Source organism: Dermacentor silvarum, chromosome 3, assembly GCF_013339745.2.
Source record: "Dermacentor silvarum isolate Dsil-2018 chromosome 3, BIME_Dsil_1.4, whole genome shotgun sequence".
Classification (NCBI taxonomy): domain Eukaryota; kingdom Metazoa; phylum Arthropoda; class Arachnida; order Ixodida; family Ixodidae; genus Dermacentor; species Dermacentor silvarum.
Window position 1 is genome coordinate 212996927 of NC_051156.1, and position 144179 is coordinate 213141105.

The 144179-nt window shown below is 45.6% G+C and overlaps 1 protein-coding gene across 2 annotated transcripts; it reads right to left on the reverse strand.

Annotated features, from left to right (window-relative positions):
- Positions 1-3135: 3135 nt before the first annotated feature.
- On the reverse strand, positions 3136-113976 carry LOC119446629 (urease subunit alpha-like). 2 transcript variants are annotated; one of them, XM_037711113.2, is made up of 23 exons: positions 113854-113962; positions 79148-79334; positions 68560-68626; positions 67553-67635; positions 64437-64541; positions 58478-58660; positions 57817-57894; positions 57178-57257; positions 53969-54074; positions 53594-53674; positions 53359-53445; positions 49917-50042; positions 48117-48388; positions 41584-41633; positions 39433-39505; positions 38365-38446; positions 33337-33581; positions 26917-27031; positions 25776-25964; positions 23369-23468; positions 21055-21161; positions 17559-17682; positions 3136-3700 (listed from the first exon to the last, which is right to left on the reverse strand). In XM_037711113.2, the coding sequence occupies exons 2-23, from the start codon at positions 79271-79273 to the stop codon at positions 3579-3581; spliced, it is 2601 nt and encodes an 866-aa protein (XP_037567041.1). In that variant the 5' UTR covers positions 79274-79334; positions 113854-113962; the 3' UTR covers positions 3136-3578. The 2 variants fall into 2 exon arrangements, with proteins under 2 accessions (XP_037567041.1, XP_049520224.1); XM_049664267.1 differs by lacking the exon at positions 79148-79334 and having other exon boundaries at positions 113854-113976.
- Positions 113977-144179: the final 30203 nt, after the last annotated feature.

Sequence of the window (144179 nt, forward strand, 5' to 3'; positions counted from 1 at the left end):
TTATTTCAAGAGTTTGAAATGGTTTCGAATGGGTATTGAAAAAAAAAATCAACCGGGAGTACTAAAACCTACCGCGCGCTCTGACGTATCCTCCGTGCTCTGACGTTTTCATCACGTGTTGGGCCATCACAGGTGGCGACAATCGCGTTTCGGTATGCTCCCTCCTATTGACCCTTTTCGCGGTGATCCCCAACGTTTATAGAACTTGGTGATCCCGTGGGCGCTGCCATGTTTGATCACGTGGTGACGCGTCCATTGCTTGCCTCAACTGCCTCCGTTGCCTCCTTGTTTGCAATGGAAGTGTATGACGCCGGCGCGGCTTAGAAAATCTCTGTTTTTGGAGATATCGTAGACGGTGACTAGGTGGACGACACGAAGCTTTGATCACAGCTTCAGAGAACATGCAAAAACGCTTTCGGAGCTGATTAATCTATATCCAAACGGTGCAAGCTGCGTATATGGTGCTTGATCTAAAAGCGGGGCTAAATATGTATTCCAAGCTATCCAAACATTACGCTTATGAATTTAGTCAGGATTAGTGTGTTTTGCTCTTTGTTCGGCAAATATTTTGAAGCAGTGGCTTGTCAGTTTCTGACTCAGTGAAGTTCCTCGGTGTGGCCGCTATCTGATTATTTTCTGCCTAATCGCTCGCGGGTGTGCTCAGTTCCGATAGATTTGTTCTTGCTGCGCACAAGGCTTGAAACGTAGCTGTTTTGTACACGGTAATACCTTGAAGCAAATATATATTACAGCTAGTAACTCGCTTACTCTTGTGGACCGTCACGAAACATTCAGCTTCGACCATTCGTGCGCCATCGGTGTAGTCCGTCATTTATTGTGCGTATATAGTGCGCATATATTCAAGTGTGCAATCATTCACTTATTCTTAACACGTTGGTGAAAGAGTGGGCGTAAGTTTCCGTGCCAGTTGGGGTAGATGAGTGCAGAAACTGTGCGCGAAACCTACTATGTCAGGAAGCGGCGCTACTCCCTTCGTCATTGTTTAACGAGCGGTACTCACTGTTGCCGACGTTCCTGGGATGAAGCCCTTTCTTTGAAGGTTATCGATACAAGGCTGGCGGATGAGCAAATTTCTGTATCCTCGAGGAAAGCCGTACATCACGAAGTGCCGGTAACACGTTCGGACAGTTGCATCAGCGGTCCGCGAACTTCGCCACACAGATTCATTCTATCCTCTGTGCTCTGACGTTTTCATCACGTGTTGGGCCACCACAGGCGGCGACAATTGCGTTTCGGTATGCTCCCTCCTATATTTTCCTTCCTCTATGCGTGAAAAGGCAACGAGCTTCGCTTATATATATATACCGCCGCCACAATGGGAAAGCGAGCGACACGGCGGGCATCTAGCAAAGGAGGCATTGACTAGGCACACCTTTATACAACCAGAACCGTGGAGCCGCCGTGACGTCGGGGAAGCGCGTACTCGTCTCGCTACCTGGACCCTGGAGGCCCGGACTGGATTCCCACCCAGACCGAAATTTACCTATTTTTCTTTTTAAAGCCATTAATTTACTTTGTTTACAGGAACCTCCCTGAGAAATTAGACATCAATCCAAGCATTTTTTGACGTGTTTTTACCCTTTGCGCCGTCGGCCATCTTCGGTACCATAATTTTGGTCACGCCATCGACTACAACGGATTTTCGCGTAATAGGCACATCATGCTTTCACATTAAAATTGAATTCTGAGGTTTTACGTGTCAAAACAACAATCTGATTATGAGGCACGCAGTAGTGGGATAATCCGGACTAAGACCACCAAGGATTCTTTAATGCTCACCCAAGCCCGGTACACGAGTGTTTTTGCATTCTGCCCCCATCAGAATGTGGCTACAGCAGCCGGAATCTAACCCGCGACCTCGTGCTCAGCAGTGCAACGCCACAGTAACAACTTGATGAGGGCTAGTTGGTTCATAGTTGAGTAAAGGTATGAAGTATGTAACAGCGTGTAATGATCAACAAAGACGAGAAAGGAACGAAGACCACAGGACAAGCGCTCACTACCATTTCATTCATAGGCACTTGCACTAGCGCTTGTCCTGTGGTCTTCGTTCCTTTCTCGTCTTTGTTCATTACGCGCTGTTGCTTCATACCTTTGCTCAACGCCACAGCTACTGAGCTGCTGCGGCGGGGTCATTGGCCCCAAGGCGAAGCTTCCTCTCAAGTGTTTTTTTCTTTCTTTCTTTCTTTTTTTTTCAGCAGGAATGCCCTGTGTGACCTTTTCCTGCAGGTTGACCAAACTGCTTTTCAACTGTTCGTCATCTCTCCATGCAATATTGGGCTGCATTCGTACTGGTAATAATTGTGTAGTCTTTTTTTTTTTTTTTTTTTTACAGCAAAGCTGTTAGCTTCTAGTTAGTTTGAATTTTTCGTGGTGTGCTCACCCAAAAAATGGCAGCTGGAAAAGGGGTTTGTGTGTGAGTTACCGCATCACAGAATTATGTTTTCTTGTAATTCGAAGTACAATTTGGTGTAAGTCGTACTTTATGAATTTTCTAACGCATATTACTTGGAGAAATTCAATTACTTCAATAATGCACTTGCGCTAGCCAGAGGTCCTATAAGATTGAGGATGTATGCTGTGCTAACGGTACCGCCATCTAGCGGCCACGGTCACTCAGACAGACTTCAAGCGGCAGCTGGAAAATGGCTTTGTCTTTCCGTTTCTGCGTAACAGATTTGTTTTCTCATATATTCAAATAACAATCCAGAGCTATCATGTCTGCAGCTTGCGTGTTAATCGTACTTTATGTTTCTCTGATGCAATTTACTTTGAAAATTTGAATTAGTTCAATAAAGCACTTGTGCTTGGTGGAGGGGCTAGAGGAATTAGCGTCAATGCTGCACTTCCGCACACGTGCCTGCGTGCGTGACGTACGTCGCTTGTGGTGGGGGCGCTTGTGTAACGTCATCTAAGATACAAAAATCTGAGAGGTGGGAACCGCGCTGCGATAACAAAAACACCGTTCACGAGCTTGTCAGTAAAATGTGAAATTATGAAGGCGTTGCATAAGACAAGCATGTAACCGTACGATAACCACTGTAAGCTATGTAACTGTCACTCACTACCATTTCAACCAAGGACTAGGAAGTGAGTCAAGAGAGGCACCACGTCTGTAAGCGTGGTAGACATGCTTTATTGAATATATTACAGGTCAGTCGACACAGTTGAAATATTTCATTCAAACCAGCATTTATGCAGTCCGAAGCATAGGCTCTGATTTCAAGATGTGTTTGAAAATTTGGCATGTTTTTCATGACACTTTGAGAACAGACTTGACACAAATTCCCTGCTCTGCTTGTGTAGGTGACATGGTGATGTATATGCAGCAATGACATGCAATGTACAAATTAAATATGAATGCAGTTAGAGATTTTCTTTTGCACAGGCTTTCTCTTCATCTGTTATTGTTATCACAGCTCTGATTGCATCACTTAATTTAAATGGTAGATTTAGACATGAGCACAATGTGAAAGTGTCATGCCTCACAGCTTAAGTGAAAGATGAAGCGGAGATGGCAATGTATCTACATATGTACACACATCAGAGCCGTTCAATCAAAATAGGAAGTACTTCTGAGCGAGAGCAATGTGGTCAGATGCTGGCACAGTAAGGTGTTCCCTTACTTCTTCTCCATTTTCACATTTTATCCACTCGACATCGTACGTCTCTGGGTTCACTGTAAAAGGATTAAAACAAAGGTTAGTGAAGTGGCCTCCTCACCACATACAGAATCAATTTCCTTTGCGTAAAACTGATATCCATTTAGCCATTGCTAGTGAAAATGCCAGAAAGTTAACAATTCATATGCAAGAGGCAGATTCTAATAAACATTCTTGCATACCCAAAATCATATTTTTGTTCTTTTTTCTTAGGAGCACTCCTGAACGCTCAAACCCATTGACAGTTACAAGACGCAGTAGTAGTGTTTTGTCATTTGCCTACCCTTAAACGCTCAAATTCCTTTCTGGAAAAGTGCATGGATTTCTGCAAATTTTTTTACATAACCCATTGTTTGCACTTAATGTTTTAATTGAAAAATTTTGCATTGTTTATTCCTTGCATTTAATAGAAACATCGAGCAAGACGGAAGGAAGTTTTTCTGAAAGTGCGTAAAAGACTGCAGTAATATTCTTTACTCTCATGACAGCAAAAAAAATGTCAACAAGAAAATTTTATGTGTGAGTGCCTTTATTGGCCTAAATTTCAAAGCAGTCTATACTTTTTTCTAAATGCAGAAGGCAAGAAGACTCTCATAACATGCATAATCGCTACTAATTGCACCGGTTCTGCCTGTCGAGGTGGCCAAATCAAAACGTGCCAAGCGTCACAATGCGTCTCAATGCTTGCCCACTAGAAATTCTTAAGGGTGTTCTATGCCACTTGTCGACGCATACGTTTGTGGTGCGATGGTGTCAATGCTTCTGCAATAGGGTCCTCTGTTCGAATCCTGCCATCAGACAATTGTTTATTTAATTACTTATAACGCACAGTACTTCGTTGAAAATGATCAGTTTGGAAAGTCACAGAGCCGTTTAAAGCCAGAAGGGCGAAGTTTAAGCGAATCCACGTACTAACCATCATTCCAATGTTGGTGGAAACGCTCTGCTTGCAGCCCCCGTAAACACTAGTGCCAGAGCTTCCTCTAGTAATTGTTGTATAAAAATCGATGAAGCATGCTACACGAGCATTCTTGCATCACGCTCTCATCGGCATGTGGCCGTCGAGGCCGGGACACGAATCTGTGTCCTCGTGCCCAGAAGCGCAATGCCATAGCCACTGAGCCAGCACGACGGGTCACATGCGGTGTTGCTCTACCCCCAGAGCATAGTTGTGTTTCTTTCCTTTCCATTTCTTTTTCTTTATTAATAATATGAAGTTTATGATAAGTGTATCCCATTCAATATTAATTATAAAGTTCAATCAAAAAAGAAGTGCTAATCTCCCATGTGCTTTCCTCAGCTTCATTTTCTGTCGGTTCCATATGGTTGTTGCCAGGCAAACTAAAGAACCCACAAGCAGAATAACTACAGTTCAACTTCCTAATCCCTGTCCTGTTGTTGGTCAAGAAAACGAATGTACAAATCGATCTGTAGAGCCCGGTCACCCCGGGAAGCTTCAAATTTGCGCTACTTATGCGGTGCGCACATTGCGTATCTGAGTGCGCATGCTCTTGTGCACCCTGTGAGCGCTGCGTTCACAATGAAAACAGATATACTAACAATACTATATGAACTACATCAAGTAGGATGTTCGGAGTGGGCTAGACCGATGTATCATACACTGCTCTGAAATACAACACTAAGTTGTCAGTAACACCTTTTCAGAAGTTGTATACAGAAATTAACGATTTCACATAAGCTGTAAACTAGCATTTTGTAAGTTTGCCTGCTCTAGACAGCATGACGGATACAGCTTACGGAATTGTGATGCCTGCTTTTAGTGCACAGTTCCAAAGTTGTAGACTATGATGCTTGGAATTTTTTTATTTACGAATTTCTGAAAATCTTCATAAATATATGAGGCCTGAAATCATATTCTGCTTTTAATAGTCAGTAGAATTTTGCTTTCTTTCTTCAAAGCCACAAAATTTCTTGAAATCGGTTCAGTGGTTCCCTACAAAAGGATTTTTGTGTTTCACATGTATACGAATGGAAAACTCGCAGCAGGAATCCTCCTAAAGCATCCTCCAAACATTGTTTCAGGCACCATTCACTTTTCGTGTTTATTACATGCTTCTGGCACCTTGCCAGTGGCACACAAACATTCATACGTTAGAGCCAGTTCATTCATACATAAAAGCCATACAGCACAGCCAGCCCCGGCCACAGACAACAAATATAGTCATCCACGACGCATGCAGACAATCCCAACACCGAGATTTGAGGCTTAGTAACATGACTGCTTGGAGTGCTGGGCCTGGCAGTGGTCTAGCCCTGCCTCTGTGAATATAGTTGTTAGTCGAGGACAAGATGCCTAGTCATCGATTTTTTTTGCTTCCACACATTCTTTACCAGCATTGCGACTTTGTTTCACTAGCAGTGTCTCTCATGCCTGCCACATGGGCAGTGATGCTCAAAGTGGTGCAGTGAATACAGGCATTCTGCGACTTTCACCATGCTGCCTGGGTGTTCTCTCTGCACAAGTGAACTGCCACAAACTGTTTTGGCATACCCAAACATTTTTTTTTTTTTTCTTCATGCGAACATAACTGTTGCGGGCTGTTCCTGTCATAAAGATCCACAGCACAAGTGCAGAGGCTGATGTGCTCTCGATTGACTCTTCTGGAGTAAACTGGTTTCTTAATCATATTTTGCTGTGTTCTGCTTAACTCACGAACCCGCCGAAATAGGAGGCACGGCCTTCAAGTTGAAGAAATGTGCTCAAAGAATGTGTAATCCTCATGAGTACGTATTATGAAATTAAAGATATAGCAAGTCAGTCCTAGCAGTTGCCTCTGCTTAACGCACGTGGTGCAGTGGTCAACACACAAGAAAATGAATGCACGTAAGTTATGCAATCACAGGTAGTGCAAGTCACATCACAGTGAAAAGAAAACGTTGCAAAAGAGGTCATATGACTAGGCAAATCGACTGGGTGCCTAACCTCTATATTAATTCAAGGCTCTCCATGCTAGACAACTTCGGAAACAGCTGCAAGCCTGTCATGTGGCGCGTGACAAAGTAATAATGATTAAATTAATGTTAGTCTGATGCTTTATATATCTTCCACAATACTCAACATCACTATCTAACAACAGGCCTTTCTTTCCCAGCCTTTGTTACAAAAGATTGGAGCAAAAGCTTGTGTTCAAATCAATCAATACAAGACAAGCAATTTATTCATATACAGTATAGACCACTTATAACGTAACCGCTTATAGTGCAGGACCGGATATAGTGCGGTCTTTTCAGACTCCCGTTAATTTTCCCATAGCAATCCATGTATACACGTATCGCTTATAGTGCAGCTGCAGGAAACGAAATACCGGTTACAGTGTGGCTGCCTGGGAGTACGGAAGTCAGCGGAGACGGCGAACGCTCCCCTCAAACGGGCGCCCCAAGGAGTGCTCGAGGAAGAAAGAGAGACGAAGTGGAGGAGAAGAGCACGTGGTGCGAACGAACAGCCAGTGAGGCTGAAACCAGAATCTTGAGTGCGAGTCGTGAAATATCACGGCGCGCATAGCGAGCGAGGGCCACGAAACTGCCAACGCCGGCTAACACTCGCTTCACGATAACGGCAGTAAACGAAACTTCAGGGAGCGGGCGGCGCCGGCACAGCACGGCAAAGGGCGCACGCGGAGACCGTGGAATGTGAGGGAGGAGGGCGGCAGGGAAGCGGATTTTGCTTCGGTAACTCCGCCGCTTCGGTGGCTCCCCTCGCCCTCCCTCGTAGCTCCCTCACTTTCGACTGTCACCGTGCGCGCGCGCCTAAAGGGGCTTTACGCGCACCACCGTGCAGGCGCCGCCACTCCAGCCGGCCCGGCGCCAGCTCCACAAAGTTTCGTTTTCTGCCGTTATCGGGAAGCGGACGGTTGCCGGTGTGGGCAGTTTCGTTGGCCGGCCTGGGACAGCGCCGCTGCTTCCCTCTGCGTGCAAGGTCAACACATGGCTAGAAAGTAGAGGAAGCATAAAGGAGAAAGAAGGGTTCACTTCCATTTTCTACGTGTTGCTACGGTAGCGCGGCTGAGACTTCGGCACATGCACGCATTTTCCGGCGCAACGCAGAATCGGCGACCTTGCCATTTGAGAGAGGGTGAAATTTCCGCCGCGTTTCTCTTTTTTCTTTTTTTTTTCTTTTTTGTTTTGTTCGCGCGCGACATTGAGGGGTCTCTCCTAAGCTTTTAACTCTATGGCGGTGCCGGAGCAATGCCGGTCGGAGGCGCCGCCGCGCGAGTTATTTCGAATTAACGAGATTCGACTGTAAATTGAACGCAAACGTTCTAGCAGCATTCCTCGACTGTCGCATACGCGTGGCGGCTCGGTGCACATGCTTTGCATATGTGCGGGCCTTGAAAATTGTTGCTTTGGTTATAGTGCGGTACCGCTTATAGTGCGGATATTCGCGACTCCGGTGACTTACGTTATAAGCGGTCTACACTGTAGTACTACAAGTGTTCTCGATTGTATTTTCACAGTTTCAATGAAGAGGTTAAAAATTCACCCAAAAATTATGATTAGCCTGAAGGCGACAACACTCATGAACTTCGCGTACTCCCTGCTGCTCTGTCATCTGCTGCAGTCATTATAAAGGAAAAAAAAATATTTAAAAAATAAATACAGGCTCAGCAGCCAGGAGTCAATGATTGCACTATGATCCACTGCAATGCACCTCATCACGTCACCAGCCTACCCAGTCATAGGACCGGACGAATGTTTATATAAGCAATGCTCAGTAGTGATCTTTACTTGAATGCTGCTGTGCACTGCTCAGTAACTGTTGTCACTTTGTGCCACTGCAAGTGGGCAAATTCAACCAAAGTGGCTATTTGAGACATCGGTAACATGTTCAAATCAGTAGTTCTATGGCCCGTCAGGTGCACAAGTCAGGAAACACTCCTCCTAAGATGTACACCTTGACAGCTGAACATACAGGTGTGATTGTGACAGCCAGGGATTTTTGTGCAGGGACTTCGGTTTGAATGGAGGCGTAGAGCATGTGCATGCTTCGGTCCATGGGAGTTTGGAGGCGAGCATCGTGGCAACCTACAGTGTTGTGTCATAAACCGTGGAAGCCATGAAATGGGCTAATAATCTTCTACACTCTCAGCTTGATAGTCATAGAGTTTCTCACTATATTCCTAGAGGGAAATCTCGCGCTGCTGCGGTATGGTATGCTTGGGAATGCTGGTATATTGCGACTTCGGATTGGCAGCGTTCTCGGAGAGCCAGAACGGCTTGAAGACGCGCCTGGCTAGCAATATTCCGTCTGTCACAATGATTCATTTCCTGCTGAAGCAGCACGTAAAAAGCTGTTTTAGCTCTATTATTCCACAAAAACATGTTTTGTTTAAATTTGAGGACTTATTATTGGATGTACAGTTATATGAAACGTAAAAAGTATCAGTTGGCCGCTAAAGTTGGAGGACAGACGACAAGATTCTCGTTCGTGTTGTCCGTTCTTGCTTTTCTTCTCTTGATTCTGCATTGTATGTGAGTAAACTTTATTGAGAGATGTAATATGGGTGAATGGAAGCCTTTTATGCAGGTTTTATTTTATGAACGCATTATTTGTGTAGCCATATCCACGTTTTAGACGAAGCCTCGTACAACACCAGCCAACACAAGCCTCACAGACACATATCCCATCATTCCCATGACGGCACAGTGCCCTTTAAGAAACTCGCATAGACGGTGTCGCCAGATTACCCTCTAGGTTTTATAGTGAGAAACTCTATGTTGATAGTGTAGCACATTTGCCCACGAGCAATTCTGAGAAGGATTCAATTTCATTCGTGGTGTGCTTTTCTTAATCTACCTCGCTGACCTGGCAGTAATGCTATTATGGGCTCGGGAGGACTGGACGGAAGAAGACGATGAGGCGCACTGTTTGTTGTTTAATCTGCCCTTGTGTACTTTTAAGATATGCCTAATGTCATATTTTTATGCTACCTTTACTTTGACCCAATACAAGCGTTTTGTAGAGTGTCACAATGTTATAAATGGATTTCTCGGCATCTACTTTTTTTTTAATTCGGCAGGAATTTATTGGCACTTATCTTTCTCAAAAAATTTGGCACTTATAGGCACCTATTTTTTTACAGCATTTCAGCATTTACAGCCCTTTAATAAACTGCTCACACATATTTATATTTGGAACGGAACAGTAAAACAAGAAAGCTTTATTGTCATAAAGGCAGTGAGCCAAATTAATTACACTAGAAACTTGTTAATATGCATGCACATGTATATGTAGATATTCTCATCACAGAGCTAGCAGCACTCCATTCTTCCATTTATCATCCTCATTTGGGAAGAGCTGCACTCCGTCTTGACAATACGGGAAAGGAAAGCAGTTAAGCGCTGCATCCAAAAGGCATGGCCATTCAGGTCAGTGCATTTTGCATAAAAAGATGGGTTTGGCTTTGTCCTGCATTCTGTAGTCGGCGAATTATTTTTTTTTTTTATAGTCTCCAGTGTCTCTTCCTCACTTGCCACCATGGAGAATGACGAGGATACGCAGAAAGAGCAGGGAGGATTGGACTCGTGTGTGCACAAGGCTCCTTCATGCAATCTGTTTTGTCATGACACTGCTGGCAAGGCCCCCACCCCAGTCTTTGGGCAAGGTTCAGGTGAAGCTAGCAGAAGGAAAACCTGCTTGTCAAGAGACCCCACTCACATTGTACAGACCCAGTATAACGTGCCACCAATATAATTTCAAAATTTGGTACTTTTCAATTCCAACCTAATTCTTAAAATTGGAATCGGCAGGTGGTTTTCAACCTAAATCGGTCAAAACCAAAAACTCCAATCCCTAGCTATAAAGAACATTCTTTTTCTTTGTGAGATGAAAAAATATGAAGTGTGTTGCTTGCTCTGACAGCCCTTGGGTACATTTAAAGGGGCAGTAAAGAAAAATATTGAGTCGAGCTAGAGTAAAAGATTAGGCTTCTGTAATAACAAATTTGCAATTAAAACAGCTTTTGTAAGCGGAAAAATGACGAAAAAGGAAAATCGGAGTGGTGACGCCTGTTGTGCTCTCGATGATGTGATGTCAGCACTGGCTGATCCACAGAGAGCAGCTGCTATGTCCCACTACTGCGAGCTGCATTGCTTTCTCTGTTTACAACCACCAAGGCACCAGCATCACCTTCACCTGCTCCATGACTCAGGTGACCATATCCGGCCTGGAAACAGCCAGCTTTAATGTATTAGCATTCTTAGGGTACTTCGTGCACTTTCCGAGGGCTATCAATCTAAGTACAGTATAGACCACTTATAACGTAACCGTTTAGAGTGCAGGACCGGATATAGTACGGTCTTTTCAGAGTCCCGTTAATTTTCCCTTAGCACTCCATGTATAAGCATACCGCTTACAGTGCAGCCGCGTGAGACGAAATAATAGTTATAATGCGGCCTCCGCGGGAAAATCTCGCCGACAAGGGCAGCAGCGAGCACGCTTCTCAACAAGGTGCGTGCTCTCGGCCGACGTGTGCATTATTCAATGCAATCAAACTCTCGTTAATTCGGACTTATTTGGCCGCACATCGGTTAATTCAGACTACTTTCGGAGCTCGAGGAGCGCCGCAAATGTGCGACGCAAAAGAGCAAGAACGGTGCTAGTGTCCAACCGAAACGAAGCGGCGGAGTCCGCATCACCACGGCCTTCAGTTGAAAATGTACGTGAATGACAGCAACGCCGGTACGCTTCGAGCCTATTTGTGTCTTTAAAGCCTGTATTCTTGCTTTTACCGCTGCACATAACACCGCGTTGGCCGCGGGCTTTCATAACTGCGTAGTCGTCATCCACGATCGCGTCCGCGGTTTTCTCCGCAGCGGTTGCGGCGAACAGTAGTTTCGTTTTCACTCGGTACACGCGTCGGCCGCGTGCCAAAAAAACTGCGTAGTCGCCATCAATGATCGCATAGATAGCGACCGCGGTTTCAACTGCAGTTGCAGCGAACGGTAGTTAATTCGTCCAGACTCGGTGCGTGCATCGGGCATGTGCCTTCAGCACAGCAAAATCACCGTTCATAATCGCGTTGATAGCGGTCACGGTTTTTTCCGCAGCAGTTGCGGCAAATAGTTGTTTCTTTTTGACTCGAGTGCAAAGCTGTCAAGCTTGAAGAGCACCGGCTACATCGCGACTATGTTTTCACCAGCTCACTGGCGAAAACGTAATGGCGATGTGCGCGAGATAGTACAAAGCGTATCTACATGCTTGGTCTACATGTTTTGCATACGTGCAGGGCTTGAAAATCGTTGTTTTGGTTATAGTGCGGTACCGCTTATAGTGCAGATATTTGCGACTCCGGCGACTTACGTTATAAGCGGTCTACACTGTATGTTTGTATCTAATCATTTTCCAGCCCACCTGGGTCAATGGGTAGTCCATGGTAGTGCATCCGGCTGCTGTGATGAAGTAACAGGGTTCGAAACCAGCCATCAGACCATCAGACACACTTGCCGCTCTTGAATGAGCCTTTTTCACGCCCACATGGGTCACTGCAGATGCGGGACTGGGTAGGTACTGCTGTTCTAAGAAACTCTTTGACGCTGACTTGGAGCACTAGATATGTGCAACTCGGTCTGTGCTGGTTTTCAATGAACCTCTTTGATGCCAAAGTCAGTCACTAGATATATGCCAGTAGGAGTGTGCCGCTCTTTAATGAACGTCTTTGACACCAACCTGGGTAACTAAGCATGTGCCAAAGGAAATGTGCCGCTCTCCAATGATTAAGAAGATCCCTAAAGTTTCTCTGATGCTGAGTGGAACTGAACCCACATCACAAGCATTCCTCAAGGACAGCAACCCGACATATTTGCAGGCTGCGCCACAAATGCACTGGGTATGTGCCACTCTACAATGAACATCTCACCTACTTGAGTCACTACGTATGTGTCACCGAGTGTGTGGCAAGCGAGGGAGCAATTCTCAGCCTTCGCAGGCACCAACACGCCACGCTTATGGTCTCGGAGGCCACGCGCAAACTTCTCGGCAGCGCTACTAGATGGCGCAGCCTGTCCAGTTGTCGCATGACACATTTCTCAGCGTTCGCACGCACCTGCACATGAGCCGTCTTCTTCTTCACAGGCTCTAGAGGCGATAGTCGCATGCTCACGTGCAGGGAGCGCGAGAAAAGGAACACGCTAGCGCTCTCGACCTGAACGGTCGCGGTCTCTCCCGCGCCCAAGATCCCGCGGCACCATGGCAGGCCTGTCTAAATAAATCATGGCCACGGCAGCTACCTCTTCGTGCAACCTCCCACAAATTGGTGACCTGGACGACCAAGCCCCAACCATGCCAACATCTACACACCGACTCTACCAAGGCAAGAGTGACGTGGCCTCATGCGGTCCGGCAATCGTCCCGTAGTGGTACGGTGTCATGGAGATCTACATCGACATGCCGGACACCTGGTTCATCCAGCTGGACAGCCACTTCCATATCTACAAGGTTCCAAGCTCCAGCTGCATTCCTGGCTCCAGCTGCCTCACCGTCCGGCCCTGACTTGTACGAGGACTTGCAGGCCACCTCGAGCTCTCAGTCACAACAGCCTCTTTTCATTTCAACCGTCGCGTCATTTCGCATTGTCATTCCTCATCGTCTGCATTCACCCGTGCCAATCGTCAGCATGCAGCGGCCTCAGTATCAAACCTCTACTCGGTCCGTGAGCCTCTTTCAAAAGCAACTGAGCGACGACTCTTTACAAGGTATTCACTGGACCAAACACGAGTACTTTCCACTGCCCTACGGCCCATCGCTTTCCTTCCTTGGAAGTTCCCGCAAGCAATCCGCTTTCCGTTCGGGGTCCTCACTCATCACTGATTCAGAGGCTCTCCTACGAGCCCTACTAGGCACAAATTTTACTCTCGCAGGCACGGTGACGCTACAAGCTCGACCTTCAAAATGCCTTCAGCGACCACCACAACCTTGATGCTATCAGCATTCGAGATTTTGCCGCAAGCAGCAGCAGGTGAGGCTTCTGATGTTCTGTGCTTGCACCTTCCGCGGATGCCTGGCCTACCGAAGTTTTGCAGGAGACGCTCTGCCGTCTGGTTTCTTCAGCTCGAAAATCACTTCTACGTCAACACTTGCTCTATCGCCACACAAGTCGCGAGCTCCAAGACGGTCTTCTTTCGGAGCTCCAACTTCTACCAGGCCCGGGCTTCTACGAGAAGCTGCAGCAAGTCATGATTTCGCACTACGGCATCACTGTGGCTGCACCTCGCTCACTATCTGCGCTGCCTGTGCTGCCTGGTACATCTCTCTCAGACTACATGAACTCGACACTAGCAACGACGACAGCACCCACTTTCTGTGGCCCCTCTGACGAAAGCCCTGCCAAAGTACACAACAAACAAGCAGCGGCCCGACTGACCACGCCATCTCGAGACCAAGGTCTTGCTGGTCGTCACAATACACTGCCCTGCACAACCATACCCGCACCTGAAATGGTGACGCAGCATGAATCGGCAAGGGCAACAAGGCACAGTGACACTCGCAGTTCTCCACCACTGCCACCGTTGCACACCATTTGACGACAGTGTTCAACGTCGTTCTCCTCAACAGCCTGAACTCACAGCACGCAGCAAGAACCGGCCAATGCGCCTCAACTCTGCTTGTCGAGATGCACCGCACTGGGTGCGCAGACGTTGACAACGCAAGAAGACGTCTTCGACGCAGAAGACAATGCGCCCTGTGTCTAGACACTCTCAGCCACAACCACCAGAGAGCATTTGTGTCCTTCACTGCATGAAGGACTTTACCTAGCCTTCTTAACGGACGCTACAAATTGCTACTGATGTATAAGAGGCTCGCAGTCTCTCTTCTTTCTATATGTGCGCTTTTTGCACATATTTTAATCGCGCTTCACACCAGAAGGGGCCCCTGGTAGCAGTGCGACTATTGCCTCCAGAGCCTGTGAAGAAGACGGCTCATGTGCAGGAAGCGTGAGAAAAGAAACACGCTAGGGCTCTCAACCTGAGCGGCCGCGGTATCTCCCACTCCCGAGATACAGCGGCACCATGGCTGGCCGGTCTATATAAACCATGGCCACGGCAGCAACCTCTTCACGCGGCCTCTCCCAAGTACAAATAATCATTTGTTCTACCATAGTTTGTGGAAAACAGCTTTTCGTTGGAAAACAGCCTTTCTCACGGATGTGCAGTATATTTCTGCAAACGATCATTGTCGAGGACAACTTTGATACTGTAAGATGGCAGCACCAAAGCACAACCTGCCAAGGTATCCCGGTGGCTGTGGCGTTGCGCTGCTGAACTCAAGGTGGCGGGTTCAATCCCAACCACGGCAGCCACATTCCAATGGGGGTGAAATGCAAAAACGCTAGTGTACTTTGCATTGGGCGCACGTTAAGGAACCCGAAGTGGTCAAAACAATCCGGAGTCCGCAACTACGACGTACCTCATAATCAAATTGTGGTTCTGGCACGTAGAACCCCTGAATTTACCTAAATTTAATTTTAGCAACTTGTACTCGTGCTCATTATATTGCTCATGTGCCAACGTGACTAAAACTGCTGTAACATGACATCTAGCTGGTATAAATCACCAGCCCTTCCCCTGTAGAGAAAATGGGGGTAAGCAAAGCTTGTCGTGTGTGTATCTGACCTTCGTGGTGATTTTCTTTCTTTATCTCTCCCTCTTTCTTCGAAGCTTGTCCTGTGTGTATCTGACGATCTTCATGGTGATTTTCTTTCTTTCTGTCTCTCTTCCTCTTTCTCTCTCTCTCTTTCTTTTTGTCCCTGGTATGTGCCATTGAGCTTGAACCCTTTCTGCACTATCACCAGGATCGGCCCACTTTTCAGCATGACACCACCACCACCACCGCCGACACTTGTGAGCCTATAAAGCTTCGCTTAAAAGAAACAAACCACTTCATTCAATAAAGCTTTTCTCTCTCTCTCTCCTCCCCCATAATCAGCACACACCAGTCATAGGTGTCTTGCTAGGGGAAACACACGGATGTCATGCAGATCTGTACAGCCTCCCGCATTTTTAGCTATATCGCGCGAGAACACTATGATATGGTCGTACGTGATCCTGAAGGGAACCTCACATTAGCCAACTCTTGCACAGGAGAGTGCTTAGTGCACTTGAGAGTACTTCTGTCGGTCTCGCTGATTATCACCGCAGGCACTAAAATGACGCGCAATGGACGCTCATGCGATATAGCTAGAAATGCGGGAGGCTGTACATGCTAGACATTGGCAAATGCATGTGCGGGTTATGGGGAAGCAAGCAAAGCTGCACGTCTACTTAAAAATGCCTCGACTCTGGCCCATGAACAAAGATGGGTTGTGCAAATTTTAGGAATCTCATTTCATCTACAGTGAATGGCTCAATGGCCTCTTTGTGCAAGCACTTTTAACTGCCCCCTACTTGGGAGGAGAAATGTCTGAGTAAATTGGGTTACAGTAGTCTCTATTGTAAATACTGTAGGTATTGAAAATAGTCCCTCTTTTCTTCTTTCCCCTGGTATTTTATATTTTCACCTGTTATGCTCCCTCTATATTGCACCCTTTTGCTGGCCGACGTTCAGGTGTCAATCAGCCGTATGCGAGCCAGTTACAATGAGACCTGCAGAATTCTCCTTTCTTCTAAAAGCAACAAATAGCTGCTTTTCGTGCAGCCAGTGAATGTAAAGTGACGTGCACGCATAGCCAGGCGCGTGTTGTGTGCCACTTTTTGCAGATGCCATTTGAGAAAACAGTCGTGGCCGATGAGAAGATTCAAGAGATCACCAACAAAATTCTCTTGTTTCATGAGAGGGCAGGAGAAAGCATTGGGACTTCCATGACGAAAGATTGATGGGGAGGCTCAGGACATTCAGACATACCCCTGGATCCACCCTTGCTATCTGGTAACCTGGACCCAAGCAGAGCATGGACAGCTGCTGCCAAGCATTAGGCTTCATCATCATCATCAGCCTATATTTATGCCCACAGCAGGATGAAGGCCTCTCCCTGTGATCTCCAATTACCCCTGTCTTGTGCTAGCTGATTCCAGCCTGCGCCTGCCAATTTCCTAACTTCATCACCCCACCTAGTTTTCTGCCGTCCTCGACTGCGCTTCCCTTCTCTTGGTATCCATTCTGTAAATCTTCTGTAGGCTTCATAAATAGAGCTAAATAAAGTTTCTGAAAGACATAAGAACGGCATAAAGGCAGGTCATGTGGAGATCGCATCAATTCGTTTGTTTTGGCACGGACTGTTCAAACTGAGAAGCAGCAACGGCACTTTCAGCGGTAATTTTCTGCGCAAGAAAGAGATACTATATTGCCACGCAGAAAACGATGATAGACTTTTAGACGAATACTCTATGGATCTATCTTGAAATAATATTTTCCTTTAGTGTCCATTGAAGGTTTCATTTTAAACATGAAAGAAGGAATTTTATGTTTTCAGATGCTATCTATAATGCGACCTGTTAAAACCATTCTGTAAACCATTCTGTAAGCCTATGGAAATGCAACTTGTTTTTTTTTTTTTTTTCACCATGAATGCAATGCAGTTGTCAAATAGTAGTATAGCAGCAGCTTCAGAGCAATGGGGTTCTTAGTTTGAACCCATGTAATGTCGTGAACTTTTTCTGACATTATTGTAATTTACGAGGCTTCGAGTGTGATGGTAAAAGGAGCTATGATGTTATAAGAGGCCATGAAGCAACAGGGATATCTCGCTACCTAGCTCATAACTGCTTAATGCAGTAATATCCTGTAAATACTATATTTTGCGCTTCTCTTTTCCTCACAACATCTTAATATTGGCCAGTTAGTGTAAAACAAGAACTTCCTAGATGCTTGTTAAGTAAGCAATGTGAGAAAGGATATGAACAGGTGCTACACAGCACACACACCTGACAATTTTGGAGTCAAGTTGTTGTGCACAAAGTCCGATTTTCTCAGCTTCCTTGACCCGGACACAGGCAAGAGCATCTTCTTAATCCCATAGTCCAGAACAATGCCCTTTTCCAGAGAGACCTAAAGGGCAGAACAAGCAGGCAACTGACATAAAGTCACTGGCTTGACTTCAGTCACTCAGAGAAACAACCAACAGACACAACATGATTCTGCAGATGACAAACACCTTATTATCTATTTCACCTTTTTCTAAGTGAACTTAAACGTTTAAAAAACAATGCTTACACAAACAGCCTAATTGTTCTATAAACTGCTATGTTTGTTTTTTACTTAAAATTCAGGTGTAGCTGAACATGACACCCGTTAAATTTCACACCATTGCGTAAAGGGACGCACTTCTGGGTAAGCCAGTGCTTCTGCAGTATCAAAACGGCCCCTCATATCATGTGAGAAGGACTGGTAAACCAGAAGATGCAAAAACAAAAGACGGGTGGCAACACTGTCTTGAACTTCCCGCACCCAGCTTGCCGTCATATCATGGAGGTTGACAGTGTTTGCTGGAGTCTAGTTATTTGTTTGTCGGAAATTAAAGACTACCTTCGTGATCCAAAGACCCAAGAACTTAACCTAGCAAGTATTGATAATTTTTTTCCGCATCAATGTGGCCCAAATACAAGAATGCATTTTGAAATCCATGACGTCACACTGACTTACCGCTACTGAGGTCTCAGCATGAAATTTCAGAAAGAAATGTTTTGCTTTCATTTTTTTTTTCAGTAATAATGTTCTCCTACCAAATGGAAGCAAATAGCATTGTAAAAAAAAATGATTCATCAACCCTTAACTAGTAAGTTAAATTATAATGGTACATTATACTTCTAGAACACGAAACAGTTCACAATTTGTAGTCAGATTAGCTATATTTATGCAAGTTCACCATCTGAGTGCACAGAAGGATGCAAGTGCTGTCTATCTCATGTTTCTCCCAGACACAAGCAGTGCCTCTACAAGTGTCTTGGTCTACCTTACAAGACAGCATTCACTTCCTACATTTTGTCGTCATTATCAAATTCCTCGACAACCTTCGATTACTGTACTTTCTTTCACATATACACACCCCTCCCAATTTCGCAGGATAGAAGAAGATGAAAGCAATTTTGTACAAAAATATTTGTGTATGGAGACCGTTGGCATTCAAGTTGATGTGAGATCGCGTTTATTAAAATTCTGGCAACATGAACAAGAATATTTATAGAACAACAAAATATAAAGAGAGTTTATTGCAAAGAACCAATAGGTGCACCAGCTACAACCCCAGCATGAAAGGTGTCACATCAAATGACTACCAAAGTAAATGCACGATCAGAGTGGTTGCAATCTAGGTTGCAGTTTATATGCAGGGGCAGATTACACACACACACACAAACCAAAAAAAATTAACAAATATGAAAGAAAGAAAAGAAAACCTCTAACTTTCAGGGTGTGTTGACCTTTATTTCTTACCAGGGAGGACTAAAGGTTAAAACTTACAAATGACTGTGGTATTAAAGCGCACTGCAAAGGCAACTGCAAAAGCACCGCAAAGGCAACTACAGCTATGGGGAGACAGGGGAGCCGTTAATACACTGTTCTGAAATATGCGGCAGCAGGGCAGTTCCATCGACTAGCTTGCCACCCATAGACCAGCAATCTATAGCCAGTGAAGGTTATGAATGCATTAGCAAGTGTCACTCAAGGGTACACCAGCGCTCAAAGGTAAAAAGAAAGAGTAAAAAAGAATATTAAGATAAGCTGACTTAGTAAACTATGGCTCTGCGATATCACAATGATGACTCAAACTATGAGTGGAAGCATGGCAAGCCAGAAATGATGCAAATGTAAAAGACTGGTTGTGACACCGCCTTGAAGTTTGCCCATGAGCTCGCCTCGATGCCATGGATTGTGAAAGTGTCTGCTCGGGTCTAGTTCCACCATAGACTAATGTGTACGATGGAACTTCCTTTTTTTTTTCTCTCTCTCTTCCTGTGTCCATGTCCAGTAGTACCTCATTTTTATATTTTGGAAAAGAAACGCGAGAGAAAATGTACTAACCAAAAAAACATCCGACCCGAAGTCACTAAAAAAATTTGGCAGGCTCAACTGTAGTTGATATCTATGGGAAGCGTTGCACGAATTGTTGCAGCAAGAGATGCCGACATGCGCCGAGCTGTTGGGGCCCAAGCGGCACGAGAAGCGTGTTGGAGTTTTTGTGGCTTCAGCACACTTCTGTTGACACTAGTCAAATTCGGCCTGCTTGGGTGGCTAGCCTGGTTCGGTGCTTCTTCGAGCGGGGCATTTTGCAGGGAAGGTTTGACGTGCCCACTCGGCGAGAATCCTTGCAGTACGAGACACCGACACACATTGTACCGACACACAGTGCTGCCGCAATACGATGCCACCAGAGCAAAACATAGATGTGAATGCGATGTGTGACGACACACAAGAAAATTTGCTGGTACCGGAAGAGGAAACTGAGTGCGTGCGGGCAGTTCACGTGACACAGGCGGCCGAGTACCACAAGGAAGCTGCTGTGGTGGCGCCTACTGCTTTTTATCTTGCGTACCTCACATGTTTTCTTGTTCACATAAGACCTAGCAGCTAGAAAACGTATCACATGATCGCAACTTGGTGATATACTGAACGTTGATGCCTAAAAGATTGTGTTTTCTGAGAGTGTATTGACTGGTAAAAAATTTGTGTAACTGTATTGGGTCATTTTTTGTGTTCTCGATAGCAAACGTTGGCCCTGGGAAATCATACAAAATGGAATCTGATCAACAACGTTCTACTGTACCCGCCTTCGCCTTGCTTATGCGCTGCAGCATCTTGAAACATATACTTGTGTGCAAAAAATTACGAAAAGAACCACACCACAACATAAAGAGATGCATACTCTGGTGTAGTTTTTTTTGTAACCTCTTGGACACAAATTTAGGTGTTTGTAACCAACTTTCTCGCTGTCACACCTACCTTAATCCTGAAACTCTACAGCCTGTTAAACGAGCTTTTTGTTCATTAAGTGTGAATGAAACATATATCTTTACGAGGAAGGGTTAACCAGGTCATTCAACCTTCTATGGTGCATATATTTAGCGACTGCTGCGAGCACATACACTGAAGTGAAGTGGGACTATTATTCTTTAGACTGAAAGCCAGGAAAATCCCTATACTAATCCATTTTTCAAACTACCCGGTTGCTCCGTGAGTTGTCTTAGTTCTCGCACCTTCTGTGTTGGTACATGTGGCGCATGACTGTGGTGTGCCGATGGTTTATTAACCACTTTTTGTGCTGGTGCAATTTGTAAGGGAACTGCTTCTACAGGCGCGGAGAGACAAAGGTCAAGAGCATTACGGTTTCTTGAGAGCAGCCTCTTCTGCATTTGTGACTTGTCACTGCCTCTAATCAGCAAAACTAAAACCAGTCATAATGCAGAATGACAACAACATGCTCACCTTGGATACAAAAACAGCCGAATTTCTTCCAACTGAGAGCCCACGGGCACCATACATGTCTCTCAGACAAATCGGTTCGCAAACTGGGATGGATCCATTTGCCAAACCTGTTAAAAAGGTCTCTGAATCAACAACAAACCATACCACAGACACACACTCTTCTAGGCTGCCACCATTGGAAGGACTCAACACACCCATTCAACTATGTTTCCAAATGTTTTTGGCATGAAATGGCACAATTCAGTAACAGAGTTTTAGTGAGCACACGAACAATCGGTCACAAGGGTTTACAGTACACAGGATTTGTGGGAAAGCCGAATTTCCACAAAGTCTGGGTACACAGTCCCAATTAAAAGTTTAATTAAAAGTTTCAATCTATAGTAGTTTTGCAACCTACACAGTGACCGACTAAATCAGACATGACATGCCTTAACAGAGTAGAAATTCACATTTGTTATAGAACCTGTCATGAAATTTGTCATGCATCCCATAAACTTTCATGGCCGACTGTGCTTACTTCAGCACCACTGTTTCTGTGGAATACAGTCTTGGTCAGAAAAGGTATATATAGAGTAAGGAAGTTTGCATTGCTAAACTTTTGCACCAGCAGCTATCAATACACAGTCGCACAATGCAATAGAAGCAAAGGTGCACGAGAAGCAACAAACATTGACAGGAGTTTAAAGGGGTGAAGGTGACGATGGCAAGAAACATCAGGCGAGACTGGAGGTTCTCTTCTGTGCATGGAGCTGTATTTTGCCTAGGTACTCGTGCCTAGAGGTGTGCACGAGCCTGGGCCGGCCCAAAGGCTCGGGCAGCTTGGCCGATTTTCAGATGGGTTAAAGCCGGGCTCAAGCTGACAGGCATATTTCATTGGGCAGACAGGACCAGCATTGGAGCCTGATTTGAGCCTTAAATCCTTGCTAGCATTCAATTTTCAGAAGAAAGTCAAACAATAGGTTACCCCCAGGCCCACATGCCTGTCTTGCACCAGCACACAGTTGAAGGCATTGCTGTGCAGTGGTAGTGAAAATGCAATGTATTGAAACTCAAGCCACATCCTTGCAGAGGCATTGATCAAGAAGCGGAATGTTCAGCTGTGAATGCTTTTTCCTGAAGAACATGAGGAGGTGTACGGACATGCAAGGCAGTTCATAGAATCATTTGAATTTGCAACACCAGGCAGCACGTCTAAAGGACGCCCTGCGATAAAGCAACACACAAAATTATTCAGTGAGTGGCGTGACAGTGGCAACAAAAAAGCACAGCAGGATGAAATCAATGAGTAAACCGCATGCTGAATAGTTAAACGTGAGCTCCAAATAAGAATTTATAGAGCTTTTGGAAGGGCACAGAAAGCAACTATTCCAAACTTGCCAAGCTTACAGCGAGTGCAACTTCACTGCAATAACAACACACTAGCGTGCAGCCAATCTATGGACAATCTTCTGTGTCTTCACAACAATTGCTGAATACCTTTGTGCTCTGGAGTTTCAGCCTTCTAAGCCAGTTATTAACAAGCAATGATAGCAGCAAAGATAGCACGTTTATCTTAATAAATAAGTTATCATTCACTGTCACTGTATACTCTACTATTGCATGTCTGAGGACAGGCATGTTGCTCCGCCGTTGACTGAGCTGGCCGAGCTGTGGTTCTGACACGTCAGGCTGGACCTAGGCAGCCCACCCTCATCTCATCGTTGGACCAGGCTGGTCAGCTTTCTACTGGCGTCAAGCCCAGGCCGGTCAAGAAATTGCAGCCCATCTCTACTCATAGCCACGTAAAGTAGAAATTGACCTAGTTTACATTTAATGTTCAAAAACAATTTCAGAGCCTGCATAAAACAAACCGTGTCTATCAAGTGCTAAATATTTTTAATGGACTATGTGATGCATGCTATGGGCCTCAAGTCCACTTTCTCATGCCATCATACATAAACTTTAATCTGCAAAATTGAACAGACGAAATTGCCGCAGCAACAGTTTCTCAGGCAATTAAACTTTTTCCAGTTATCATTGCCATGAAACCATGACTGAATGTAAAATAAATGTGTGCAGGATTGCCATGAAGCTGCACCGTGCTTCATCAGCGGGCAGCAGTGAAAGCTGTGATGGCTGAACGAGCAAAATAGGGTTGTTTCTAGGCATTTTTCCATGCCTGTTGCTTTGATAGAGGTATGAACACAGCTGTACACTGTCACATGCATTGAGTATATGCTTAGATGTTTTATCTTGTTACTTTCTTTTTCAAGTGCATATGCATGGGCAGATAATATGCGTGAAAATACAGCAATATGTTGTGAAACGTGCATACCCATCTGAGCAGATATTATCTGGCCTCCTTTCATCACAATCTCAGGCTTGGCTCCGAATAGAGATGGTTTCCACAACACTAGGTCAGCAATTTTGCCTGGCTGCATAGGAAAAGAACCATGACAATGTCGTAAAAACAACTGTGGCAAACATAAAGACCAGCTTGTCATAGTGAAAGATACGTCTCACAAGGCCAGTGACAAGCTAGGCTTCAAAGCAGGAAACATAACATGTGGCAGGCATATAACGGAAGCAGAAACAAGACAAATGGACCAAAAATAAGAAAACAAAACACACAAGGCCATTTCTTCTTTTGTTCATGTCTGCAGTGTGTTATGTTTTCTGCATTAATGGAACATCAACAAGCCCAAATAGCTACATTAGGCAAACTAAGCCCATCACTTTGCTTCAAGCTTAAGGCGAACCGCAACAAAATTTTTGGGCCACCTAAATAGTCTAGATGCAGATAGTGTTGATAGAGAACAGCCACCCATGCACAATTTTATGTTTAAAGAAATGAGTGGATTTGTTACGAAAGGCTCACAGAAAAAGAAGTTTTTGATATCGAAACTGAATATAATGCCACCATTACCGCTTGCCGGAAGTGACTCATGGCTCAGATCACACGACTCCTCAGCATGACCTCCAAGATTGAGCAAAAATCTTTAAGGTGATGTGCTGAGACTTATGTCATAGCCGCTAACCACCAGTTTCATACACTGTGTGCATAAGTGCCATTAAAAGGCTGCTGATAGGAAAATTAAGCAATTAGCGTAGACTGCTTCAGCAAGCAGTATGTACTAATCATTTATTACCAATTATGCCAAAGTGAAATTTTTGCAGCAGTTGGCCTCAAATTTCTTTACATCAGGTATCAACAACTGCTGTGTTTAGTGGGATACTGCATGTCAGCTTCCTAATGCATTTCGTTTGCGACAATATACAACAGTATGTAAAAAAAAAAAAAAAAAACCTGCCATTTACATTAGCATAACTGTTCTCATTTTTTGCAGAATGAACAGAGTTGTATGCTCATCTCCTTTCCTGGAGCACTGCGCCACTTGCACATACTGTTTTTCTAAAGTAAAGGGACACCAAACAGGGCCACAATTTTCTAGCGATGCCTTTTCCCGATGCTAATGCCTTTAGCCACTTTCCACGCTCGTGAGTGGTCAAGCGACGCTCCGCCCAGGGCAGAGTGTCGAACGTGGCGACTCACGAACGCAAAAATTGACAAAAGGCATAAGCATCAGAAAAGGCATTGCTACAATGTACCAGCCTTGAAATAGTAAGTCGAACTGTATTGTTGAATAACACTTCTGAAAAAGCGAAGTGGCCACTCTTACATTGAGAGGAGGTTTGGTAAGCCAAAAAAGACAAAAACGAAAGACGGGTGGCAACACTACCCTGAAGTTCCAGCACCAGCTCATTATGACATAATCAATTGTGACAGCATCTGCTCGAAAAAGGCTAATTACTTATCGCTAAAGAAGACTAACACTCTAAAGAAAAGAAATACTCAACCTAACAAGTTTCAAAGAACTCTTTATTGCATCAACACAGCCTGAATAGTACAACAAAACACTTTGAAATCCGTAACTTCACATTGGCGTACTGCCGTTGGAGTTTTGGCACGAAATTCAAGAAAGGTAAGTTTGGCCTTGATTTTCTGAAGTACTAATAATTTTCTTTTCTTTCATTTTTTTTTCTTACCAAATGAATAAAAATAGCCTTTTGAAGAAAGACTATCAGTCTAACATGACAGAGGGAAGGGCAAAAGTTCTAGATGAGCCCATTTACCCAAAAAGAGCACTACAAGGAATACAGCCCCTGGTAGTGCTGTGTAAAATGCCATGGGCAACTGTTAAATTATTGCAGAAACTCAGGGTCAAAAAAAATGAATGCCATTTGCCACAATGGGAATAGTGAAACACCAACATTCCACATCTATCTGGTGCTGCTATGACATTCTGTAAGCTCTCTCGTTTCCTCAGAAACAAAACAAAGCCACCTTCAACAACAAAAAGAAAGGGGTTGCATTGACACATTTTCTAATTTTGTAATAATCAATGGTGATTTATATGCCTCAAACTCACAGTAGGGTAAAAGCCCTACTGTGACATATTTCCCTGATGGTTGATAATTGCACACAAAAAATTGGCACCATCAACAGGGAAGCCTGAACGCCCCCTCTCCCTACTGCTAGCGCCTATGGCTCACCTCTATCCACACTGGCGCCAGATTCCTACCGTTAAATATCTGAGCCTACGCATGCTGTTCTTACACCCATGCAGTTCAAGTTACGGGGTGTTCAAACCCCAGAGTCCAGCCATAAGTCAGCACCTACACTGTAACCTCATCAGCACTTTCAAGGTACTTTTAATTTACCATTAAGCCAAGCAACTAACCGTGACAGATCCAACGTAGTAGTCAATTCCGTGAGCCAGAGCAGGGTTGATGGTGTACTTGGCAAGGTAGCGGAGAACCCTGAAGTTGTCATTGCTCGGTGAATCCTCTCTCAGCTTACCCCGAAAAATTTTCATTTTGTCAGCAGTCTGCCAGGCCCTGCTCACGACTTCACCAATTCTACCCATGGCCTGGAAGAAAAAGTTTACAAGCGAACGTGCTGTTGTCACCAGTAGCCATTCACTAAGCACATAAAGTAAAATCTCAATGGAACAAATTTCTCATGACCTCAAAAGGTGTTCTTATCACCTGAAACTTATCACCATAACAGGCCACAATCACAGCCCCAAAGCGAATGCATGACATTCTTGCTTATTTGTGGTGATACTTTCCATTGAAGTATTTGATGGTCTTCTTGCCTCGAGTGCCTTGGGCAGCTAGTCGCGTCGCAATTTCGCAGTGTATTCGCGGGCTTCTCTCATGCTTGGAAAAACATTTATGTAGCACGTATCGAGCAATAGAAAGCTGTATCAGGAGTTTTTCATGTTGCTCTAGAATTTTCTCATTGACACTTTTAATCTAATTATAATATTTCAGCAAGTTCATTGATTAATTAATTAAGACTACGGTAATCATATCATTAAGCAAAATGCAAAAAATAATCTGAGTATATCCATGTGACGGGAAACAACATTACCTTGGTTTTGTCCAGCTCAAGTTAGGTGGGACACCCAGGTATTGTTTACAGACAGTTCATTACATTGAGGCCTGACTGTTCCCTTATGTTCTCACCCCTGCAGCTTCACATTGCCAATATTTACAGACAGTTGGACAAAGGGCAACAAAGGCGACTGAACTATTGTAATAAAACACCAACTGAAACTTCCAACACAAGCAAGCAATGTACAAAAGACACAACTGTACAGGATATTATGCTGGAACACTCATCAGAGTAAGTTGAGGCAGCATAAAAAATCCATACCAAAATACAGGCAGAGATACATTTTTCCAAATGTGCCCTGTAAATAACTACAACAGAGGGTGAACTTCATAGACAGACACTACAGCTTTGACAAAAAGGTAGGTATTTCAAGTACCAGTGTGCAGTGACAAAATTATGTAAGAAATGAAGGAAATACTCACAAGTGCATCTGAGGTATAGATACTGATGGCACCGATATCATGTAGGACATCTTCTGCTGCAATAGTTTCAACTCTGATCCGAGACTCGGCGAAAGCCAAGTCTTCCTTGACATTTCTTGAAAAAAAAAGAGGACAAAATACGCTTAGTTGTGTGTGTGTAACACTAAAGGTCTCAAGGCCTTTACATTTGTAACACATAAGATGGTCCACAGCGGTAACAATCGAGTGGTTACCAGTTGGTGTCAGCGGAAGGGCACCGTATAAGTCTAAGCCCACAAATTCAAAGGAAGCAAATGGGCATGGAAGAGGTTGGAGCGGACCAACAGGAAGAGATGTCGAGCATTTGCGATGTTGGAATGACACACAAGAGCCAACATAACAACTAAGTGACACTGGTTAAAAGCACAGGCCAGAAACATATGCGCTCATATGTCTTGTGAAAACCTAAGTGGTCAGCAGTCGCAATGTCATGAAAGGCTTCTAAAGCTTGAACGTTGTCACGAATTTCAGCGTTCCAGAAATGGACAGAGACATGGTTCAAACATGTTAATAGAAGAACCTGCATCTAAAAAAAATTGTAATGAAAAATGAACAGCAAACTACCCTGACACACCATGAACTCTATACACACACGAGACACTCCAAAAACTAGCTATATGCATAAAAACTAACAAGCCCTCGGCTATACATTGTTCCTCTGCTCAACTAAGTCACGAGTAATCGAATGTTCTGACCGCCGCCAGTCGTGTTGGACTTCGGCCCAGCGTAGCAAAGGACGTTGGCCTGCGTGGTTCCGACATGGCGTGGGCATCGACCTCTGTTGCGAGCGATGAGGTCGTGGTCTTCTGTTGAGACTCGCGTGGCACAGGGCACAGTCTGGGCCAGTCGGGTGCTGTGCTGCTGATGTAGCCAGGCAATTGTCTCCGTGGCACGGGACAGCGGCCGGTTATGGCAGCGTGGGGCTGGACCATGGTCGCGGAGCACAACCACGGCGACCAGTGGGGGCTCAGGAACTGGAGTTGTCGCTGGCCAACTCACGAACGTCCCCTCTCTGGTCCGTCGTCCCCGAAGCTGCTGCCTCCCGTCTCCAGAGCACAACTCGAGATGCCACTGTCTTGCTTCTCGTCCACGTCAGCAATGCCAGCTCAACTCCGCCCAAGTCTCCTTTTTCTTCATTTCTTTTCTCGCGCGCTTCACGTGCTTCTAGTCTCACTTTGTCGCTTTGCCGTTCCGTCAACCGGCGTCTTCGTCTATTTCATATTATCACATGTGATTTGCCGATGACTTATGACAAAGGTGAAGTGAGCGAGGGATAACCGAGACGCATCCATTAGCAGCAGGATGGTAATTATGCTGGTTTAACGCTCCTTCTTGAAGTTTAAAGCTTGAAAGTTGTCACGATAAGCAGCTTTTGGGAGGTGATACTAGACCAGAGAGCCAATTTATAAGCATGCTGCAGTAAGGGTCTGCACTATGGAGTGAGACGAGGTCAGAAGGCAGAAGAAAATCTGCTGAGGCAACCAGCTGTGCCAGGCTATTAGGCATATGCTCTGCCGCTTGGCGAGATGGTGGCATAGATATTGAAAATGCAACATGTACATTCGACGATAGTGGGCAGGGTGACAAAGCATCGGCATCTTCGGGTGAGCACTATGTGTGCACTTCACAATAGTAACGTTGCTAGTAATACTCGCACAAGTGGTCTAATCCCAGAGCAAGATCTCAAAAGGCAATCCCGACGGTGGTGCACGCAATGATACAAGTTATGCTCACATGCTCAAGGAATCCGAATATTGCGTAATACACTGTAGACCGCTTATAACGTAAATCACCGGAGTCATGAATATCTGCACTATAAGCGGTACCACACTATAACGAAAACAACGATTTTCAAGCCCTGCAAGCATGCAAAACATGTAGACCAAGCAGCCGCGCGTATCCGAGAATTGAAGCGTGCGACTGGGAGTTTTGCATCCGTGTAAATTTACGAACGTTGAAAGGTTAATGTCCAAGTACCCACGATCTTCGCATGAAGCAGACAAAGTAATCATTAAAAAAAAATGTCGCAGTTTCGCCCGAAAGGCGAAGCATCAATTGCGATAGAAAATTAGTAGAGAGCTATAAGGAGTAGGGATAGTAGTTTTATCGGCTGTATAAACTTGACACATTGGCTACTAACTGAATTAACAATCCTGGTGTCAACGTGCACAAGCAAACATGAATAGACTCGATGAGCGCAGACAACCACTGTCAAAACACGGGCGTGGGGAAGCGCGGCCGCCGCATTGAGCGAAGGTTCGTGCGGTCTATCGCTTCAACGGAAACTGAGAGGCGTAAGCACAGCGCATACAAAGCTTAGAGCCGTGTGGAGACCACTTTCAAGATACGGTGCGCGCGACAACACCGACAGCCGGCATAGGCGCAAAGTACAAGAACGCATTTGTTGGCAGAGTAGAAGCCGCCCCCCCCCCCCCTCCCTCCCTCCCTCCCACGCTGCCTTCCCACTTTGCTCCTTTCGCACGGGAGATTGCGTCGCCAGTTACCCTTGTGCCTGGTTGCAAGATACGTATTTGGTGCCACAGTACAGGCCCCCCCCCCTCCCCCCCCTCTCCCCCCCTCCCATACCCCCACGGCCTTTCGCAGGACAAAAGTCCCGTATGCTCTCCGCTGTGCGTTCGCCCTCCGTGAAGGCGCGTGTCCCCCGCGCACTTTCACTCGCACATACGGCGCGCGGCGACGATTTTAGCGCCCTTGGACTCGTGCTCCTCCTCCGCATTGCCCTCGTTGATCTCCTCTCCCATCGGTGGGTGCACCTCGTTGAGAAGCGTTCTCGCTACCGCCCTTGTCGGCGAGGTTTTCCCGCGGAAGCCGCATTATAACCGGTATTTCGTCTCACGCGGCTGCACTGTAAGCGGTGTGCGTATACATGGAGTTCTATGGGAGGGTAAACGGGAGTTGAAAAAGGCCGCGTTGTATAGCCAGTTCTGCAATATAAACGGTTACGTTATAAGTGGTCTATACTGTAATTCCTTGGCATCATATCACCGTAAACATTCCTTACTACTTTTCTAGTGTACGATTGTCATCTAAAGCCAAAAGCATTTACAAGTAAGTGTCATACTTTATTTTTTTACTTGCGATAGTAAGTTACATTAAGTGTTTACAATGGTGAATCCTCTTGTCTGAAGCCTTTCGCATATCATGTGTTCCTCACAGATGTCGAATCACGCAAAAGTTTAGTTGCTTAAGGTGTACTTACTGTTTCCACTGGTTTATGTCATCCTGTCCGAAGCCTTTTGTGTGTCACATGCCTGACAACACAAAAGAAACAAAAAAAGAAGCTGAAAAAATTATGTGGGTACCACAAGCTGTAGAAACCGGTTTAACCGAAGCGTTCATCAGTGTTTGAGAGAAATGCTGTTCTTATTTAGCGAATTGGGCACAAGTATGAAGCACACGACCAAGTTGGACATTACCGGGAAACGCCAAAGCTCAAGATAAAATTGTGGTGCTTGAACATATGCCAATCCCATGAATGACTATGAAATAATGATGACGACGGTATGACAATGATGACGTGACGATTATATGAGGATGATGGTAAGACGATGATAGCATGAAAATGATGACACGAAGAGAATGCGATGACTTTGATGGCATGACGATGACAGAATGAAGACAAGGAGGTGACAATCACGTGACGACAGCATGTTGACAATAGCATGACAATGCTGGAATAATGAAAACTGCATGACGATGATGGTGTAACTACGGCATGACAACAATGGGATGATGACGCTAGAATGACGACTGTATGACGACGCAACGACGACTGCATTACGATGACAAAATGAAAATAACAGCATGATGATTATGGAATGACGACTCCGTGATTACAACCGCATAACAATGACAGCATGATGATGATGGAATGATGCCAACAGAATGATGACGATGGAATAACAACAGCATGAAGGCAACAGTGTCTTTGTGCTGGAGCTCGCATCTACGCTTATGCACATCACCTGCCGCCCCTGGTCATCTCCGTTTGCACAATATCCGGCGCACCACTTTTGTGCCAGCTGCAGTTAGGAGTTGCTTTCACAAACGCTTGCACTACACTAACTGGAACGACCGACAGTGCTGCGTGCGACGTCTGTGACTGCGAAGCAAACATGAAGCATTTATTGAGCCATTTTCCTCGATTTGTAACACAAAGACAACCACTCTCTGTTATATCCTCAGTTTCAGTTTCGGATTGTTTTGACAGCTAGCGCCACGCCGCGCCCGACTGGAGGCGGCCACGCTGCGCCGATTTATGGCCACCAACTACAACTCACGGAAACACTACACTCTCCAATGCATACAACGGCTGGACAATTGGCCGCTGTCCGTGCAGGCGCTACTCGAACATTGTCCCCATCACTCGTCGGCCCACAAGGCAGTGAAGGCACTCTTTTTAATGTCTTTGAGTGCATGGCCCTGTCCGTGCGTGTGCACTAATTCATGGCGTCTTCCTATTTCTCTTCTTTCTACTATTCCCCAGTTCACCTTCCCCAGCCCACCGCCCATAGGGTGGCCAAACAAACGCTTTTTCATGTGTTAGCATTCCTTGGGTAATTCACGCACTTTCCCGGGGCTATCTATCTATGTATCTAACTGTTTTCCCACCTACCTTGGTCACTGCGTAGTCAGTGGTCGAATGGATAGTGCAACAGGCTGCTGGGCTGAGGTAACAGGGTTCAAAACCAACGATCGGACAAATTTGGGTCACTGAGTATATGGCAATGTGTACATACGTGCTGCTCGTCAATGAACCTCTTTCGGGCCAACAGAAGTCACTGTAGACATAGGCCTCGCTAGGTACCACTGTTCAAAGAAACTCTTTGATGCCGACTTGGAGTACTGTCTATGTGCCACTCGGTCTGTGCTGGTCATTGCTCTCCTCTTCAATGCAACACACACTGCGCAGTGCTGTGAGGATGTCAGGAGATGTGTCAAAGCAGCAGCGGTAGGCCAATGTCCGCAACGCCCCAGCTCATGCCTCAAAGAGCAAAGTGCTGCCAATATCGTTGTCATATATCTGCTCCATCGCAATGGCCTCCTTATGCGTCCGACACATGCGTAGAGTGGATTTCTGCATCATTGCACTATTCCAGTGCAATGAAACCCATCTATTGACAAAATTTCTAAACTTGTCCAGCGTATATTTGGTGTCGCGTCATCTACAAACAGCATTTCAAACAAACTATGTACTTCCCACCCAAAGAAGAGCCGACTTTGGCAAAATAACGTCCATTCTCGAGTGCAGCGGTTTTCCGGCTTCGGCAGCCTGCTGAGATGGCCAGTGTCCTGTACACCAGCCAAACAGCTTCACCGGAGCTAACCTGCGTACTAACAAATAGGCCTCAATTCGAAGCTCTTCCTGAATTCCACCAGCTGAAGCACTGCGCTACACCTCAAACAAATAAGAGATTACACTCCAATAAGCCCCCTAGGTGATTTCTGTGATGAGAGGTTGTTTGAGACACACCACATTAAACGTGTAGCAAGCCATGTGGTCGAAAGAAAGAAAAAGACCCACCTTCACTCTTGTCCATCTGAGCAGATTCCACGAGCACATGGTTTTAAAATATATATATATATTTTTTTTTTTCAGGAATCACTGTGCAGTGTCATTCAATCAACCAATTTATTAAGTTTTTCAACATCCCAAAGCAAGGCATGGGCTTTTAGAGAAGCCCTAGCAGGAAGCTTCGGATGAATTTAGGCCACTTGTGGTTTTTTATAGCATTGCTATAAATCTAAGTAAAGAAGCATTCTTGGACTCTGCCTCCCATCAAAATGCAGCCGCAGCAAATCGGCATCAAACCCATGATCTTGTGCTCAGCAGCGGAATGCCATAGCCACTTACACATGACAGGCCGTGGTATCATTAACAAAAAATTTTGCGCAGAAACCATAGATGATGATTGTCAATATAAGCAAATAGCTGAGAGCCTAAAGAAAGCTATTCGCTTTATTAAAGGAGTGGTGTGCACTGGACGACATATATTATTCGTTGCAGCGATTTAGGCAGCATATCTGCTGTTTCATTGCCTAATTCCGTAAAATACAGAGCTGTTAACCAGTACATTTCTCGTGGTAGTACGGGTGGACAGGTGTGTCTCAAAGAGCTCACAGTTATGCGTTCAGCAACGAATGTGCCCCGCAGCATGACTACGCCACCCTTTGTGTTGGCACCTTTGTTCCAACCTCCGACAGCCGACCACCAACCACCGACCATGAAAATTGGTGAAAGAAACAAAGAAAGCTATTCAATTTAATACCATGACCAGAGCACAGCTGCCACCCACGTTCTTGTGGTGAAATGGAGTGTTGATTGGAGAAAACATTGTTTAATACAGAGATCAAACTCACCTGTCCAAGTGGTGGCAGATGATGAGCATGTCAAGCGCCTCTTCAACAGTGTTTCGTGTGTACGGTCTGGTAGGATTTGTCGATGAGGGAAGGACATTGAGCTCCCCGCAGATGCTGATGATATCCGGTGCGTGGCCGCCTCCAGCGCCCTCTGCATGGTACGCATGGATTGTTCGTCCATCAAATGCCTCTACGGTCTGCTCCAGGCAACCCGACTCGTTCAGCGTATCTGTGTGAATCATGGCCTGCCACAATGCAGGGGACAGTGAAGAATGTGTTCCATGTACACAGAGCCATGGACAGCAGAAGTTAACAAGAAAGCAGTGTCAGACAACCGCTATGGCAACATCATGTCTTGACAAAACTTAGGCAATACCAAAAAGGAGTAAGATATTGAAATGCCTTTATAATATGTTCCTCTAACAAGATTAGACAGCAAGCAGTGACCAAAACCACGTACCAACAAACTCACAGAACACAATAGAAGAGTCTAAGCACTTTGGAGTTTTCATGTTATGATTCAAACATAATATACTCAGAACTCATGGCGGCCAGTGCTTGTTGTGCCACCAGTTAGCACTAGGTGGACACTGTGGGTCAAATGCAGTCACCATGTGTCACAAATGTTCTCACCCTCATATTATAAAGCACAATGCATCAGGCCAGTTTCACTAGCACTCACTAGTGGTGCAACAAACGCCGGCAGCCATGTGCTCCGACTATCAAGTTTGAATCACTTAGCCCGGTACATTCCTGACGAAACAGATGAAGAACAAGGTAGGATAATTCACTGAACTGCATACTACTTTGAATACTGTTTGAAAGCATTTTCCGCTCACTACTGTTTCGTTTTTGCTCCAATTTAGCAACAATATTTCAATCTGCATCTACATCACTCAATGAGACATTTGGCATTTTATTGTTTGCCTGGTTTGTGTGAACACCTTTCGAATCAATCCACACCTCTGCAGGAGCTTGCTCCTCCGGTTGTGAGGTTACAACAGAGATTTCCTATTTTTTGTGTATAAACCAAACAAGCAAGAAATGCTAAAAACGTCCATGTGTGCATTATGTAGTCATCTTCAGTGGCATTGCCAGAAACTTATTTGGGGGGGGTCTCCACCGGCAATGACCACTCCTCCCCCTCCTTCACCTCTCTCTCTCAGTCTGTCTGTACGTCTCTTTCTGTCTCTCTCTCTGCGTGTGTGTGTGCGTGTGTGCCGTGTGTGTGTGTGTGTGTGCGTGTGTGCGTGCGGAGTTTGTAGACCACACAAAGACAAACTCCTAGCACTGCCCCGACAAGAATGCTGTAACGAGGATGCACGTCTTTGCATTGCAGAAACAACACTTTGCTTAACTTCTGAAAAAGGCTTTTCATTGCTAAAGCATGCAGTCATTACGCATCAAATTATGCTATCATCCTTATGCTATTCATAAAAAGTGATGATATTAAAAGAAACTAAAATTTAGTTTATGAATTGATGCATTTATATATGTATATGTTGATTACCTACAGCTGGTACATGACTTGGAAAAACGAACAGCGCTAAGAACGAGGCCAAGCAAAAACAAGACAGCACACTATCGTTTGTCTTCTTGTTTGTATTTTGCAGCCCAGACTTGTTGCAGTGCAGGTAACAGTGGTAAATCCATGGCTACGTACGGAAGAGGGCAGGCACTATATTTTGCAAGTCGCCTGTCAATTGAGCTTTTGGCGTCGTAGGCATGTTATATTATTCTAGATTTAAAAATACAGAGACGAAGCTTTACGCTTGAACTTCGATAGTGTCATATGATGCATGTTGCACTCAATTTCAAAGACCTGCTGTCCGACTTGTTTGAAGAGATGTTTGGAAGTAACTTGCAATCAAGGTATTGTCATGGTATCATGCGGCGCATATTGTTATTTTATCCCACTCGGGAATTGATGAGGCAGACAGTCGAAGCAGGGCTGCTGCCTGTTTAGAAGCCTTTGTGAAAATTACGGCATCCGTAGTTCGCAGTAAAAAAATAAGGGCCAGTAACTAAAAGAGATTTGAAAGTGTCGTGTCTCCCGACACCCAGATATTCTGAAAATTGCTGAGACGTTTAGTTAGGATGGGCGCTCTACAGCAAGCAGCACGTGTTACGACGAGGTAGATGAGCTTCAGCTAAGCGACTGGCCATGGCCATACAAGGTCTGTTAGAAAAGTATCCGACCTTAGTATTTTTCTTTTTTTTTGCGAACACCTGATGCATATGAAACAGGCGCGCTTGCATCAGCCAACCTTGAACCTTCATGCGCATGCGCAAATTTTTTCCCGCCTGCTGATAGCGTCAGTCACTGGGACGCAGAATTTGAGTGAGGTAGTGTGCAGTGCTCTCGTCGGCTTTTTTATTGCAAGGAAAATGACATAGCGACTGGAGCAGCCCTACTGCATCAAATTTTGCCAGAAACTGGGCGACAGCCAAGTGAAAACTATTCGGAAGATTCAGACGGCTTTTGGTGAGGATGCTATGAGCAGCACACAGATTAAGGAGTGGTACAACCGGTTTAAAGACGGCCGCACATCGGTGGAGAGCAAGCCACGCTCCGGTCGGCCATCAACATGCCGAAATGACCAGGTCATTGCCGAAATGAACGCTGTGGTGATGCGGGACCATCGTGTGACTCTCCGAGAAATTGCGGAAGAGGTGGGCATCAGCACTTTTTCTGAACACTTCATTATGACCGAAGATTTGGCCATGAAGAGAGTTGCGGCGAAATTCGTGCCGAAGCTGCTCACGGTGGAGCAAAAGCAACATGCTGGATTACAGGACATGGTGGATTCCACAAACAGTGACCCCGACTTCATGAACACCATAATCACTGGTGACGAGTTTTGGGTGCACGGGTAGGACCCGGAAACCAAATCCCAGTCGTCACAGTGGAAGCATTCCACGTCGCCAAGACCAAAGAAGGCCCGCCAAGTGCGCAGCAACAGCAAAGTGATGCTGACTGCTTTCTTTGACTCCCGCGATGTGGTACACCACGAGTACGCACCACAAGGTCAACAATCACCAAAGAGTACTACAGGAATGTCCTCCATCGCCTACATGATGCTATGCAGCGCAAGAGACCGAAGTTGTGGTCAATAGGAAATTGGCACATCCAACACGACAATGCTCCTACACATTCCTCAAACTTGATTCAGACTTTTTTGGCGAAAAACCAGACTCCTGTAGTTCAACAGGCTCTTTACTCTCCTGTCATGGCCCCCTGCGACTTCTGGATGTTTTCCAAAATCAAGAGGCAATTGAAAAGAGCACGATTTCAGACAAGAGAGAATATTATGGCTGCAACGATAGCTGAGATAAACTAGATTCCGAAAGAGGCCTCCACGGAATACTACTAACAATGGCAGCACCACCGGGAGAAGTGTGTGGAGTCCCAAGGAGACTACTTTGAGGGTGATTAGGTTTCTAATGCTACAGTTATGCCAGTTTTTTTTCTTCGGCCAAAGGTCGGATACTTTTCTAACAGACCTCGTATGGTGCTGAGTGATCGGGGAGTGACCAGATGCTCTCCCTATGTCCATAATTATCCACCAACTTCGTTCTTGATGCCTTTTATGCACGTCCCCCCCCCCCTCCTCGTTTCCATCAACCAACTCTTCTTAAAAATGTTTTTCCGTTAGTCACTGTCGCACTCTTTAACGTTCACCGGGTTGTTGAACGGCACTGCGGCCCCTAACATTCCTATATTTTTGTTTCTGCGTGGTCTTCGAGGCTATTCACCTACCTGCCCTCTCAGCTGCTTGTTGAGGCCATTTCTTAGCTTCCCTGGCCCAGCACCCCCGTCCTTGATATGTTTTGTCGTGTGCCAGTCAGCATTCTGTAGGTCTTTCCTTCATGTCCTGTATTTTTCATTTTTCTTGCTGTTTTCATTTTTAACAGCATGTACAAACCAGCCTAAGAGCAAGCTTTCATTTATTAACGTAAAATGAGTCAGAGACAAGGAAAAGAAAACGAAGGGGAACAAGAAGGGGGAGGGAGTGCTTATTATGCGTTTCCTAGACGAGCAAGTCGCAACATTTTCGGAATGCTTTTCTTTCACGTAGCGTGGTCGACGATTCGGTCAAGTACCAGAAATGAGAAGCTCTCCGATGACAGAAATGCCTGGTGGGGAGCAACAATGTCTCCAAGTTTTATACAAGGGCTCGTCCCATCTTTACCTGTGTGTGGAATTTTTAGCGCTGATCCCCCCTCAGCAGTTATGGTTAACATGATCCTTAACGAGATAGAGGCGCGCCATCACTGGGGCCCGCAATGTTCTGTGCATGGGAGAGAAGAACGCCCCCATGACAACCAGCCCCCCTCTCTTCGGACCCTTGCCTTTGCCTTGCCCTTGCCTTGCTTTCACACATTCAAGCTTTCCCTTTCATCCATATCACTCTTTCTGAGCCTGCTTCCTGAAACTCTGTTCCTTGGGAAAGGGGGCAGAGGGGGGGGAGTCGACTCCCCAAACCCCCCCTCTGGCTACGCCAATGGTCATCTTTCATCATGACTAGGCACTGTTTATACACTGTGTACACCAAACTAGCCAATCAGTCCATCTGATGCACTTTGGTAATGATTCTTGACAGCAGAATCCTGTCTACACTGATTACAGTATCAACAAATTTGGAAAGAGAATGCAACCAGCCACAGACCGATGTTGCTATTTGTAATCGGTGATGCATTGAACCAGAAAACACAGTGCATACTGCAAACAAGGACAAATGAAGGAGGACCTGGACAAACTTGGTATTATTTGCGAGACTGTTACCTAGCACTAAGTGCGTCCAGCTCCTTGCCGGCTTATCTTCACCCACATTGCACTAATTTTGCAGCTCAAACAGTCACACACCATACGGACAGGGTATCATTTGATCTGAATGTTACGCAAAGAGAGCACACACAGATGCTGCCATAAAATTTAGTTTCTTTTTAATCCTACTTTCACTGACAAGTGGCAATCTAAACAAAATTGGCACACATAATATGTGCTACCATATTTCGACTACATACCTGGATGTCATAATAGTCAGCAACCTGAAGGCAAGCATCAATTGCCGCAGGAGTAGCTGCCCAGTCCTCATGCAACTTAAGCCTAGAGACAAAAACAACATAGATGAGGTGATCAATGAGCATTTCAAATGTACCAGAGCTTATCAACAATGTTTTCTCTGGCAAGCTACACGAGAAGAATTAGCAGAACACTACTGTGCCCAAGTGTCCAAATGGAATTGATCTGCGAATACTGTACGATGTCTTATCTTTTGTGCACACTTAAAGTATAGTCCAAAGGAGCGAAAAAATGCAAGTGTTTCCATAGAGCACGAACATGTGTTGTGCATAGATAAATTTTGACTGATGATACGACACACTGATTTCAAGTTAAGACCATTGTCACATTGCAACACAATTTTCTTCGGTAAAATGACGTAAGCATGCACTTAGCCCTTTTTTTCCTCAAGCGCATCTAGAATGAGAGAGTGTTGCTAATTGATAGTTGTCACGAATCTTGTTCCCTTCTATGAATGGTCTCAAATCACGGATAGTTCACCACTGCGAAAAATGTGCACCATGAGAAAGTTCAGCATTTAGTATATAGCAAAACATCTATAGTTTGCAAATTACCAACTGTAAAATACACCCTACAGTGCATATACATACCTACAGTGACTATAACATGTACATAAGCATACCACTTCCCAATTAAATTCAAGATTAATTTTTGCACCCCCTTATGCCACATGCAATATGTCCATTTTGCAAAGGTGTGATGCAATCAGATGTGTGGAAAAGGGTGTTGGCCTTGATATCATAAAATCAGCTTCACTTCCTCATCAGGAATCATTGGCATAACTGCTACCAATATTTCCACAAGGATGGGCAATGAGAAGTCAAGTACTAACTTTGGTAAAATGACAGCCCCTTTTTCAGCCCTTGCACTTCGGAATTCTCTGCTACTTAACATTAAATCATCCCATGTTGCAACACTGTTTTTGTCAGATGCTAAAGCAGTTTTTACTGTCTCACATTTTTCTTTGTTCTAACTACTGGCAGCTGCCTGAACTGTTAGTATTTACTCACCCCATTGCACCAGCTTCCACTTGAGATACGAGCTCCGGTGCAAGACCTTCAGTGTACGAAGTGTTTCCTTTGCCTGAAAGGCACAAAGCAAATAATTAACTTCACTGCACAAGCACACAAGTGACTCACAAAATTCCACAAAAAACAAGTCTGGTGAACACAAGTGATCTGACACGTACAAAACCCGTATGCTTTATCTACATCCAATGCTAATCTGAAAGTATTGGGAACTGAGAAGCTCAACATTTAGTAACAACCTTATGAAACCAAAATACAATGAAGACAAGAACATAACTGATGAAATAAACTGTTCTTATTATTGACCTGCGGAAATAGCTATAAATGACAGTTAACTGTGCAATAAGCAAACTGTACAATTTCTCCGTCTCTCTATGTACATGTTTACAATTCGTTTCATGCTAATGAGGACAATACCATAGTGAAAACAGGAAACCAGAACACAGCAACGTCTTCTTTACTGCGGTTTTGTCATTAGCCTGAAACAAATGGTAAACTTTGAGCTATCACGCACACGAGTATGTATTGTTGTGTATATGTACAGTGTACACCGCTTACAACGTAAGTCGCCGGAGTCGCGAATATCTGCACTATAACCAAAACAACTATTTTATTACGATAATGGACACTCCAGACGCATTTCTGCCATCGTTGTCACCATGCTCTAGGTTCCGTATTTGCTTACTAAATAAATTAACAAGCATGGTGTCACGCGCGCACAAGCAAACATGAACACATCTTGCTCGTTGACTGCAGAAACAAAATGTCAAAACGCGCGAGTGACGAAGCGCGGCAAGCGAATACTGTCTATACTGTATTATAAATACAGTATAGACCACTTATAACATAACCGATTAGAAGTTGGCAGGACCGGATATATACGGTCTTTTCAGACTCCCGTTAATTTTCCTATAGCACTCTATGTATATGGCGTATCGCTTATAGTGGCAGTTGCGGGACACACGAAATACCAGTTACAGTGCAGCTGCCTGGAAGTTCGGCAGTCAACCTAGACGGCAAACGCTCCCCTCAAGCCACAAGTGCCGTATTTACTCAAATTTAACGCGCACTTTTTTTCCAATAAAATAGGCCCAAAAATTGCGTGCGTGTTAGAATCAAGTGCGACCCTAAATCTGCGTTACCATATAGTCGTAAGCACTTGAAAATGGCCGCCTTGCACGCGCGTCGAGCCTAGCTGCTACTCAAGCCTAGCTACTTTAGCTTCCTCCATGTGCTATACTAAGGCAATTTGTTTCGTCTCAAGTGTTTCTGACTAAGCATTTACGCTTGTGTAAGATTGCTTTGCAATATACCACGGAATGTGATAGCCGAAAATGATGGCTAAAATGGTATACGTGCTTAGGCAATAGTCTACCATCTGTCTTCAGGTTCTCTGCGTCTGCTCTATCAGCATGAAGTACCGAGTTCATCATGATACCGCATTTAAAAGGAAAGTGATCATGTGTGCGGAAACGGACGGAAATCAGGCCGCATCACAGGCGTTCGAAGAATCCGAAACTTGCGCTCGGGACTGGCGCAAACAGAACGAGAGGATTTTCGCCAGCAAAGCAATGCGGAACGGTTTCAGTGGACTGAAGCAGGACATAATCTGCGACAATCCACTTCGACAATACGATCGCCTTAGCCTTATCTTGAAAGTAATCTGCGACAGGGAAAGTCCGCCGCGTGCCGTGTTTTCGCCGCTTATAGGTCGCGTTGAAGCGAGAGGCATGATAGCACGAAGGTCTGATAGCACTTCGCATGATAGTACTCGCGATAACACACATGATAACACTATAAGCGGTTACGTTATAAGTGGTCTATACTGTATTTATAATCTAGCCTGAGGAGTGTTAGCCAGCAGCCCTCTTGGTCATGATGACCATATGTGAATGTCCATCAAATTGCAGCTTTTACATAGAAACTCTGAAGAAACAGCCACCTACTGTTTCTTAGTGATGAGAATTAACTTTATACTTTTAATCATTTAATTTATCCTTGCACATCCTTGCAAAACTTATGACGGTGTCCATAACTCATTAAGCAGACACTGTCCTAAAACCTTGTCAAATATGAGGTATGATGCCCTTGACATATTCTAAACGGTTATAAGAAATGGCAAGCAGCTCTTACCTGTGAACCCGAAATTCAGTGGCATGTTGTCTGTGCTCAGCATCATGTTTCTGTAGAAAAGGAAATGTCCAAATTAAAATAAATACTATACAGTAGAGTAGCTTGTTTTTATATCCCAACTTTAAATGATTTTTACACTTACTGCTGCTTTGCCTTCAATCGAATATATAAGCAAGATTGCTTTTCTTTTTGTCTGCATTGTTCAATGAAGCACTTGGCATTCATTGCTTGCCTGGTTTGTCCAGACTTTCTTATTTTGCCAATCAGCACATTAGACCAGTTGACGCCTCTACAACAACGCACTTCTGTGATGGTGAGGTTTGTATACTAATCGTACAGTTTGGTCCACTATTAAATTGAACACATAACCAGTAACAAAGTCAATGTAACCAACTTTCTTTCACCTTTATCGGAAATAAGTGGCTAGTATAGTCGACTAGAGGTACTGTAATGCAGTTTAATTAACAAGCCAGAACGATACACAGGCAGGTCTGTTGATCGAACATCAGGCACTGAGCGCGAAAGCTCTATCCTTGAGCGAGGCTTTGACAATGCGCCCAAGCACATGCCTGTCTTCTTCACTACAACTTCCCCCCAGAGATGAGAGCACCATGTTGGTGACTCAAGGGGATGAGAGGGCTACCAGGTCGTAGTAAGGCTTGAGTCCCTACACATGCACCATCTCACGTCCACAGCACCTTAAGTCAGCGGACGTTGACAGGGGACATCTGTTGGATGACGCGGTAGGGACTATGGTACTTGGCGAGGAATTTAGAGAAAAGACCGGGAGTGGGCGAAGGTATCCAAAGCCATACTAAAGGGTCATAAGCGTAGATGGGTTGGTCGTCATTGCAACAGAACTTTTGCTGCCATTGGTCTTCAGTCATAAAAGAGCGGGCGAGCTGGCAGCATTCCTCGGCCTATCTGGAAGCTTCAGACAGCAGTGTGCACTCGGATGGGTCAGGTCGGTAAGGGAGAATTGTGTTGAGTGTGCAGGAAGGTTCACGGCCATATACGAGGAAGAATGGGGAAAAGCCCGCCATGGCCCTGTGAGGTAGTGTTGTAGGCATAGGTCATATATAGTAATATGAGGTCCCAGTTGGTGTGGTTGGGTGCAATGTACATGGATAGCGTGTTGCCCAAAGTGCAATTGAATCGCTCAGTCATGCCGTTAGTCTGCAGGTGATAGGCAGTAATGGCGCGACTGACAGTAAGGCATGCAGTAAGGAGCGTGTTAACTACCTCAGAAAGGAAGACACATCCTCTGTCATTCAGAAGTTCCCCGGGCGCACCATGGCATAGTACGAAGTGTTGCAAGAGGAAGGATGCAATGTGGCAGGTCGTGGCGGTTGTTAGGGCAGCTGTTTCTGCATAACGCAGTCAGGTGATCCACTGGCAACAACAATCCAGCAATTCCCAGCAGATGTGCAAGGTAGAGGGCCATAGAGGTCGATGCTGACGTGGTCGAATGGTCGAGAGGAGCATGGAATTGGTGTTAAGGGAAAACAAGGACGACGAGAGGGGACTTGCGGCCTTGGCATGCCGAACATGAGCGGATGTACTCCTGGAGAAAAGTGGACATCCCACGCCAATAAAAGCACAAGCGAAGCCTGGTGTAAGTTTTAAAGAGGCCAGCATGGGCGCATTGTGGGTCTGCATGCAAAGCGGAGCATAGACCTGAACGGAGGTGGCGAGGGACAATGAACAACCACTTGTGACCGTTGGAAGCGTATTTGCAACAATAGAGCAGTCTATCCCTTACCGCAAAGTGAGAAGCTTAACAGCAGAGAGCACGGGAAGGGCGAGTCGCCAGGGAAAAAGAAAGCAGTCCAAAAGAGCTGCAATCAACGGATCTTCACGCTGCTCCACAGCCATATCGACGATCGCTGGTGACAAAAACACCGAGACGATGACGGAAAGGCAAGTCGTGTCACTTGATGTGGGTGAGTGAGAGAGAGCGCTGGTGTTGATGAGTTTACAATTTATGAATAAAAAATTTGGCAGTAGGCCTCCATGCCATATCTCAGTGATAAGCAATAGCAGAGTGCCATATAGGAGGCCGTATAGTACATTTAACTGGTTCCTGCCATGCTTTGACTCAGACTGCAACAATGCAGAGCCCACTTGAGATACAAGCCAGAGAAAGCGCGCTTGAGAAAAATTTTTACCCACTCACCAGTGCGATCTCGAAGCTGGAAGCGGAAACATGTCAGCACTGATTCTGTTGGAAACAAACTTTTCCCACTATGGCTGCTCCAAACATGGCACCAACAACAGAAGTTGAAGCAGCCACATAATCAGAACTCCGCCAGATTTTGGCTGCACTACTGTAACCCATCACACCAACTCCATACATTGCAGTTAAACCAACCAAAAAAGAGAATAAAATAAAACTCTCCTCCATTCTCTACATCTGACTGTTCGCCTCAGCAAAGCACTGACTGAATGGAAGATGCGCAGACGAATTAGAACTGCACAGTGGGTGAACCCTTCTTCTTTCTCTAGAACATGGAGCCGGCTCTTGTTATTGATTGGCTGACCTGAGCCCTGCACTTCCCCGCAGAGAGTTGGTGAGAGAGTGTAGAGAGGTGAGAGCGCCTCCAAGCTCTCTGAGCTGGAGTGAGGCACCCTGAATTAACCAGACAAATGTGTTCCAAGAGCTGAAAGCAAAATGGACTGCAAGAGATATCAAAAGTGACTAGACAAATGTACCAGAACCGCATGCAAACGACGATCCTGAGTATTTTGTTGAACAATGCTGACAAGAAATTGCAGCCCTTCTTTGAAATCTGAGCTAAATCAAAGCAGCGATGTGTCCAAGAGCTTACATTAGGTTGTTACAATTAAAATGCAGGCCTCCGCTGGTTCCAAGGCTGAAGTAGGCTTCTACTTACAGACATCAAAAACCCCATTCACAAGATCGACCCACTGTAAGTTAGCTTACACTTCGGAGCATCTTGAAAGTGCTGAAGCTTTAGCAAGAAAAACATACAAATTATATATAGGTTCTAAAACAGAACAATGGCACCCCTGTTAAAAGTGGTTGTTGTTCTCTTGCATGGATTTCAGCAGAAACGTTTGAAAAGGACTTAATAATAATGGAGATATAAAGAGTGATATGTTTACTTTCTCTATTTCACCTCAACACATTTCCTATCAGCTGGGACAGTGTCAATAGCGATGCCCTGGCTATTGCTCCTTTCTTACTTTTCTTTCTTTTCACAGTGCACTTATGGCAACCCTTCAAGGTGGACACCAGACAAAAGTACCCAAGAGTGACAAAGGAGCGGTGGCAAGACATGTGGGACACGTTAAAAACCACCACTTTGTTGTTTGCTAGAAGACTGGAAGGGTGTGCACATGTGCGCAAGCTTTCGCTTAAAGTAATTCATGGTCATGAACAACTGCCCAATGGCCAGCATCTACGGGCTATCACAAGGTTCTATACTGTACAATTTGGACATAATATAGGGGGCCTCGAAAGCTGCAGAAAAGAGTGAGCAATGTTTTCATGTGAGATAGTGGCTTCCCCGCAGCATGCAGCGAAATATTTGGCTTGCATGTTCATGGCAGCATTATAAAAAGATTGTGAACATTTTCTTACCATGTTCGAAAAGTGATACAGTGCCCCTTTAATATGGTTTGCTGTTATGACTATCTTTTTGCTATGATAACCTTTCTAGCTCAAAACTTGAGCAACTTTCGATGTCCACAATGCTTTGGTGGTTGTATTTAAATCGTTTTTCCAAACCAAGCTTGAACGATGTACGTGAATGATATAGTAGTGTGCCCTTCTCGTCGACTGTAGTACAGTTGCAATGTTCACAAGACCAACATGTAAACTCACTTCCGTTAAAATCTCTTGTAAGTCTGATTACTGTGTAGTCACCTGTTGGCATTCCTTTCAAATAATGTTCCCTATGATGATACTGCTGACATTAACAAACAAAGAACACAGCTTTGCAGTAATGATGACATTAAGCTGGAAGAAATACAAATACGCATAAATTCTTTATCACTAATGTTAGTGCTTTACAACTGTTATGAATTCAGAAAAAACATTTGTACAACCTTCACACAAATACCCAAAGCAACTACACAGGTCGCTATATTTATGACACAACCTGGATGGATGTAGGGAACATGTCAACAAATGAAAGGTCTCATAACGGCTTCTGCTGTAAAATTATGAAATACATATTCAAACAAGACAAAATAGTTTGCAGGAATTTGGGGACTTGAGTTAATCAACAGTGACCGAACAACGAAAGCCTCGGAGCCAAGTGAAGAAGGCGGAGTTGGATATACGGTATAGACCACTTATAACATAACCATTTATAGTGCAGAACTGGCTACCATGCGGCCTTTTCCGACTCCCGTTTACCCTCCCATAGAACTCCATGTATACGCATACCGCTCACAGTGCAGCCGCGCGAGACGAAATACCGGTTATAATGCAGCTTCCATGGGAACATCACGCCGACAAGAGCAGCAGTGAGCACGCTTTTCAACAAGGTGCGTGCTCCCGGCCGGCGTATGCATTATTCAATGCAATCAAACTATCGTTAATTCGGACTTATTTGGCCGCACATCGGTTAATTCAGACTACTTTCGGAGCTCGGTGAGCGAGGAGCGCCGCAAATGTGTGACGCAAAAGAGCAAGAACGGCGCAGCAGCGGAGTCCACATCGCAACCGAAACGAAGCAGCGGAGTCCGCATCGCCACAGTCATTAGTTGAAATCGTACATGAAGTGACAGCAATGCCAGAACGCTTCGAGCCTATTTGTGTCTTTAAAGCCTGTATTCTAGCGTTTACCGCTGCACATAACACCGCGTTGACCGCAAGCTTTCGTAACTGCGTAGTCGTCATCCTCGATCGCATCGATAGCGGCCACGGTTTTCTCTGCAGCAGTTGCGGCGAGCGAGTGTGTTTTTACTCGGTGCGCGCGTCGGCCGCGTGCCTAAAAAACTGCGTACTCGCCATCGATGATCGCATAGATAGCGACCGCGGCTTCGACTGCAGTTGTTGCAGCGAATGGTAGTTAATTCGTCCAGACTTTATGCGTGCATTGGGCGCGTGCCTTCAGCACCGTGCGCAAAGTCGCCATTTATAATCGCGCCGATAGCAGTCACGGTTTTTTCTGCAGCGGTTGTGGCAAACAGTTGTTTCGTTTTGACTCGGTGCAAAGCTGTCGAACTTGAAGAGCACAGGCTTATGTTTTCGCCAGCTCACTGGCGAAAACGTAATCGCGATGTGCGCGCGATAGTACAAAGCGTGTCTACATGCTTGGTCTACATGTTTTGCATACATGCAGGGCTTGAAGATCGTTGTTTTGGCTATAGTGCGGTACCGCTTATAGTGCAGATATTCAAGACTCCGGCGACTTACGTTATAAGCGGTCTATGCTGTATGTAGTAATTTAACCCTTTTCGGGCGGAAGACGAGCTGAGTTCATCATGCGTGCACTTGCAAAAAAAAAAAAAGACAAATGACGAGCCCAACTCATCCAGCACTGTTTTACTTCTCGCACAGCCCTCAAGGCTCATCCTCCTCTCTGTGGTTGTTATAAACAACACCAGATGGCGTAAGGTGCCTGCTGAAGACTGAAGGTGTGAACAACAAAGACTGTGTGTGTGCGTGTGTGTGCGCATGTGTGTGTGGGTGGGTGCGTGCATTGCCAGCTGTCTATTTCAAACGGGCATTCTCCGTAGGACGAGTGCACGCGTCCAGTAGTGTTGAAAAGAAAAGAAAGCAGGGAACAGTGGAATCTCGTTGATATGATACTGCATAATACGGGATAATACGTTTTTTTTTTCTCCCGATAATACGATTTGGTTGGATAATACGTTGGATAATACGATTTTCGGATGATACATGTTATTTTTCTGTTCCCGCGAATATCGTATCAACCAGATTCCACTGTAATTCAGAGAGCTGAGCTTCTTTGAATTAGAGCAATTTTGCAATACTACAGAGTGTTGTGCTGAAATGCGTAAATAACGAAAGCCAAAACATGAAGCAAAACCAACCTCTGTGCAGTGAAGCCCACCTTCAACTGTTAAAAAGAATATTTTATAATAAACTTCATCTTTATGACACAAGCCTTTACTTTGGTTTTGCTTTGTGTTATCACCAGAATGGTTTGCATGCAAAAGGAGAAAAAAAATCTGTCTTTCTTGGTAGTTATTTTTTCTTTCTTTTCTTTATCGTTTTACTTGGGGGGTTAAGCAAAGAAAACTTAGCGCATAGCCTGCAGCAGCGTTTCTGATATGTAGGAGCGAGCTTTCAGTTGTGGCGAGTTCAGCAAACCAATCACTAATTAATTGCTACACTAATTAAGTACTCCCTCACTTTTCTTTTTGTTTGTTTTTTGTACACATGTCCTCGCCATGGGCAGAAATAAAGGAGGACAAGTTGTTCTAATTTACCTTGATGCAGCACTGTGCTCAGGCTTTTCTTGTTCAGCCACTGTTGGTAATGGAATATCTTATATGTATCTTTTCTTTCTACTCAAGCACACCTGAGTACTTACCGAATGCATTCAGCACCTGGAGAGCACGTGGTTGCACGCGTTCCTTCTGCTGGTCCTGAGCCACCCCCGATCAGGGTTGTGATGCCACCGGCAATGGCTTGTTCGACTAGCTGAGGGCAGACGTAGTGCACATGGGTGTCTATGGCACCAGCTGTCACAATGAGGCCCTCGCCAGCCACGACCTCCGTGCTGCAGCCAATGACGAGCTTCGGGTCGACTCCCGCCATTATGTCAGGGTTTCCCGCTTTCCCGATGCCAACAATCTCGTTTCCCTGCATTAATGACACAAAAAGCAGAATGAGCAAAAACTAATACCCGGTGGGTAAACCAGTTACCAACAATTTTTTTTTTGTCCAAACATTTTTCAAGTACTTTCTGGCATAGTCTAGGTAGATAAAATTTGTATAGTTAGCACATGCTCAACTCGGCACATCTGAAAGCAAAACCAATTGCTAGTACAAAAGTTTCTAAATGACAAAATATATATATATATATGCGTCCACGCTTTGTGGACAATGAAATTAACAAACCTGAATAATATTTCCACCCTGGCCAGGGTACACATTTTACACTGAAAACAATGCAGCGCTTCCTTTTCGAGGAAGCAGAACCCTTTTCCATAAAGCTGTATTGCAGTTTTTATGCAGAATCTACTTAGCTGGAATGTTTCCTTTAATAAATGCTCTTGTCAAGAAGAAAAAATTCACCGACAATTACGATACTCCCTAATGCGAAATTTAAGCACAGCTCTATACGTGTTTTGTCTTGTGTGGCACATTGCAAACGGAGCGAAGTGTGACACGACTGCCTCGATAATCGGGAGATCACAACAGGCAGTGTGTCGGTGATGCATGGGCGTGATTCACAGCAGCCGCCGCAGACAGACCTCCGCTCATGCATCGTTTTGTTTCCATATATGGTATCGTCTGACGTGCTCGCCGCATGACATCGATAAACTGACGATCGCGCTCCTCTGGTGCCATCTCATAGCGGTCATCGCAAGTCTTGCGTGGCGCTACATTTTTCTTCTCACACAGTGCTCCGCATTAGCTTTCATTTCTTGCTGTGTTCATTCACTCAGTTACACCAAGGGACAACACCAACGCTCGCCACAGGAACGGGCACCTAAGAGCTGCGCTCTAAAAGCTTTCATTTAGCATAGACATAGAATGCTTGTTACCAGAAACAATTAAGTATAATAAAACAGCGTGTAAGAACACAGGGCACCGACAGGTAGACAAGGGATGAGTGTGAACTGGCAACTGAAATATGAAAGGAGGAAGCCCACCCACGAAAATTTCCTGCACGTGTGTGTGAACACAATCACCTGGCATGACTACCACAGGGTTCTTCCTTTCATAATTCAGTCACATACTATCTACCTCTCACTGTTCTATGTTTCTGAGCTCTGTTTTATCATTCTTAATAGATCCATACCAACCAACCCATTGTGCTATACTCCTTCAATACTAGAAAAAACATTTCCAGGAAGCACAAGTCTAAAGCCAAACACATAATATGGTAACTTTTTGTTCCTTAAAAGAAAGTTAGTTAAACACACATTTACTACCTTAGTAAACAATTTGTTAACTTTCCCTAGCCTTCATTATCAACTGCAATTACCACATTAAGGAAAAAAATAAATTCTCATAAGTTTACAGACAAAGCTGTCAGTCAGGCCAGAAAAGAAAGAACATTATGGAAGGTACAGCCTGAAAAGACAGTTATGCTGCAGTAATGCTGACACCTAGGTACTGCCACAAAATTTCGATGTAGGGGCAATAATTTATTTTCTGTTACCTTAATTCCGATGTCAGCTTTCACGACACCCAGAAGTGCATCGACAATGATAGCATTTGTAATGACCACATCAAGGACTTCCTCCGGGTTGCGACCAGCTGCTTGCCCCATGCCATCTCGTATCACCTGTGGATCATAAGCATTCAACAAATGAAGCCCCTTGCAAAGTTTTGCATATTTCTATCCATCATCACATATTTTTCGTGGTCATCCAGATTATCCCAGTGAAAAAAAAACAGCCCGATATTGTATCTCACTGCATCTTTTTATGCATCTTCAACTGAGCAGACACAGCGCAGGCTTCTTGACAATCTTACTATACCGCCAGTGACATTTTTAGCACTTGAAAACTGCCTCACAAGATGATGTGAGTAGGGAAGTTCCAATCATAAAATTCTTAACAAAATGACAGTCAGTGACATTTGTCTTTTGTGTCTGATCTTCCAACTGCACGAGAGAAGCATGGGTTGCAGGAAAACAGACGCACACAAGCACCAACTTCCAGACGAACTTTTAGGGCAAACAAAGGTTTTCATATAAAGCCCACTTTATGCACAATGCACTGATCTGTTGATAGCACACGTGAAGCTCCAAAGCTGTAGTTCCTTGTTTGTTAATGAAACTGAGCGCACACTCGCATATCAACAGTTTTCCCAAGTCATCCCTCACACTTGAAAACTACATACATCTCTCTGGTCCACTGACTAGCACTCTTGCAGACAAATGCAATTTTTTAAAATTCAGATTTACAGATGCAACTACTGCAATGTGCCACGAGATGTCCCTGCTAGCCTCTACGAATGTCGTAATCATGTTCACATAGGCAGTAAATTAGGCATAGGACAATGCCTAAATGACTGCCTCCATGAACAGAACAATAGAGGCATTTAGCCTGCTGTAAAAAGGTATGGTGTCAAAATGACCATGTCAAGAGCATGCTTACACAATCGTTCGTGTAAATCTCACAGAACGTTTGGTTCATAATTAGTTCAGCCAGTATCTTCTTGCATTAATTTCAGCATCACTGCACTTCCTTAACACAACAAGCTGATCACAAACATATTTTGACCATGAAATAACTCACAATATTCAAGAGAACCCTTGAACATTTCAGTGTGGACCAGACATTATGGAAATCTTGCAAGAAACTGAATATCTGTTAAGCAGGATGCCATTTTTTTTTTTAATCGGTATGGCCATCTGCAGCAACATGAGACAGACATTCATTCAAATTTCACCTACAGTCCCTCTCGCAACATTCTATATTTCAGAAAACCTAGTATCACACAAAAACCAACAATAAACATTTTCTGGAGGGTAAAAATAAATTTAGTTTCACCCATAATGTGATGCAATAGCAGGCGAGATATAATGCGCAGTAAACCTTAGACTCTTTCGTGCGGCATCTGTTGGAGAACAATTGCAGGTGAAAGCGAGCAATCTCCTTTTGAGAAGTAAGAGACGTGCGAGTCATATTCGTTTGTGGAAGTCGCGCCACCCAGTGGTGAAGTGGAAAGAGTCGGCTTTTCTTCCTCCTCTTACCTATCCGGACTCAGCCAATGGTCTCTACTAAAACAACGCAATAGCTTCTTACTGCTGGATTCGTTTCGCTTTTCTCAAAATTATATTTAGGCTATGCCATTAATAGGCGTCACATTATCCTTGAAGAAAACCGGACCATGTCGGCATCATTCCGCTAAACAGAGAGAACAAGCCAAGCACTAGAAGAAGACTAACGAAGACGTAGTGGACATACTCAATTCTTGTCATTACATGTAGAAGAAAAAAATGTCATTTAAGATCACCGTCACAACTGTGAAGGCAACACACTAGAGCACGAAGAAGGTGCCAATGCCAGCTCTATCCAGTACCCAGATGTATCCCTTATACAGAGCGAGTGTTAGCCAAACAAGGCAGGCTGTTCAAACTGCCGTAGCATCGGCAGAGTGGCTGAGAGATAGAATCCTTGACTACGAATCTGTGAATCATAATTCTGAATTCTCGTGGCAGAATGAGAATTTTTCATTCTCTGTGATTTTTTCACAAAGAATTTTGGGATTTCAGCTACTTATGGGCAGTGGGCACTGGCAGACATCAAAACAACCAGGGGAGTGAGCCCATAACAGCTCTCACAGTCAAAGTAATATCGCGACGAAGTTTACTTGTGGATGTAGGTACTTAAAAATGGAAGGACAATCTGGACTCATCATCCATACATAGAGTCTTACTAGTTGACCACTGCACTCTTAAGCCCAAGTAAATACTATTTAGTTCTTGCAATTCTTGCTACACATACTACAACGTTAAATACTTCCTAGAAAAATCCACGTTTACAGACATTAATCATGCAGTATTACCCACAAATGCTTACAGCACTGCCATTAAAAACGTTTCTTCACTGTCAATACTTGCACCTAATATCTGAACTTTGTTAAACACTGACTAAGCAACCAAGCCAAACTAAGCAACTAAGTGGCAAAAAATTGAAGTTAAAGAAATTTAATCCTGATACACTTTTAAAAATGTTGCAGTTTCGCCTGAAAGGCGAAGCATCAATTGCGATAGCAAATTAGCAGAGAGCTATTCGAAGTAGGGATAGTAGTTTTATCGGCTGCATAAAGTTGGACACATTCACTTACTAACTGAATTAACAAGCGTTGTGTCAGCGCGTACAAGCACACATGAATAGATCACACTCAATGACCACAGACAACCACTGTCAAAACGCTGGCAGCAAGCGCAGCCGCCGCAGCAAGCGAAGGTTCGTGCGGTCTATCGCTTCAACGGAAACTGAGCGGCCGAATGCACAGCGCATACAAAGGTCAGAGCCGTGTGGAGATCGCTTGCAAGATACAGCGCGCGTGACAACACCGGCAGCCCGTACCGGCGCAAACATAATAAAGAACCAAGCGCAAAGTACATGAACGCATTTGTTGGCAGAGTAGAAGCCGCCACCCCCCCCCCTCCCGCCCGCGCTGCCTTCCTGCTTTGCTCCTTTTGCGTGGGAGATTGCGTCGCGAGTTCCCCTTGCGCCCGGTTGCAAGATATGCATTTGGTGCCGCAGCAAAGCGTCGCCCCCCCTTCCCTCCCTCCCACACCACCACGGCGTTTCGCACCATGGAAGTCGCACTTTCTTTCCGCCGTGCATTCGCTCTCCGTGATAGCGCGCGTCCCACATGCGCTTTCACTCGCACATACGGTATGGCGCGCGGCAACAGTTTTATCGCCCTTGGACTTTATACGGAACCTCACGCCGACGGCGACGACAGAAATCTGCTTGAAGTGTCCATATGATTGCTATCGCAATAAAACATTTTGCAGCCTGGTGTATTATTATAAAACAAAACTCAATGGAAATATAATTTGGCAAAAGGAAAGGTGAAGCTCCTTCCTCTAAGTAGATTTCGATAGAGTTCATTTTCTTAATATACTCTGGCCTTACCTTTCCTCCACCAAACCTGACTTCATCGCCATATTGGGTGTAGTCCTTTTCAACTTCAATCACCAGGCAAGTGTCCCCAAGTTTTATCTAGAAAAAAAGAAAAGTTGTACATATGAATACAAGCAACGACACATTTTTGCTGAATACAAATGATCGAACCGGCTGAAACTATCAGTCTCATTGAAAGAGAGAAAATTTTCTATACATCTAAAAATAATTTCAAGGAAACAATTACCCTGTCGCCAACTGTAGGTCCAAAGCTGGCAACGTAGTCGGCCCGTGACATCTTGAATGGTTTTGAGACGTGCACTTGCTCCTGAAAAAAAAAAAAAAAGCAGCATTATTACGTGCAAGCTCACCTTCTCAAAGCTTTCAAGAGGAAAGTGTCGGTCAATATGTACACTTTGTAAGAGCCAATGCCTGAACTTCAAATCATCAAGTGGATACTATTTTAGTGCTGTTAGAAGACGCATTTAGCAAGTACAAATAACAAAATGCAAAGATTTACATAATCTCAAAAGGTCAAGTAGCTTCACTGATGCTCTCAGTTCCCTACGCATGCACAATTCTGCAAGGCTACTAAATTGCAAGAAGCTCAAACAAAACTCACCTGCTTTCTGTGACCAAAGCCACGCGCTCGAACCCTCTCCATAACTAGCGGAAGGTTCCTATTGGACACTTCACCATCGCACAGGTTGTTTCCACCTCGAACAACTCTGGAACAACAATGAGGCCTGTTTTACGACTGCAACTCTGTCCCTTCTTTTGCTTGAATGCCTTAATCCTGTCATCCAGTGTATGTAACATTCACCACATATAAACACCAGCAACCTTTTATCCATTCACACTCTTTCATACAATGTTTTATCACACCTCATTCTTGTTTCATCGCACCTGGTGTTGTCTCTGGAACATTTATTTTTATTTTGTTGTGAAACTTCAGGAGTGGTCTGTGAATAATTCCAAATGCTTTTGTTTTTTAATATGAAAGTAAAATCCAGAATGAATCCCAAGTAATAAGAGTCTTATGTGCCAAAGATGCCTGCAGTTCCTTAAACAATCATTTTTCCATTCCACTCCCATTGAAATGCAGCCACAGTGGTTGGGTATCAAATCAGCACAATCAGCCAATATGGCAGGCAAGGTCATAATCAGATTATGTCCAATTATTATATCAGCCCAATATAATGCCATGTGCATCACTTGCATGGGTATTAGCCCAAATATTTGTTTATGCTTGGCTCCCATAATAATGCGACATATCGTAACATGCACCCCTTAACTTCTGGCTACACATTTAGGCAGCAACAAATCTAGCCTTTTGGTGGCTTCCGCACACTGAAAAGGCTTTGAAAACAGCCTAGTATGTCCTTACAGAAGGAGAAGAGCTGGTGACGGCAGAGCTGTCCAGCTTCTTTACAGTGACGTCTCATGAGCACAACAGCTCACTTTATGGAGCACTGTCCTAGCTGTAATTAGCATTCGTTGAAACAAAGCATCTGTCTCTTATCCAGAGGGTATTGTATTCAATTCCTTCTGCCGCTGGAGACCCATTGGCATTTCAAAGGTGCAGAGATGTCGTTTTTGCCATATACTCGGCTACTTGTGGGGGTTCTCGTCTCCACGAAAGAAAGGGCGCCCTATATAGAGATTTCTAGTCTTCATTTCTGGGCACCACTTGTTCTACTGTAGAAAGCTTAGTAGTATATCCCTTCAAGGCACTGGGTACACAATTGTGTATGCTAAGATTTTTCATCAACAGAAAAAGCACTGATGAAACTAATTTAAAATGTGTCTTATACATCTTGAAACACTTCTGATTGTAATTGTGTTGCAAGCTTAGATATTATGTGCAAAATTTTTTACTAAAACAAGTGCGAAGGTAGATGGTGGGGTATTTTTGCTCGGTAGTGAGTATGTCGCTGTATGCAGTGGGTTCACTCCTTTCATTGGTTTTCACAATGTGCGGCACCAAGAATAATTTTCAAGTGGCTGGATAGGTGCTTTTTAAACCTGATAGACATGAAATGGTAGAGGTCATATCTGATGTTCCTGTAGCGAGTTTTCGCATGGAGTCCACATTCTGTGCACTTAACAAAATGCACTAAAGAATTAAAAACTTTAATTTTATTCTGCAGTTGTATGCTTTTTATGATGTTGAAGATGTAAGAAATATGGTGAAATATAGCTTTAGATCAACTGAATTAACAGGCGCCGGAAAGCGATATCCATCAATTCTGCAGGATGCAGACGAGACCTGCTGCCAGGAGGAACCTACTGTAAACTCCATCTTATACATAGCAGGAAACACTAGTAAAAAGGCTAGTAAAAACTTATACTTTTATGTCGCATCATACAACATAATTATTACATGGAAGGCGTCGCAGATCTAAAGCTATTTAATATCACCAAACGAGTCAGTGACACATTTCTACAACCAGCAGTCACAGCACACCGCTTGTTCTTGCAACCAAAACATACCACGTTGCCTATCAGCAGCGCAAAGGTGCGCACAGATAATATTTGATTTGACATAATCTTCATACACAAGTATTAGTAGATGTAATTATATAAAGTAGTTACTCTGTAGCAGGTGTTTCAGATTTTAAAAAAAATTTGTCGGCCCTTCCACTACCTAAAGATACACCAGCAAAGCCGAAACGTGCGGCCCGGTGTTTATCACGGGGTTAATGCCGGGGGTTCATTAAAGTATTTCTCAATTATGAGGTTACACACACATTCGGCTGTGACGAAGAGAACGACGTCACTGACGGTATGCCCGCAGTCCACCGTTGTCGCTTGCGTTCGATGTCTCGAGTTTGCTCGGCTGCGTGGTTGCAGCATTCACCAGCCCATAGCCACTTGAGATTCTTCAAAATTAAATCGCTTCAAAATTAAATCTGTCCATTACGTAAGACAAAAGATGGCTCATACCCCTTTAAACAATGGCCCATACCCCCGTAAACGAGGCCACCCCATTACGACGACAGAAGAGAAATTCTACGCTGGAATGATGAGCGGCAACGCAGCCAGCTGTGGAAGAAGACTACGACGACGAACGCGGGAGCAGTGGCACGAGTGCATGCCGAACACGAGCACGAGCGCAACCCAAGGAGCGCCAACAAGCCAGCTGCGGAAGAAGATGACGACACTCGAGCCAATGCTGACGATGATAGTTTTCTGTACACAGGCGATTTCGCCTAGCCTTATACGATTTCACCTAGATATATAAAACTTTGCTTTAAAAACAACTGCACTGCAAAATGCACAATGTGAGACTTGTGTGATCACACTACTTGCATAGACTGAGCAGCATTGCCTGCTGTATATAAAACGGAGTATAGTAAAATTAGTACCGCCTGGCCAGTAGGCCAGGCGGTCAGCCATTATCAGACTTTAACGTTTGGAAATGGACACGTTCCCCCAAGCCATAGATATCCCTGTGCTTTGGGATATTACATGTGAAATTGCCACAACGTTAGGATGTTACAGAGTGGGATACTAATAACAGCTATGACGGTGCTGTTTGCTGCTGTGCTTTTGCCAAGAAAGTCAAGCGTGTCATGACAGGGCACTTGAAAAACTAAATCAGAGCAATTATTACTGTAGTGCTGTAAATTTTGTTACTAATGCTTTGGGCTTGACACTCTGAACAGGTAGCATCAATGTAATTCCTTTCCCCCAGAAAGCACATCAAAATTTGAGAACTGAATCTGCCATTCATTCTTATGTACAATTCACTCTAATTCACTCCTGTGCAGCAAGACAGTGCGTAGAGCATTTCAGAGAAGCACGAGATTTGTTTGTACATTTGCTTACTTTGAACCAGCGATTTCCACGAGTGGGACATTCCTTGCATCCCCAGGTTCCAAGCGAATGGACATGCCAGCAGGAATGTTCTGCACAAAAAAACAGGAGACATGGGCACAGTTCACTAGTGTTTATTAAAAAGTCTGACGGGAAATGCAAATACAAAGGGTGATCCTCAACATCTTATGTACCAAATGCTTGAGAGCTGTGTACCTCAGTATATTAATGGACCGAGTGCTCTTTTACCCATCAGCCACAGCTGTGCACATTGCTGTTGAAGCGTTAAAAACAGCACAGTAACAATTATTATTATCAAAGAGGCATCTATTAACTAGGTTTTGCAGTTATTCTTTTCAGTGTTCATTCATTTCACCTTTCCTCACTGGCTCACAGATGCGACCACGTGCTAAAGGGTCAACTATTGACCTAGCTTAGAGATTTTGAAAGGCTAGAACAGGCAGAACAAATGCAGAACAAAAGACAAAGTGGACGCAACATTACTGGACTCACAACTGCGTTTGCACCACGCAAGCAACACAGGAGTGAGCGATTAAAGCCTAGTCACATAAAAGGTGATATACCACATATCCCTTGACTAGATTGGAGTCTATTGTTCCTCTAGTTCAAATGCAGCAGTTTCATACTCACCAGCCGCATTCCATATGCTTTCTCTCTGTCAAATACAAGGTACTTGTTTGCCTCAATGAAAGGGTAATGACTGCCAATCTAAGTAAAAAGAGATAGAAAATGTCAATTAGTGTCACAGAAGAAAAAAATAACTAAAGCTTCAGAAAGGCCCCTAAGCTTATTCAGTAAATGAAAAACAAGGTCGAGACAGCTGCCGTTATGTAAATGTCAAAGTTTGTCAATTTCCACTCAACCAAACCCGATGATGAAATCCATAAATGACGCAACTACCGGCTTATAGATAGGTGATGAGCACTTTTTTTTTCTTTATGTACAAGTCTCTGCAGTGCTCACTGAAACCAAAACTTTTGCTTCCCAAAGTACAAACTTCTTACAGGAAAAACTCCTTATTTGCTAGTGCATGTGTACATTCCTCCCCACAGCACTAATAGAGTTTCATATGCCTTGAATGTATGCTATGTCGGGCCCAAAGTGAGAGTGAATGTGTGCATAACACAATGCTTATCATTGTGTTATCAGGCATGCTCAGAATAGGCATGCTCAGGCATGCTCAGCTTTATGTGGCTACGCCACATAAAGTTTGATTTGATTCCATAACAACTTGAGCCTGGACTTGAACACCTATTTCCTTCAAAGAGTTCTAGAATCAACACCAACGTACCTGCACGGGACGATCACTCGTGTTGACTGCACGGATAGAGTAGATGGTTCGGCCCTCATTAATTATGATGTCAGAGTTCTCCTCTAAAGGCAAAATTTTTCCAGGCACACTGCTCAGCAGCTGGACTGTTTCTTGATCCAATTGGTCTAGTGACAGAGGGGCCACCCTTGAAAGGACATCAGGCTGCCAAGAAAGAGGAGTAAAGTACCTGCCTTTAATTCAGCTCACCCCCTCTTCCGCAAAAACTGTAAACTAGACTCTTTTGTACTGTCAAATTTGTGTTTGTGCCAACTGTAATTCAACAGTAATGCAAACTAACGAGTAGCAAAACGTAGCACATTGAGGACGAGCACGAACAAAGTGACAATAAGATGCAGTTCGCATCAACAACAAGCTAAACACCTACCTTAGTGAAATGCATACAAGTACAGTTCCATTGCTCATACCATTAATCACTGAATTTCTTTTAAATCACTACTGAAGTTTTCAGATGCACTTTCAGTAATTGCTAATTGTCGATGTGGTACATGCATCCTTTTTTTTTTTGTAATCTTCCCAAGCTTCACTTTTGTTTTTGGTGGTTCTGCCTTATACCAATCTATTTTACTTTGATCTCTGTTAGTTTTGCTCCAATGTAACACTCATACTTGTAGAAGGTATGTCTTGCTGCTAGCTGTTGGCGAGTGAAAAAAGGGCCAGGGTTCTCAATAATGCACAAATCTAATACAACTCAACTCTCATTTGGTGGCTGGCCGCATCTGTAGCCTTATTGTGTAGAATCACACACTGATGTGCTGGATTGCGTGGGATGTCATGATAAATCTGTGTATTACACTTGCATGAACTAGGAGCACCGTGTGAACGCCTGTGTGCCATAAGCCCTTCAAGCTACAGTACCTAAAGATAAATAAATTAAATCAATTACATACTTCTTGTGCTGCATTTAAAGGGTGTGGTGGTGTCACTATTACCGGTTACTTAGTAAAGCACATATATCCATTAGATGCACCTGCTTAATCAAAACAGTCCTGTCAAGATGAAACAATCTGTCAGTGTTATGTGGAAAATAAAATTGGGGAACCAAGGAGCACACCTATCTAAAAGAACATTCCACATAACTCCTAAAATAATGTTTCCTGGCCATTACAGCAAACATACTATAGTATGTGTAATATAGATATGTTCACAGAATGACAACCCGACAAGGCATCGGACTGAGACAAAAAAAAAAAAAATCTTGAGTATCAAACATTAAGTTTTTATGTTAAGAAATGCCTTTTTGATCGAGCTCTGATTATATATTTACTCATCTAAGACATACTCTTGTATAAACTCCACCACACCATTTGAGGTGAAAAATTTGAAAAACAGAAAATTTCACAAAAGGTTACCTGCCATAGTGCACGCATTAAAGCCACGAACTGACTGGAGCTGGGCACACACGCATGCCCATCTCTAGTCCGGCTATGTCACAGCAATCTAGGTGCCAATCAGCCACTACTGCATGCAGGGTTGCCACCTGGCCGGTTTTCCACCGGCACAGCCAGTTTGTTCTTCATAGCGCCGGCTGCCGGCTCATCCTCACACTGGCCCCCCTGTTGCCGGTTTTCCGGTTCTCCCCTAAATCAGTACATGTGTGCGTGCCTGCCATCACAGCCAACGTTACAAGAACCAAGATAAGTTTGTAAACTCCGCTTTGTAACGTCGTGAAAACGCGGCTCCCTCCTACTGTCGGCTGCCGTGCCATCAGTTGAAAGCGTTGCGCACACAGCCACCACCCCCAATGGGGAGCATTGTGCAGCAAAGGGCAGCAGATCCCTCTTGTCTACGCCCAAAAATTGGTGTGGCTTCCCTTCTTAAATGAATTTAAGTGTCCTCATTTGTGGAACCTCATGGAGCACGTGTTCGCTATGCCTTGTAGCAACGCATTTGTTGAGCAGGTATTTAGCGCGATGGGAAATCTATGGACCAACGACAGGAACAAACGAAGTATTTCAATGGTCAAAGCAGAGTTTTGTACGTCATAATATCAAATGCAACCACAATGAATACTTGCAAGTAGGAAAACAAAACAAGCAGCTCCTTACAGCAGCTAAACCGAATGCCAAATATACATTTAAAATTGCCCTGCATTGAATATTTCTATGCATTTTGGTGAGCGAACATTCATTTGTTTTGTGTTTTATGTAGACCTGTTGCTGGGTTGTTTGTACGTATGCCCTACGAATAAATCATTTGCAAGTACAGCGTGAAGACTTTAAATGTGTGCCAAATTTATATCAATAAATATAATCACGTAAAATTCATACTTGGCCCATCACCCCTTTTTGTTTGTATTTTTTCATGCAGTACTTAGTATCTTTCACCCCTCCCCCTCTCTCCCCATTCCTAATAGGTGCTGCTTTTTTTTCCCGGCAAAGGAGACAACCCTAACTGCATGGTGCAAACTGTTTTCTCACCACTGATCACACGGTGCTCTTAGCGGATGAAATTTCAGCGAGTAAGTTTTAGTCACTTTTACTAACTGCAAACACCATTCAAATAAAATAATTTCCCTGACACCATGATGAAAGAACTTGCAATGTTTGGCTATTAAAGAGGCCCTAAAATACGCTCTTTTAAAGCCTGAGCAACATGCTGGAATGAGCACGATGCCTTTCAAAAGTTATCCTCCCGTATATACCTTCGAAAAAGACTTAATATAAATGGAGATATAAAGAGTGCAATGTTTACTTCCCCCATTCCCCCTCAACTCCTCAGTTTCCCTAAGCTGGGGCGGCAGCGACAGCATTGCCCTGCCTATCACTCCTTTCTTTCCTTCTAAAGCGAAGCATTCTTCTACGAATCATGGCAGTTTTTGTGGTGTATCTCGTCGTTTTCGTGGGTCAACAGATAGACAACTACCACCATCTACAGTCAAAGAGGGGATGTAGCTGAAGCTCGCGAATGGGACGAGAGAGGAGAACCAGGCAAGCGCGTTGAGCGTGAGTTCATCGTGTGACATGTTCAGCCACTCAGTCGAAGCTCATGGCTACACAATAGTTCCAGTTCATTAATGACTAAATGGCGGTGGAGCATTCATTCGTTCACTCATGCATTTGTTTGCTCGTCATTCATTCGCTTGTTTGTTGTTCGTTCTACATCTTAAAACACTAGGCAATAGGAAAACGACAAAGCGCATCTCAGGCCACTAGGGCCCCACCAGTTCAACGTGCATTGGCGTCTCGTGCTGCAATGATTTGTGCAATGCTTTGCATTACGAAGATGTCAACTACAGTTTGAGTCTGCCAAATTTTCTTCTTTCCACATTGCGCTTATGGTCAGTGCCTGGCAAAGGTGCCAGAGAGCAACAAAAAAGCAGCGACAGGTCGGGCAAGGTGCTTTAACAAGCACTGCTCCTCTGTCTCCTAAACGATCTGGTAGTGCATGCACACATGTACCGGCGAGTAGCTCAATGTCTTGAACAATCGCCCAATGGTTGGCACAAATCTATGGGTGGTCATGCTGTCCGTGATGTCCAAGGGTGGCTCTAAAGGGGTGCAAGAGGGTGTCACTGAGCCCCCAATATTTCATGCTACCCCTCCCCCTCCTGCACCTCATCATCGCCCCCCTCCTTGCATACCACCAACGAAAATGGAGAATCATGTTCTGACCGCCCCCACAATAGAAATATCCTGGTAGTGACACTGATGACGTCAGTGGCGGCAGCAAAAAAAGAAGGAGCCTTGAAAGCCACAGGAGAGAGCAAGCAATCTACTAGGAGAGATTGTAAGTTCCATGCTGCATGCAGCGGAATAATATATATGGCTCACATGTTCACAGCAGCACTGTCTACAGATTGGGAATTTTTTCTTAGTGCATTAATAATGTGTTTCAGGGCCCCTTTGACAAGACTGCAAAAGGCCAAAGCTTCGTTTTTCCATTTTTTCATATCCTGCAAACAATGAGACTGTGTGGATGTTATTTGAATCAGCCCAAGAAACTAAGGCATCACATAATACTACATCAACGATTTCCGCACTCAAGCAGATGTTGACACACATAGTGTAATTTAATGATACACATTTCTCGTTTTAGTGCTTCTCCACATTTAGACTGTATGATGGGAGGTGATACCAGAGTTTGCCTAGCTCACTTCCCTAATCCTGTTATCTACAAACAGCCCTAATCCAGAACACGCAATTTTACAGCTTGGTGTGCCCCACTTCTTATCTGCTGCTTTACAGCTTCCATCTCACTTTCTCTAGCTCCCTTAAATCACTGCAATCAGACAAGCCTGCTATGCATGATAAGAGCTCATCAACCTATCCAACTTTCAGGATGGGAGACCAGGGCAACAGTTATCACCATCAGAAAGATGGTCCCTGCTCCCCTTTTATTTTATTTTGAGGAAAAGGGAGAGCCACTTTGAAAGTTAACTCGTATGGCTAACAATATTTCATGAAAAAACGCACAAGATCTGTCAATAAGGAATGCTTGCACTTTCCCACTTTGCAAAAAGAAAGTTAACTAGGAAGTTCTGTGAAGAAGCAGTGTGAATAGGAGTGTACTGTGTCAATTGACTCCTTGGCATCAGTGACACCTGGAAATTTGCAATACTTTTACTTATCGGTGACATCAATAGCACTGCCCTCAGAAAATAATTTTTCCAGAAAACACTATGGCACACAGTACGACATGCCACCTGCAAGCATGATTACCATTGCGTGAAGATGGTAACAGCTGACACCAGATCACTGTACGAAAGTTTACCAATGACAGAGAATGATACCACCACCTATTTCACTCATTTCTCTCTCTGATGCTCTGTGGTTAGAGAGTTCTAGCCACCTGCCGTGACGGCATAGTGGCTCTGTCATGGTGCTGCCAAGCCTGAGGGCACGTTATCAGATCCCAGCCATGGTGGCCACATTTCAATGGGGGCGAAATGCAAAAATGCACGTGTACCACTGCATTGGATGCACGTTAAAGAACCCCAGGTGATCAAAATAATCCGGAGTACCCCCTACTACAGCGTGCCTCGTAATCATATCGTGGTTTTGGTACGTAAAACTCCAAATAACAACAGTTTTAGCTTGTACACATACGTCTTACCCTTCGCAGAATAACAGAGACATGGACAACAGTAACAACATAGGGCAGTGACATCTTGTGATGATTTGTCCAACAAAATTACGTTAGAAAAATTTCTTTGTCATGTGGGTGTTCTCATTAAAGGAAAATAGAAAAAGGTACTCCATGTTGACGATTACATCGCTGCTCACACTTCACACAAGCACATGGCATGTAGGTTATGGCTGGTTAATGCAATAATAACTCTGTGCCCTCTCTAGTTAAGTTCTGTGCCACACTATGGCACTAGCGAAGTGACTGTTTAAGTCTATATCTTCAATAACCCGGTATTCCGTGAAGGTCAAGTCAAGTCAAGCTAGAACTCTCTATTTTGTTTTTGTACACGTGTCCATCTATTTTTCCTTTCTGCCTTCTTCCTGAACTTTTCAAGTACAATATCATAAAAGCACAACAGGGTGACTAATACAGACTCTCACCATATTACACAGCTAATATGCAGCACATAAACAGAGCTTCACATCACCTGTGCACCATATGTGGCATATGGTGCTAACATATGTAGTGGTCCTTGCTGCATTTTTATTCGTAAAAGCCAAGAATTCATCTTAACTAGGGCTGTTACAGGCAAGCACACTGCATTAACATTAGGAGCTGATCTTTTCATCATTACCAGAGCACAAAACGGCTAAGCACTGTTTCATTCATTACAGCATTGAGCTGATGGGACTTGCTATCATTCAATGTCAGTAATATGCACAAATATATCAATGATATGCCTGCACAAAACTGACGTTTAAATATACTTCGTACAGCTTCCTAAAGTTATGGGCACAGGAAATACGAAGTAGCAGCTATTTCAAGAGTTCACATAATGTATGGCACTTACCTTCCTTTTCTCAAATATAGATACATCAGGAACTGGTAGAAAGCTTCCCTCCAGAGCACTTTTCAGGTCCCCATTGCGTCGACAGATTGGAAACTCCAGGTACACCTGTCATAGTGCCGTACAAGCAAGGATTATGGACATGCATCAGCCTAAAACACTAGAAAAATCAGGCGGTCGAAACACATGGGAAAGCATTTCATGCTGCCTTGAGGTCACAATGCTCTTTTGTTTTTCTCTTTGCATTATGTCCCTTTACCCTATGCAATGCCTGCCAGGGCCACAGCAGAAAGCATGAATGGCACATGAATGACACACTCCTCTGGCCAACCTGACCACTTTCTTGTCTCAGTTACTTCCTTCTCATAAGAAAACGCAGGTCGGCAAACTCACTCATGAGCACACCGACTCATAGTTGCTTCACATTGATTTCATAGGCGTGGGATAGAGTCTGAGCGAGTGACAAAAAGTGTGATGGGATGTAGGTATGAAAGAAAATAAGTGTCAGCGAACTTGAGTGCGTGCGATTCTGAAGAGGAGTGAGTGCCAGTTAACGCGAGTCTCAACCAAAGTCAGTGACAGTTAGTTTGAGTGTACGTATGATTGTGAGTGGACCCAAGTGCAAACGTAAGTAAGAGCACTGGTGAGAGTGAGGTAAGGCGAGTATGAGCGCATTAATGGGTGCTGGTAAGTGTGGATGAAAGTGATTATGAATGTGAGTGAGTGTTGGCGAGTATGTGGAGCGTGAGTATGAGTGAGTATTGATTTAGTGTGCCAACATATGTAAAAAAAGTCACAACAGACATTCTGCAACCTGGGTAGGCAGTCTCCTTCAGTGCACATTCTAAGGCGACAGAGGACTCGAGTATCTGTTGAGTTAAACACATTCAAATGATCTCCTAAATGAGAAAGGGTCAGGGGTCCCATATATAGGTAGGCAGATCGGTTGGACTTCCTAGTTAGTCCTGCTAGTCCCGACCTTGAAAGAACTCTTAAATCACAACACACGTGCTAGAGGCATTAGCCACATGCAAAAAAAGAATAAAACATTTTTTTTTAATAAACAGCAGTGCATCCTGCGTATTATATTTCTTTTGAGCGTTTGGCAGCATTCGCTCCCAAAAACATATGAACTAGCTCCCTTATCCTTTTATTGCTAGTGAAGATACTGCTTGAATAGTGAAAGCATCGGTATTTGGCATTGGTATCATTGTTGCATGCATATTGAAGTAATTATCCAGCGGGTTGACAATCTAATAGTAAAATTAATTGCTTCCACCTAGGACAAATGTTGTAGCTGCTAAACACATTGAAAGTCGCAGCTATCTTCCCCTAAAAGTGTTTCTTCAAACCTCACCAAGCCCTATATTTTCATATTATGCTTTGACTTAGTAAATCAATAGAGTGCGCAAGCAGGACTTGGCTCTATATTAGAGAAGCTCGCTCTTTAATGACACTGTTTCAATGCTCTTGTGATCCCTCAATTTCGCGTGGTCAAATTGACTAGCTGTTTCTCAAGCTAATGAGCAAAGGTAATCATGACGTATGATATTCACGCCAATAAGATGCCAATGCATTTCGTCGAATCAGTGCTGCAGTGGCCACGCTTAGAAGAAAGCAAAATGCAAAACTGAGATTTCAGGGCACAATAAAAGTCTACATTAATCCAGCTATTTTTTTTTTTTTTTTTTTCTACGGACCGCCTCACAGCCCACAGTGGACTTCTTAAACATTATTATGTATTATTGGTGAAGGCATCACGCTTCGACAAAAAGTGGTTGAAAAATATGATGGAAATCATCTCAATTGAATCACTTGACAACAAAACAGTTGCGCTCTTTCGCTCATAGCAGATTATAATTGAAACATTTGGTCCCGTAAAACCTATGCATAATCTTATTATCAATTATTTTTTTGTTCGAGTCAGTGGCCATGATGAAGTTACCATGGTCGTTACCATTATTTTTGCAGCTAAGGCGGGGATTCGCACACACAACCTTTCGAACACACAACCTAGAGTTCAGCAGCGCAACAGACATCCTGCCAGCCTGCCAAAATATCTGTACAGTCGGAGACCTGACACTTAATCGCGAACGTGGTAGTCAGCACGGCAGTACTGCGATCACTGTGCATATTCTGGCAGCCTTGTTTTCTATGTATTTCACGTTCAGTACCCCAAAACCGCGATCCGAGGAGGTTCAGGCGTACGACGTCGGCCGTGCGCCGACCGCTTTCAAAGCCACTGACTGCACTCCAGTGTCCAGAGCATCGAAAACATGTGACGTCATTCTGTTGCCGCTAGCTTGCTTACGTAAAATATCGTAGCTTTCGTAATAAAAGCCTGGAAGCGCTGTGTCGTCCGCGTTGTGGAACTTGTTTTGCCGCCATCTTGTGGTAAAGAACCAACTTCGATAGCGATGGCGCTGATGGCAAGCAACGCCGCGGATGAAGTTTCGGTTTCGTATTCGATGCAGGAAATTTACAAAATAAGTTTTGGGGGGGAAAGCGCGCCTAAGAGCCGGACAAATACTCATCTCTTAGCTGTTGTTTTCGCTTCGGAAGCCGATAATCAGCGTTTTTGGCGGGAAATATCACGTATTTGATGCATTCGCTAGAGTTACTATATTTATAGGGGCCATATGTAGTAGGCATATGTAGTAGTCCCTTAGCGCCGTCAAGACAGCGCTGCCACCACTGGGGTCAGCAGGCGGTGCGTGCCGACCAGTCAAAGTTCCAGTTACCCGGCGAGGACCAATTACAGGACTCAAATAATGAAAGCTTGGCCCGCAGAAGTGTATGAGCGCCGGCCGAGATCTTCGGTCGGGATCGAAATAATAACCAAAATATCGAATTAACCAGAGCGAAAGTCGACTGTATAACGTTCTCTCTCCATAATGATTCAACCATGTGTCCACCGCACTATTAAAGGGCTGCGCTGACGTAGTTTATCTCTGAGGGTGGTGTTATAAGCATCGGATATTCTTCACGTAGCTCAATGCGGCATGCCACTGCGTACAGCACACTGCTCAATAGTGCTGTATAACGCAAAAGTCAGCTGTACAAGTCAGCTGTTGCCCTAGTTGTTCGCAGAATCAGCTAAAACAATGGGAGTTGCTCACAAGCTTTGTGCCATCAGTGAAAGTCGCTTCGACAGTCATTTCGGGAATCAGCTCTGGCACACCAGGCAAGACTTGATTTCTGCCTGCAAATAATAATAATAATAATAATAATAATAATAATAATAATAATAATAATAATAATAATAATAATAATAATAATAATAAAATGTAGGTTAAAGACAATATAAGACTACAATTTTTTATTTTAATTAAGATGAAGTAATTGCTAGCCATCCAGCTTATTGGTAACTATACAAACATGCGCGGTTATTGGCACCTTTGTCGTTAAAACATATTTTAGTTCGCTTTTTTTATTCAGAAGACCTGCAGCATTGCTGATGATAAAATACAGTTTATAGGTGTTCAACAGGATGCCAAATATGCTTAGTGCGACTGTGCTGTCATTTAAATAACATCTATATGCTGCAAATATATATTTCTCCCCTAAAACCTCAAGTTTAGCCCCATGAATTATAGAGCAGCCCGGTTTTACTTTTGTATAATATTTGCGAAAAGTTCTCTCTATCTATTCAGAAAATATCAAATCAGAAAACACTTCCTGCCTCTTCGAGTTTTTATCATTAAACTGGTGGTCAATAACTTCCATACTGCAGGGCATTACCCACATAGAAGCACCAGCAAGTTGTAGCGTTGCACACTGTTACATACTGCAGTGCATTACGCCATGGTAGGTTCCCGTAACTCGACTATAGAATGGTAGGTGCCCAATTGTCAAAGCGTATAACTTCAAAGTCAGTATTATGATACGAAATTTCGCTCAGACCTCCACTCAGTTTCACTCAAACTGTTGTGGTCCAGGTGAATACGACAGTCCTAAGGAAGCATTTGGTGTTCAATCGATGCAGGGTGCTTGTACCATCGGCAGTTCCCGAGGCTAGCGCGGGTACAGTAAAGATTGATAAAGTACACACACTAAAATAACACTAAAGAATGAATAGAGTGCATGCACTATAATGTGTAGAATGACTACGCGATCCTAATGTTACCTAAAAGCTCTTTTCCTTTCTCCGTTGCTTCACAGACAGTAAGTCCATCTCTGGCCATCTCTTGAACCTATAAAATAACAATAATACAAAAACAGATAATAAGACCTGTGTCATGAACACACAATGCAAAGGCATATTTGTGGAATGAAATAACACGTCAATTTGCTACAGCGCTAAACAAAATTAAAGCCATATGTGTACCTGAGATAACATTTTGCAAGAAGACATTTCATTTGCCCTCATTCAAATAGCAGTCGAGCCAATCCATAAGTACATCAAAGCCACCAGTGAAAATATTAACTGATGCAGGAGACATATGTTCAGCGCTTTGTATAAACAGTGATTCTCTCATGAAATGTGCTTCATCTACAATGACAATGTATACATCGATAGGCAAAGGTAGGAGAAAAAAAAAATCACCCATACGTTTGACACCGCACTTCCTCACTCCAGCGACGCTGTATCTAAAAATAATGCTTTATACAACAAATTACGTTAATTTTGTGATGTCATGTTAAGGCAATAATGCAAGCATGCCTTAGAGGAAACATGCGAAAACAAGTACCGCTGACCTTGGCCTACAAGGTCAGCGGTAGGCCTGATCTTGAATGTCATGCGCCGGCGATAATAATCGCGGCAACAAGTTGTGAAGATCAGTAAACGACTGATAATGAAGCCCAAGCATTCCAATTCAACACGAAAGAAAGTGCATTTAGTCACTTCTATTGCGTATTAGTACTTGCTTGCGAGAATGCGGCAAGAAGAAATTGAAAAGGTTAAGCGAGGCATAGAGTGGCTGCACCGGCATCACTTGGCGCGCATGCTGCTCCATCTACACGGTGCATGCCAGATGCGCCTGCAACTGTTATCTCCAAATATAACACCATGCGTCAAAGATAAGCGAGCGGATGACCACTGATGGCATCAATCCAGGTCCACGTTTATAGCCACGTAAACCCACTGGCCTAAGCTTTGTCGGTAAAAGCGACGCTTAAAATTTGGGCATTTTGGATCCCTAATATATCACTAAGCTTCACTCGACGTTGGCCTGTGGCCAACGGCTCGTGCCTATGGCGCGGCCGCAAGGGCCATATATCTTGAAAGCAATCTGCGATGGGGACAGAGTCTAATTGCGCCGAGGGCTCACAACTTCGTGTGCGCTGTGTTCTCGCCGCTTAGTTCGCTGTTGAAAGGGACTGACCACCGATCTTTATATAAGGACCCAGTTTTTTTATGACGCAACGAAAAGCTCACCCTCGGTAGTGTTTACACCTGCAGCAGTTACTTCAAAAAGCGCATGGATATATTATAGGCAGAATTTTTCGACCTGCATGAGCAGTCTCTAATGAAGTAAGAGTCCCTCTTCCAGCAACACTGAGAAGTGAGGGCGATGCCGATAGCCCGCCTCGCAAATTGTGAAAGCCGCCCGTCGTTCTACTTTCACAGCAGTGAGTGGAACTGTGGTTAACCACTTGCGTTTTGACCTTTTAAACCACTTTTGAAAATAAAAAGCTGGTACAATAAGTTTGCGTTGTCGTACAGACTTTCTTATAATTGCATCGCGTTTTCCCCCAAGTACATGGCTGGCTGGCCCCCGCCGTCGCTATTTTGTCGATAGACGAGCCAAGCCAAGTCATCAAAAACGAAGGCGAAGACAGTGCCCCTTATCTGCTTGCTCGCTACATACGAAGACTTATCAGCACATTGTAAGTTAGAAAAATCTTATAGCACAAAAAAAGTGTACTGCATTTCAACACTAATAAAAAGACCGGGAGCCGCGTACACTAATAAAAGGTCACATGGTAGACCTTATATGCAACTTCATGTTTTTGCCGCATGGGGCGCCAAAGATCATCTTTCGCGACTTTAAGTGAAAAACAATATAAATTCACGTTTAATAAGAAAAACATGGCTTGTAACCAGTACGATAGGCAATCTTTCCATCAGTGGGGTTATCTCGATTCATGTTCTGAGCGGTTGTCTGTCCCTTGAAACGAGAGGCAGCACGAAGGTCAATTCGCTCGCTGCTACAGCTGCGCTTTCTCACTCCAGCGTTTTGACAGTGACTGTGCGCGCGTGACACCATGCTTGTTAATTTGATTAGTAAGCGAATGTTTATAAACTTACACGGCCGATCAAACTACTACCCTTACTTCGTATGGCTGTCCACTAGTTTACTATTGCAATCGATGCTTCGCCTTTCGGGCGAAACTGCAACTCTTTTTTTTTCTTTGTTGCATTAGGTCACCATCGCACGTGTACGTCTATCATGCCAACGCGCCAACTATAGCTTTTCTGAGATGATCGCCACGTGGTTATGATGATGAGTTCCATACCGTGGCTCATACACACAACGGGGGATTCTAAAAAGCGGGCGGTGCATGTGAAAAAAAGTAAGAAGAAATTAAGAAGTACAAGCCAATATAAGATTTGTCACATCGCGAAGCACGCGTGCGCGAGAGCAGATGCGTGCGCGCCAGTTTATATTAAGCAAAAGACGCAGGAATGAAATGGGCAAATTTAGAGCATTTCATTAACCGCTTTCCAAAAGCTTCGCTTCACATAAATTCCAAAGTGTTCTTTGTTTATTGACGAAAAAAAACAAGGGCGGGGGAGGGGGTTGAGCCTGTTGTTGGCGGCACTTTTTCGCAGATGCGTTCGGGGGCGTAGGCCAGTAACGTCGCCTTTCCCGTGGCGCTCTCGTCTCTTCTCGTGTCATTCTCCCTTACGCAGCTAGTTGAGCCAAAGGTACCTCACGACGCTATGCCGTGCTATGCACATTGCGTGGTGTTGCACATTGCACATTGCGTGGTATCTCGCGGTGGTCGAGTACGTGACTCTGTCCACGGGTGTCCTTGGACGCGTGACACCACGCATGCCTAGTTAGCAAGTGTTTGCTGCTATTTATACTGCCCAAAAACCACGAGCCTTATACTTCGTGTAATATTTAAATACACTGTTATCACCGTCCTTGAGCCGTCACGTCGCACCGGGCAACTGCGGCAGTTCAAGAAAGAAGGATATATACTTGCCGCATGCACTTACGAACAACATACGTATATACCCGATTGATACACGGTGTCAACCGGAGCACGGAGCTCACGCCAATATTCTCTGGTAAATGTACCGCAAAAAGAAATCAATAAATCTGCGATGCGACATGCGTGCCCAATGTTGAACTGACTGTTTATCGCAACCGAAACGTTGATGTTTACCAAGAAGCCCTTTCTTTTGCAGAGCAAACCGCCGGGCAAGTTGAAGCTAAACAAGTTTTTGTCAGACCACGCACAACGGAGGCACCGTGGTGATCGGCCGACGGGAGGCCAATGGTGTTCATCAACATTGCTTCTTCCCCCTCAACCTTAGCTGGGCAGCACGCACGTGGGTAAAGTTCGGGTGGAAACATTTTACAGCGAAGCTGTTATGGGCTCAGTCTTCGATGGTCGCGTCCGGATGTAGAAAAAAAAAACTCTCATTGGCGGTATTCTGTATGTGCGAGTGAAAGCGCGCGAGGGCGAGGGACGCGCGCTTTCACGGGGAACAAACGCACGGCGGAGAGCAACCGCGATTTATGTGCGAGTGAAAGCGCGCGAGGACGAGGGACGTGCGCTTTCACGGGGAGCGAACGCACGCCTGAGAGCAAAGACCGTGGGGGGACGAGAGGGAGGGAGGGAAGGCGACGTTTAGCTGCGGTACCAAATGCGTATCTTGCGACCGGGCGCAAAGGGAACTGGCGACTCAATCTCCCACGCGAAAGGAGGACAGCGGGAAGGCAGCGCGGGAGGGAGGCGTTGCGGCTTCTGCTCTGCGAGCAACTTGTACTTTGCGCGGCGCCGGGCGGTCGCGCGCGCCGTATCTTGAAAGCGATCTGCAACGCGGCTCCTACCTTTGTATGCGCTGTGCTTTCGCCGCTCAGTTTCGGGTGAAGCGATAGACCGCATGAACCTTCGCTAGCTGCTGCTGGCGCGCTTGCTCACGCCAGCGTTTTGACAGCGGTTGTGTGCGGTCACACAAACAGCGCACAGAATTGTTGCTGACGGCGGCAGTTTTGCCCGCGTTCGCACCGAACGCGCGCGACGTTGGTGAGGTGTTTATGAAGAACGTGCCCATTTTTGCCGTACTCGCTATGGCGGTGTACCGTAGCGACCATAGGGCCATGGTCCCTGTGGTCACTAAATAAATGAAAACCACCGGATCATATATATTTCTCATTCTTTAATAGTTCAAATAACCAATTACACCATCACATTTTTATAATCATAATTGGAAATACATAATTCCCAACATAGTACAGCTTCGCTGGTTTTCAATCTCCACCCCAGTAGAAGGGCTGACATTTTTTTTTCTTTTTGGTATATGCACGGAGTTCACTTAAGATGCCGTGGCGGCCATATCGTAACCCGATACGTGTATCACGCGCAAAGTAAATAAATAAATAAATAAATAAATAAATAAATAAATAAATAAATAAATAAATAAATAAATAAATAAATAAATAAATGTAGTCGCGTCGCGTCCAATGTCCACCCAAGCCAGGACTGAATGGCTATCAAAACAATCGAAATGTCCAAGTCCACCCAAAAGCTCTTTCTTTCGATTCACAGGACAAACCGTCGGACTGGGAACCGTCCAGGAATTTATGATGGGCCATGTATAAGGCGCATAACGTTGGCCTGTAGTTGGCACAACGCATGCACCCCGACAGTTGTAACGACGCCATACCGATAGCAATCGTCCCGATCTACATAGTTTGCCATGTTTAGACCAACCAGTGCTTCATTATCCACAATACACTCGGCCAAGGTTGGGCCAGAAGAGTTTTGTCCCAGTCGCATAAGTGGTCGTCGCGAGCCTTCCATTTCATGCGCCCAAGCCTGTATACACAACGCCAATGGTCGTTTTATTTGTGTGTTCGACCCCGTCTAGACAGAAATGGAACAACCGGCGCAGCACACTGCAGAGGATGCTTTTTGTTCGCTCACACGTGTGCACGCGTTATCTCTTAAGTGTTCGTAAGCACACGTGTCCAATTGACCTCAATGCCTTGTCGGTGCTGTTCTGTACATTCCCTTCCTCTGCGACGCACAACCGCATCTAGCCACTTTGTTTACCGAGAGTGACCCATTTTTGGAACAGGAACGACGGAAGATACCATGGCGACAACTGTTGGAGAATCGGCCCACATCTACTAGTACTGGATGAAACATCCTCACAAGCCCACGATGCTTATGGAAAGTCAGAGATACAGAAACAGAATATTGAATAGACGCGATCGATAGAGAGAAAACCAGCTATCGAATTATATCGAACAGCAAATTAACTCAAAAGGGGGAAAAAAAGCTCACAGGACGGTTACGAGTGTATACATGCCAACTCTCCCCGTTCGTCTAGGAGACTCCCGAATCCCGACCCATCCTCCCGATTGAACGGGATCCAGCCATAGATATCACGAAAAACGTCCCCAGCTCAACGCTAAAAAAGAAAAGAAAAAATATTTAAAAAAACGCGTCTTGCAGAACAGCCACATCATAATTTCCATTATGCGCTAGAAAGGTAGCCGAATTCAGATTTAAATCCAAGACATTTGTTTGTAGGCGGTGTAGGCCCAATTCAGTTGAATTCATATCGATACATGCATTCAAAAGTGCGCCTGAGGCAAAGGTCTAATGTGCGTTGCACAATGACTGGTTTCCTGAAGTCAGCTTCGCCGCTTCAAAAGCCTGTACTGCGTTGAAGATATCTTCAGTCACGGTATATCCCCTTCATATCCCTCTGTGCAGTTGTGGCAAGGAATACGCCACAAAAACTAAACTTAGGGTAAATTAAACGTTCTGCTCACCTCAAGTACCTTCATTTTACTTCCGAGGGAAATCAATCGCTACCAAAGATCGCTTTGGAGAGGGCGCTATATACAGTGTTTGGCGGGAGGTGTGACGTGGGACGTTTCTGTGGAAATTGCGAAATATTTTTTTAGTAAAGCTTGCAACGAATAATTAACTTGTGCAGGTAATTCACACTAGTGATTAAATTCTTTTTGGTAGAGTGGTAGAGCGCCCGCCTCGGCTGTGGGAGGTTGTGGGTTCGATTCCCACCGCCGCCGGGCGCGCGCGTGCGCACACACACACACACACACACACACACACACACACACACACACACACACACACACACACACACACACACACACACACACACGAGTGCTTGTATGCTAACCACACAGACGTAATTGAAAACCTAGTTGCACAACCCGAAACCTTTGATTCTAAAAGCAAGGGAAGGGTGAAAGATTAGCAACAAGACAGCTGTAAGAAAGGTTAGGAAAAACATGAAAAAAACAAGAAGTCCGAGCGCAGTGAATGTAAGTGCATCAGGCTCGCAAGAAGTTCCGCTCTTTGAGAGTGACAGCGCGATCGACAGTTTGGATACGCAGTCGTCCAGGTTTTGTTATTTTCTCCGCTTCAACAATCTCGCAGGTTAGCCGACATCGCGACTTTTTCTAACGATAACATGATTCTTCAATAAACGGCTGACATTCGCGAATCTTGCAACGAAACCTTTGTGTGACGTTCGGTCAAGAACGTTGACGGCTGTGGCATTTTCACAGTGGAAGTAGGTGAACTAGAAGTGTGCTCCTGATATGCGTTTTCAGAGTACCTCGAGGTTCAATGAGCGTGTGCAAGCACTACTCATCGCTCTAACAGCGTTTATTGGTCTGCCGTTAACTTGCGCACGGTTCCCACGTATAGGTTCGACATAACGCGCGCAAAACGGGAAAGCCCCAGAACCGCATCATAGAAGAGCGAAGCGAGCGCACATTATGTACGCGCATCAAAGGTATGGTCGACAAGTAGGTCACCAGGCAACCAGCCAGTTCCCTATCAATCTACTCAAATACTCTCATCGGAAATGAAGGATGTTTATGCCAGGAGGAGATCACAAAGTCGGACTTGTCGCAACGCCCTCAAGAGACTGATAACCTGAAGCGATTGCTATCGCGCGCTTTGCGCACTGCTCCTTCCTTTATGCAAACGCTCGGAAAATTCTGGAATGCTTATCGAACTAAAAGAGATTTAAATCTAATTTTGGCTTCCTTTAAACACATGAGTGTGTTTGCTTGGGCTGGTTGGTATACGGCCCGTGAAAAACAGTTCGAGGACTGAACACAACGACTGGCGGATCCAGCAGGGAAGGGGTGTGTGTGTGTGTGTGTGTGTGTGTGTGGGGGGGGGGGGGGGGGGGCATTGGGCAGCAGCAGGCATAAGCGCTATCGCCCTGTTTTTGAATGGGTTCAACCCCCCACCCCCCACCATCCCTGGTTTGAACCGACTGTAGCTTATTTTACACAAGTCGGACCCGTTTCCCATATGCACGAAAGAAAAAAAGATAATCTGCAGACTTGATCAGCATTCCTCCATCACTGCACCCATTTACTGCGACAGCAGCATACCTGCCACACTGGAAACCGCTACCTTTTTCAAAAACAACTTTTCGACCCAAACGACGTCGTCCCCGACTGCGCGTCAAGGGCGGATCCAGGGCGGCCCCCAAAGCAAAGGGGGGGGGGGGGGGGGGGGGGGGGGGGGCATACCAGCATGGATGCAACATACTGCTGGGGGTAGAGGGGCACGAGAGTTAGAATGCCGGTCGCGCTGTTAAACAAAGTTTTGCTTTTTTCCTGTATGACGAAGGTGAATAGCTCAGGATCAGGCGGTGGCCCGACAACGACCGCGCGGATAATGACGACGACCGCCGTAGCCGTAACGGAAAGTATCGACGGACCGACACAGCATGACCCAGTTTAACAGGTAAGGGAGGTAGGCTTGAAGTACGCTATATAGTACGCATAGCCAACTACTCTGCACTGGGGAACGGGGAGAAGAATGCGAAAGGAACGCTCAATGCACCCGTGCATTACAAATAGGTTCATTCAACGTCTGGAGCGCGGTGGGTCCGGAGTCTCGCTATTTAGCAATCGGGCTTCTTCTTAATTTAGTTGTTTCTTTTTTGTCCAGAAGTGCTTCGTTGACAGGAGTAAAGATAGCACGACGCATGCGACAACAAGCATCCCGATAAGCGCAACGAGAAAGAAGCCGACGTTTCGTCTGGAGAGCGAGACGTAACCGACATTATATACGCTGCTGCTGTTTGTCCAGTAAACAATGCGTGCAGTCCGCGCGGCCTGGACCCTTCGGTAACTGGGCGCCAGTGCGGCTGCTGATGGCGAGGACTTGCCTGAAGCGGCCGGCCCACCTGTCTTATCCGATGGCCGCCGCCGCCGCGGTGCGGTCATCGCCGTCCCCGTGCGGTCCGCGGCCTAGACCGCGGAAGCCCCCCTCAAGGCGGTGCCGCGCTATCTTCTCCGGTTTCGCTCAGTCGTGTGACTCGCAACGGCTGCAGTCGTCGCAATCGAGCGAAAGCGAGCACAAGTTCAACGCCCTGCGGGTCGCGTTCGTATAATATATAGCGTCTGTTCTCACCGCATTCCGGCTCGAGTTTGAATAAGACTCGCGCAGCGCGTCGCGGTCAGCAGGGGAACACGACGGAAAGCTCAGCACGGCGTGAGGCAAACGCTCTTGGCAAGAACGAAAGGACGCCAGGGATGCTATGTTCCCAAGCACAAGCGCGTCGTTTCCAAGAAAACACCGAAAAATTAAGCGAGAGAGAAAGAAAGATGCCGTCTATCCCGTACATGGAATTCGCCATCAGCTTCCCTCTGTATCATAGGTCAAAGTTTCAAGGCCACTCCAAAACTTATAGGTAGAATAAGGAGTGCTATCACTGTCAATATGCGAGGCTTGGGAGCACGCGGCGCGACGACATGTCCAATCAGGCCTAACAGTGGCTTCGAAACTTTCGACATAAGTGCACGTTTACGATTCTCTCAGTATCAGCGTCTTCCTTACTGCGACGGAACACTCGACTACCCTCGTCAGCTACTCTTGCCGTGCCTAGTGGGACCCTACTTGGATTTTCATCATCATCGTTGCGTTAGGTAGGCATATTTAACTGCGAGGAAATGGAGGAGGAGGAAATAACATTTATTAGTTCCAGCCGAATCAACGCCCCAGACCGGGGCCACGTGCTGGGTTTTGGTGGAATGGAAAAATTATCTCACGACAGGGCTGACACAGGTAACGGTCAAATGAATGAATGAATGAATGAATGAATCAAGCTAGCCCGTATTGCGTTCGGTGACAGTGAATCATCACCTCGCGATTCTCCTCAACCACTGGGACTTTTGATTCGCGTCGTGTATTTTGTATTTAGCAAGCAAACACGCTCGCAACATTGCTGGCCCTGCGGGACACGATTCCGGGAGTTGAAACACGCTCAGGGAATTCGGTTCACCCTTGCGCTACAGCTAATGGTCGGGTGCCGTGGAAGAAACGTTCGAAATTTCTAGCGGACGGTTCGGTTCGTCCGGTAGAAGCTTAAAAGAAAAAAAAAATCATGCGGATCCCACGCACTGTGGAAATCGATGTAAGCGAAGCTTTCTGTGCTCTTTGCTTTGATTGACAATTAGCGGTGATGTTGACGACGAATGTTTAATTCATTCAGCATTTAGTGCAATACGAGAGACATGAGTTGATGTTAAACGTTAGCTTACGTGCACCACCGCTGTTTGACTGCGTAGTACACATATCACACAACGAGATGTGTTTGCTTGAGGCACTGTTGTGCGCCACTGTTCATAACCTCCGAGAAGGTCAGCATTGTCACTGCCTCACATGACTCATCGCATCGTGGCAGAAGTGTTAAACTTTAACTGAACTAGGGAGTTGTACGTGCGAAAATCAGAATCAGATTATAAGGCACGCCATAGTGGCGGACTGCGGAGTAATTCTGACCCCCTGAGGTTCCCTAACGTGTACCTAAATCTAAGTACACGAGCGGTTTAGTATTTCGCCCCCATCGAAACGCGGCTGCTACGGTCGGGATCGAACCCGCGACCTCGAGCAACGCCATAGCCGCAAAGCTAGCGCGACAGGCACAGAATTGTTGATTTGAGGTGCGACCGCTTCCGTAGTGTCGCCTAGACACTATACGGTGCTTTAATGCGGCTCTGCGTGTGCACGCCCTGCGTCAGTTGTCTGCTTGACAAATTTGCCCCGTGTTTATTTATCAGAAATAGCAGGAACTTACCTTGTCGTAGCGCACCTTGAAAATAAGTTTATCCAGTTTGTCCACAACCGCTGTCGTGTCTATAGTATATAGCGTTTTCTTGCCTTCTTACGTCGCATTTTTCCTCTCCCGCACTCTCACCGCGTATGGAATGCGTCAGTCCTACCCATTCTCATGCCTCCTCTCTACCATTCATCGACGCGCGTTTCCTTCGTACGTTCAATACCAACAAAATGCGCAGGAAGGGGCACGCCCTTATAAATTCGACGCACTGTGATTATACGTGCAAGTGATCTGACCCGGCGTGTCGACAGTCGACCGCACTTGAGTTGGACCGGCCACAAGTGCAGTGCTGTGGTGGTCCACCTATGCTCGACTGCCAACCTCTCCGCGCCCAGACTATATAAAAGCAACGAGAAAGCGCCAGTCGTGCCCGCGCAATAACTCAGCCGGATTCCACGCTCACCTGACAAGCGATGAGAGCCACAGCTTCGGGGTGATTGAGCCGCAGACCACGCGCCAATCGCTTCTGGGCAAGATACCCCGCCTGGTGCACTAGAAGGCCTTCCAATTCCTTGGGCGTCAGCCGCATCCTCTCTTCTTATTCCTCCACTGCCACCGCTCTTTGGCACGCCTCGGAGACGGGCACGTCACTGTATGAGGGCACGCAATACACCGGTGTCACAATGGGGGTAACAGGAAATTCGTGGAAGACGTGCGCGCCTGCTGCGCGAAGACCGTATCCCGCGCAAGTCGCGCTGTGAGGCACCCAGTAAGGAATGAAGTCAAGCGTGTGCCACAGCGGAGACCTACTTAACACAGGAAACGCCACTGCGCACGTCCTAATTATTTACACAGTCTGTACTGCAGGTTCAGCACCACGAAGCACCACGTGAAGTGACGGCACAAACCCGGCAGCGGGCGCAGTTCAGCTAACGAGTTCTCTGCTCGCGCCACGACAGAAGCAGCAGCGCTGGGCGCGAGTAACTGCCGGGGTGACAGCGTCAACTATAAGCTGACTGCCCAGTGTCGCCAGGGGCACAGTGTGCGGGAAAACACGATGCTTACGCCGGTGTGTTTGGCCGGTAAGGAGGAGAAAGAGGGGACGGGGGGGGCAGCCTTTTTGTACACACGTGTGCCCGGGGAGCCTTCCGGAAGGGCGACCGTGCGCGCTTTATCTGAATATATATCCGTACTATTCTTATCGCGCTCATTGTAATGAGCTTAAGACGACGGTGTTTTCCTTTTGCCCAGGTGAGATATCTTCTCCTCCCCTCCGTCCTAAAGCAGCGCGTCGCCTGCCTATACTCTCGTCGCCTTCGAGTGGTCGCCGAAGAGAAGGAGCGGCAGAGGATGCCGCGTTGACATACGCATGCTTGCGCGGTTGTGTGCTTCTGCGGAATCTTCTTTTTCAAGGTTCCTTAGATACTCATCCTAGCATGACGATCCCCCGGTACGCGACGGCACAAATTTTCCAAACGTACATCTATGCAACGAAGTAAACACACAAACAAAAGGTGTATCACTGATGCAGTGATGGAAGCGACATTTTATTTTTTTGGAGCAGGTTTCGGAGCAGAAAAAAATGCCACTTTGGAGCAGCCATAAGTGTTTTCGGAGCAGGAAGAATGCTAGTTTGAAGCAGCTATTGGTGTTTTCGGACCAGATTGCAAAATATGCCGTACGACTCCTGTAGTTAAAAGCTTCACTGAAGCGTATCATTAATGTTAATATTTGTCATGAAACATACTGCACATACAATAAGCGACGCAAATTGTAAGAAACAACCAAACAAGAAAATGGATGGTTATCGAACGTGCAATAAAATGAGCTATATACGTAAAATACCATACTTGTGGCAGAAATGACATCAAACCGGTAAAACTGAGCACCACATTATAAAAGTAACCACAATCACATATAACCGTTGCCAAAGCAGCAGTTGATAACCTCAGTCACTTTCACATTTCACCAAAATAGTCTTCATGTCAAGTTCAAAAATACAGCTAAATGAGCTATATATTTAAAATGCCAGTCTTGTGGCAGAAATGAGATCAAAGCCGATAAAGCTGAGCATCACAATGTGAAAGTAAACAGTCACATATCACAGTTGCCACAGCAGCAGTTGGTAATCTGTGTGAGATCGAATTTCCACCGCCGTTTCGGAGCAGTTACTAGCAAAAAAAAAAAAAAAAATGACAGCTTGGAGCAGCGTGTAGCAGCACTTCTCTTTTGGAGCACTTTGGAGCAATTGAGCAGCACCTCCATCACTGCTGATGTTGTTCAGCCGAAGAAAAGCTGCACTGAAGGAGGTGCTTCAGCACTGCTGGTTTGGGAACACGCCAAATGACATAGGGAGGAGTGCATCGGCGGCCGTATTTCGTAAGGATATTTTGTACGCCCAAATCTACTCATTTCTTATCGTCCCATCGAGTGGCCGATCCTAGCGATAGCTGGATAGGCAACTCGGTGGGAGATAATTACCAACGGCAACAAGAATGATAAATCAAAAGGAGTCAATTCAGAATACGACTCCAGGAACAGATATTGTTCCCTGATAGGCCGCCGGGCAAGGACAGTTCCCATTTAGTGCTTAAAGGGCTGTGCAAGTGCTCTTTCGCATCTAGATGAGAGGACCCACAGCTCTCCGAAGCAGTTATCGGTCTCTCGTCGACCGCGCATAGCGTAACTCTCCTCCTACTTAGTACGCTTCGGTGCAAGAGAAGAACCCAGACCAGGCGGATCACGATACCATACATATGTTCTCCCCGTCAACGTCATACGCACAAGCAAAAGCCACTTATACGGCCTGTTCTTCCGGGGCGAGATATATGTAAAGACCGACACCGCCTGACAACCCGGACTCAATCAATGTCGCCAGCCAGAAACAATCAGACACCGTAACTTTAATACCGTCGGCCTGCAATCTAAATTGTAGGCCGACGGTCAAAGGGGAATGGAAATGTAGAACGGAAATGTTTTGCGAATGCAAACAGACACACACAAAAAGCTTTAACAATGGCAAATTAATTGCGAATCGTGATTTTTTTTTCTATGCTACAGTGGCGCAATCCATTAGCCATTAGCATAATTAGTATGGTGTGAAGCACTATTTCCTGCATATATCTTCGCCCGTATCCACACTCGCAGAAGGGGGTAAGGAAGAGTTGGGAGTATGTAGGTAAGGACGAGGCAGTCCAATACTGTCTCCGCCAGTCATTCGCCCGGTACACCGCAGAGGAGCTTTACTGATGACCGAAATAAAACGTCCTAATCGGACGCGCCACCTGCGAAGCGCGGACTCTCTTTTTCTCTGACCGACGTTGATTCCTCAAGGGAGGAATGAAAGTGAAACGCTTATAGGGACACAATCACGGTAAACAATCCGCGGTAAGCCATCTGTCCAACGTTTATTTGATTGTTTGTTTGTCCTATGATGACGGCTGATAATACCCACTATGTGAGATTGGCCAAGATTCGGATGGAATTAGAAGACGTTTAGTACCAACTGGAAAACAACAGGTATACTTGGGGAATTAAGAACCCACAAGGAATGAAAACAACATAACGTACTAGAAATTTAACTAGAGTATCGCCTTCAAACAATTATAAATTATGCAACGACTGTGGAAGCATCCTTGTGACAGAGTCTAAAGGAGAAGGCTCCTAGAGAAAGAATTCCAGGAACTCAAAAATTCACTCCAATTTGAATAAAACTTAACTTCTAAAATGTTTTTTCTTTGCATATGTGAACCGGCGACAAAATAAGAAAACATGATGAATTGTCTCATCTTCTCTACAAAATGGGTACAGCTGGGAGGGAGGCAGACCAGCGTTGTGTCGATAAAAGTGTAAATAGTAGGCGTTTATTCTTTTAAAGCAAAGTTTTCTTTGCCTATACCATCCTGGGTATGCAGTGGCTGCTGCTGGGACGGTCGGTGCCTCAGCGGATATATCTGTGGACATACATGTATATATACAAAGGTTATATGTGCGCCAAATTAAAGTACCAGCGAACGCGCTTATATAATCCTTGCACGCTAACCGACAAAGCTGTGAGGGTAAGCACACCTCTGTTCTGCATAACAAAAAAAACAAAAAAAAATTCCTACATAAACCCTAAACAAATAATGTCGGCTCACGAGTATCTCTAAAGCACACAGACCTTGCTAATGGTATAGCGCATTATATTCAACAAATTGTTTGATTTACTTAATTTTCATTTATTTATCCATTCGGTAAGTGCCATTTGGGGGTGTTCCCCCTCTTGGCCAATCCTCCAGAATGGCTATATGCCACTGTGCCACAGGAGGTACACAACCCTTAAATGTAACCAGATATGTCAAGTCTTTGTCATACTATACTATGTCATACTTGGTATACATAATTTGTATATCACTATATCTCTGTATACATGTTTGTATATCCTTGTACATCATACTTTGTATTTGTCATAATTTTATTGTCATGCTGTACTTTGTCATACTTTGTGTACACACTTTGCATATCGTTAGATATTTGTATACATATTTGTATATCCTTGTATATCACACCTCGCATACTTTGTCATACTTTTGTTGTCATAAATATTGTCATAGTTTTCTGTGCCTACCGTTGTCACTGCCATTCTTGCCTCGATAACTTTTTTAGCATATGATACTTGCCTCGACAAGCATCATACATCGCCTTCTTCCCCGTGACATCGCTGCGTAGACGTGCCAACCTGTGCACCCGCCTGATTTTGGTGTTATAAGGCCAGAATGTCCTAAATGCCAAAATCCTAAGTGCGACTTAGATCACATGCTGTGGCAGTGTCCCGCGCTAAACGCTTGCTTCGGGTCTCCTGCCACCGAGGACGACTGGATCAACCACCTCAGGAGCCCCGACAGGGCCCTTTCAACACCAGGCCGTCCAGAAGGCCCAACAGGTGGCTGGCGAGCTCCGACTCCCAGTCCCCACATGGGTGGAGCCACCGGGCCGGCCCCCGTAAGGGGTGCCCAGGCCCCTTCAGGACCATTAATAAAGTTAATTCTCTCTCTCTCTTGCATTTTGGCGTATAGTGCGTAAAAGACTAAAGTTGCGACCTTTGAGGCGGTAAAAGATCAACATTGCATCGAATAACACGTTACATAAGATGAAAGCAAACACAATTGCACGCATCACCATTAGTTGTATAGAAGCCGATTAACCGCGTCACTCGATCGAGCCTCGCAAACAAATGGATTCCAACACGCCTATTAAAATATGCATTTTTTTTAATCTTCAAGGAGTACTGGGGACGTATTCTGCGACGACCACTTTCGGCGATAGTATCGCATCGGCGACAGTATCGCCGTCAGGCAGGGCGCCTGATTGACTGGTTGAGCAAAATCGGATGACGTAGTGCTCAACCAGCCAATCGGCGCGCGCCTGATGGCCAAGGTGTGGTCAAGGCGATAGTACCGCCGAATTGGATCGTCGCTGAAATACGTCCCCTGGCATGACATTTCCGACTCGATGAACCTTAAGTAATTTACTGTAATAACTTTTCAACAAACCAGTTTCGGTTTCGTTTCCCAGAGTTGTATGACATGACGTCACGATGAAGAAGGTATAGCCACGAGGGAGCGAGACAGCGAAGTTTCGGCACTCGCTGCGTCTGGCTCGGTCGTCTGCTATATGCTGCTGCATCGGGCTTCGCACCAAGTAGCAGCATGGGAGAGAACCGAGCGAGCCGCAGGGAGTGTCCCCAGTGTTGCGATTCACCCACGTGACTTCCGCGTAATGATGGCACGGCACATCATCATCATCATCATCATCATCGTCATCATCATCATCATCGTCATCATCAGCAGCTGCAGCAGCAGCCTATTTTTATGTCCACTGCCGGACGAAGGCCTCTCCCTGCGATCTCCATTTGCCCCTGTCTTGCGGTAGCTGATTCCAACTTGCGCCTGCAAATTTCCTAGCTACATCACCCCACCTAGTTTTCTGCCGTCCTCGACAGCGCTTCCCTTCTCTTGGTATCCATTCTGTAACTCTAATGGTACACCGGTTATCCATCCTACGCATTACATGGCCTGCCCAGCTCCATTTTTTTCCCTCTTAATGTACATTAGAATTTCGGCTATCCCCGTTTGCTCTCTGATCCACGCCGATCTCTTCCTGTCTCTTAACGTTAGGCCTAACATTTTTCGTTCCATCGCTCTGTGCGGTCCTTAACCTGTTCTCGAGCTTCTTTGTTAACCTCCACGTTTCTGCCCCATATGCCAGCACCACGGTAGAATGCAATGATTGTACACTTTTCTTTTCAACGACAATGGTAAGCTCCCAGTCAGGTTTGGCAATGCCTGCCGTATGCACTCCAACCCAATTTTCACAGCACATATGCGCCTCCTAAGAAATGAAACCGAAAATGGTTCGTTGCAAAATTACTTAAGGCTCTCTGATGCTTTCCAGCCCATTTTCTACGATTTCTAGGTCCAGAACCATAAGTTAACTCAAAAGAATTGAAAAGTTTGAAATGTCAGGGCACGTACTAATCCTTTAACAGAACTTTTACATACTGCCTGTGGCTGGTTATTCGAAGAGTCAGTAATTATACCGGTGCCACACGGGCAATGTAAAGTGCACTTTGAGCGAGTGCACTTCAGCGCGCTGAGTGTCACTTTGGCGGTGCGCTGCTACACGAGAAAGAAAAGTGTTCTTTCAAATTGATGGCCATGGCGATCGGGAGTCAGACGGGAAAGCATATATTTGTTAATATAAAAATGTGTGCACGAAAACAGTTTATTATTGCTAGAAAAAACATTTACAATCCGCCTTTACAAGTGCCGCCAACAACGGCAACTTGACAAGCAACATTCAAAACGACTCAATCCGCCAAACAACTGCGCAGCCGTTACCCAGCGTGGTCATGAACAGCCCGAGAGCGAGAGTACTTTTTTGCGGTTCTTGTTGTTTCTTGCGGTGTGGCACATTTTATCATCTTGTACCGTTAGTAATTTAAAACAATGTTTTAAAAATTACTCCTCACTCTTCTTGCAATAATACGTTACTTATTTTTTACTCATTGCTAACGAGGCTACACACTTCGCCGCCGCGAAGTGATTTCGCCGAACACACTCGCCTGCGAGTGCGCTCTGCAGTGAGTGTCACTATAGTGAACTAGAATATCCTCTAGTGGCACGATCGGAAGGCCGCGCCGCCTCTCTCGGCGGTCGGAAACGCCACGGACCGCCGCTACGGTTTCGCGTGACGCTACTGCGCCTTTTCCTAGGGGAAGCGCGGACGGGGCATCGGAGCGGACGGTACGTGTGGGTACAGCTGCCCGAGACTCGCGAGCCGCTGCGTCGGCAGCCACGAAGTGACGACTGCACGTTTACCGGTGTGTTCTCCAAAATTACTCGAGTGCCGTGCGGACATTTAGAATTGCGAGTACATGTACATGTACAGCTTCAACAATCTTGCCTTACTCAGTGTCAAAGGGCAACTGTGAGCCTGCAGTTCTCCATGCCCTTTTGCCCACTAATTCTGGCATCGAGATGTTTTCATTTGGTAAACAGCACCTAATTGACAAATTTGCAGAGAATGGCAACGTAGCTACCTCACAGACGTTGCTCACAGATAGTGCGCCAGATCATGCGTCATGTGTTACAGCTGCCAGTGATAACCGGCTGATGTTTTACATAGCAGGGTACGTAGCTCGGAAGTGCATTCTAAAGACGGGCTGCGAAGAGTGCCTGAAACTTCTAATGCCAAAGAAGTCGGCTGAAAATTCGAACCTAGCACAGTTAACACGCATGAAGGACATTCGATGGAGGCGAAATGCCAAGACACCCGTGTACATAGATTTAGGTGCACGTTAAGAAACCCCAGGTGGTCCAAATTTCCGGAGTCCCCCACTACGGCGCGCCTCATCGTGGTTCTGGCACTTAAAACCCCATAATTAAATTAAATTAACGCATGAAGGACAATGGTGGCCTGCTTTACCCTTCTAGCCTGCTATACAAGTTTTTCTTGATCTAGAAAAAAGCTTTCACAACGTGTTTCAATTTGCTGAAGCTACACTCTGACAGCATACTGGACATCCTAAGCCAACCTAACGCGAAGCAGAAAAACCAGCTTGGTTGTCCTGACCATTCTGAGGGCATTGCAGCTGAGGTCACAGTTTTTACATCACCACTCAGCTGCACTTCCTAAGTGAAAGCCTAAACCAGAGTAATGATAAAAAACGCGAAGCACCCAACGCTTAAAGGTCAGTAGGTGTTGAGTTGCGCTCATGTCTATCTGATGTGTAATTTGTGCTGCGAATCGTTGGAATACTTTCGAAAAGCTGTTAAATGAGTTAAATAAAGAGATGTCCTTGTTTTCACGTTCGATGCTGCGCACTGTATCCTGTACAGTAATTTCCTACATAATAAGCCTTCACCACAACTATATTGAATTCAAAGCCAAACGGATATGTGCCTATATTGAGGAATTAATCGCGATCAGTGGGTAACGAAGGTTCTGAGTGCGGGTGCTAAATATGGAAAAAAATATATATATACTGGTCGTCATGGTATATACAAACAGCTAAGCCACGCAGTGACTAACCTGACTATTTTATGTTTGCATTAACCAGAAAGCAAACGCGCGTTAGAACAGCAGCTGAAACTACTGAAGGAACCCTACAACGCGGCCGAAACTGCTAGGAAAGGTAGCGGTGGCGCCATCTCGCGGCGTCCGTGGAAAAAGAGGACGCCGGAGCCCGGCTGGTCGCACCACTAGAGTATATTCTAGTTCACTATAGTGTCACTAAGCGTTCCCGGGTGGCAGCCTGCGAATGACACTAGCTGCGAAGTGCACTCGCTCAAATGCACTTTTCCTTTCCCGTGTGATTAGTAAAATTTTATTATTTATTTTTTAACCTGTCACATTAGGGTACACGTTGCGATTGGTAAACTTAAGCCGTTTCTTTCCTAAGGAACTGTAATGAACTTCGAGACTAGCACCAGTTTTGAAATAACCGCCATCACATTTGCGGCCCTCCAAAAATGCACTGTTTCCCCACTTACTTATTTTCAAAACAGCACGCTCTTAGCAGTGCAGTACAAATTTAACAGGAACAATTAATTTCGTGGCGCTGTTCATGGCAGGCACATCTAGAAATCAATGCCCCGCCCAGGAATTCGTTCTAAGTGGATACACATGAGTGTGTTTTGCGAACTCAGCGGCTCCAATTCGTAAACTGCAATGTATTTCCTATAGGATGCCTATAGGTCAAAAAAATGTTTTCCATTAGTTAATTATGCAGTTCGATTCTCGTGGAAGTATAGCGTCCGCCTATTCGAGTATTCAGACTAACTCCGATTTTTAAGAAAGAAACATCTGGTAAACGTCGTTCTCGCTGACATCTGAGTTGTGTCACTCGGCTTTGCTTCACGAGTTTACCCGAGGAAACAACTATCGGAGGTGAAATGAGGCCGAGATAGGAGAAGAGGGCAGGAGGGCGAGGAGGAGGTGATCGGCCCATCCTCCGACAGTTCGCTCGCCCTCTTTTCTGGGAACCAGAACAACGACAAGGTTTTCGTCGTCCCTGCTTCTTTTTCTTTCTTTACTTCGTTTTCTTCTCTCCCCCCCCCCCCCCCTCCAACGTATCGAGATCGCAGCAGTGTTGTTGTCCCCAGCGGTCAGGTTTACGTGCAAATATTGATTCTGCATATGTATGTGCACGTGAAAGAACTTTTGTATATACGTCCCCCTCCACTTCGCCTGTGTGACAGATGACTGTCCCAGGTACTCACTTCCGAATAGCGACACTTATGTTTGTGTGTGTAGTGAGTGTTAAATTTTTTGTTCGTTTCTTCATTTCTTTTTCATTATTCTTGCCTGAGTACAGTGAATTTCGGGATAGCCGGAGCTAAAGATGTCCCGCTTCCTATTTTATTATTATTATTTTTTAAACTGAACGACAAGAGGCGACAACAACAACGTCAAGGGTCGACATGAGTACACAGTGCTGCAGAACGAAGAAAACACGGCCCAGAAGTGCAGCGACGACACAAGGAGGTTTCCACTGCAGGACGCAATGAGTATGTCAGGCGAGAGAGGGAGAGGAGGAGACAAAGACGAAGGAGAGGAGATAGAGAGCGGAGTGGGCAAAGATAGAAGGTGTCCTTATCGGTTCGGCAACGGGGGAAAGGACGCTCCGGTTCTCTGCTGAGGACAATGAGGAGGAGGAGAAAACGCAGCGGACAAGGGTGGACACTCGAGGCCAGTTCGCAAACAGTGTAGCTAACACGCACTGCAGGTGCGCGAGAAGAGAAAGAATCTGCCGACTTCGGGGATTCCTCCGGCCCTGAACGCACTCGCTCCGACAGCAGCAGTTACTCGCAACGGACGCAGACATTCTCGCCTCTTGTTGTTTCCTGTGGCTCTTACAGAGGCGCATTTTTCCTACACCGTCCCTTTACTATCACATCTACCCCGATGCCTTCACACCGCACTGCAAAACATGCCACGCGCCACACGCAAATCTCGACCCCATTATCTGGGCATGCCCCGCAGCACCACCAATCATCAAGCACAGCAGCAATCCTACATCCAAAATCACCACGCCCGAGCAGTGGGAGGCCATGCTGCTCAGCGAATGCCCGGAGGACGAACTCTGGGCAGTCCGGCTGGCCGACGAGGACGCCAAGACGCAAGGTCTGGCCGCCGCGTGAGGAAGGGGGGCTCCGGTGAGGCTAGTCTACCGGTCCCCCGCCTCCCTTGACCCCAGTAAGGACTTTCAATAGTTTTGTCTCTCTCTCTCTCTCTCTCTCTCTCTCTCTCTCTCTCTCTCTGCCTGTGAGCATACGCACAACGGGAAGATCGGCCGAGAATCAGGCGGTCCTTCTCAACTTCTTTGCGATGCACACAACAGCTGTGTTTACATTAATACAGTCGGATCGATTCGACTTGTCCGGCCGAAAACCGGTCGGGCCGAGCGAGCGCCGAGGCAAGTTGTGTCAACCCGATTGCAAGGAATGGGTTGACTCGCCCTACCAGCTTGGCATGGTGCAGGTAAACGCGCAGCTGGGGTCGGGCTGTGTCAGCTCGCCTTCTGGCCCGAATCGTTCAAGTCGAGTTCATGAAGCTATAACGTCGTCTTCGTGCGCTGCCTCCGAAATACACGCATACACTTCGCCACTCTCTCAGAGTCTTCCATGCGCACGAAACCTAGCACAAATTACCAAGCGCGAACGTTTCGCCGTAGCTTATAAGGCGCGCTTAATGTCGTCAAGCGTTAAGTAGTCGTTAAGTACGTCAAGCGCGCCGTGCTGCACGCCACTAAGATGCAGTGTTTACTATGTGTAACGTCCGCCAACCGCGACCGACGTCCGTATAAAGCAGCGTCGGATCGACAGACCTATGTGCGCTCTTTCAAACTGGGTTGCTGGCGCATGCGCACACTGGCCTATCTAACGTGTTTTACCTACCAGAGGACGACGAGGAGGAGGAGGAGGCGGTAGTGGAGGTGGTGGTGGGCTGACGACGACGACTGCGTAACGGAAAGGACAAACGGACACAGCAAACTATAGTTTAGAGCTGTTAACAAGCGTCGCAGTAAAACGAATAAGGAAGCCTGCGACACATTCGACAGACGACAATTATACGCGAGTTAGCTAAAACAATCAACTTAATATTTCTAGCTTCACTTCAGTTCACTTATTTAGTCAGTGATTCATTCTGACACATTAAGTGACGTCCACCGTCGCTAGTAATGAGTCACCAAAAATACACATTTATTTATTTATTTATTTATTTATTTATTTATTTATTTATTTATTTATTTATTTATTTATTTATTTATTTATTTATTTATTTATTTATTTATTTATTTATTTTCAATACCCTCAGGGTATAAGTACATTACAGAGGGAAGGGGGCATACATAGTAAAAGTGAACACAAAAAATAATAACAGAAAGATAGAAGCATTACACAGAAATGCACAAAACAGTATACAGCATATACGAAGCATTATACCGAATAATTACATACTGACGTAAAGTACACACGAGAAAGTAATGTGTGGTACTTCGATAAGCTTGATAGGGCATGTTTAAAGGCATTTGAATCAGCTATGTCCGTTATGAAGGCAGGTAAGTGATTCCAGTCCCTTGCGGTTCTGGGGACAAATGATTGCGAGCCCGCTGTAGTTGAAAAATATGGTATCTTAACCTTATGGGGTTGATCAAGCCGGTGTGAGCGAAATGGCGCTGGCAGGTTGAACAAGGATCGAAGAGCGGGGTTGTGGTAGTACATTTTGTGAAAAAAGACAAATGCGTGACTGCTTTCTACGGTTTGCCAGGGAAGGAAGACCAAGAGTAGCTTTCATTTCTGTGACGCTGGCACTGCGATTATAGTTAGCTGAAATAAAGCGAGCGGAGCGTTTTGCACTGCCTCAATGCCCTGTATCAACGTAGAGTGATGTGAATCCCACACAGACGACGCGTATTCTATCTGGGGCCGAACGTAGGTTGTATAAAGTAACAGTTTTAGTGACAGCGGGGCAAGGTAAAAGTTTCTTTTCAAGAAACTCAAAGTTTGGTTCGCTTTAGCTATTAAATAGTCAACGTGATGTCTCCATGATAAGTCGCTGCATATGTAAACACCAAGATAGCGATAGGAAGCTGTGGTTTGCAGGGAGCTGTTAAGAAAGTAGGACGGAGAGATAACATCACGCCTAGTTATGCGCATGCTTTTGCATTTAGTAACGTTTAATTCCATGTGTCACGTGCGGCACCACTCTGTTACAATATTTAGATCGTAACAGGTGATGTTGCGTCTGAAGCGTTGGTTACTTTCCGGTAAATGACAGTCGTCGGCGAATAAACAAGCTTGGGAAGAAATATTTGTAGTCAAATCGTTGATATAAATGAGAAACAAAAGGGGACCATGGACTGACTCTTGAGGTACGCCGGAACCGACTGGAGCCAATGGAGAATCGGAGCCGTTAGCTGTAACATGCTGGACACGACAGGAAAGAAATTCGCGAATCCAATCAAGTACCTGCGGTCAATATTTAACGCGTTTAGTTTACGTAATAGTAAGGAGTGATTAACTTTATCAAAAGCCTTGGCGAAATCTAAAAAAATACAATTTACAAAAATCCAGAGTCAATGTACTCATGTAAGTTGTTTGTGAAGGTGATAAGTTGGGTTTCACACGAGAAAAACTTATACGGAAGCCAAGTTGCGAATTCGAGAAAAAAACTGTTATCCTCCAGATAGTTGACAAGATGTGTGAAAATGATATGTTCAAAAATCTTACATGGAACTGACGTGAGTGAAATAGGTCGGAAGTTTAACGGGCTATTTCGTTTACCTTATTTGAAAATTGGCCCAATTTTACCTATTTTCCACTGGTCTGGTAAAGTACAAGAGTCATACGATTGCGAAAAAAAGACTAGAATAATTGAACAGCGCTCTTTCGTGTTAATCTGATCTGTTCCACAAGTGGAACTTAGTTTTAGTTTGTCGATTATTTTTGCAATCTCAGCTGAATCAAAAAAAGGCCACAGTTTCGCCCTAAGGGCGAAGCAATGAATGCGATAGCAACACAGCAATGTCATACGAAGTAAGGTGGGCGGCTTTGGTAGCAATATGAATTGTAGTAAACGTGAGCTGATTAAGTAAGCAGGTGTGCTGCGGCGTAAGTAGACCGACATGAAGAGAGACTCGATGACCACGAGAAGGCGCGTGTGAAACGGTGGTGTTGATGAGAAGCGCTGCCCGTGGGCAGCGCGCGTGCGAAGGGACACACCTGTAGCGCTGCACTGCCGATCCGGGCAGCATTACATGTGTAGCGTGCGTTGGAAAATGTGGCCCGACTATTACTAACTGAATGAACAAGCGTGGTGTGAGCGCGCACAAACAAACATGAATAGATCACACTGAATGACTGCAGACAACGACTGTCAAAACGCTGGCAGCAAGCAGCGGGCGAAGGTACGTGCGGTCTATCGCTTCGATGGAAACTGAGCGGCGAATGCACGGCTCATAAAGGTCAGAGCCGTGTGGAGATAAGAGACGGTGCGGACGAGCGACGAGCGCGGTTGTTGGCAGAGTAGAAGTGCGCCCCCCCCCCCCCCCTCCCCCCAGCTCCCTCCGGCGCTGGCTTCCCGCTTCCTTGCTTGCGCGTGGGAGATTGAGTGCGTTCGCTCTCCGTGATAGCGCGCGTCCCCGCACGCTTCCGCTCGGGCATGCGGCGCGCGGCGAAGATTTTATCTATAGGGAACCTGACGGCGACGGCGACGGCAGAAATCCGGTTGAAGTGTCCATATAATTGCTATCGCAATAAAACTATCGGATCCATGGGAAGGTAAGGCGTCGCAAGCGATTTCGCAGATGAAAATGATTGAACGAAGGTATCATTCAATACAGAGGATGTCAGGGATGGCGGCACGGGTTCACCGGATGGATAGGATAATGCTAACTTGTGGTCATTGTTTTTTAACACATTCCAAAAGCGTTTCGGGTTAGTTTTCAGCATGTTTGGAAGAGTGGTGTTGAAAAACTAATATTTGCTACATTTCAAATCGGAAAGGTACGTTGAAGCGACTGTTTTGTACGATAGCCAATTAGATGTCTTTTGCGAAGTTTTGCTCTTCGAAAGAAACGTTTCTTTTTGTAGCAAGTCGGTTTATGTGCCTTCTGTACCAAGGTGTGTTATTACTGGAGAATATACGTCGAATAGGTACATATTTCTGAATTAGTTGTGAAACTGTAGTTTTAAACATATTCCAATTGATTTGTACTGGGGCGGTATTCTGTAAGAGGTGGTCATAGCGCTAGAAGACACGGACAAGAACGAGAGAACAGGACGAGCGCTAACTTTCAACTGAGTGTTTATTTCGAGAAACAACCGTATTTGTAGGCCCGCATACAGAAAAGGCCCAATCATCGCACATGAAAACCAGCCGCATCCAGGAACGCAAATTCATTTGTAGTCAGCGCAACTGAAGGGGAGCTGATGCAGGTATCACCGGCCCTCCCTATCAGAGTGGCTTCAACAACCTCTCGCGTAACTTTATCTACATTTCTATACAAAACGGAACACTCATTGAACAAGGGTTTTCACCCACAATCACTGTAATGCACAGAAACATGACCATCTCGGTATCGGTTCAATTTTTGTTTGTGTTCTCTTAACCTATCATTCAGGCACCTCCCAGACTGCCCAACGTAAACTTTCCCGCACGATAACGGAAGGCGATACACAACATTCTTTACGCACGACACAAAAGGGGTCTGATGATTCTTTTTACAACCTCCGCGTTTCTTGGCAAACGGATTAGTGGCACTGCATAAGCTAAGCAATTTCTGCGGAGCGGAAAATATTACATCTACTTCAACCTTTCGTCCCATCTTCTTTAGAGCGTGTGATACGTTATGCAAATACGGCACAACCTTTTTCATGTTGTCACTACTGCTCACGTGTGTGCCATTCCGTTTCTTTAACGCACTTTCTGCTACTGATATAAGTACATGGTTAGGCTATCCTGCGTCCAATAGACGTTCTTTTTGTATGTCAAAGCTGCTAGACATTTTATGGGGGCATGATTTGCGGAACGCCTTGTCAAGACACAGATTAGCGATTGCTCGTTTTCACCAGCTTAGAATGTGATGAATGATGCGGAAGCAACATATTGGTGTCACGAGGATGATATTCCCAACAAATATGATGATCGAACAGAAAAATTCTTAAGTCTAAAAACTGGATGGAATGATTGACTGGCCATACTTGTAGAAGCCATACTTGTAAAATTCTGTAAGAGTCTACCTAGTGGACTGTCCATTTCGGTGGCCGCACCTTCCTGCACATCAAGCAGCAGCGAATCAACGGCCGCCGAAATGGACAGTCCACTAGGTAGACTCTTACAGAATACCGCCCCTGATCGCTGAAATGCGCCAGGTAGAAAAGCATCCGGAAATAATGCAAGTTCCTCATTAATAGCAATATAGTTAGCTGTCCCATAATCTCTGATAGTTTTGAACCATTTGCATGTTTTTGGATGTGTAATAACTAGGTTGAAGTTCAAAATGTCGTGGTCGCTAAGACCAGGTAAGTGGGTGACTGAAGGGACGGCGTCATTCACTGACATCAGAACAAGATCTAAAAGGTACGATGAGCTTTGTGTGGCACGTGTGGGCAAAACAACTATCTGTGATAGCCAGCACAAAGAGATACTACACTCGGTTGATAAGGGATTCGAGAATGGGCACATGGCAGACCAAACAATGTTGGGAAAGTTAAAATCACCCATAAGTAGTAGTTCAGCACCAGGATATTGTACAGTAACTTGGTTTAAACAGTCGTGAAGGCTTTCACTAAATGATGCACTGCTCGATGGCGCGCGGTAACAAACACCAATAATCATCTTTTTAAAGTTCGTGCACAAGCAACACCATACTGCCTCCAAACCACTAGTAATGGGAATGGCAAAACTACTAAGGTTTTCGGTAACTGCAAGTCACACCGGCACCAATAGAGTTAGTGCGGTCATTGCGATAGATTTGATATTTTCTATGGCACTGTAGCAATTCAGTGCTGGACACCTCGGCGGACAACCATGTTTCAGTAATGGCTATGACATCAGCGTTATAGTCATCGATTAGACTACATAATTGATCTCTTTTTGGCTTCAGACTATGTATGTTTGTAAATATAGTACAGCTAAGTTAGTCTTGCATGCTTTCTTTGAGTCGCCACCCCTAACGCTTCCCTATCGCTTTTTTGTCTGCACCACACGTCTAGATCGAAGGGGAGGGGCAGACTGCTCGCTTCCGTGGTTATTCGATAGACCGATTTCTTGAACAGAATCATCGTCCACGTTGTAATACCAAGATTTCCTTCCAGTAAACAGTTTCGTATATCGCAATTGATAAGGAACCTGAAGGCTTTTGCCAAACTCGGCCAGTTTTTTCCTGGCAAATCGTGTCGCAGGGCAGAAGTCTTCCCTTATCGACACAGACGTTTCTGTGAACTCCGGGCGTTTCTGGAGGATTTGTTCCTTTGTTTTATAGGCGGCAAATTTAACAATCAAGGGGCGCTTTCGACCAGCGGAAAAACGACCAATCCTGTGAGCTCTTGCAATGTTGTCACTGGTTATGTCAAGATTTAGCCTTTCATTAATGATTTCTAACACTTTTTTTCTCAGACTGGGAAGCGTTCTCTGAGGCATCATCCTGTATTCCATAGAACACAAGATTTTCGCAGCGGGAGCGGTCTTCTGCATCGTCAAGCCTTACACGCAAGTCACTCGACACTTTCGCGAAATTTTGCACTGCTTCGCGTAATTCATTCACTTGGCTCTGCAAATGATCAATGTTTGCCGTCTGGCTTTCAACTTTGTCAAGCCTTTCACTGATATCAGAGATCGCCGTAGTGACTGTTTTATGCTCAGTTTTAAGCTCAACAATCGCGTCAGAAATATTTTTTCCACATCTTCCATTCTAATAGTCATCTGATTTAGATATTTGATAGTTTGAAGGTTCTGATTGTTCCTTAGGGGGACCGGGGTTACTTTCTACATCGCCACATAACATAAGCAATAATGAACAGAATGGCGCAATAACGGCTTCTGGGCATGGAAGCACGACAATGAAAGCATTGTTAGACTTAAAACAAGAGTAGGTAATATTGCAACGATTACCAACCTGCAAGAATAGCGGAAAAGTGCGTAAGCCCTTCATTCCGCACGTGCTTCTATGCCCACTGACGAGTGATTTCGCAGCGCCGAGGTTTATCTGTCCCGCCACAGGTGATGTTGATAGCGTTGCGGCTGCGCACTGATGTTCCAGTCTGGAAAGCAGCGAAGTGCACGCGTACTGATGATGCAAGCCAGAAGTTGGCCCGAAAGGTAAAGCCTGAGAACTCAGGCAAGGCACTTGTGTAGTCAAGATTTCTTCGGCGAAACATCCGTCGAAGGCAGAAGCCGGCGGGTTGCCGCAGAATTCCATGTGAACCACCGGAACAGCGATGCTCCCGCCAAAAAGGACAGGAAGCCAAAGAACTGCAAAAAGAGCAGGTAAGCGCGTAAGCCCTTCATTCCGCACGTGTTTCCAGGCCCAGTGACGAATGATTGCGCAGCGCCGAGGTTTATCTGTCCCGCCACAGGGGATGTTGATAGCGTTGCGGCTGCGCACTGATGTTCTAATCTGGAAAGCAGCGAAGTGCACGCGTACTGATGATGCAAGCCAGAAGTTGGCCCGAAAGGTAAAGCCTGAGAAGCTCAGGCAAGGCACTTGTGTAGTCAAGATTTCTTCGGCGAAACATCCGTCGAAGGCAGGAGCCGGCGGGTTGCCGCAGAATGCCATGTGAAACACCGGAACAGCGATGCTCTCGCCGAAAAGGACAGGAAGCCAAAGAACTGCAAGAAGAGCGGAAAAGTGCGTAAGCCCTTCAATCCGTACGTACTCATGCATGCCCACTGACGAGTGATTTCGCAGCGCCGAGGTTTATCTGTCCCGCCACAGGCGCTATATAGCAATTATTCTGGCAAAACACTTTTATCTAGCAAATATTGAGCAACAGAAAGCTGTATCTGGAGCTCTTCATGTTGCTCTACAATTTTCTCATTGACACTTTTCATCTAAGTATAATATTTGAGAAGTTTATTAATTAAGACTAATTATGTAATTAGGCGGAATGCAAATAAATAATCTCAGTATCTCCAAGTGACGGCAAACAACATTACCTCGGTTCGGTCCAGCTACATATGGTACTTGCATATTTTTAAATCTTGGTGCATCATAATTGGGGACACCCAGTATATTCCGCAACAACGAAAAACAGCGCGACTCACAATGGGCCAAGAAAGGTACGCGACACTGTCGCGCTTTGTTCTTTGGTTTCCTGTGTGTCGCACTATTATTTGCCGTTGTTACTGCCTCCACAGCACTGTCTTTGAAGATTCAGCGGCCGTGGCGTTTCACTGCCGAGATCGAGGTCGTGGGTGCAATCCCGGTCGCGGCGGCCGCATTCCGTTGAGGGAGGAATGCCGAAACGCTCGGGTACCGTGCCATAGGGTGTACGTGTAAGAAACCCAGGTGGTCTAACTTAATCCGGAGTCCTTCTCTACGACGCGCCTCATAATCGCATCGCGGTTTTGGCACCTAAAACCCGAGAATTATTTCTGGCTCTTACCGTTTGAAGCAGATGGCGTAACTGTTTGTAATAGCGACGTACATGCGAAACAGCCTGACGAACCCGACACTGATATCTGACTGGTTGCTCTAATTATCAGCCTTGTGACGACAGTAACGAACATTAATTACCGGGACAATATACAAACCAGCACGCTCGCGCGCATCGTCATGATGAATATAGCGTTTTAGCATAGTGTTATGTATGTTGCGTACGGTTACCGCCGCTGTGCCGTCCATCTCCCAGCGTTAGCTCACGCCAGCTAATCTTTTTCGTGCGTTCATCTACGTATATAGCACGATTTAGCTGGCGCGCTCGAAGCTGAGTGGCAACCGTGGCGGTGCGTATATACGTGATTGCGGTATCCTAAAATTATCAAATAGATAAGCGCCCATGTGAACATGTGACACTGCGTGGCACAATAATATTTTGTTTCATCCCAAAAGTAACCAGCCAGGCATGATAAACTGACAGATCGTCCGTAATGTAACTCGGGAAAGCGACCTATTGCCTATTGTGCGCTTTCTCCACCAGCGCGCACGGGCCAAGCGATGCAGTAAAGCGCGTTTTTCTGCACAACACCGAGCACCCGCAGGAAAGCCCCAAGAATCGTGAAAGCGAACGCAGCTCGGAACAGCGCAATTTCTCGCGTGTGAACGACGCGTGCGCGTTTGACAGCGGTTCGCCTATACATGCGGGTGTCACTGAAGGCGTTTGGTTTCTGTTGTACTATAGCCACGTGGAGCCTAACCACCATAGCCATGAATGGCGACCACGTTCTGGGGCTGAGCGGACTATACAGAACCCACGCGAGCTACATTTTGTACATTTCGTATGCCACTGAAATGCAGGTGCGCAAACAGGGGCACAAAGAACGCATTGACACATCTTTAAGACGGATCAAGGGGATCGCTTCCCGAAACCGATGTAATGAAAGCGTGTTATAGCATTGTCGCTTATATATTTGCAACCATACTGCCGACGCACCTTACTTTGGTATAACCCGCATATATCGAACTCGGATATAACGAATTATCGTGTATAACGAACAGCTGTCAAATCCCCTTGAAAATGTTTGTGCAAAATTTTTATTTTATATATCAAATTATTGATATATTGAACTATTTCCGATCCCTTTCGAGTTCAATATATCCGGGTTCCAGTGTTATTATGTAGAGGAAAGAAGCTATTACTCGACCATTCGCGTATCGCGTGTGCAGATGGCGCCGTGGGCGCGCCACGCATGATGCTAACGGGGCTAAAATTATCCTCGCGCGCGACGTTCAGAGAGAAGCAGGAGGGAAAACATTTATTTATCACCATATAAATAAAGCTTAAGTTCAGCGTGCGAGAGTCCACCGTTGGTCAGGCGGCCAGGAGACCTGGGGCCCTGGCAGAGAGGCGCAGCTCGGTAGTATCTGTTTGTTCATCCGAGCAAAAATGGCCGCGTTTGAGAGCTGGCTAGGTCATAGTGGGTATAATTAATCAAAATCAAACTGGTGCTCATCAGGAGTTGTAAGGCCTACAAATGCGCATTATATTGCAAAAATGTCACACTATAGCTGCATGTAACAAACAATTCAAACTGATGTTTTCAATATCGCTCTAGTACCTAATTTTGACATGCCTGCCGTAACTATAGTAATTAAAAAGATAGTCAATTAATCAGTACAAATATATTAATTAGGCAGAACACAAAAAATTGGAGACGCTTCTTCGGTTGCTACTAAACATGCAATTGGTTTCATCCGCATTTCATCCGCATCGTTAAAAAAAAAAAAAAAAAAAAAAAAAAAACTCCGTGCATGATAGCTGAGACACCTGGTATAATATATATTTCAAACACATGCCTATTGATGGTCTGCGCTCCTGTGTGTCTTGTCTTGCCCCAAGTTTTTCTTTCGCGCAATGTCCATGAAGTCAGGTAATATGTACCAGCAAGCTCGGTTTAAAATCCTTCTTCAGTGTATGCTGATGAAGCATTCTCACACCTACACCCAGACACGGCAGAGCCCACCGTTCAACAGCGACAGTGGTTGAGGGTGCTTCTTGCAGATTTCGTGGCGTCTGTCTTAGGTATCATCGCCGTCGTCGTGATCATGATCGGCATCACGTTCACTTGGCTGTCGAAGAGGTCGTCGGAAAACTACACTTGTCCCATCCAGGATTCAATAATGGGTTCGCGACGTGTGAGCCGTCTGACGTCACCATGCCGTCGTGACGTTGTCACTGTCGACAGGCCAGCCATGGCCTACTGTATTTTTTTTTTTTTCAGTGTCTACCCAGTGACGCCAAAACCATCGTTCATTTAGAGGGCACCACTTTCACAGTAATTGGTTACAACTTGTGGGGCATGCATGGTTAGGGTAGCACCAACATTTTTTTTCATTTGTGTGCCTTAATACCAGGTCTCTCGAGGCACCCTGCTTTCACAGCGCGTCATGCGAAAGCAAACAAGCGGCAGCAGTGCCCGGTGGAAGTTGTCCATGCTCTTCCACTAACGGATGTAAATGTCTGAGAACGTGGCCCCTGACTCCCATGCATCGCGGAGCGACTTGGGCAGGCATTGTAAATCTACAGAAAGCTATGGCCCAGCTTGAATTGAATTGAATTCTGGGATTTTACGCGCCAAAACCGCGATTTGATTGTGAGGCACGCGATAGTAGGGGACTCCGAATTGACTATATCAGGGGAGCTTTAACGTGCCCCCAACACACGGGACACGGGCGTTTTTGCATTTCGCCCCTATCGAAATGTGGCCGCCGCGGCCAGGATTCGATCCAGCGACCTCGTGCTTTGCAGCGCAACACCTATAGCCCCTAAGCCGCCGCGGTGGGTTATGGATCAGCTACCCCTGTTCCAGGAGTCATATGGCACATTTTCTGTGTGATGTGTTTTTGTCACTGATCTCGGGGGCGTGCGGGTGTTAAGAGATGGGATTGGAAGACGCATGACAACACAGCAAGCATATTTTTAATCACACTCAGATTCAAAACTCAAACTAAAAATAAAGCTCACAAACTAACACACACTAAACTAAAACACAATAAACAAATAAATGTTCACCAAAATACAACCTAGTGAATCCATAAACATGCCCTTAATTTCCTCTACGTTAGTCCTGGGCGTTTCTCGCACGAGAGTCTGGCAACTCTGGCCTACTGTTATCTCCCTACAAGAATAAATCTCTCTCACTCAGTTCCGTCACTGTTCCTCATATTTTCCCGGCGGCAATCTCGATGAGCCTTTCTCTCTGTCGTTGCTCTCGCCAGCCCTCGCTTAATCGTAGCTGCCTTCTGATCGGTCCATCAACTTGAAGTCCAGCTTGGTAGAAGTCCGTAACCCGGTCGCTGGCGCTGACGTGGCTGCCGTAGATACCGACGACTCGCGGTTCCGTTGACCTGGCCTAGTACGTGGCTGGAGCTCCGGTAGCTGCCGCTGACGTGTCACGCGTCGGGTTAGGCCTCGCGTCTTGTTCGTTCGGGTTGTCGCTGATGCCGTAAATTGCCGACGACTCGCGGTTCCGTCGACCTGGCCGAGTGCGTGGCTGGAGCTCCGGTAGCCGCCGCTGACGTGTCACTTGCCTACTGAAGTGTTCTTCGCCCTCCGACGATCTGCGTGGCGGCCCGGTGCCCCGGTGATTATCGGTTGAACGGGCTTGGCCGAGGAAGAGGGATTCTCGAGAAGACCGGAACCACCGTGAGCAGCAGTGGCCGGTCCCAGGAGCTTCGTCCGGACGTCTCCGAGGACTACAGTTACGCCTGGGCCTTGCCAGCCTCACGACTTCGTGGCCGGGTCCTCCGCTCTCCCGTCGTCAGAGCATGGCTGACGAGGCGACCTTCCAGCTCAAGAGCCACGTCGATAATACTGCTTCGATGCTTCTGCCTCGCGGATTACGCCTCGGTTCGCGTGCCTCGAGCGCTCACGCCGTTCGGAACGCTCCGCGATCTTTGTCGTCGTCTTCTCTCGCCACGGGCGGCTTCTTACATGTGACAATCGGATAGTGCTAGAAAGGAATCAAACCGTATACTTCTCGAATGAGCAACTGTTTTTCCAATAATTATAAAATAATTTTCACATCCTGTAGTATATTCGCAACGTCAGCAAGTTTCCGTCATTACAAAGCACATTATTGAGTATTGTCCATTAAAAGTAGAAATAGAGGATTAGGAGCAAATAAGCAGTTTGTTCGCATACTGGGGACTCGTTTGTGAGTACGCATGATGGTGGTTTACCTGGAAAAGTCTTACTCCCTAAGCGACTATACTATGTAACTTCAACCGCCGTGGTTGCTTAGTGGCTTTGGCGTTGGGCTGCAAAGCACGAGGTCGCGGGATCAAATTCCGGCCACGGCGGCCGCATTCCGATAAGGGCGAAATGCGAAAACACCCGTGTACCGTGCATTGGGTACACGTTAAAGAACCACACGTGGTCAAAATTAATCCGGAGCCCCTCACTACGGCATGCCTCATAATCAGATCGTAGTTTTGGCACGTAAACCCCCTCCTCCTTTTACTGCGTAACGTCACGTCTTTCATATCTTCTATGGCCACCAGGATGAAATTTATCGCACGTTTGCTCAGATATAATGCTTGATCGCGCACAGTTGGCTATTTGAAGTATGAGAAAACTATTAGAAAGATATTCGTATTTGCGAATATTGACTATGCGATTTAAAAAAAAATCGCACAGGGAATCTTCTATTCATTATTCGAATATTCGCGCACTCCTACAACTTACTTGCTTCAAATATGCTCTGCAAGTGGACGGGCTTCATCAAGGACGACGCCACGTGGCTCAACTGAACGACCCTGGCATAAGAAACCGATATGTACCACCTGCTGTGGACTCGCCCAAGAACACCACATATACCCAGGAGCCCTTGCTCAGGCGGTCTGGTCTCTACAGTGACCGGCATGCTGACCTTAGCGCGTTGGTTCAAAATGAATCTCACGACAGAACATTACTGCACGGCCTGCGCGATGCGGAGTTGTATCAATAACGCGATTGCGTTAAAGTCCCCGTGTCGCCGAAAATCCGGCGTCGGCGTCCGGCGTCGGCGGCGTTGTCCGTGTGATAAAAATGATCCCGAACCACGCATCCCGACGTACGGAGGCCTTCCGCGTGGCGCATAGGCTTTACTGAACTAATTGAATTTCTCAAAGTAAAGTGCGTCAGAAAATTCGTAAAGTACGACTTACACACAATCTGCAGACATGATAGCGTCGGACTGCAATTTGAATATACGAGAAAACGTAATTATGTTACGCGGAAAGTCAAACACGAGCCCCTTTTCCAGCTGCCGTTTGAGGTCTGTCTTAGTGGGAGTGTCTTGCAACACCATCCAGATGGCGCTCGCCTCCGTGGTCGCGCTTGCACCCGCCGTGCGGGGGAAATAAGAAAGAAAAAAAAAAGCAGAAAGCTCGCCTTCCTGCATATATAGCGTTCGCCGCGAGTGTTTCCATGTAAACATGGCGGTTACGTAAGCTGCAGTTGCCGGGAAGCGTGAGAAGCAGTCAGGGATCTTTGAATGCTATCGCGTTCCAGTCTTAAAGGCGAAGCTTAAGCGTCCTCCAAGTTTATTATTTGCTGCTATGTCTTAAAGCAGTTCATCTCGAACTTAAAAAAACAAAACAAAAAATTGTGGTTGATCCCTCTTATATAGGAATCGGTATAGAACACGAAAGTGAAACGTGTCTTCACAGAAGTAGTGTAATGTTTATTGCACATTGATATATAATGTCTATTGGTGTTTTGTGGCTAAAGCGCCCTTAGGCGTTGATGCACCCACGCTGACGCCTGGTGGCACGTCTCCCATCACGACTACCAACGTCGATGACCATGAGCAACCGTCGTGCATATGGAAGCTGCACTACGCTGCACACGCTAGCACAACGCGAAAGACGAAGCACGTAACTGACACACTAATACAACGCGCAAGACAAAGCACGTAACTGAATCGTCACCGAGTCAAATCAGCGCGTACAGCGCGTCGTAATTGCAGCCTCCGCGATCAACTTCAGAAACATTTTCAGAGCTAATTGCGGAGGCCACGCTCCGCTGTGCTGAGTACGGTGAACGCCACCTAGGTGGCGTTGGTAGTGCTTCTTGATGCCAGCGTCCCTTCGAATGCTGGCATCGAGGCGTCGTAGTGCTGAGACCACCGAAGCGTTCACTGTCGGTGCGCGTTAGTGTCATAATGCAGTACTTCTCTTTTCTGCTCGTAGGCGGCGGCACCGCCCCGAGCAAGAGCGCGGGTACACGGAGGAGTGTTAGATATATAAGGCGCGTCTGTGTAGCTCTCTGCAAATGCGTTTGTGGCGCAATGGGTTAAACGCTCGGCGATCTATCGTCGCGGACCGAGAGGTCGTGGGTTCGATTTCCAAATTTTGCATGTTTGTGGAACTTTTTCTTCTGGTTTCTTTCTTTGTATTATGTTCTATGACGTATTTCCATGACGGAAATACGTCAGTGAAGTCTTGGTGGACCCCGGCATAAAACACTTTCGTGTTAAAACAAATAAGCCAACGCAATATAATCGCGCTGCATGCGCCGCGCCAGACGTGCAGGTTCAAGAGAGAGCGTTTCACAAGCGAGACAGATTTTTGCATTTTGAGCAGTCACCTGCTCGTTGATAACACCACGCTGAGCGAGCACCTAGCGCAACGCAACGGCGGCAAGTGCTGACAAAAACGCCCCGCAGTTTTTCAGGCCACGCCGCAGGTGCCTGCAGGGGTAAAGCTATAAACAGCCAGCCACCTCCCCGGCAAAACAACTTGCGGCGGCTGTTGCTGCCCAAAGTCACCCCTTCCAAAATTAGTACTCATTTTGCGCACACTCTTACAGAGCGTGCGCGTCATGACAAGTGTATATGGTACGTATATCATAGCACGCACGTATGATGCAAACATGACTGCTCTTGATACGCTAGCGCTCCAACCGTGCAAACACCGTAAACGCCGTCAGTACATATGAGTCTCGATATCCTTCGATACCCTAGTTCCACTCTGCCTCCTACTTTCACTGCTATTCTTTCGCTCAGTTAGCAAACAATAAAGCGAGTGACCGCAACATAATAAATTAACGCGCATGTTAATCAAGCAATTCAAACATCAAGGTGATAATAGGAAGATGTATGTACGTCGCTCCTGACAACCACATGAAGCCGACGGACATAGAAGTCAAAGAAAGAAAATTACCCGCGTTGTTTTCATTACTGATTAAAACATAGAAATAATAAGGAAAGCGGAAGCAAAAGCGGAAGAGAAGATAAGCAAATCAGAATTTAACACCGCGAACTTTTTTGGCTTCTCACAATTTTTTTTCTCCTAGGATTGAACAAATTACGGCGGTTTTCCACTTGCGCGGTTGAACCTGGGTGGCAGTTTAACTGCAACAGACACAGTGCTGATTTTTTTTTTTTTTGCGCGGAAATTAAATGGCTCGTCGTGATGCGATTAGTGAAAACGTGTGATCGAAATGAAGACATAATATTTTTTGTTTACTTCTTAAACAATGGGCTAATGAAAGAAAGAAAAAGCAAAGTAGTAAACGAAGGTCCCCCTTTTTTTTTTTCCCTTCCGTTGTGTCGCATACAAGGTCACCGTTTTTCACGAGTACTACCATCGACTTTCTCCTTATCAGTCACCCTCTTGTTCCTCGGCTTGATGTTGAAATCTTCCCTCATTTATTGCGGTGCCGCAAATACAGAGGCCTATCTCACTTGCAGCGGAACTATTTTGTCGTCACCTCTCACTGGGACCTCAATTAAGTTGCAGTCCTTTTTTTGAACGCATCATGGCAGTCAGATGACACGCGAAATCGCGGGAGCACTCTACATCAGAAAAAACATCTGAAAATTGCACATCAGTGCCTTCTATTTACTTGTTCGCTTGCGAAATAGGTTTGTTCGATTCGAAGGTGTTGTTGGTTGAGTGCACGCGCACCCGGGTTAGCCTTTTAGAGCGATACCTGTTACGGACTCACTCCACCTCTGGTCGTTTTGATGTCCCGCCGGTGTCGCCGCTGGAATCGCAAAATCATTTGCGAGAAAAATGACAAAGAAAAGAAAAATTCTCACTGTGCCGCCAGGATTCCAACTTTCGCTCCCAACGGGACATGTCTTTCATTTTACCGGTTTTCATTTTCTCCTTCTCCCCTCTCCCCTCCTCTTTTTTTTTCTGTTCTGTTTCTCTGTCTTTTTTTTTTTTTCCTTCGCTCCCGTTCGAACAGCCTATCATTTCCTGTTTCCCGGAAGATGGTCCTGCGGTATCGCCAGCGCGTACTTGCATGTTTGCAACCGTTTCCATTTTTATCAGCTGGGCTTCTAAGGCTAGCAGCAGTTTCCCTACCCGTTGCCTCTCTAGCTATAACAAATACACACCGCCACTCTCCCCTCGTTTCCTTTCTTTCTCATTCATACGCCCCAGCTCTCTCCCTCCCCCCCCCCTCCTTTTTTCTTTCGTTTTTTTTTTTTTTTTTTTTTTTTTTTTTTACAACTTGACAACTGCTTTCACTCGGCGCACCGGCTTATTTCTCCCCCATTGAGGGTGGGGGAGAGTCAACTAGGCGTACATAAAAAAGCTGCTAAAGAAAGCATTTGCTGTCCTGACGAAGACACGTTCCCTTATAAAAAAACCGCTTAACCTTGCACTCGGCCGCGCAAGGCTTGAAACAGCGAAGCTGGGCGATCGTAGCCCAGCATTTTCCGGAAGTGTGAGCGTACTTTTCATCTTATTACTCACGATGATGATAATGTCTTTTCGCGCGTCTCGGACTTACGGCCGTCACTGCACGTTGCATAGCGCAGCTTGCAACACCGACACCGCGTTCCACCGCGTTGCAATGCCGACAACGCGTTCCAGCAGACCCGCTCCGTGAATGCGTCTCTCTCTCTCTCGCTCTCATTTTCTTTATCTCTCGCCCGAGCATAGCGCGCCAAACCTTTTCTTCACCTCGCAGAGCATTGGCACTAGTGCATGCGAACGCGCCAGCTGTGGACGAAGACGACGACGCTCGAACGCAATCATATGGTTCGCATAAATGCATGTTCTGTAAGCAAGGGAAAAAAAAAGTTGGTGTATAGCCTAGTGGTTACGGACGCTCTCCTTGGGACTCTGGGTATGCGGGTTCGAATCCCGCCTCGGCAAGAAAGTTTATATCCCATTATTTCTTTCTTCATTGCTGATGATGATAGTTTCTTGATATAAACCACAAATTACGGCTGGCTTAAACAGCTTCGCTGTTAAAACGTTGTTTTCAACGACATTCCTGGCGCTACACCTATTAATCATTTCAAGCACTCTTTAAGCAAGTTTGATTATTAATCAAACCGCCCTCTTATAGTTGGCTAATGTGGCTGTTTGGGCGTGTTGGTAAGACATCAAAACATCAAGCACCCGGTGCGCGTCCACGGTGAAAGAAGACGGGAGACACGCAAGAGCTAACTTGCAACGTCTGGTTGTGCGCTTAAGGTTTTTAGTCTTGTAGCTGGACACAGTCACAAGATGTCGCTACGAGCTTTGCTGTATTGCCGCCCACGGCTTCGGTAACCCGGTAGCATATAGGGCAAACATATCCCACGCAGAAGGGGGGGGGCGCAGCGCTACACGCCTATTGGCTCTCGCCGCAGGCCACTTCCGCCAGCATGGCGGCGCCCAGCGCAACGTTGGCTTCCGAGACTTGGTTTGTTTACGCGACGCTGGTCCGGCGACGCACGCTGGAGAGCGGCCGCTGTATCAGCTGTAGCAGACGGCAGCCGGTAGTCGTCCGGCCGCCGACGATGCGAGCGTCCGCTCTTGCGCAAGCGGATTCTGCTCCCGTTTGTGCCCCGGTGCCGCGGCGGAAGCCGCGGTGCCGGCCGCCGACGCGAAGCGGCGGTCGTTGTGGTTCCGCCGCGGCACCGGGGCGCAAGCGAGAGCAGTATCCGCTTGCGCAAGAGCGGACGCTCGCGTCGCGTAAACCAAACCTCAAGTCTCGGAAGCCAACGTTGCGCTGGGCGCCGCCATGTTGGCGGAAGTGGCCTGCGGCGAGAGCCAATAAGCGAGCAGCTTTGCGCCCCCCTTCTGCGTGGGATATGTTTTCCGTATACGCAACCCGGTAATCCGTAAACGGTGAGAAGTTTACGAGCAAGCTAAAGCTCTTCATGAATGAACAGAACGCAGTTTTAGCTCGAAAATTGTTTATTTCGTAACATTCCATCATGGTGTAAAAAATGTCCGGTTGTTCGTGGAGACGTTATCTAGGGGACTTCATCGCGGCGACGGGTTTCCGGCCTTTCCACACACGGTGTCCGATACGTTGCACTAATAGCCACTGAGATCAACGATTACGAAGAAGCTGATGATGATGATGATGATGATGTAACCTGTCGTTAGTCGACTAGGCGGCCGCAACAGCTGGGAGCTCTGCGCGCGTATGGTGAGTCACCCATTGAATCAACGCATATGCCATTTCCGTCGCTGTTATCATGATCACCAAGCTTGTTATTATGCTCCCCGGCAAAAAAAAACTAAAATGAAGAGAAATAAAAATCGCTAGGAAAGAAAACTTCTGTCCCACCATCTTTGGTTTCGATTGCGCGTCGGCGACCTCTGCGCGTCTATGAATTTGCCTTGGTGACGTCTACGCTGTTTTCGAGCGAAAGCTCTACTATACGCCATGTCTCGCAAGATCCTTCATCGCGTCGCATTGACCTTTAGCCGCAAGAGCGCTAGTGTGGCAGGTGTGACGTTACGCCACGTGATCTGCTGCGGAGAGGCGTCGCAGCTGCGCTCGCATGGAGACACCGCTGCGCTTCAGCGCAAGCGGCAGGCTGAATCCAATCATCTAGTAGATGAATAGCTAGACGGCAGGCTGCGAAATCTCAAGCAAAGGCAAAGGTGGCTGCTGAAACACCGAAGCAAAGGGAAGCCATATTAGCACGTTATAGAGAAGCTTACCAATCGCGGAAGCGTGCATTTATGAAACACTGTGCGCATAGTCTTTGCAAAACCAAACAGACCTTTCGTTCGTGATAACTAGGTTTACAAGAGTTAAACCTCGGCCATTTTTCATCGATTTCGCCACACCGTCATGCCATCGGTGTGTTATCTATAGCCTGCAGCTGTCGTCGCCAGGCTAACTAAACCATTCTTACGCGACACTTGAGGCTTTCGTTTCATTGACCTCACACTTTTTTTATTTATTTATTTTTATTTATTCTATTAAACATACGCATAACTCATGGCCTGCGCTTTAGGGCAATAACGACACTTTCCACGCCAGCCGCCTAAAAAGTTAACGCGATAATTTTTCAAAACCATGGTTCGCAACAGACGCATTATCAGCTTCCGCAACGGTCAGCGCTGGCATGTTTGTGCCATCTTCTCCGTGCTTTCTTAGCACATGCAGTGTTAAATTTACGTCACCATTATAGGGACTTCACGAAAGAACAACGGCACGACATCAAGCGAGTACAATGCACATCACACGTGAGAACGCGTAGTGGTAGAGAGAGAGAGAGAGAGAACAAGAAACGTAATGACAGCGGGGAAGCATATTAACGGCATCCTATAGTATTTCTACACTACACAGAAGCGCAAAATCAGTACGAGGGTAAGCCTCCAGCGACTGCGACATGTTCTTAAGCATTTTTTGCTTACTGCAGCTCCTGCTTTCAAGAATCGCCGTCCATGGCGGTGATGCACACGACGCAATAGGTCTGCACCAGCTTCGTGATAGCCTGCGAGGAAACCATGCGTACTACCGACAGCAGGATCATCGCTGGATTGTGAAAGATCGCTGCATTGATAGCCGTCACATCCTGCGCATGGCAACGTCGATAGCGTCATGTGACCTGAACAGGGACTGCAACAAGACGTATACCCAGGGCGTTCCGGCTTCTATGGGAGAGGCGGCAGCGACTGCGACGTGTTCTTAATAAAGTACTTTTATACTTACTGCAGGTATTGGATCCTTACAACAATGCTATATAGATAAGCTTGAGGCAATACAGAACTGTACCACTACATTTATAACGCAACAATACCCATGAAAAATAAGTGTAACAGGAATTTAAAAAAAAAAAAACTGTTGGAATTGAGCCACTCCATGCGGAGATGGAAAAAGTGCAGGCTTAAACTTTTACATTCGGTTTGTAACAGCACAGCTGGAAGGGATAAGTTCAAATAGCTAAAAACTCCACATTAACGTCTCCTGCAGGCGAGACCATATATAGTTGTAAGATACGGGAGATACAACGCCGCGCGAAGTACATGAAGTTTTCTTTCTTTCCACAAACAGTTTCGGAATGAAATAGCTTAGCTGCAGACGTTGGGACAGCAGATATTGCTTTATTTTCCAACGCAATCAACTATTTGTGAATGTTACCCTTCTTGTACACTGCCATTATTTACTAATGCAGTATTTACTACATTCGAGCACGTCGGCTTATCACCTCACAGTCTATTCCTTCTTTTTGTTTCAAAATGTTGCTTGTTTGTTTTACATCCCTTGCCACGCGAGGTCGCTTTATCACGTTCAAAAATGATGCAATACAGCAACATATCGTCGCTTTTTCTTCTATTTCTGTGTGCATTACTATGAGACATAGCTATTTAAACGAGACGTGTGTACAGCACATATTTTGGATACCACTCGGAGAAATGCAACCAATACGGTCACAAAGCGGCCAAAGCGCCCCGATTTTGATATTTTTCGTCGCGACCGAGGCGGTAGGCGGGGCGGTGGTGTTATGCTGGCTACCCACCGTAGTCTTAACTGCTCATTAATCAACATTGCTACGCCAATCGAAGCCTTATTCCTGGTTTGTAAAACTTCATATCCACCTGTTATATTAGGTGTATGCTATCGCCCTCCTGACGCTGAACCTTCCTTCATTGTTTCGCTACACGAATTACTTTGCTCTATAACGTCCACACACCGTAACGCTTCCATCATTTTATACGGCGACTTCAACTTTCCCTCCATAAACTGGCTTGATATGTTATCATCTTTATCAAAGAATAACGAAGAATGCGAATTTTTGAACATGTGCCTCACATTTGGTCTTACACAGCTAATCTTGGAACCAACGAGACTTACTGATAAAAGCGCACACATACTAGATCTTTTGTTGACGTCACACCCTGATAATGTCTCGTCACTAACAATTTTACCTGGGTTGAGTGACCACGTAATAGTTCATGGTTCCATTCATTGCAAACTATTACTCCCTAAAGAAGAAAAGAAATTATTAACACTGTACGATAAAGGAGATTATGGCAGCATGAATAGAGACCTAACTGAGTTCTGCACTTGGTTCCTAGTTGATTTTCTGGATAGATCAGTTGAGACAAACTGGCTGTTGTTTAAAAACAAAATGCCTGACCTAATTAATAGATATATACCAACCATTTATGTTACAGAGCGCGTATCGTCCCCTTGGTTCAATAACAACTTAAACGCCTGAATAATAAAAAGAAGAGACTTTTCCGAGCCGCCGAAAATACTAACAACGCATGCGCTTGGGAAAGGTACCAGGTGGCTGAAAAAACATTTCAGCACTGTGCAGCGGAAGCCAAGCAACGTTTCCTTTCTACTACATTGCCTACAATGTTGCGTAATAATCCAAAGCAATTCTGGAAAACAATTAAACCAGCCCACCATAAAACTGTTTCTTTATGCGACGATCACAATAACCCTCTTCCTGAAGCAGTAGTTCCTGATGTACTTAATGAAACTTTTTCTTCTGTATTCACTCTCGAACCGAATGATGAACTGCCCAATTTTTCTGAATTTAGTTACCCTACTATGCCCGATATACAAGTCAGCCCTCATGGCATCAGCAAACTCATTGACAATCTTAAATTGTCATCTTCTGCAGGCATCGACGGAATTAACTCCAAGGTGTTAAAAAATACCAAGCATAGTACAAGTGTCATCCTGTCTCACATTTTCCAACAGTCCCTGTCATTAGGAGTGGTGCCACAGGACTGGAAGGTGGGCAAGATCATCCCAGTCCCAAAGAAAGGTACTTCGTCATCACATAATAGCTATCGACCGATTTCATTAACCTGTGTAGCTTCAAAATTAATGGAGCACGTCATTTATTCGCATGTAACCAAGTTTCTAATCTCTGTTGACTTCTTTCACCCACAGCAACATGGTTTTCAAAAAGGTTTATCTTGTGAGACCCAGCTTGCATTATTTACTCATGACATCAGCTCAAGCATTGATCGCAATATTCCCATAGACGCCCTGTTCCTCGACTTCGAGAAAGCCTTTGACAAGGTACCACACAAACGACTATTCCTTAAGCTCTCACACCTAAATCTTAACCCCTTTGTCTTCGACTGGCTGTGTGACTTCCTACACAACAGGCAACAGTTCGTCTGTATTAATGGCATACTTCCTCATTAGCGCCTGTTATATCCGGAGTTCCTCAAGTTACCGTCCTCGGACCATTACTTTTTCTAATCTACATCAATGACCTACCGACAAACATCTCCTCCTGTATTCGACTTTTCGCAGACGATTGTGTCCTTTATCGTCCTATCCATAGCTTCCACGATAACATTTCCCTTCAAAAACGATTTACTAACTGTTGAAAACTGGTGTAGAACTTGGCTAATGTGTTTAAATATCAAGAAGACTTCGCAGATCTCATTCCACCGCCGAGCTTCCTACCAAGCACATAGGTACGTCATTTTTGGCTCCGAATTATCTTTAGCTTCATCGTACAAGTACCTTGGTATCACAGTGACTAATGACCTCAGCTGGTCACATCATATAGGAAGCATAACAAATGAAGCTAACCGTGTCCTTGGCTATGTCCGGCGTAACCTTAAGTTTACCCCTCCTCACGTAAAATTGCTAACGTACCAAACGTTCATTCGTCCCAAGCTGGAATACGCATGCGCAGTTTGGGACCCGTACCAGATTAACCTACAGAAATCCCTTGAGTCTATTCAAAACCGTGCTATTAGATTTGTCTTCTCAGATTATTCATACTATTCTAGCGTCACTTATCTAAAACATACGGCTAATCTTCCCAGTCTTGTGTCACGCAGAAAAATAGCGCGCCTGTCCCTCTACCACAAGTTTTATCACTCGTCTCTTGCTCACTCGATTATCGTACCTGCTCATCGCCTTTCGCTCCGCAACAGTCACTCTAAGCTGTATACCCACCACCTGCGCGCACTACTGCGCACCTCAACTCATTCTTCATTCGAACAGCGAATGACTGGAATCATCTGCCCACCGACGCTGCGCACCACTCCGACCCGTGCCACTTCAAGTCATTCATCGAAGAACTCGTACTAATGTAACCCACCCCTCATGTAATACCCCATACCAGGGGCATTTGAGGTATCAATAAATAAATAAAATAAAAAAAAAGTGGAATAATAAAACATAGACTATAACTACATCCTTCGTTTTGAATAACATTCACGATAGCGACGGCGATCAAGTTGACGAGAAAATTTTAGACATACAGTGCAAACCACTCAGCCTTTTAGCAAGCGCGCAGAATACGTTTGATAACTTCGATGTCGCTGCATTTCACGAATCAGAATGTTAATGTTGCGCTGTTCTTTGTGTTCAATAATTGTATCAGACTCCAGCACGCTCCGTTAACGTTAAGCTCAATGAAACGACTTTTCTTATATTAAATTGCTTCGCGCCATTACGCGATTACAGTCCACAATGCAATGACATTTATCCGTCAACAAAGCACAGGCTTCTTAGATGCTGCCGATTCTCTGGAATACATTTAAGGCTCGTCCAAAGCACTTTCTTCTCAGAGCGTACCGTGAAACGCCCATGTCATCGCACTTAAGAATTGGAACTGGTAGCCCATGCACCAGGCACGGAAACCGACCAAACACTCCGCCAGACCACGGCCGCTCGACCTAAACACACAAGACGGACTCTTTCCCGCCACGAACAGCGGAATACGGAAACAAGTGAAGCCGCGGAGCCGTTCGAAAAGGTAGTCATTCTGTGTACAAGGGCTGTGACGTGTGTTTCGTACCTTCATTCGCAAGTCGGCTGCACGCGTCGGTCTTGTAGCAGCAGCGAGACGCGACCTTTGTTGGCATATTCAACGGTAGCTGTCGCATCGCGACGCCAAGCAGGTAGAACCGCACCAGACTACATCGACGGCGCCTCGAAGCAGACTGGGTATTTCGTCTGCTCTCCGAGGCGCGGCGCCACAATCCAGCCACAAAATAATCAGTTTTGTTCGTCACAGTATGGTGGCGTCATCTATGTGGAGTCAGGTCAACTATTTTCTCTTTTTCCTTCAGACGTGTTGCTTTTTGTCGTTTGCTTATCACTTGTACGCGTTTTCACGTCGCTTAGCGTGGGTGTTCTGTGGCTTAGCCCTAGTAAGGCCGAAAGGCGAGTCAGGCTGTACGCCCACATTTGCCGGCTTCATGTTGTTCATCTTTTCTTACTGCATCCAGAAAACTGCCTTTGAGCTCGGTATATTGACATATAAAACAAGAAAATAGAAAAACATGGCTAGTCCTCCTCGCGAGTATACTACACCTTTCTTTCTATGATGCAGTTCTGGAAAAAAAGTCTTACAACAAAAATGAAAATATAATGAATGCACAAAAAGACAAAACCTTTTTTTTTTTTTTTCGCAGTCCTGGTAGTTGTCAACGGTCCTGCCCTCCTGACGCCCTCAGGGAACTGCTCGTGTCAAGGTAAAGGCCATACATACATAAAAAATAATAAAGATAGAAAAAGAGGTTTTGTTTCATTTCTCCATGTAGAGCTTTTCGCCGCTCCTTCTTCCCAGGGTTTTTAGAGGGGACTTCCTCGCCGAGTGGTTCAAGCTGCATCTGCCGCTGTTCGCTTGGGTTGTTCTTTCGCTGTCGCGCTTTTCTTCGCTTGTTGCTTGTCTCCCTTTTCTCAGACAAGTGCTCTTTTCTGCGTCAATGCAGCAGACCTGGGCAAACGCTGCTTCATTTCCATTCTTCTTGACGTCCCTAAAGCAACACGCGGGAGCGCCAGGCAAGCCGATTTGCAAGGCCGGGTGCATCGTGGCCAGTCGTGGCGGGTTCTCGAGAACGTCGGAAAACAGGAAGCATTAAGAGAGCTGTACATCGCCTTTTGACACGCCGGTACATTATTCTTTTCTTCGTTTCGTGCTTTTCGCGCTTGCAAACCCGCTGGGCAAAAAGCCGTTTCTCTGTATATACTTCGACGACAAAATAGCCTGCCCACTTGAGGTTGCATCATCGCGCTTGCGTAAATTCTGCTTCTGCAAATTCGGTGTCCACCATTCATAAGCTTACAGTTGTGTTTATGTATGTGTGTTTGTGTGTGTGTGTGGGGGGGGGGGGGGGGGGGGCTGGTATGTGTTGTAATTATTACTGTTATTATACTAACTCAAGAGGACATGGTCGATAGCCCACTTCTGTCAAAAAAGTTGGAAGCTACCCGGTTACTGTCTTAATCGACCAGGCAACAAGCGAGGGCAAAACATTTCAGCTATCTATCCCAAATGAACATGTTTCTGAGCTAATCAGCTCATGCTTACAGCCTGCAGGTTAAAACAAGCGCACGACTTACTCAAGGACGAAAAAGGGATCAACCGACTCAGGTCTGGCGCTCATTGGTACAGCTGACTGGCTTGGTTTGGTTTCGCTTCGTTCATTAAAACATATTGAATTACCGGTCATATAGGTACATGTGTTGTAAGTTCAGGAGGAGGTCTCACAGCAAGACCGTTATGGGGCGCCTACTGTTGAACAGTTAATGTATAAAGAAAATAAGCACCAGCAAGCAACAAGGGTTAAGCAGCGGAATACAAGTATTCACGTACAAAAGAGGAGGTCTCACAGCAAGACCGTTATGGGGCGCCTACTGTTAAACCGTTAATGTATGAAGAAAATAAGCACCAACAAGCAACAAGGATTAAGCAGCGAAATACAAGTATTCACGTACAAAACATCAATAAATTAGAGAATAAGCACCCGATACAACAAATAGAGTGTAAACTAAGAGATAAAGTTAACGCGTAATACAAAAGTACAGAAGCATGAAAAGTAAGCAGTTGACATGAACAGGAGCAGTTATGAAAGAAACCGGTAAAATATGTAGTAGTACTTTATTGGTGAATGCGCATATAGTAATAAATTCCGACTACACAATACAGCTGTAATGGTTCTCCTTTTTTTTATCCTTGCTTTCACTTCGAACACTTTTTTTTAACACTGCAGAAACTACTCGAATTACATCCCTACAGATGATTTCTTTGCCCAAGCGATCATCATTTGCAAACAAAACAATTTATTTAGTAATTAAACTAATTGCATTATTTAACGTCCTGGTTGCCAACTTTATGGCACGTGCTTGGATAGGAAAGTTGAACGTCAGTCTAGTTACGTGTTTCTGCATTGCAAAATGGCCATGTAGACCGAAAGAACTGGTACCCGCCGCGGTGGCTGAGTCAGCTAAGGCTTTGCGCCGCTGAACTAGAGATCGCGGGATCGAATCCCGGCCGCGGCGGCCGCATTTCGGTGGAGGCGAAATACAAAAACGCCCGTGTGCTTGCGTTGTAGTGCACGTTAAAGAACCCCAGGTGGTCGAAATTAATCCGGAGCCCTCCACTGCACGGCGTGCCTCATAATCAGAACTGGTTTTGGCACGTAAAACCCCAGAAAGAAGAAGACCGAAGTAACTGGCGTCAAATTATTCGTTCCATTTACCCGATTTACCACGCGATACCGCTAAACTCGGCTCTCTCTCCAACGCCTGTTTGACGTAAAAACGTGGCGTGAAATGATCTCGTGTTCATTCATTGATGCAACGACGACTGTTTGACCGCAGTAGACCCTTCCACTTGTGCGCGTTATTATGGCAGGTCTGTTCGATTCGACTGCACCACCTGAACCAGTTCACGAGGTACTAAGCACTTTGCCATTCGTCTCATTGGTGCAGCAATGACGCCCTCTGAACCACTCCATTCGTTTCAAAACGTACAGGAAAGGTGCAGGTCTGGTTCACAATTTTGCTGCACCCTCTCTACTTTCAGTGCCAACTTGGTGCAGACGTACTACAGGTGCGAAGCAGCAGCACAACAGACGTCACAGCATACGGGCGAAAGCGCCATATCTGGAACCCCATTTATACGCGTCTGCTTTTTCTATACGCAAGCTCGGGATGTATTTATATTTACGGCTCAGAAGCCGATAATACCTGCGGTTTTGGACGTCCCAAACTTTCGCACTTACGGTGGCAAAACATAAAGCCTGCACTGCGTCTGCACCTCGGCATTCGTTTCGAGTGCGTTGTGTCTGCACCACAGAAGTCGGGCTACATCTGAACTTGCCGTACACCGCCGTGCACTACTTCACAGTGGTGCAGGAGAATCGAACGGACCTTGCATTGTGAGACATGTTCACTCGCGCTGAAGGAAGGACGGAATTGGCAGGAAGGTGGGGTCACTCCTTCTTGCATAAACACGAAAACGTGTCTATAACGAATTGTGGTTAGACGAAGCGTCACAATTGATGTCGCTACCAGAGTCCGCCAACCCGGTGTTACGCACACGCCATTGCGTATACCGGACACGCTAAAGCATCTCTGTCTACTGTTATTATGGCTCTACTAGTGATTGCTACAGGGCTGTGCGAATATTTGAAACTTTCGAATAACGAATCGAATAGTCCCCTATTCGATTAGGTCTTCGAATCGAATAGGTCAGTGACTATTCGGTCCTCGAATCGATTAGTGAATGCGAATATTTTTCGAATACTTTTCGAATATTTTAGAACGTCAACAGCGCCCAGATAAACATAAAATTGGAGCAAACGTATGCTAAATTATTACTTCGTGGGTACAGTATATATATAGAGATAAAACATAACAACTTGCGTAGTGGAGCAGGCTACGTCACTTAGGTAGCCGTACTTTATAGACTGTACAGTGACCATTCGCACTCTCTGAAGAGCCCTGTGCATCCGCAGTATTGGCTTCTTGTTTGGCTTCTAGCTAATGCTGCATTTGTGCTTTTAGTTAAAAACGCTTCATAACGTACTTCGTAATAACAGAAACTTGCCAACTCTAATAATACTGGGGTGTGAACATTTTTTTATGATGCTGTTCATTATTCGAAAACTATTTGAAAAGTATTCGATTATATTCGCTTCTGGAACTATTCGATTCGGTCTCAAAAATCACTGTTCGCGCACCCCTATATAGTTATTGCTATGAAGCATGCGGGTGCGGTGATGTTTTACTGTCTCAAGGATTGGCCCGCATTACAAACAATACCTCTATGAGGACATACATTTGTCCTGGCATCAGAATCGGCACAAATCATCACCTTTATTACACCATCTCAGGCATCAGCCCCCTGGTTTTCTAGGCCAGACAGCCATCCACGAAAAGCGGGGATGGCCGTCTGCCCAGAGGGCAACTAACCGCTACAACCCGATCGTCACTATACCCCAAAGCCCGTGCCTGCCTTCCCCGCGCGATCACTAAGCTTTTCCCACGATGGACATTTTTTTTTTTTTAATATATAGTAGAACGTAGTCAGTTCCTAACGGCTGAGGTCTAAGGCCAGAGTAATCTTGAAAGATAGAGACAGCCTCCCGGAAAAGTTCTCCGGACCGGGAACAAATCATTGTCCGATGAGTATTTCTGTTAGTAAGGGCTCCTGCAAAGCAGTAGTCATCGGCTATCGTGACTTGTGACGAATCCCCCAGGAGGCACCGGTGAGGCCACGTTGCACAAGAAGGCAGCATAAACTTCTAGTTAGTCGCACGAGAGTCCTCAACTTCCCTCTTCCAGCTGCCGGTCGGAATTTGGGCCCATAAACGGCAATAAAATTCCTTCCTCCTCCCTGTCCCAACGCAGCAGGTGCAGGCCGCCTATAGAGCGCTCTGTTCGTTCCTCGCCTCTCTTCCAACAACCGAACGCGCGGAGACGCATTCGCACGCTTTCAGGGGCGCCCGCCGCCGCCGCCTCCGAGCGCGCGTGCGCACGCGAAGTGCGACTGCCATTTCCTCTCGCTCGCACCGCGGTCGAGAGCCCCAGCGCGACAGCCCCGACGCGCGCGACTCAAGGGCCCCGCATTCATTCGCCCGCGGCAAAATCCAATGAAAGGGACCCCCCATCCACGGCGGCACGGGCTTTGGGCACTGCCGCGCCCTCTCTCTCGCTCCCCGCTCGGCCGGACGAAGGAAGAGACGGCGCGGCGCAAGAAAACGGCTCCTACGGCTCGACTCCAGTCGAAGAGCGTCCGCGCGCCGTAACGGACGCGATCATTGTGCTCCTCTAAACGGCCCCGATGCATCGCCGGTGCGCTGGAACCACTTCGCACTTTGCCCCCACGACAAAAGTGCGAGAAAAATAGCAAGAACGAAAGAAGGGTAGGATAACCGGAGAAGTAATTTGGTTTGCTCTTTTGCGGTGGAGGAAGGGAACGTAGAGATGGAACAATAGAAGTACTGCAGGCGTGCGGTTACAGTGTGGTATTATGGCCATTCTGCTGTTGCCGTTACCAATGCCACCTGTCAGCGACTGCGCACGCGCAACTGGATGGAAACGGCAGTGGTAGCGGCAACACTGGAACGGTAACACCATATCATAAAACACTCTAGTCTTTCGCACTCATCATCATCATCAGCCTTTATTTCTGTCCACTGCAGGACGAAGGCCTCTCCCTGCGATCTCCCATTACCCCTGTCTTGCGCTAGCTGATTCCAACTTGCGCCTGAAAATTTCCTAACTTCATCAGCCCTCCTGGTTTTCTGCCATCCTCGACTGCGCGTCCCGTCTTGGTATCCATTCTGTAACTCTATAATGGTCCACCGGTTATCCATCCTACGCATTACATGGCCTGCCCAGCTCCATTTCTTCCTCTTAATGTCAACTAGAATATCGTCTATTCCCGCCTGCTCTCTGATCTACAACGCTCTATTCCGGTCTCTTAACGTTAAGCCTAACATTTTTCATTCCATCGCTCTTTGTTTGGTCCTTAACTTGTTCTCGAGCTTCTTTGTCAACCTCCAAGTTTCTGCCCCATATGTTAGCACCGGTAGAATGCAATGATTGTGCACTTTTCTTTTCAACGACAGTGGTAAGCTCCCAGTCAGGATTTGGTAGTGCCTGCCGTATGCACTCCAACCCAATTTTTTTCTTCTGTAAATTTCCTTATCATGGTCAGGGTCCCCTGTGAGTAATTGACCTAGATAAACGTACTCCTTTACAGACCTAGAGAGTAGAGGCTGACTGGCGATGCTGAATTTTTTTTTAATAAGTGTATTTAAGGAGAGGTTGGTGCATATATGTGGCGCCGGCTACTCCTCTTGTCTTACATGATAGTTGTCGTCGGAAAGTTGTCAAAAATCACAGAACTGGATTAAAACCACATGTACGCAGATTCACGTACTAAGTCTTAACTGCAATATAAATAAATGTTCGCGCAACAGAAGAGTTCACATAACATAAATACAAAACCGAAGTTTTCACACGCAACACATGAGTTCACAAAGCATAAATATTCACAAAACCAAGATGTTCACAAAGAAGATATTGGGCACTTGCGAATTGAATCCCTCTTGAATTCCGCGCTCTGAATGCTGAATTTTTGTTCCCTTGTCAGGCTATTGAACATTATCTTTGTATTCTGCATATTAATTCTCAACCCCACTCTTACACTTTCTCGGTTACGGTCCTCAATCATTTGTTGTAATTCGTCCCCATTGTTGCTGAATAGGGCAATCTCATCTGCAAACCGAAGGTTGCTGAGATATTCGCTGTTGATCCTCACTCCTAAGCCTTCCCAGTCTAAGAGCTTGAATACTTCTAAGTCATTGGAGAGATTGTGTCTCCTTGCCTGACCCCTTTCTTGATAGGTAACTTTCTACTTTTCTTGTGAAGAACCAAGGTATAGCTGTGGAATCCTTGTAGATATTTGCCAAGATATTCACGTATGCCTCCTGTACTCCTTGATTACGCAATGTCTCCATGACTGCTGGTATCTCTACTGAATCAAATACCTTTCCATAATCTATGAAAGCCATATAGAGAGGTTGATTGTACTCCGAAGATTTCTCGATTACCTGATTGATGACATGGATATGATCCATCGTAGAATATCCCTTCCTGAAGCCAGCCTGTTCTCTTGGTTGGCTGAAGTCAAGTGTTGCCCTGATTCTATTGGAAATTATCTTAGTGAATATTTTATACAATACTGAAAGCAAGCTAATGGGTCTATAATTCTTCAATTCTTTAAGTCTCCCTTCTTATGGATTAGTTAAATGTTGACGTTCTTCCAGCTCTCTGGTACACTTGAAGTCGTGAGGCATTGCGTATAAAGGACCGCAAGCATTTCAAGCATGATATCTCCTCCATCTATATCGTCTTTAAATAACTGAGCGGGATTTTAGATCTTGCTGTCTACACGTTCTGTCAAGGCCAGAAGTCTAGAACTATGATGCACTTAGAAACCAGACAACAGTCCAGCTTATCGAAGGCAGAAAAAACATACAGAAACCATCTGTTTCCGCATAGAGAGGGACACTGTGATATGTTTCATCATAACCACATACTTCCAAAGTAGAGCTGTCTGCAACAGGGGCGCAGCCAGGGGGGTTGTTTCAGTGTCAGACCATGCACCCCCCGAAATTTTCTGAGCGCTGCATACCATCACCTCTGCCCCTCCTTTCGGCCTTTTCTTTCTTCTTTTTTTTTTCGGCCATGCTATTTACACACCGCATCGATATATTAAAATGTACAGGCGGCAAAGCCGCGGTTCAGGCGCCTTCCCGTTGCCCGCAGACTTTGCATGAAAACATCCACCGTTTGCTGCCACTTCGCCCGTCAGCACCGCAGAAAGCGGAACGTTCGTTTTCAACGCTCCGCAGGCTCAAGTCTTATCTTAGAGCTACAACGTCGCAAGAGCGATTGCTGGGATGCGCACTTCTTAACATTCACCGTGATACTGTTGTCAGAAACTCTCCTTTCGCATCTTTCCGTCCACCGCCGGCGGCTTCGGCTGAATGTGTAGCCTGAACGCGAGCAGAGAGACTCCTTTCCTCCTTTTTCTGCATTAGGATGTGGAGGTGAACGGGCGATTTTACGTAATGTTCAGCTTGTAGAGGAACTCGCAGAAGTTTCATGTTCTGGCGCGACCATATTTTAATAGCGCTCTTTTTACTCACCCGTCAATTCCGCGTTGAATTTCAAACAGTGGCCCTTATTTTTGTGTTTCAGTAATTATTCAGGAATGTTCTGGTACATGTGCGTTCTTTTTCATGCGAGTGTTTTTTTTTTTTTTTATGAAAATAAATGTTCTTGACGAATCAAGTCCTCGGAGGCGCTGTCTATATATATATATATATATATATATTATATATATATATTTTTTTTTTTTTTTCCGGCGGCGTATAAGACCCCCCGAAAAATATTTCTGGCTACGCCACTGGTCTGCAATGTCAATGCGAAACGCAGACGCGTTTGTAAACGCCACATCACGCCACAAACTGAACAGGAGTATTGATTCATGTCGTAGAAGGCCCGGAAGATGTCGTAGCAGGTAAGTAGACTTGAGGAAATTCCAAAAGGGGGACAAGGCTCCTCAGAACTCAGCTTCTAACCTTAAGACAGCCTTTCTTTCAGAGAACCTTTGGGAAAAGCGTACGCGCTGTATCTCTACTTCATTTATCTCGAATAAATGTTTATTCCTCTTCCTCCTGTAATATGCCAGAATTAGAGTGTGCTTTTTCCTCGGTAGTGGTCACTGTGATGCAGCCATTGTAGTAAGTCTGGGGCTCAACGATAGCCCTCACCTTCACTTTTTCTCTGTCTGCTTCTGGGTTGCGTCGACCCGCTTCCTCCTCAATCACGGGGGGGGGTCTCTCTCACTCTCCCATCCAGCGAAACTGTGGTCGGTGTTGTTCCTGTTGCACGCTGTCCCCACGGCGTACATACGTACACGCCTGCATTGCCTCCTCCTCAGAAGCCGTGTCGGTAGCTGGATCCGGGGACGGAAGGAGGGTTAGGGGGAGGGGGGGAGCGTTGCTTGTGGGGAGCAATGCTTGGCCCCTCGCAACACCTCCGTGCAGTGCTGCGAAAACGGGCTGCCTGCCAGAGCACCTACCGTATTTTCTCGCATACAACTGCCCACGCGGAATCTAAACAACCGCCCCGTTATTATGTTATAAAATATCACGACAACGAATGACGGGTGAATGTAAGCGCACGATGCACGTTTTAAGACGTCATCTATCATTAAAGTGGTAAATCTCTTTTTAACGAGTTACGTCACCCGCAACGCAATTTGGCTCGAAATACTTTACTGAAACCGGGAGCCGCCGATTGGATGTCAAAAAGGAAGATTTCATATCGAGTGACAGCGCTATGAGCGGCTTGTCGTTTTGTGTTACATTCACGAAATTTACAACTTTTGTAGTTTACATAACTTGTGACGTCGTACGAACGCGGCAGCCATGCTGCACTGTTCGCCCTAATTAGTACCATAACTTTCTCGCTTTGCGCACTAAACTGTGTGAATATATCAAGCTCAACGCGCTATCCTTACTTTTCTAGAAGCAACGAACTTAGGGGCACGTTTGTAACCCACCAACTATTTCTTTTATTTTACATTCTTTAGTAGCGTGACCTGCAGGGACGGGCCCTACTGTATGTTGTACTTTATTCTTTCAGATTTTTCATCTCGCTCTTTCTTTCCTCTTTCCTCCCCTCCTTCCTGGTTATTCTGTCCAGCTACGTGACACTTTGATATTTTTAAATCTTGGTGCACGATAGTTGGGACACCCTGTATATTGTTTGGTGTCACGCGCTGTTTTCAGGATGAGGCAGTGAACGTACGTATGTGTATACATGTATATGAGCAGTTCTTTGAATGCTTGATCGATCATGACCCTGCATGGCTGTATCCTCGGCGAGGTTTTTCAACCTGCGGCTATCCGAAGCACTCATTTCAATTAAGCCCATCACCAGAATAAAAAAAAAAATGATCCTTGTGATTTTTATTTTTTTTTTATTTTTTTGCGTTCTACGTGCACATGCGAAGATTCTAGCGACCATCTTTTCTGACCATGTTCCCACTTCGACAAATAGCGCTATACTTTCCAGTGTGGCTTGAGTAGACTGGAAGGTCGGCCTATTACCACAGTATAGGTACTGGAAGCCTTGCTTCACAGCTCATCTGCCCAGAGAGCCACAAGATCTCTTCTACAGTACCTGAAGGCGACAGGCTTGAGTGCTCTAACTGCATGGTGCGCGTCGTGACTTGTGTGTTTAATCTAAACTCCTGTCTCTTCTCCCTCTCTTTTCACAACCCCATCCTATAACCCAAGTGCATGGTAGAAAACTGGACAAAGCCTACTTAACTTCCATGTTTTTCCTCCATCTCTCTCTCCCTCTCTGTTTAATGCGGGCAGCATTCTTTGCCTATATTTAAAGCATAGCTATCTATCTATCTACTCGTGTCTATCTATCTGTCTATCTATCCTCTTACGCCGACCCTGCGGCCCATGTTATCTACCTGCTTGCCTCGCCAGGTGTAGGTGCTCCTGGTCGTGATGCCGTCGTAGTCGTTCCATTGACGTCATTCCAGCCTCCTGATCTTATACTCTCGTCATGAAGTTGTTATCTGGAAGAAACACAGACTGAAAATACTTGCTGAAAGCGTCTGATATTACTAACGGATAGCTGATGACGTCATTATCAATTTTGAATGAAGTGGGTGGAGCATCGTGAGGTAAAACAGAAGACCAATATTTACGAGGATTGGTTCTTAACAGGTCAGGCAGTCGAACACGAAAAAAAAAATCTTTGGCCGTTTGCAGCTTAAAATTAAGTTCATTCTTCACCTTGTGAAACCTGTCCAGGGTTATGTGATCGTTGGTTCGTTTATAACGACTAAGTCTACGGATACGACGGTATAAATACAAGATGTCGCGAGTGATCCAGGGAAGGTTAGCATTACTTTTCTTAGTTTTAACAGGCACAGATCGTTGGATGCATGATTTGACAAGATGCTAGCTCAATCTAATGAACTAGACAATTTATATCCTGTCTGTCTGACAGAGAACAAAACGTATCGAAATGATCAGCTAAGAGATCAGTAATGGAATTGTCCGCACGAGTGAAGTCAGGGAAACTAGTAAATGTATAGGGTGATTTGGAGGTTGGACAAGAGAGTGATAACAAAACGCCTTTATGATCTGAGAGTCCCTCAATTACCTCGCAAAAGAAGTCATTCGAAGGTGGAATTTAACATAGTTGCACCAGAAACAACTTGAGTGAGCCCAAAGGATAAGAAAATATTGATTAATTCATTGTAAATTGCTAAGTCACGACCTGTTGTATTTAGTGATGGCCAGTGGATGCCAGGAGGGTTTAAATCCTGCATGCAGATGGTGATGAAGCGATCTTAGTCTCGCATATGAAATTTGCAATGCATGAAGGACATCAAGGGAAGAACCGGGTGGACGATATATAACGCTAATTACAATATACACTGCTTATTCAGGAAAATTTTACACCACATTGATTCTGTGTTTGTTAATTAGTTGAATATGTGTTTAGATTTGTCGTGCTACTTTAATGTCCGCCTCTTCGAACAACCCAGCTCAACGATAAGAATTATGCTACCTGCCACAGGCGATTTTTAAAAATACCGTAAAACTTAAAAATGAACATCCTGTATATTGATTTTTCTAAGGCAGTCGATAGAATAAATAATGAAATATTAGCAATTAAACTGAAGTATTATGGATTTCGTTGTGTTTCACTTGACCTTTTAAACTAGTACTTAAAACATAGAAAGCAGCGTGTGTTGTAATTGATGAAAATCGTTCCTCTTTGTTAGAAATAATATCTGGAGTTCCGCAGGGGCGCATACTGGGGCCACTACTATTTAAAGATTACTAGGAGAAATACCCCTGACACACCGGCAAAAATAAAGTCCTTTGCAGGAAACCCCTTTTGTTACTCCGAAGGACGCTTTGCAGAAAGGTTTTGCGCCGATAACACGCACAGATAAACGCTGCAAAAAAAAAAAAAGAAAAAAAAAAGAAAAAAAAGCGTTGCTTGTTAAAACAGCAAGAGAGAAAACATTTACAAAAAACTGCGCATGTAGATTACATTTAGTGATCGTAGAACCTAAAAACATTTTTCCCCCATTTTTGATGGCTTATAATGCGCATATTCGGAATTCAACATGGTGGCGCTAGCGACGTGGTGCGAGCGTTTGAGAGTATAGCTTGAGTAAATATTTACTGCTTGACAAATCGCATTACTGCTAAAGGTTTATACATTCCAAGGTAAAAAAAATACTTACGGGGCACCGTAGTTATGTAACACGTTTTCGCCTATTGATGAGTTGTGCACGCTGTATGCGAGAGGACACCTTTCCGCTCGAAAAATAGATGCCCGATCTTCTTTCCCGCAACGGAAGTTTGCTGGGAGAGAGAATACTCCTTTGTCGTGTGTCACTCACTGCGCTTGAACGCCTTTCCGTAGATGTACCCTTACCGAAAGGGTACCTAAAGGACTTTACAGGGCCCGTATGTCAGGGGTATTAGATGACTTGAAGGCGAAAGTCCGAGCGCCACTAGCTCAATAACACGACGACCACTTTCTTGCTGAGTCATCTTCACTCCGAACCCATATTTTTCAGTCATCCTTACTTTACCAAACTCGGACCGTGACTCAGCACTTTTTTTACTGGGTCATCATCACTCTGAAACCACAATTTAGTCATTTTTGCAAGTCATGTTTTTTTTGCAAGTCACCGTACCTATGATTCACCAAACTCGAGCCATGACTCGGCACTCTTTTTTGGCTGAGTCACTCTCACTTGGACCCTTAAATCTCACATATATTTTTTGCAAGTCACTCCCACACTCCATAACCCCTTGATTCACTCTTAATTCACTCTTAATTCACACTTCATTCACCTTTGATTCACCCTATCACCACTTGATCCACCTTCATTCACTCTTAATTTACCTGATTCACCTCTCTGTATATCCATGCTTTATAACCACGCTGAATAAACGTGCCGAGTGCGTCATGTATGCTGATCACACTGCCCTCTTTTTCCAGTCCACTAACGTTCACGAACTAACTTACTTGGCGAATATTACATTACAAACATTATTAGAATGGACTAACACAAATTGCTTAGAAATTAATTCCTCCAAAACTAAAGCTCTTTTGTCTACACCTGTGCAAAACCTAGTAAATCGTAACCTCAGTCTATACTTAGGATCAGAAAATGTAGAACTTGTGCAAGAGGTCAAGACATTGGATTTGATTTTTAATCAGTACATGAACTGGAACACACATGTCGATCGTGTGGCGAAATGTTTGGCAAGGACCTGTGGTATACTATGTAAATTTCGCTAGGTACTTCCACCCAAGTTTATTTTGTTACTTTAAAATTCTATGTTCGCCCCTCATATAAATTATTGAAACCTTGTAGGGGGAAACACATCAAAAAGCAACGTTGACAAACTCCTTTTATTACAGAAGACCATTCGCCACATAGCAAATGCTTCGTATGACTCGCACACGGCCGAGCTGTTCGCCACGCTGAACGTGCTTCCTCTACAACACATTTTCCTGTTTAATCGTGTTATGAAATAAAATATAAGCACAGTTTGAAATTTAATAATAAACTTTTTCTAATGTTATGTAATCTCAGAAAACCTCATAAGAAATCAGTAGCCCCTCCCCTGTCGAGGATATGGGGGTAAACGTAGCTTGTCGTGTGTTTTTTCGGTGTTCCTCGGAACGAATTTCACTGACTCGGGGTCGGCAGCTCTTCGCTGACGTTTGGCCTCAACATCGCGCTCCCGCAACTCGGGGTCAGCGGCTCGTCGCTGACGTTTCGCCTTGGCTTCGGAAGCCCTTACGCTAGAATCGGCAAGTCGACGACTAGCCCTTTCCCGAGCGCTTTCGCGGCTCCGTTGCTCAAACGCAGCCGGCTCCTCGGCGGAACGCACCACGCGAGACCTTCCCATCCGGACGCCGAAACTGATCTGAAGCGAGGGTAGCCCGGCGGAGCGCGCGCCAACCCCATTTCGTTCCCTTTCCCTCCCCGCGACACACCAAATGACCCTGATTGGGCGCGCGCGTCACGTGATTCGGCGCCGGCGCAGCTTTCCCCGCACCCGCTCTTCCTTTCTTCTTCTTTCTTTCTTTCTTTCTTTCATTCGTTCCCTCTTTCTTTTTTCTTGTCCCTGGATCATACATGCATATGCAATGCGGCTATGCGGCACATGTGAATTTTTGCGTGACTACAACGCCACCGAAACTTGTGAGCCAATACAAGCTTCGCTTGAAAAGCCAATATAATATTAGGAACAGGGACCAATAGTTAATATCTTTCTCACGCACAAACCATGGATTCAATAGACTAGGACACTGCGTGCCCATTTACTTTACACATCGCCACGGAATTGATTTGTACAGCATTACTAGGAAAGAGTTTAAGAGATTTCTTATTCTTAATATAAATTGATTACGCCCAGTTTTACCATAACATACATTTCCAATGTCGCACTTATTAAATTGTTAAGTAGTATCTCTTCAACTAATATTCCTATAAGTTAGCATTATTCATGTTTGACTCTAATGCACTTCATTTATGTTTAATGTTATTTCCGCGTTCCACTATGTACATCTTTACTATGTATGTGAAATAATTCTATCATGAATGTGTTGTGTTGGTGTAATGTCTCTTGTATGGTATGTATATCACTACATTTTTATATGCGTTTCTCACCTGTACTGATTATGTTTATTGTATAATTGTATGGTTTTCTTGTTACCCTCTATGCCATGACATGGGCAGGAACCACGTCAAGCTACTTTGCTGTGGCTTTTTGTTCCTGTTCAAACATCCCCCCTTTCTTTGTAAGAGGAACAAATGTGAAATAAATAAGTTAAAGAAGTTCTAAGTGCGTTGGATCGCCGCCGTATCTTGCATGGGGCCACCCGCGTATATCGCCGCCGGGCGTGGTCGGTTGCTATCGAAGACGGACACAGACGGACGGTTGCCGCGCATTCTTCAGGGTGTTGTACTTCGGTTTGAAAGTTGTAAATTTCATTACGTTTATGCTTCTTGGTATTGGTGAAGCTTCCTGGCAATCAGCACTTAATCCCAATCATCGTCGAGCATGAATTAAAGCCTATTCACTCTATATAAAAGGCCGATGTCCAGCAGAAATTCCGATACGAAGGCGGCGAAAGCAGTTGACTTGAATTCTGGGGTTTTACGTGCCACAATCGCGATTTGATTGTGAGGCACGCCGTATTGGAGGACTCCGGATTAATTTTGACCACCAGGGGATCTTTAGCGTGCCCCCAATGCACAGGACACGGGCGTTTTTGCATTTCACCCCCATGGAAATGCGGGCACCGCGGCCGGGATTCGATCCCGCGACCTCATGCTTAGAAGCGCAACACCATAGCCGCTAAGCCACCGCGGCGGGTAATGCGAAAGCAGTGACCAGCGCCGACGGGGACTACTGGGACCACAATGTTATGCAATGGGGCTGTCCCAGCGGTGGTGCTCTCTTAAAAAAGAGAAAGGTCCCGCTTTTGTCACAATATGTTCACTACCTTGATATAATTGCGCCTGGTAATGGTAGAGGTGGTAATATTTTTGACTAAAGAAGGTAATCGCTGTTACTATTGGGTGGTGATGTAGACGATTCCTGAGAGTGCCTGCAGAGACAGCAACCATTACCCTTGCTTTATAAAGCTACTGTACTTTCTTGCTGATTAATAAATACGCTTCGCAAATTAAATCAGAACTGGGAAAGACTTCATTACGCTATATTTTTTTCTTCTTCTTCAAGGACATTTTTTGTTGTTCTGAAAATTAAGAAAGAAATTTGTATGTATACGGCTTAAAATGCTTAAAAAAAGAATGAAAGTAGCATAAACGTTAGTTGGAAAGTTCGCTCGGCAAGCAATAACAGAAAACACGAAGGATACATTAGTGAGCTCGCAGTTTAAATCAAGAGGAGCGAAGCTTTACCTCGCGAGCTCCTGTCAAAAACATAGGGATGGAGACATCTTTTGGTTTGGCATTCAATTATGGAACACCTCTGATTGTTTGTTGAATTTAAAAGAAAATGCTAAAATCAGCAGACTGCTTAGAGTAAACTTTTCCTTAGGCAACCAATCATATTTATTCACTTTAGGCGATCTAATAGACATAGTTACCAGAAATATGATGAAAAAAATGTACACTTGTAAACTGCCTGCTTATTTTATTTCATTTAATGATTTTGACAATTTCTGTAAAATACATGAAGTACTAAACAAAAATGTTGCTTGCTACAGAGCTAGAATATAGTTTTCTCTCTTAACTGAAGCGAACTAAATTACGATCGGGTTAGTGATTGTCTAATCAGAGCATTTCTGCATTTCACACATATTTGAATACGAAGATCGCGCTTGCACTCGAGCTCACTTTAACATGCAACTTCCACAACTATACAAGTGCAACCGGAGATCTTATTTTACCTTTCGGCATAGTGAGGTGTTTTCTTTGGTATGCCGTCAATTACGTCAAAGTGTATACACTCTGTCTTTCGTTCGCCCGCGTCTCCTCCAGCTCCGCTATTTCTGGCCCTTTCCGTCTTCACCATGCACTATCTTGTTCCACCTGTCTTTAATATTCTTTTTAATTTCGCGGCTGCTTGTGATCCTGAAGATTTAACGTTAACTTGAATTGTGCAAGCCATGTCGCTACTTTGCGAAAACATGCTTCATAACGCGGGCTATGACAAGTTCACTCGCCTGTCATGCCGAATTCCTGTCCTGCAATTGTCCCCCGGTTCATCTTCGTCTCCGCGCCCTTGTACGCAAGATCCGTCTTGTTATACGAGAACGGATATCCGCGAACTAACTCCAAAATCCTTTCAATCAAGACGTCTCGGTTCATGCAGACTCATCATTCACAAACCAATCTAACCAAAACAGGCGCGAACGGGAGCTGACGCGAGCAGACGATAGTGCGAAACGAGTCCGAATCGAGCGGTCGGGAGGGTCCGCATGATTCCAGTTTCCCCCGCGCACGTCACTGAAGGGACCGCTCTCATTGGTCTCCTCCGTCCGCTGCCCGCGGCAAGTCGCGAAAGATTGGTCTAGGGCCGATTCTTCAACATGCAATATCTTGGCCAAACAGAAACGTCGTTCCGAACGCGTTCCAAAATCATAAGCCTTACGCCATAACACTTCCCAAACTGCCCCTATCAAAGCATGTCAAGATGTCAGGTCACTCCTTCGATACAATCAGAGCAACGATACTGGAATCAGGTTTTCGCTCTTACCTTGAGTGGGAAATTTGCGAATCTTTCCTCACTGTATAAATTCAACACTGTAATGCCGGGCATAAACGAAAACACATGCGCACTCACAAGGCTTCTCACCAGTACTCAGCCTCCTTTTATTGCGTATCTTGGTTTTTTGTTGGCATGATACGGAAGCTAGCTACGATAACCTCATGTTGGTGTGAAATATTTTAATGACGTGTTCGCGTTACCGTGGAACCTGAACACCGTTATGAATATATATATATATATATATATATATATATATATATATATATATATATATATATATATATTCAATGCGTTTTGCTGATTTTTCAGGACAACGCATTGTGCCTGGTTTTGTATTTGTTCCCCGTCCTACCTTTGTTCGCATGTGTCTGCCTTTCCACATTCACTTAGTGTCGTTTTTTTTTTTCCTCTTCATTTTTTAATGCAACACAAATCTACGTGCGTACTTCCTATTGCACTATTGTAGTAGTACATAAGCAAAGGAATGTCGCAAAGCCTCTCGCTCCAAGGTGGTACAGCAGCCGATCGGGCGGTCGCGGCCACACTCATCAGAGCCGCGGTACGAACAGCGCACGAGTCGGGAAGGCAAAGCGAAGAGAAAAAAAGCCAGGAGGGAAGACCCTGCGGGGTGGCCGGGACAGACGAAACGAAAGCAGAAGCAAGAAGAGCGAAACACAAGGTTTGCGCTTTGGAAAGGAGGAGACGAGGAACAGGGCTCCGAGGGGGGACCGATGCCTAAATGGCGCGGGGATCGACGGCGCGACAGCTGCGGGCCCCCGCAGCCGCGTCCGTCCTGAGCTGCTGTTTTTCTGGACCGCAGCGGGCATGGGTGCTTCTCCGTAGGACGGTGATGGTGCGGTCCACGGATAAATGCGGGGTGCGCGCAGTGGCGCGCGTCTGTCAAAGCTGGAGGGACCGGCTAGCTTTTCTTTCCTGGACCCTATACAACGACGGTGCCACGGGAAGATCCGCACTCAGAAGAGCCTGCCCTGGTGTAACCCGACTCACGTCCAGCATAAAACCGTCTGAACTCTTATTAAGGCATCCATCCTGTGTGAGACACAACTATCTTGCATTCCTCTCTTCTTTATTAAGAACTATTATACTACTATTGCTACTACTGCTACTGTTTACTACTAATTTACCTACTACTGCTATACTATCTACTTCTACTACTACTTCTACTACTACTACTAACTGCTACTGCTACTACTACTATAACTAATACTACTACAAGTGACGCCATAAATTTTTTCCGGGGGGGGGGGGGGGAGGAGGGCACCCACTTGACTGGGGACGGGGAGGAAGAGGGAAGGGGGGCTAGGAAGGCCGCATACTAACACAAAATTTCGGGAGGGTGGGGGGGGGGGGGGGGCATGTGCCCGGTGTGCCACCCTTTGGCTACGCCACCCTGAACTATTACAACGACTACTATTACTACTACTACTACTACTACTACTACTACTACTACTACTACTACTACTACTACTACTACTACTACTGCCACTTCGACTACTGCTACCACTACCACCACAAGTGTCGGCTGAATGCTGTCGCGCAGTGCTCAATCGTGATTCCACCTCCTCTAGATGTATACCGTACACGTGGCAAGCAAAGCTGGAGCCAGAACGGAAGAAACAAGCCGCACCATAAGAAGCCAGCGAGTAAACAATGGTTCCATGACATTGTAGTTAAGCTAGGATATATATTGTAACATGCTTCGATTCCAGAAAGATCATCAGAGCTTCGTCCGCAAGCTTTTACATGCAACCTCGGCGAGCGCGGGTCACGTGCAAAGGGCAAAATCGGTATGAAAGGCGTAGACAGGTATCTCGTTTGATCTGTCCTCGCTCTCGTCCACGGGACGAAAGCTGACAGAACCCAGGTCAGGGTTAAGGGCGCTGGGAAGCGTGGGCAGCCTTAGAAGGAGCGGTAAGTGGCCGTTCGCGTCTCATATAGTCCAAGTGACATGAACATCAGTGGAAGTGCACTGTAGCATTCATCAACGGCGAGCACGACCACGGAGACCACAGAACAACGTACATTTGTGCAGAAGGCCCGATGCCTGGCATCAAAGCGTAACATCACGTTCGCTAACCTGATACGCTATGGCTTCACAACGCGTCAAGACAATGTGAAGCATTTGCAGAACATCTCCTAGGATGGTGAACCTGACGACAGACTAAAGACCGTACAATCCAACGAGACACGATCGTGTTAATATTAGGCAGATGTCAGTGTGTTCGAAAGCACCGACAACGGTTATGCCAAGATCAAGAGTGCACCGCGCCAACTGACACAATTATGGTGCATTCTTTCAAATCAGGAGATTCCTGCAGTTAAAGTTACTGAGCGTTATTTCTGCGGGCGTCGCTGGTTATACGAAGCAGAAGTTCATAAATAAATAGATATTGGGCTATGCACCATATTGCTTCTTGTATCCGGCAGCCTCCCACCGATCGCACTTCAACAGCGTGTGATGCAGCATGCATCGAGACCAGAACTTTCCGTGATGCGGCAGAGATGGACAGATTAATAACCGGGCAGGGATCTGCGCGTCTATGGCTACCAGCAAAACGAAGGCACCGTGTGTCAGCGAGGTGAGATATATATAGAGAGCACGAGCGGGGGAACTGATATTGCTTGGCGATGATAAAGGATAACAAAGAAGGTGTTAAATGGTGTGGAAGTAAAGCCAATTGGCGGCGGCAGCTGGAGGGAACCGTGCGGACGGAGCCCCGAGCTCGTTCGTCTGGAAAGAAAGCGAGGAAATATGGCGGAAGCAGACGACTTCATTGCTCGCACCGGTGAGAGCTGGAGGCAGGGCTTAGACACGTGTGTGGGCCTGGGCTCCGAGCTGTGTTCCTTATGGACCATCTCTGAAAGGAAGCAAGATTAGGAAACTGGATTGGCTCTGGCATCGTTAACACCTCTGCAGATTAGTTTTATGACAGCTTTTCTTCGCGGAATCCACGAACGCATTGCCAAAGGCCATCATACAAGATCATGCTTTTTAGACGAGCTAACGATACCAAAACCTGTCCGATAGCTTTCCTGAACTAGATTTCATTCGACACAGTGCGCAACACACGTACACGTACTTTCTCTAGCTCTGCTAAAGCTCTCCCTCTTTGGCTTCCTTTTCTACCAAGAGGCGCCTAAGTGGATGCTGCACAGAATTTAGAAATTGAGTGTAGCTGAAGAATTAACACTTAACATTGCTATGTTCATCCTCGCAAAAAAAAAAAAAAATGGCCATGATGACCTGAGTGAACTCATAGCATACAGCCCCAGCGGCTGCTGTGGTTCCTTATTAAAACTGTACCTGAATCCTTGTGTACTTTGCAGTAAACCTGTGATAACTTTCATGGTCTTGAACTTGTGATTCATCTGTTTGAACCTACTGGCGCCACTGCGTTCTAAATTGTCTTTCGTTGTACTAGCCCAAGAAAAATGTCATAGAAGCATCGCTCTAAATACTCGTTGAATATTTTACGATCGGAAATCATATAATGATTCCATTTAACTTCACCTTACTCCGAATCCTTCCCTCTCTTATTCAATGGAGCGAACGACTGTTTTATAACCCTATAGTATAATCAACAGGATCGAGTAAGCCGAACGTGTCAGGGGAAAAGCATGAAATTGGTGCGATTGAAGGCGTTGAACGCCCTATAAAGTAAAACAGGGGCTGTGCAAGACGTCATTGGGGAGGGCTCGGAATTAATTTTGGCCACGTCGTGTTCTTTGACGTGTACCAAAAGCACTGCGCATGAGCGTTGCACTAGGTCCCCAATAAAGTTCGGGCACCGTTTCAGGGATCGAACCGACGACTTCGTGTCCAACATGAAAAAAAAGAAAAAAAAAGAACAACTACGGAGCCACCACGGCGGATAAAAACCATGGAACAGAATGAAATCGCTCCATCTACTTAACCGGTACGAGTCAGCGAGCAGAAAGAAAGAAAGAAGTAGGAAAAATAAAGAAAAGGGGATCGAGGTAGATGTATGTTTCAGCCGTGCGTACGCGAGATCAGCCAATGTACGGGCACAGAAATCGCTGTCACGGTGGCATACATCCGAAAGCTTGACTATTTATATCCATGTTTCCCTTCTTAGTATTTGCATTTTTTGCTTGACTAGAGTGCTGCCCTCTTCGATGTCCTTTTGTTCGCATTCACGTGTCCTGACTCGGTTGAATGCTCCTCTGCGCTGGTGCCGCGCAGTCCGCCACCTGTGCAGCCCGGAAAGAACGAAGGAGAGAAGATTCGCGCGTAACGCCCAATAAATCTTCGCCCTATGGGTCCCCTCTTATTCTAATCTCCTTGGTTCCTTTCTTCCGTGTGCATCTGCAGTAGGTATGTAAGGAGAACGGAAAGACCTTTTTTCCTTCGGGAAAAATAAAAAGAAGAAATAAGAGCGGGGGAGGGGGTGTCTCGATTGACACAACATCAAGTAGTTGCAGCAACTGTCGGTGATGTATGGTGGCCCAGTGAGATTGCTCACAGTGTTAGTTCGTAATTCTCAGGAGAATAAACCAGCCAAGATAATGTCGCCTATACGCAAGGGGGAGAGGCGGACAATGGCCTGTCGCGTGCCCTTCTATGTTCCTTTGAATGATGACCTGACAGTATAGAAAGCTTTAGCTTCTCCGTAAACGATAATCATCGTCATCATCACCGTCATCATCATTGGCATAATTTATGTCCACTGCAGGACGAAGGCCTCTCCCATCGATCTCCAATTACAGATATATCTTGCGCCAGTTGACCCCATCTTTTGTCTTTAAATTTTCTAATGTCATTAAACCCCTTAGTTATTTGCCGTCCTCGACTGCGCTTCTCTTCCATTGGCATCCACTCTGTAACCCTAATAGGTCATCGGTTATCTGCCCTATGCATTACATGGGTTCTAGACGGCAATAATAGTGGTGGTAGCGACGTATTGTGGTGATTTTTTAAGCCACGAGGCGTCAAAAACGTTATTAGAGAGTTTCAGTTTGTCCGAAAACGTACTATTACGTTTACGGAATAGCGGCTTACGGGAGCCAGTGGAAGGCAGTAGCAACACTTATAGCGGCATCTTGTGGCGCTTTGTCCAACTACAACGCGTATAAAACGTTTTGTTGTTAAGTGAGTCTTCTCGCAGAATAAATGAAAAATAAAAAAGAGAATACAAGTTAACGTCTATGTCTCTACCGACGCTTAACAACAGTTAAGGCGAATATGACAGACCACTGCAATTCTAACTTTGTATATCCTGTCCAGTTAAACTCCGGGCCACAAGATGGCGCCACCAAAGCGACTGCTGACGTAACCAGCTCCGGTAAACACCTTTGGTAATTAACCCTGTCTTCCGCAGAGGGTGATACGTTTACAGAAAAGCTAGAATTTTCATGGATGGATGGATGAAAAAACTATTGTCGAATTTTCATGCTGTATTGCAATACAAGAAAAAGAGCCGCTATAGATTCCTGATTATGCTGCTTCCGACAACTTTAGGGCCCCAGCTAAGTTGCTGATATCGTTTTTTGTTTCTCACTACAATGGTAGTTATACGTGCTCTAGTTGAACTCAGCATCGCAAAGTGGCGTCACCAGCGCTGCTGTTGATGTCTACGTAACGGATATTACGGTAGTCCGTAACTGGTGATACGGGTACGGACCACTGAAACTCTCCAGAGATTCTTAACCAGGTTGCGTTCTCGTGGCGTGAATTTTGTTTGTTAAACACTTGCATTTGAGGTGATTTCTTTAACTATAAATTGTAAATGAATATGAAACGTACACGATAAACACGTTACGTTAATTTATATTGCACTGCTTAGAAAGAAAATTGTATAGTTGCATTGATCCTTGATTGCGATGTCTCCGGAAGTGTGAACTTCAAGGAGCAATCGCAGAGGACACCGATCAGAGACGTCAATGTCCTTCGATAATTGGCTTCGCGTATAAATGCATAGTGTGAATTTCATATGTCATACGTTCTTAAGTGGGTCGTGGCCTATTGCACAAGTTTCCGTACCTGAGCAGCAAGCGTAAAATCTTTTGAGGGAGACAGAGAAATTCACTTCGTTCGTGAACGCTCTACCGTGCTAATATGTCATCGTATGAACATGTACACCCGTGAGAAAAAGTATACGGACCAGGGGTTGCGCGATAAAGCCAATTTTTTCCTCTGCCTGTGATGGCAACTTGAAATTGAGGACTGCAGTCTAAACTTGGCATTGCGAACTTTTCAGTGTACTCCTGAATTCCAGTTAATATTACGAAGAAATTCAGTTTTTTCAGCGACACTTGGCCGTATACATGTGCTCACGGGTGTACATTGGATGGATTTTCCCCCTACTGCAAGCCAATGCTACTCGGTTCCTGCAGTCAGTGTGGGATTTCGCCCATGATGTAGGAATCCTCGCAAGGATGTAATTTTAGCCATTTTTCCTGTTCGAGCTTTCCCCTAACATAGGTTATTGTGCCGTTAACTTTCATATCATATATACTTTTCTTTTTTCATTCTATTCCTAAATTTCTAAATTCTAAATTTCTAAATTCCTAAATTCTATTCCTAAAGGACAACAGTAACCTTAGTTACTTGTTCCTCAGTTTCTCTGTGTGAAACGAAAACCTTATTATCAAAAGGACTGCACACACACGTATTTTGTCATATCTCTTGTAAAGCCTTCTGTAGTTGAACAGCACCAGAAGTTGCCGCTACCAGCGTTCCATCTCCCACCTACGTATCTGGTACGAGGGCACTATGATGTTATGGCAATGCGTCGCGCTCGCATTTCGACTAAAAAAAGGCGCGACGGATCTACATGTATAGCCAGAGTCCAAGCCAGACAGATTTCCGTCAAATATGTGTACTTTTAAATGTAACCAATAATTCATATAAATCAGGCTAAATCCGGCTTCACTGCCTAGTGGGAGCACTTTGTGTTTCACACGCTAGCGTGGCCTTTTCTGGCTCTCATTCCCGCATTGCATAGACGGCTGTCTGGAGACAGGGTAATCAAAGATTGTGACTTGATAGACCGATCCTGAATTATGTGTTTCATCGCCATGGTTCCGATGTGATTTGTAACGCGGGTCGTTCATAGAGGCAGTGAATACGTCACAGCACCTTTACGCTTCCCAGCGTTAATCAATACCGTATTTATTCGCATAATGCTCGTACATTTTTGTCGCGGTAAATTGATGCGAAGTTGGCGGGTGCGATTATTACCCGAAGAAAACTTTTTCAGGAGAGCGCTTTATAGCTACTAAATAGCAAAATAGAAATGTTGAGCGCTTCGCTAAAGTGCATGAGAGATGGCGCTTCGCTGCCATGCGCTATCATCATCACCGGCTGTAACAAGCATACGATAGTCGCTGCAAGCAATTTTTGAGGGTGCGACGATTACTCGAGGACAAAATTCTAATTTTTGATGGCCGATGTACAGGAGGTAGGAGCTTTAGGCGAGTAAATATATGGTAGATATAACCTGTAACAATGAATGACCCCAGCAGAATATCTCAGTAGATCTACTGTGAGGCTATCACTTGACGTCCACAATCATCCTCCAGTGATTCCTGCCCAATGTGTTTTGTTTGTTTGTTCTTCATTTTTACTGGAGCTTTGTCTACGCTTGTTGTCTTGCCCGGAACCCCTACAGTGCACTATAAACTTTTCAGACCCGCCGTGGTGGCGTAGTGGTTTCGGCGTTGCGCAGCTGAGCCCGAGGGCGCGGAATCAAATCTCGGCCCCGGCGACCGCATATATCAATGGGAGCGAAATACAAAAATGCGGCGTGTACCGTGCATTGAGTACACGTTAAAGAACCCCAGGTGGTCGAAATTAATCCGAGCGTGCCTCGTAATCACTGCAGCGTGCCTCATAATCAAATAATGGTTTTGGCACGTGAAACCCCAGTATTTTTTGTAATTTTTATTCTTCAGATATTAAACTTTTCGGGTTAGCTGTACACTCAGCCTACGCAGAGCTTAGGTAGGGGCTGACTGACCGTATGTGTTGATTGACAAGCGCTACTGGAACAACAAATATGGAGAGACAAAAGAAAACAAACACATATGCACAAAGCAGACTCGGGCACAAATCGCGATAAACAACACCCATATCCCCAGTGTTTTTGCTTTCATTCTTTTCTCGTAATTTGCTGTTCCACTCGCAAATTTAAATCGAAGTTCTGCCCTATAGATAGCATGCAGCTTCTTTCGCTTCTGCTCATGCCATCAACGTGTAGCTCGAAAAGATCTTACGTTGAGTCAGTTTTCCTGACAGTTTTCTGAATTGGCTGAACAACGTATACAAAATCACCATCCGCGTTGTCTATGTTGTCTGTGTTTTCTTTCTGTGTTTGTCTTGTTTACGATGGATTTTTTTTTTTTTTTTGAGGTGGGGGGGGGGGGGGGGTCTTTAATAGCTGAATATTTTCACAACAATCACAATAACCTGCGAGGGCATCAGACTTCAAATATATCCAAACCGGTTGCATTCTGATCGCCCTTCTTTCTCGCCCTTTTCCCATTAGCTATACTTTATACGGGAACGGTCTCGTTACCGCGACTGCGCTAACAGCAGAAGAGACCCTTCAGTTTTGGACCTCGTCTTTCCTCGCGGACTACCGGGGGAGTGCCTGTGTTTGGGGGGGGAGGGGGGGTAGGGAGTTGGAGGTAGGCGAACGCGACACGGCAGTCGCAGCTCCGCGCCAAGAGAGACGACGGTCGTAGCTCCGCGCCAAGATTGGTCCGTAAGCATGTCAAGGCAAACTCGGCGACTCCCCCTATATTTCTACAACTTTCGTCCCGATCTGCCTTACGCGGGGAGCGCGGGGATGGGACGTCCAGATATAACGAAAAGAAGACGCGGACGTGAAGGAAGAGGAGAGGGAAGGCGAACCAAAGAACACGATGGAAAAAGGAAGCAGGGTGGTGCCGGGCGGCTGCAGCGAGGAGCAACCCGGTGGCCTGCCCAGATGAAGCGACATGGACCGGCCATTAATCCCGGCACTATCGAATTTCGCGGATTCCCAGGGAGCTAATCTGATCGGCCGCCGGCCCAAGCCAGAGGCGGCAGCAGCAGCAATCCCCTCTGGCGCGCAGGGCTGCCTTCGGGGATGGCGTCGCAGAGTCCAAGACACGAGCTACAGCTAGCTAGTTGCTGCTGCTCTGGCTCGGCTCGCTTCGTCTTCTTACGCCCTGCAGCGCGCCTGTACGTGAGCGCGCGTGCGCACTCGGTCTCCTTAATTCCGTGCAGCAGCAGAGGACGCCTAGCGTGGCACAGCGAATGAAGCGATGGTATACTGACGCGCTGTGAAATAGCCCTTCGTAGTGACGTTATTATGACGGTGAGGTCTTTCGGAAGGGACGAGGCCGAACAACAGGAAACGCGAAGGACCCGTATTTGAACCTAAATTTCCAAGAAGAGGGCTGCGAGCGAGACAGCGAGCGGTGAGACGTGGCGGCGGAGTGATACGGTGTCGTAGCGCCCGTGCGTACTCCCTCCATATTAGCGTCCAGGCTGCAAGAGACTTGGTAGCTATAACAGTGCACGGAACTAAGGTCTCAGCGAAGAGGGCTCGAGCTCGTGTACACACTCGTCTAGCTGGAGGTTGTATATACACGCTTAGGACAGGAAAGGACGAGAGTGGGGGCGACTGCTGCGACATGTGTGCACAATGGGCTTCCCTGTGCGAGGGGCCGTTTGTTAGGCCTTGTGAGGACGGGGTACGCTGGCACGGGCAGACTACACGGCGAAGCCGGGGAGCGTCGATGAGCTTGTCTGCTGTCGTCTGCTGCGACAGACGATGTTGGTTCGTTCGTATGTATACACACAGAAGTTCGGGTATCGTTTACCTTTTCTTTCTTTTTTTTTCAGAGGGGGAGAGAAATGGCAGGACAGGAGAGCGATGCCATAATGTGCGGTCAATTGCCTCGAATAGACGCAAATGTGCTCGCCACGAAAGCACTTCTGTCTTGCAATGGGTAATAGCCACAATCTCTCTCTTTTTTTTAATTATGTAATTTTACGTGCCAAAACCACGATCTGATTATGAGGCACGCCATAGTGGGGGACTCCGGAAATTTGGACCACCTGGGGTTCTTTAACGTGCACCTAAATCTAAGTACACCGGTGTTTTCGCATTTCGCCCCCATCGAAATGCGGCCGCCGTGGCCGGGATTCGATCCCGCGACCTCGTGCTCACCAGCCCAACACCATAGCCATAGCCACAATCTCTGGCTGTCACATGGCAGAAAAACTGCACTTTTGATATTCAACAACGAATCAAATTCGCAACGTCAAAGATCGGGTACATAGGGTACATGCGGCGCGCATGTATACATTGTAAAATAAAATGTTAGAATATAACCTTTGAGACTTAAAGGTATATCATCTAGGTATATAAGTGTGTTCTTACCTTTATATCTAGAAATAAAGAAAAATGCAAGCTACGGCTGGTTCTCTGGTAACAAGAGTAGGCAGATGTTACCGGGAACACAGATTGTACTCAAAGCGATAGTAACCCTGATCAACAGTGACCAAAGCAGAGAAATCCGCTCTCTAGCCGCCGCCTTGCTGATCGACCAATACGCTTTATTCTGCAAGCGCTCAAAAGTAATCAAGAGTGCTGCGAAATTAGAGTCTGCATGTCTTTCGTCAGGTAACTTTCTCCCCGTAGGCCTTAGATAATTATATATATATATATATATATATATATATATATATATGTGTGTGTGTGTGTGTGTGTGTGTGTGTGTGTGTGTGTGTGTGTGTGTGTGTGTGTGTGTGTGTGTGTGTGTGTGTGTGTGTGTGTGTGTGTGTGCGCGCGCGCGCACGCAGCAGTTCTTCAGATCCGGTGTTTAATAATTAGGCGCACGTATAGAAAAAGAAGGACGAACATTTCATTTCGACGTTTGGGCCTGCGTGCGGCCGAAACGCGGGTCGAAGTTAATGTTCTTCCATTTCTACATGCGACTGCTCTCTTTCAAATTATAATATATGTGTATATCACCAGCAGCATATATCTGGAGGTCGACCGCAGGAAGCTGTCGCTTGTCTCTGATTGTCATCCCTCTGATGGTGTGCAGGCGGATAGGCGAAAACTTTATTTTTTGTCCTGCAGGTTAATAGCGTGGGCTTCACCCTGCCTAGGCGTCTGCCACTGGCGGCGTCGTCGGCCCGCTGGACTGCCCACAGTTGATCTACTGCGGCTCAGCTGCTTGAGCAGCACAGCCCAACAACGCGCGCGGAGGCTTTCGCTAGAGGCTGTCTCCCCGTTGCTACTCCTCAGCCCTTGGCTTTCCCACAGCATATGCTCAAAAGTGGCTCTTATGTAAATTTTTATTGCGATAGCAATTATATGGACACTCCAAAGCAGATTTCTGCCGTCGGCGTCGCCGTCGTCGTCGCCGTGAGGTTCCGTATGACGTCAATGGAGATGAAATCGTCGCCGCGCGCCGCCGAACGCTGTATGTGCGAGTGAAAGGGCGCGAGGGACGCGCTCTTTCACGGGGAGTGAACCCACGGCGGAAAACAAACGCGCGTTCTGCGCCGTGCTTCCTTAAGGGCTGCAGAAGTAGGCGTCTCTTTCCTCCTTTACAATCACCATATATGTAGAGCAAACGCGCCTTCTTCCGATGCGCTAAAGGCGGTGGAAGGGGGGGGGGGGGGGGGGGGGAAGGGAGGTGACTTTTAGCTGCGGCAGCAAGTGCCTATTTATATCAGAGGCTCCGGCACCAGTCAGCAACGCCGCACGCATTTTGTGCGAACGCGGGCAAAACGCCGCTGGCGTCGACATTAGTTCTGCGTGTTGCCGGTGCTGCTGATGCACGTCCAAGTTTATACAGCTGATAAAGCTACTATCATTTACTCCGTATAGCTCTCTACAAATTTGCTATCGCAATTGATGCTTCGCCTTTCAGGTGAAACTGCGACCACTTTTTTGTTGTCCCCTGTTTTATTGCCTTTTTAGTGTTTGTTCCCTCGCTTCGTATATTTCCCTTTCTTATGTAACTCGTAATAGGCTTAAAGCAACGTGCTATAATCTTGCAGAACCTTGAAAAAATAAAAAGAAAGTTACAGGGCAGTGTTGTTACTATATGCATTTACCTTGTACGTTTCGCTACATCTAGTGACGCTGACAATTTCTCCTACAAAGTCCACCCGAGAGCGCATTTCTCCCGACACATTCCAAACATGCTTGCTTCCACTGACTTTGTTCTTCAGACTCTCGTGACAAGGCGAGTTTCATTCCTCCGTGTATTGCCTTTCTTTTTTATGATTGCTTTCAACGGCTAAGTCCCCTCCCTATCCCTCCTTTCACAGCCACGTTCCATTCATTCTTCATCGCGATTTTCTTTTCTTTTCTCTTTTTTTTTCTTTTCAGGTAACCCGAATACCACGCGGCTCCCCAGTGCACCCGACTCCACCCGTGTATACTTTAGCACCGTCCCAACCCGCAAGCGGCTTCTGCGGACTTGATTAATTTGGCCATGGCTGTATTGCTTTCACCGAGACCGGCAACCGAGAACAGAACAATGTAGCTTGGAATGCGACGTCTACTCAGTTGCCGTCGGTCTCGTCTCGTGTAACGTTCCAAATATCTGCCTCTTTTTCCGCGCTGCTTTCTTGTTTCGGTTTTCCGGTTCAGCTATGCTGTAGGGAACCTTCGGAATAAGTCGAACCTCGTTGTATCGAACACGAATGAATCAAATTATTGCTTATATCGAACAGTTGTTGAATCACCAAGATTATTTACGTGTATTTTAACAAATGTATAAGTCGACCTTTGTCGCACTTGAAGTGGATATATGTTGGATTCTGCGAGCTCCGGAGACAGGCGACAGACTTTCTCACAATACCGCGGGATAGTGTTGGCGAAGCCGCCGTGGTGTCGTAGTGGTTTTTGGCGTTGCGCTGATATAAGCCCTGGGTGCGGGACCAAATCCCTGCCGCTGCGACCGCGGCGCCCACATTTCGTTTGGGGCGAAATGCAAAACGCCC

What these genes read in the sequence shown, in the direction of transcription:
- LOC119446629 (XM_037711113.2), bottom strand. Translation starts at nt 79,273, where the DNA reads ATGCGGCTGACGCCCAAGGAATTGGAAGGCCTTCTAGTGCACCAGGCG. An exon ending in TCACTGATGGCACAAAGCTT is followed by an intron (nt 64,542 to 67,552) that starts GTGAGCAACTCC and finishes GCACTATGACAG; the next exon opens with GTGTACCTGGAGTTTCCAAT. An exon ending in ATCTGCCACCACTTGGACAG is followed by an intron (nt 27,032 to 33,336) that starts GTGAGTTTGATC and finishes TTTTTTTTCAAG; the next exon opens with AAATGTCAAGGAAGACTTGG.